A 141856-nucleotide genomic window follows, 5' to 3' on the forward strand; every position below is an offset into this window, starting at 1 on the left:
CATTATAGTACCATTTAGTCTATTGTTTTTTTCTATATTTTATCTTATCCAAACTAATTACAAAAATATGAGACTATGTGCGATCAATCAAATTATAATAAAATAAAAATGAATAGTGTATCCAATAGCTATGGATCATAATATCCGTAAATATTTCTTATGCTGTAAAAAAATTTCAGTTTTATTTATTTATCATGTAAACTCATTATATTACCATTTAATGTAGTCACCTTTTTTTTCCTTTCTAATACTATTTTATCCAAATTCATTACACAAATAATGTATATGATTCATCATGATCGATCTTACTATAGTAAAATAAAAATGTAACATATTTCAATCCGTTACAAGTTATATCTATCCGTAAATATTTTCCCGCGTTGTAGCGCGGATCCGATCCTAGTTCCCTTATAATATTACAAGCCAAAAAGAAGAAGAACGTCAATTTGCACTGTACCTTCACAATCAGATGTAACTTTTTAGTTTTTATTTATTTTATTTTAGGCTCACAAAATCTCAAAATAAGTAATGAAAAATCAAAAAAAAATCTTGTCTACAAGGAAAGAATAAAAATATGTTGACCAAAAAAAAAGGAAAGGAAAAACAGAAATTAGTGAGAATGTAGAACCAATTGCCAAAAGAAGGAAACAAATATAAAACCAACGAAATAAAAGAAACAAATATGAATTAATTAATACATAGTATTGAGTCTTCCATAAAATTAACTCTTTTTTTTGTTTTCTTTGGAAACAATAAAAATGTCATACTAACATTTATGTGATGCATTCTCTCCTACATAGATTCTTAATGGCTTTGAGTCCGGGGCAAACACACAAATCTAAGTTCTGCATTAGTCCTAAGAAAATTGAAAGAGTTGGAAAGAGAGGAGGATATAATGGCTTGTAAGAGTTTGGTAATCGGCCTCATAATTGTTTCTCTTTTTGGTCTTCACCAATGTAAGAATTTGTTTTAATTTTTTTTCTCCTACAAATCAAAACTAACCATATACAGTAAAACCTCTATAAATTAATAATGTTGGGACCAAAATATTTTATTAATTTATAGTGATATTAATTTATCTATAAATTAATAATTATTAATTTATAGATATATTTTTAATAGTTTAAATTTTAAAAATTATGAATTGAGACAATTTTAACAAAAATTTCGGATATTCAAAATTTTATGGTATTGAAATTGAATTTTTAATATTTAGAAAACATTATTAACAATAAATTACAAATACAATAGACAAATTCACCTATACACATGACATACATAAAATTAAATTTATGAATAATAATATAGATTGTTGTATTTTAATAGTCAATCAAACTATCGAAATGTAAATGATGGATATCTAAAAATTGAAAACTTTAAAAAAATATAGCTATATTTATGACATGTTACAAAAGATTTTATATCATTATATTTTGAAAATACAACATAATAGTTGTTTTGTAGATATGAGCTTTAGGAGAAACATACATTATATTTTTTTTCTTTACATACATTATATATATGTAAATTTACATGATTATTAATTTATGATATTATTGGGACCATATTTTACATGGGGATTTCAGAAAAATTATTATCTTATTATCTTATCAAATTTTGTTATTTTTTACACTGGCCCGACTTGGGACTAACAAAATTTATTAATTTATAGTGTTTATTAATTTATAGAGTATTAATTTATAGAGGTTTTACTGTATATGCAAGGTTTTATTAGCATGTGTGTGTTATTTTCAATGTATATATATTTACATTTTGTTAAAGCCTTTTAAATGTACGTATTACACAGTACAATTAGTCCATACGAATTAAGTTTGTTACATGGAGACATGGTTAGTAATATTTTTTTTTTTTTTTTGTATATGAGCTAATAATGAAAGTATTGTTTGGTGCATAATATATGCAGGTCAAGAAGATTATGATTATGAGCATCCAAAGGGAATAGAAAGATGTTTTACGCGATTTGTTGGAAGGCCATATAGATTGGAGGATTTGTGCTGTGTCGAAGCTCCTTGGATTTGCTTCGCTGGCTACCTTACGAAAGAATGCACCAAGAGGTGCCCGCCTCTTCGAGAAGGTGTACCTCAGCCTCCACCGCCGCGAAAAGGAGCAGCGCCGTCTTCACACCTGCGAAAAGGGGAAGCGCCATCTCCATCACCCATGTCATCTCTTTTTTAATCAAGTCTTTCAATAAATAAATAAACCTTTTGGATGAAAGTATGATCTCTTAAAATATTTAATTTAAACCATCAGAGTCGAAAATAATTTTCCATATTAATCATTTATATTGGTTCTTAAAAAGTGCAATGACAAATTGTAAACAAATATCCCTACCTATTTTGCACATATAGTTATGAAAATTGGTCATAAATGTGAATGATCAATTTGTTTTATGAATTATGAGCTAACACAATATAAAAATATTGTTTGACATGTATGATATTTGCAGGTGAAGATATTGATCATCCGAAGGGAATAGTGTTATAAGAGGTGTATGGGAAAGTCATGGACAATAGAGTATTTCTGTTGTATCGAAGCTCCTCGGAGGTATATGAAAATAGTGTTATATGATATTTGATGTCTCACCAAGTGCACATCGCTGTGAAGGAGCACCGCCCTCTCTATGGCTGCGGAAAGGAGTAGCGCCGTCTCCACAGCCTTCTAGTTCTCTATAGATGTTTATATGATGATGATGCCCTATATATATATATATATGTCATGTCAAGTCGTCTTTAATCAGAAACTCCTTTTTTTTTTTTTTGGTGTAAAACCTTTTTGAGTTTTGAGTTGAACCGACCGTATGGGATCTTCGAATAATAATATACTTATTACTTATTTATGTCTTTACTTTTGTTTTAACTTTAGAGTCAGATATTATAATACTACTTTGAAATTGAATTTATTGATTTGATAAGTTCGATGTCACAAAAAAATTATTTTGGTTTGATGAAGACCAAGTTTTCATGTTGGCGTGCTAAGTCTCTTGTGGTTTAGTATTCCTTTTAAGTTTGAGAATTGTATTAATAACGGATAAAAGAAAAAACGGCGTTACCTGAATTGCAAGAGCCGACTGTTTCTATCTACTGTATACTCGATCGGTGTAAGAAAATGGAGAAAGTGATTGTTATAGAATGTTTGCAACGGATAAGGCCACAATGCGTAAATGAGGTAAACGTAGAGTCTTTGTCCCTGATCCTAATGAGTGTTTTCAGTTGGGTCAGAATATCCCAAATACATTTCTAGGAAGTTCTTGGAGATAGTTTAGAGTTTGGTAGAGATTAGTATACAATTCTAGAATGATATAACATGAGAAAACAGGTTGAAGCTTTTGCTTGTGGAGAAAGAAACCAAACCATGAGAAGCCTCGGCCATCACGGTTCCCTTGGCCTCCAGCTAGCATCTTCCTGTTATCGGTCTTTTACAAAGGAGTTTCTGGGCTGAAGGAGTCGTCATATCCAACATGATGGACTCATCGTCTACATTCAGTCCCGGCATTTTCAGTGTTGCAAACTGGTTATTTACAAGGCCTTTCCCAACCAATCCTTCTTTGACCAACCTGCATACACTAGGGTCATCTATGCCATCATCAAGGGAGGAACTGCTGTAATGTTTTTAGTTTCAGTTTCTAAGTCAGTAGGAGCGACCCTTTCAGTGTATGAAACTGTTGTAGTAGCCTCTAGTGTGGTTGTACCAAGAGTAGCCTCTGTCGTGGCTGCAGTGTCAACACCAGAGAATTCTCTAAAGTTGCCGCGGTATGAGAAGGTTCAAAATCAAGATTTGGCCCTGTTTCACTCACTAGCTATGCTGTGTTTGCGACAGTTCTTGGAGCTGTGGTTTTGATCTAGTGTCATAGATTGTGAACATTGTCTTCTGAATGGAATTAACGTTTACGCTGGATACAAAATTTCTTCTAGAGGATATGTTTATGGTAAATGTGTCAAAGAATGTTGAATAGATTGGATTCAATTCTTTTGCTCAGAGTTCCGTTTCCCCTTTGGTGATGATGCTCCTGGTTATAATAACTTAGCCTAAAGCACTGAGTACCCAACGCAAGTTACACAAAAGAAAAGGCAAGTCCACCGCTTTTTCCTGTATTATGCAAATGACACCATCACAATCCATGATCATTTATATACCTAGTTGCAGGACTTTTTGAATAACACAGATGATAGTGTTACTTACATGTGCATGCAAAGCTTCAGGGCACAGTTGGAGACTACTCCTGGTTATAATAACTTAGCCTACATCTGTTATGATGCTTTTGGTTTTTATTTTTTGGGCTTATCTTTGTTCTTTATGCTGGTTGAGTCCAAAGTGCTTTGCATCTAGTTATCATCCACACCGAGAGATTATTACTCCTGGTTTATAATGTTTTGGCCTAAATCTGTGATGATGCTTCGGGTTTGGTTCATTCAATCTTAATGGAGAAAACAAAAAGGCAACCAACAGAGGATTTTTTCACATGAGTCTTAAGATAAAAAGCAGTTAATCTTACATAGATTACTTGCATAAACAAGCATAAGTAAAGCTTGTAAATAATCTTCTTGATTTTGGTATGCTCTAAAGCCATTTCTCACCATCGATAAAGGAGATGTTGGTGAAAGGAGCCGCTTCCACATCCGTGAGTTGCTTCGCATAGGGAACTCGTTCACTATGATTGGCTCCAGGTCCGTAGCACCGATGTTCTCCATAATACACCGTCTTTTGTGTCTTGTGATCTCCCATGTCGTTCCACCCATCAAGAGAAACGACTTTTGACATGTATGTCTTGGAGAAGACAACTCTCGCATATGGTCTCCACGCACGCCCAAGCCAAACTTTCCCGCTTCCTTTAATTTGGCAATTCACAAAAACAAATCCGGTTCGACCTCTTAACGTGTCCTTTCCGTTTGCCGTAATACACCCGATTGTATTCTCCTTTGCTACGGAATGAATTATGCAATCCTGAAAAGGAGGAAAGTATATGGTTTCGGATGGTTAATTACATGTCAAAATTCTATGTGAAAAACGTTAATAATGATATTGTTGTATCTTTTTTCTTACCTCGTAAAGCGATCTCCCATTACCGAATATGAAGTCTATAGATCCTTCGATGAAACACTCTTTGAAGTAATGCCGTCCTTCTTGGTCTAATAGTGTGTCTTGGTTCCCATAGAAGCCACATCCATAGAAGGCAACTTTGTCACCTACAATTCTTAGAGCCACCGCTTGTGCATCGACTGCTCCGGGGTTGGGTGCGGGAGACGTGTTCTTATACCATGCAAATGACAAAACGTTAAGGGTAGAGAAGTTTATTAGAAGCCATAAAACAGGAAAAAAAAAAATCATTAGAGAGAAAATTTGGCTATACACATCATTAAATCTAACTATCCACCAACGAAGTAAATAATTCATTAGAAACTATAAAACAGAGGAAACAATATCTCAAAATTTTGTGTAAGAAAGAGAGACAATCATTACAAACCATAAAACAGAGGAAGTTTTTAATTAGATACTCTATCAAATTTAAACTATCTACGAAGGATGATACATCTCTTTAAAACCATAAAACAGAACAAAGACCACTTTAATTATTTTCCTCAGTATCTTAAGTTCCAAGCAAAAACATTTCTATGTTATTAAAATGAGACAACTCAACGAAAAATTCCATAGAAGTAAGTAAATTATACTTCAAAATAATATAAGAAAATCAGATAATTACTCTTACCTTGAAACTTATGTTTTTGGCCGTGAATTGATCTCCATAGAGAGCCACGGAGAAGCTTTCAAATGTTCCATGGGATGAAGAGGCTGTGTTGTTCCATTCAATAGATGTCCTTAAGAACCCCATACCTTGCATCACAAGGTTGTTCTTGTTCTTAGGAACAAAAACTCTCTCCCTAGCAAAAATAAAAATATAATTAGACACAACATCTAAATATTATAAACAAAAAGAAGAAGATGAGAGTGAAAGACTAACCTATAGATGCCAAAATCAATGAGTATGAGGGTCTTGGTTACACTTGAGCCAATGCTTGCATCAATGGCATCATGGATCTTTGTGAACCTTCCACAACCTTGAAGAGATACCTTGAACACCATAGTGTATCCTTTGGTTGGAAACTTTGAGAACTTAGCACATTTAGGAGAATCCATCTGAATTGGAGAGATAATGGATAGAAAGAAAATGAGGAAAAGCATGATAGAAATAGTATATCAAGAAGATGAAATGTAGAGAAAATTTTGAAGAGTTCAAAAGCTTTTTTAAAACTTGGGGAAGATGAAATGAGGAGAAAATTGTTAAGAGGACAAAGCTTTTTCTTTCTCTTTTAGAAAACTTGGGGAAGATGATGATGATGATGTTGGTCAATTAGTATCCCAATTTTCATTTGATATTTCTTACTGTCATCACAACTAAAAATTCCCTGAATTTTCTTAATTTGTTTTAATTTTTAATTTTTCACCTCTTCAACTTCGTATGCAATGTTTCTATATTCAGCAATTTATGTATATGGTTTTGTAGTTTAGGCATTTAAGAAATTTGAGACTCATAAACGTCCTTATGAGTTGGTGTCATAGCTTTTTTGCACATGATGCTTTTAACGCTAGTTATCTAATTTTAGTGTCTATTTTCGTTTCTGTAAACTAAATACTAGCATACATTTTGATTCTGCACAGTTGAGAGTAATTGATATCATGTACAGAGAAATAATTCTTCCATGATTAATGTTGTATTTTAGAAGCTAAGGTTAATGTGTAATTGTTCTCAAACACATAAAAAAAAATCTGATTGTTGTTTTGAGAAAAGTTCATTGAAGACCTAAATTATTAACACACAATACAAAAATGATATTTGTGTATGAAAGTTTACAAATACAAGTTGGGGTTTCTTCAAAATTTTGGATTTTTGGTTTAATTGATATCATATACAGTGACATAATTCATCCATGATTAATGTTGTATTTTACAAGCTAAGGATCATTTAAAAAAAATAGTGTGTATATATAATAATATTTTATGATCATCTTCCAAAAATAATAAAAGATTGTGAAAGTTTAAGTGTAGTGTACAGATAGACTGAAAATAAGAATCATAAACAAAAAAATTATAGAAAACCAAACCAAAATGGTTTGTTTGCAAGAAAAAAAAGAATAAAAAAAAAATTGTTTATAAACCAAACCGAGCCTTGTTTAAATATAAACCGAACCAAATCAACCTCAAATATTAAAGCTTTTACTACAAGAATAGGAATACGCGGGAAAATTTTAAAGTCATTTAATCATAATGCTGCGGAGAGCATTGCTAAACCGGACGTCAATGATTTGGATTCGGTTTAGAACCGTTGTGGTTAACAAGAAAAATAAAATAAAAAAAGGATGTAGTAGTCAGTAACATTTTTTTTTTGTTTTTGTAATGAAGTTTAAAAAGATACATTTTCATCACATCTATATAATGTAATCATCATTTGGACTTTTACATCGAGGGAAACTGTCAATGATCGTCCCTTACCCAAAGAAAAGATTCCCTGATTTTTATTTTTCTTTAACCTCTTATGAAATATTGCCATTTTGGTTTAGTATAACAGAATATTAAATGGTTTTGTAGTTTGTGCAATTAAGAATTCTTACAGGTCTTTGAGGGTTGCTGTCTTTACAGAACTCGTGATGCTTTTACACTCATCTTCTGTTTTTTATATATTGTTATGTAATAAACCAACTAAATAAAGGCACACATTTTATTTTCAAGTATTTTGCTTTAAAATAAACTTCGTTTGGGAAAATCTCACAAAAACTTAAATTCTCCATACATATTTGTTTATGAAATTAAAGTTCATAGGGTACTTAGAGATTTCTTAATTACTGTATAAAAGCAATATACAGTATGTGTAAAGATTGACTTTTTCACCAGCACAATAAAAAGTCAACCTTAATAATATTCTACTCATTTAATTTAGGCTAACGAAAATCCCAAAAGATGAAACGAAAACTTGGTAAAAAGAAAAGGAACATATGTTTGACAAGAGTAAATGTATTAGAAATATAGAAAAGATTGCTAAAAAGGTGGTAAATAGGAACATCAAAAGAAAAACTGACCAAACAAAGGATATATACGAATTGATTACATTGTATTATGCCGTCCCTATATAATATTCACATTTTTTATTTGCTCACAGTATGTGTTTTTCTATATTAGAGAGTAAATATCATTATACTACCCCATAAGACACATCTTTTCTTGTTTTTGGGCAACCACCCATAAGACACATCTGCTGAATTACAAAATTTGCATGTATGAGGAAATAACATACAGTCGACAGCTGCTGCTGACCAGTGAAAACAAAACCATGAAAGGTTAGTGTGAGGCCTTTGGACCATCTGAAAAGTAATAATTTTTGACGTAGGTTTCATATTTACCAATTACGAAATTAATTTCTATATTGTTGGTAGAAAAATAACCATCTCTTAATGGCATATTACCGAAATTGCCACTGTAAATTAAGACTAAACAAAATAATCTTAGCAGGGTGAAAATAAAAAACAAAATTAAGAAAATACGCGGATCCTACAATACCCTCGTCGGGCCCAATGTTGAGTGTTGAACCGTCTTTAAACTGATTCATTTTTTACCCGAAAGATACGTTTCTCTTTGTTCTTCCGAAAATATTATTGGGCCTTAAACTTACTTATGGCCCAGTTCAAAATAAATCCATGCATTCATGCAATATAACCGGTTCGATATAGGACCAAAATCTCATATAGAAGGTTCGACTAAGCTATAGTGTACATCCGGAATCGTGTTTGCTGATAAGAAGGTGAAAGCATAGAGTCTTGCTTAAAATATTCTACTAATTCTTTGTTCTTTGTTAACTTTTACTGAAATTTTCTTATAAATATAATGTGTGTAAGTATGCAAAATTAAACCAAAAATTTACAATAGCGAGATAGATGTCGTCAGAGATGTAAAGTAAAGCATGCTGTTCCTTTTTGAATGGGGCCCCACCTTAACAAGGCCCCAGTACGAAGAGAGATCAAAATACATGTCGTCAGAGATGTCGGCTCCAGTACGATACGGCACGAGTTCCAACCAGATCAAAGACAATGTCTTTTGTTGGAGAGACTTCTTGAAACTCTACGCACATCCTCTTCCTGATTATCTTCCTTAGTGGCCTTCTTCTCCCCCCCCCCCCCCCCCCCCCCCGACTTCAGGTCAGATTTCTCACATTCACATTTTTTTTTTTTTTTTGGTGAACACATTCACATTTTTTTCGTTTCCTAAAATATAGATATTTTAAATAGTGAAATTCCAACAAGAAACTTAACAAAGACAATTTTAACACATGTGTTTTAAGTATTAATTAAACTCGAAAACAGGTAGTTCAAAGGTATATGTACGTGTATAACTCTTTAGACACACAGGTAGAATCTTTTACCAAACTTCTATTTTGGTCACAAAGTGAATACGCGATATAATCTAAAAGGCTATGGCGGTTCCCATAAAAGATATGTATGTAAGTGGCGGCTTGTGAATCTATAGAGATGAGTGGGATTATTATCATACTACTAAATAACAAAGAAAAGGTCACACAAAACGACTTATTTATCCTCAAGTGCTACATCGCACCACCAAAACTAGCAGTCACGGGACTACTTTACATATCACGCGTAATATATAAATATATAACAAATCATTCCTATATATTCTAACATCGTATAAATCTACCAACATGTATGCAACTAAACTTTATATGTATAAGAACAATGAAAAACACGAGTTTGGCGGCTACCTACGCTAAAGACACGAAAGAGATGTTCGAGATAAAGGTGAAAGCCATCATAGAGAGTCTTGAAATCGATGGAGGAGTTGGAAGAGGGAAGTCAGTTGATGGTGGTGAATTGTTATCCGTCTTGTCCAGTATATGGACACCGATTTTGCCACTTTTCTTCAATATGTTTCGACTCGTGAACCTAAGTGCAAGAATTTTTTTGAATCACGCAAGATTCACTGTATAAGATAAATAAAACTACCCTTTTTAATGTTAATAACATTGAGGTGAATTTTAAATTGTGTTATAGACTTACGTCATATATATGTTTAAGAGAAATAATTAGAACAAAATACAAGCCATACCTTTCATCTTCATGAATATGATTATGACTTTCTACAAATAGAAAATACGAGACTAGACATATATGACATTCTTCAGTTTATAGCTCTGTTATTTTAATAGTAGTATTTTGTTCCAAATAGAGTATTATGTGGGATATGTCCTCTTTATGTAATTAGTCTATACTTATGTCTTACTTTGGTAATTACCTTTTAAATACTTAGGTCAAGGTTGTATACTGTATAAAAAGGCAGTGGCCGTTCCACTTGATGAATAAGAAAACCTTTTGATACGATACAAGGTTTTTGACATGGTATCTGAGCAAAACCTAAATTTTTAGGCTATACGATTCTCTGTTGCTTACTCTGTTTCTTTGATCTCTTTTTTTACCTTAGTATTTTTTAATTTATTCTCATTGATATACTATTTTGATGTCGGGTATACTCTCTGGCACCGGTGTGACGGATGATTCCTCTATTGTGAAAGAGACACGGATACGCACTGCAGCAACTCGGCGACGGATTGATCTTTATGATCTGTCTTCCGGTGATAATCACGGTTCTGTCATCTCCCAACCACAAATTCGTGGTCCTAACAATGATGAGTGGGCGATGAATCTACGACTTGCTTTACGCGCAAGGAAGAAATTTGGGTTTGTGGATGGATCTATTCTCAAACCAGCTGACGACTCTGAAGATCTTGAAGATTGGTGGGCAAATAACGCGATGGTTGTCTCTTGGATTCGGCTGACGGTGGCTCCGAATCTGGGTAGCTCCCTTTCGCACCATGAAATAGCTCATGACTTGTGGACGCACATACAAAAGCGTTTTTCAGTCAAGAATGGACAACGTGTTCAATGGATCAAAACAGAACTTGCGAATTGTCATCAGCGGGGTCTAGCTGTTGAAGCATATTATGGGAAACTAACTAAACTCTTGACGAGTTTGGCAGATTTCCAGCGAGCAAAGACCATTGAGAAGATTGCTAAAGAACGAGAAGAAGATAAATTACATCAGTTTTTGATGGGGCTTGATGAAACGATTTATGGTCTCTTCTTTCCAGAGATCCTCTTCCCTCTCTCGATGAAGCTTACCAGGTTGTGGCTCAGGACGAGGAGTCTTAAGAAGGTTGGTCGTATGATGGAAGAGCGGCATGATGGGGTTATATTTGCTGTTCACACGACTTCTCGCCCACGACAACATGTCGAACACAAGGATCCAAATGCGGTGTGTACGAGCTGTGGGAGGAATGGTCACCTTGCTGAAAATTGTTTTTGGAAAATAGGTTATCCCTGGTGGTGGGGAGACCGTCCCCGTTCCAAGCCTACATCACAACAGAATTCTTGGAGTGTTGATCGTCGAAATTCTTTTGCTTCCACACAGTTTTCTCCCTCGGTTTCCCCATCCCCTTGGGTAAAACGACTTGAACCGGCTCGGGTAAATCATATCACTACATCCAAACCTGCTGTTGCGGCCCACACTTTTCTCACTGATGCAAGACCGGATCGGTTTTAGTGGATTGAGTGACCAAGATTGGAAAATACTAAGGGCTGTTCTTAACGAACGGAAAGGTGATTCTCATAAGCATCTATCGGGTAAGTTCTTTATTGAATCTTGGATTATTGATACGGGTGCTTCTAATCACATGACCGGTAATGTTGATTTTCTGTTGGATGTATGGGATATGGCTCCCATGTTTATTAAACTGCCGGATGGTTGACTTACCGTGATTACACAGACTGGCAGTGTTCGTTTAGGTTCTCAACTGCGGTTGAATAACATATTTTTCGTTGATGAGTTGCAATGTCACCTTATTTCCGTATCACAATTAAACAAAGAAAGTGGTTGTCTTTTTCAGCTGTCTCATAAGATTTGTGTTATCCAAGACCGCATCACACTGAAGATGATTGGAGCAGGTGAGGAGCAACATAGACTTTATTTCTTTAGAGGTTTGGAGGTCACACATATGGCACAGTCTGTGGAGAAGCAGTCTTGTGATGTGTGGCATCGGCGATTAGGTCATCCTGCCTCTAAAGCTATGGAGTTGTTGAAATTGTCGGATTCTAGTATTAGTAGTGGTTTTGATTTTAAGTCTTCGGATGTTTGTATTCGTGCAAAACAATCCCGTTATCTTTTTCTGTTGAGTATTAATAAAAGTTCAGAGAGTTTTGAGTTAGTTCACTGTGAATTATGGGGTTCATATCGGACTACCTCCATTTGTGGTTCTCGATATTTTCTAACGATACTTGATGATTACTCTCGCGCTTTATGAATTTATTTGTTGCCAAAGAAAATGGAAGCACCCACTACTCTTCGGAATTTTATCTTTCTTGTCGAACAACAATTTGAATGCAAGGTTAAGACCATTAGGAGTGACAACGGTTCTGAATTTCTATGTCTTACAAATTATTTCCGGGATAACGGAATTATTCATGACACATAATGTGTTGGTACTCCTTAACAGAACGACGGTGTTGAACGTAAACATCAACATATTTTGAACGTTGCTCGGGCTCTTCGTTTTCAAGCCCATCTTCCGGTTGAATTTTGGAGTCTTTGTCTCTTGACAGCGGGTTATTTGATAAATTGTACTCCCACGCCTGTTCTTAAAGGGAAAAGTCCGTTTGAAATTTTGTATAATCGTTCTCCTCCGTTGACTCACTTATGGATTTTCGGTTGTCTTTGCTATGTGCATAATAAAAACATGGCGGTGATAAGTTTGCAATGCGGAGTAATCGCTCAGTTTTTATTGGCTATCCGTTCGGGAAGAAAGGATGGAAGGTCTACAATTTGGACACTGGGGTCATCTCGATATCTTGTGCTGATGTGTTCCTCGAGCACGAGTTTCCGTTTTCTACGACAAAGCTTGATGGTTCATCATCGATCTCGCCACTATTGTTACTCCCGGCAAATATTGAGGATGGTTGTTATGAACTTGCTCCGGTCTCTCCATCTCCGGCTGTTCTACCTCCATCGTCTCCTCCTGAACAGATACTCCTATATCCGGTTGCTGATACGTCTTTGCCTGCTCCCACGACCGTCACTCCTACTCCTGCATCTGCTGATTCTGTTTCACCAGTCATCCTTCCTACGCTACCAGATGATGATGACACGTCTAGTATACACTCTCTCGACTCTGTTTCGGAAACAGAGGAACAACCTCTTGATGTACCAGAAATACAAATGGGAAAAGGTTGTCAAGCCAAGGTACGCAGCACTAGGCTTCATGACTATGTTACTAACACTACTCATGTCGGTTCTGATAGTGATTTTGTGGACTCTACGTGGTATCCGATAGAAAATTATGTTGATTGCTCTCGGTTTTCTGCTCCTCACCGCGCCTTCCTCGCTGCCATTACTGATGGTGTTATTCCTAAAACGTATGCTGAAGCTTTTAAGAATGAACATTGGCATGAGGCGGTTAGCGGCGAGATTGATGCACCTGAAGAAAGTGGTACTTGGACTGTGGAGACATTGCCTGAGGGTAAGAAGGCTCTTGGTTGTAAGTGGGTGTTTACATTGAAATATCGTTCTGATGGGTCTCTTAAGCGTTACAAAGCTCGTTTGGTGGTTCTAGGTAATCACCAAACTGAGGGTCTCAATTATGACGAAATCTTCGCTCCGGTCTGTAAGATGGTCACGGTGAGATCATTTCTCGACGTCTCGGTTTCTCGTAATTGGGAAGTCCATCAGATGGACGTCCATAAAGCATTCCTGCATGGGGATTTGACCGAAGAAGTGTTTATTCGTTTACCTCCGGGTTTTTGTACGAGTGACAAGTCTCGAGTGTGTCGCTTACAAGTCTCTATATGGTCTTAAACAGGCTCCGCGATGTTGTTTTGTGAAACTCTCTTATGCTCTTCTTGACTATGGTTTCACACAGTCTATGGAGGATTACTCTTTGTTTACTGTGGTTGATGATATTGGTCTTCTTCGTCTTCTTGTTCTTGTGTATGTTGACAATTTGATTGTCTCCGGTAGTTCTGTGGCTCTAATCCAAGAATTTAAAGCTTACATGAGTTCCTGTTTTCGAATGAAGGATCTTGGGATATCAAAATATTTTTTGGGGATTGAGGTTGCTCGAAACTCATCTGGCATGTACTTGTGTCAGCGGAAATATACACTTGACATTATTTCGGAAATGGGTTTACTTGGTGCTAAACCTGTCTCTCATCCGCTTGAACAGAATCATAATTTGCAACACGCGGTTGGTCAACTTCTACCAAATCCATCTCGCTATCGTCGTTTGGTTGGTCGGTTGATTTATCTTGGTGTTACGCGTCCGGAACTGTCTTATGCGATCCACATTCTTTCACAGTTTATGAATGAACCGCGTACGGAGCATTGGGATGCTGCGATACGAACAGTTTGTTATCTTAAGGTTCGTCCGGGTCAGGGAATTTTCTTGCGTGCGGATTCAGATTTGTGTTTAATCTCTTGGTGTGATGTGAGGACTATGCTACATGTCCCCGTACTAGTCGTTCCCTTACGGCTTGGTTTATACAGGTTGGCAGATCTCCTATTTCTTGGAAAACACGCAAACAGGACACTGTCTCTCGATCTTTTGCTGAGGCCGAATATCGAGCAATAGCGGATACGGTGAGTGAGGTTCTTTGATTGCGTGAGTTACTTAAGTCTCTTGGTGTTGATTGTTTGTATCCCATTCCTCTTCATTGTGACAATGATTCTGCTATACATTTGAGTCGCAACCCGGTTTTCCATGAACGGACGAAGCATGTTCAGAAGGATTGTCATTTTATAAGAGATGAGATTGTTCGTGGTGTTGTAGCTCCTCTGCATGTACCGACAAAATTACAGTTAGCGGATATTCTTACTAAAGCTCTTGGTGGTCGAGAGTTTGAAGTTTTTCTACGCAAATTGGGTTTTTGTGATCTACATACTCCAACCAAAAATTTTATAAAACTATTTGACACAATTTTTCGAACCTCCGAGAATTAGTTATATTTCAAAGGATGTACCAAACCAAAATATATCTATATACATGAAACTAAATTGACATCATATTTGTTGAATCACAGATATGTTTATGTTAATTTTGTTTGAGTGTGAAGTACATTTTTGTCTATGATGGAGATGTGAATTGGTGAAAGGACTTTCCAAAGAAGTAAGTAAATTTCATTAATGTTTTTTATAATGAAGAGTCATGGAAACAAGATCTAATGATTAACATTTAGTAATTAGTAAAAAATAGTACAGTATATTTTAGTAATCAAGTGTAACTATATATATTTCGATTTCAAAAACATTTAAACAACTCTGAAAAGCTTCAAACCATTCAACTATTTGTTGCATTTCAATCAACAAATTCTTTCATTTCCTATTAGCCACACATATTCTTATGATTCATGACTAAGTTATGTTGCATTATCTAATGTATTGTATATTTGTGTACATATGACATATAAATGAATGCATAAATATAGATATATGTAGACATATCATATATGGTATAAGTGTTAAATAGCTAAAATTTGCACAACAATTGCTTAACATTTGCTTAAAACATATTTAAAATATGCAAAAAAAAAGGACTAATTTTTTGCTCTATGTAATAAGATGAGACAACTAAATCAAAATTTCCAATGAGCTAATAAGTATACCCAAAATAAGAATACAAAAACAAAGAATCATACTTTGAAGCTAATGATCTCAAATTTCCAATGAGCTTATAAGTATACTTTTTGCATGAAACCTACACTACTACAAGAGACATAACAAGAAGAACATAGATTTGTATAGAATACCTTGACAATGATGAGGGTCTTGTACTTGCTTGAATCAGGGACAACGTTGACAGCTCCCTGGACATTGCTGAAGTTACCAAGGTTGAGATAGATGTAATTGCACAGATAGAGAAAATGATTATGGTAATGATTATTATCATGATCAGGAGTTTAGAATTGATGAAACACAGAGAGAAGGAGAGAGAAGAAGTTTAAGGTGAGAAACGAGAGAGATGGAAGGTAAGTGAAGTGCATTACTCCATTACTTCATTACCATTGACGTATGCTAATCCAAAAATTGCCTCTCAAACATAATTTGGAGCCTTGTGGTTTGTTTTGTATAATAATCCAAACAAAAACATTCTTCTTTGTAAGAAATGTGAACCTAATACGTAACAAAAAAAAAAAAAAAAAAAGCTCCGCATCTACAAAATTTGCACGTGTCTGCTGTAAAAACTCATTTAAAACCTCCTAAACCCTTCATTCTTTAATCCATCTTTAACCAAATACATGACTTGCTTTACCTCAACACAAAGGATGAACATACAACTCGTTGGGTTGTTTCAAATCAAAATCCAAAAACATGTCAGAAGAAAACTAACCCATTCTTGTCGTAAGCAATGTCATAGATATGAGGGGTGGCAAGGTCTACAAGTCTCTTCAAATTGGCAAGACCAGAAGGGTGGCTAGAGAGAGCAATAACTTTTTAAATTCTTAGATTTTTTATTATCCAGCCACACGGTCTATTATAACCAAAGTACTTAACATATACACTAGTACTAATTTATATATTATTGTGAATCAATTTCTTTACTCGACGACCCTGGAACAAAACCCCTAATTCCAAATTTCCAAATGATGAATCTTATTCTATGACATTTTTTTCTCTTTGATCGTATTATAGCATTTGTTCATGATGAATCAAATATATTTTGTACAATGCACTGTTTATACTTATACACATACATAAACCCCGTATATATAACATTAATTTATTATTGATGCATAGAGAGAAGAAAGATATGCTCATATTCTTGATATAGGAAATATGAATAGCATAGACACGCGTGTGATGGATATTAAAAACTTTTTTTTTTTTTTTGATCAAATGGAGATTAAAAACTTATGATTCTGTCTGTTTGCTCATATTCTATCTGATCATCAATTATGTATTGTTCTTTTTAGCCACTAATGATTAAGAACTAGGTTCTATTTTTTTTCTTCTTTTTCATCTCTTCCAATTTAAAAATTGTCTTTCTTTAGTCATATCGGTGATACGTATTATGTCTTTTTAGTGGAAACGGTGGAGGTATTAAATTCCATAAAATAAATAATAAAATAAAATTCTAGTTGGTCATTCAATATATATCCAGTGTCCAGTGCCAAATTCTTCTTTTTAATTATTGCCATGCATGCATGTTTTCAAATACAACCTAATAAAATACTACTAGCGTTAGCGTATATTTCGTTTCATCTAATTAAAGAGCTTTTATTTTGGCTCTCATATCATTTTTAACTAGATATTTTAAAACCTCAATACCATACGTACGTACGTACGACTCGGACCTCTTTAAAGACATCGCAATGTCGATTTGCCTAACACATGTATACACTATGAATGAGTTGGAGCTGGAAATTCACATCTTTGCTTTTGGTTTTCTTACATTGATACTCTCCACTCATCGTATTAGTTTTTTTTTCACTGAGATGTTCTATTCTGTTTTATATTTTCCTCGCCCTGATTAATTTGTATTTATTTCAAATACAGTATGTTGTTTTGTACGTTTAACAAAACTGAACAATTAACCCCAAAAAAAAATGTACATATAATATTTAAATTGGAAATTAATATCTAATAAAAATTACCAAAATATGTTATTTTATTTAAACCAAAAATAATTTTAGGGGCATGAAATTTACGGGATGAAAAACTCTCGGGCGCCCACAAACGATCCAAAATTCATGTTAGCAATCTTGTTCTGATTAAAATGTTTTTTTTTTCTTCTTTTTGTATCTATTGCATACTCTAATCAGTTTTTTCCTTTGTATCTATTGCATACTCTAATTGGTTTATTACACCTATGAATTACCTTGGACAACCTATATATGGCAGCCGCATATCACAAATGCTTTATACCTTCGTATATACACCGGATCATAGAGAGGTGACTCAACAAGATTGTTACATTTAAAACCATGTAATTTATTTAAGCCTGTAGTAGGGTCATCCTGGAGGTTTGGAGACAATGACTAGGATACGTGTTTATCAAGTAACTTCTATTGACAACTTTCAAGCCGTGTAATTTTATAAACACCTCTCTTTCAGAGAAACTAGTGACACAATGCAACAAAGAAATTACCAAAAAGAGGAGCTTGGCAGCAAGTTAGGAGCGACTTATTCGTTACTCTTGGTTAAAATGACCAAATATGAGAAGCTAATAATGTCAAATTCCAAATACAAAGGTAAGGAGACCAGGAATTTGGGAAAGTTTGCTTGCCTGAAACTGAGAAGGCACAGATTGAAAAGTAATCATCAAAGGTAGATCCCCAATTCTGATTAAAAAACTTAACGTTGTCATGGCCACCAAAATTAGTTTTCACCGGACCATCCATAACACATAAACTACTAATATATAAATAAAAGAGACCGAGAAAAATGTCAGCCTTTTGCTATAGTGATTGAATGAAGAGAGGAAGAGATACAATCATACAAGGGGTGATGACAGAAAATAGAGAAATGCAAGTATAAGTAGTAGAAGCCGAGAAAAGGTTCCAGCCTGGGAGCCTATAAGCATTTGAGGACTGAAAAGAGTTAAAAGCAACACAAACTGTTGAAATAATCTCCACAGATCACATTTTGGACGAGGAGAACTGTTCACATAACAAACCAATTTTTCTTCCAAGAATGTTTAAAAGGAATAGAGGTTTACACCCTACAGATTGCAACAACTTCAAAGAATATTCTATCACATACAAGTAAAGAAAAATGATCTCACATACGAGTGGAAGAACTAATATGGCTATATATCTATGTATACATGGTTAGCTATATCTTGACTTGGAGCTATGATGGAAAGGCTATATACGGCTAGCTATATCTATCAAACATGGAGCTTTGAGGATGAAGAGAGCTATCACACTTAATAACAAGATGTTTGTCCCGAGGATGGTATTTGAGCTAATCTCTCCTTTGTTCGATCACATACACAAGCTGAGAAGGTAATTCCCAACGCTCTCTCACAAACCTGATCAATAGGTGTTGGAGCACATAGTTGCCGATTTGGTTTGTGTGGAGAAAAGATCCCACACATCTGATAGATGTGAAGGGACTTAAGTAATATATAAACGGTTAGGGCCTCTCCACTTATTGTCAATTGGTTTTGAGTTGGAAGCCTATAAAAACCCTAATTTAATATGGTATCAGAGCCTACACACGCTAGCCCGTTAATCAATCCGGCCCAGATAGAAGGCCCGATCACCCCATTAATGATGGCCCAAAGAAAGGCCAAATTCCATCGAGATAGCTGAAAAATATAGAACATTATCTCGAGGGGGCGTGATGGATTCTGTTGAGATTAACGGTTAGAAGATCCATTATCTCGAGGGGGTGTGTGGAGAAAATATCCCACATCTGATAGATGTGAAGGAACTTAAGTAATATATAAAGGGTTAGGCCCTCTCCACTCATTGCCAATTGGTTTTGAGTTGGAAGCCCATAACAAACCCTAATTTAACAGTTTGTAACCAAGGAGTTAAAAGATGGAGAGAGTTGAGCAGAAACACTCCAGCATCAATCTTTGTCTGCATAATCAAAACAGGCTCTCACAAGATAGTTGGAGCATGGATGAGTAGACAGATCAAAGAAATGCCCAAAAAGCTTCTCATTCAGAGCAGAAGCAGCAAAAGTATCCTCCTCCTTGGAAAGAAAACGTTGCAAGAAGAAGCTCCTGCAGAAGGTTTACAAAGAAGGGTCAGAGTTACAGAACAAGAGGGAACAAAAAAGACATACAAAAGAGAGGCAAGTTAAGAAGGTAAATCAAACCCACCCTTGTCTTTCTAAAGACAGACACCAAAAACCTTCATGCAAAGAAGACACAAAGATCTTGATGATAGGAGTAGTAGCAGAATCAAGGGGGGGGGGGGGGGGGGGGAATTGAGGTTTTTCAAACCAAGATGCTGTCCTCCAATCTGAAGTAGGTGTGTTGTGAGACACACAATTATAGGATGAAGATCACGAAGAGTAAAATCGTCACTACAAAGATGGTTGAGAAATTGGGCGAGATCCCTAGAACAGAACGGATGAACGATCAAGCTTTGCAAGATGAAGAAAGCCTCTCCCTTCATCTAAGGACAAAAGCGGAGAAGATTGAAGAGTGTTTGGCGTCTGAATAAATGAAAAAACAAAATGAATTGCTGACAAGCTAAGATGTGTTGGATACAAAAAAAAAAAAAAACAAAATTAAAAAAAAAACAAAATTCTGTAAAAAAAGCAAATGAAAAAAAAGAAAATTATGTGAAAAATCCAAATGAAAAAATGGTAGAGTATGCATATAAATGAAGATTTGGAAAGATTTGCTCTCAAATTCAACCACACATAATCACTATCCAATCACAAAATCCCAAAAATCAATTCGATTTCACTATCCAATCACAAAAAATCCTATAATCAAATTTCATCATAAGATTAAAGAAATCCAAAACTTACTTGGACTTGGATCATCATCCTCGTTCTCAACCTTCAACAAAAACTTTGTAAAATTAATTCCATTTCACTATTAAATCACAAAAAATCTCATAATCAAATTTCAATACCAAAACAAAGAAATTGAAAACTTACTTTGACTTGGATCGTCATCCTCGTTCTCGACCTTCAACAACTCAGCGACCTATGTAAATTAATTCGATTTCACTATCCAATCACAAAAAAATTCCAGAAACAAATTTCAACACTTTTCTAGACCGTTAGAACTTTTTTTTTTTACGAAAAGATCTAATCCTAAATAAAAATAAATAGCTATGTATTTATTTGATAATATTTTTGTTTTCTTTGAATATTAATTAATAATATTTGTATTTAATTTTTCAAAAGGAACTGAAGCTTAGTTAATTAAGAAATAGCAATTTCAGTTAGTGAAATTAGCGCATAAAATTGGCATCCAATGTAGTGACGTGAAAATGAAATAAAAGGCAAATATTAATTCTCACTAATAACAAAGAATAGAAAAATGACATACAAATTGCAGCCTTCTGTGTTTGGTTACTAGAATCAAACAAATTCTTTACAAGATGAGATCCGTGGCTGTCCTTAATATTGTATTATATATTTTTTAACCATTCTTTCTTAATTTTTGTTTATTATATCTTATTATATAAACTTATAAAGTTTGGTTCTCAAAGTTAGTAACTCAGCAGATCGTGACACGTGTTAGCTTTAATAATCAAAGATCAAAGTTAAAAACTCACCGGATCGTGACACGTGTCAGTTTTAATGATTAAATATCCAAGTTAGTAACTCATCATATTTGTGATACGTGTCAGTTTTAACGATCAGAAATCACATATTAAAGTTAGTAAGTCATGAGATCGTGACACATGTTAATTTTAACAATCAGAAATCACATTTTTCAAGCTTGGTAAACCGATGCATAAACTAATTGTAATCTTATTATATTAAAACAAATTTTGTTAATCCTAAAAAGAAAAGGATTGTAAATACAACTTTTTATATAAGCAAATAGAGGATGACATATTTTTCACCAAACAAAATAATTTTGACTAGTTTTATTTTTCAGAGTAAAATTTTCTTCTTTGCTTTTTTTATTAACCTTTTGTTTGACACATCATCGTTCTTGAACAAGTCTCGAAGGCAATTTGTTTGTTGTTTCACCGTTGTTTCTTTGAATTTTGTTTCGTTTCTCAATTTCATAATGCATACTACTCAATTTTTGACTTTGAAGTGTTAATAAAGTTTCTTATGCATAATAATTAAAGTTTTTGGGATTAACAAATTTTTTACTGTGTTATTATTATTTATATTAATTTGCAGGGCTAGTAACATAAAAAAAAAGATGAATACACAAATGCAAGATAACAATAGAAAATTATTAATTCTAAAAAATATAAATACTCACTTCTATATAAACATTTATTGTCTCATATTATTCATCTAACGAAATAATTTATTCAAAAATATTGCTTTCAACTTTGTCTATTGGTCAAACCTTTTTAATTGGAAGACAAAATTTCTTTTTTTTTTAAACCAAATTATATTCCTACTTTCTACCTTTTCAGTTTGGAATAGGTAAGATTAATATGTTGACCCAAAAAAATGGAAAATTAATATATGCATCTTCTTTTTCTAATACTGTGTTTTAAATTTTATTGTAGTAGTTTCAGATTTGCTTAATTTAATTTATATTTTCATCATTGAATTATTTGAGATTCAATGATGAATTTATATTCACCGTGCTTATAATTTTCTATTATTTATTAATTATGTCAAATTAATTTTTCTTTAATTTCTCAATCTTGATTGGTTGATCATAGACATTTTTTGTGCAAACATAATTGTTATCATTCGTTCAATCTCAAAAGAAGATAAAGAGGAGAAGATGATCAACCTAATGGTTGGATAAAATAGGCTAATCAAACACAAGCTCACAACAAACATAGATAGATTGGAAAAACATAAATCGTTGATGATAGATCAATAGGAGTTTGGAGACAGAGGCTACATGATGGTGTATCAAATAAACTTTCATGAAATACATTGGGATATTAAACATTAGTTACTATCAAAAGATTTTGTGACGTTGGAAAATGGTTTTTAGGGCATCTCCAACCCTACTCTATTTTAAAATCAAATCTCTATTATAGAACAACATTTGCTCCAATCCTACTCTAAAATAGAGAAAAATATAGGATTGCTCTATATATAGAGCAACTCTATTCTCACCTCTATTTTTTTACACTACCTCTATTTTAGAGTTGAAAATAGAGTAATACGTTGGAGTAAAACAGTGCTCTATTTTTGAGTTTCTCTATTTTAGAGAAAATAATAGAGATATACATTGGTGATGGTCTTAGTATCATTGGTTAATGGAGCAAGCCACTTTAAGATAGGCAAAAGACGTGAACATGTTCTCTCCTCACATGAGGGCAGAGCCGAGGTTCTCTATATGGTGGTAGAGGTTTGACGCAAGGTTATCTTCCCAAGGGAGAAAGGTGGAGGAGGTTGGACGAAAAGTTGTTTTCCCAAGGGAGGAAGGCGGAGTGAAGGTTCTCTCTATCGTGGAAGAGGTTGGACGCAGGATTTTCTCCATAAGGGAGATGGGCAGAACCGAGGTTCTTTATAGGGTTAGTCATACACTATTATGATGTTATTAATTTTTTATTTAAAATTTTGTTTCAGCCAACAATTTTAGTGATTAAAGAAACTATGCAAAACTGAAAGTAAAGAGACATATAATAGTTGGCTTAATTTGTTCATATAAACGTTTTCTAAGTGGTGGTAAATAATAAATTTGTAACATACAGTATACCTAGGTGTAAAAAATACATTTTTAATGGTAAATATACATAAAATATTTGTATACGGATATAAATCATTGTATTATAGCAAAAAAATAATTATAAATAATGTACAATAAATTTTAATATATTTTTATTAAATTTTCTTTTATTTGCAAAACTTTAAACCCGCACATCGGACGGTCCTTATCTAGTATATAATAAATCCTACTTTTTTATTAGTTACATAACTAATGAATGGACTGTACTGTGTAGTCATCGGAGGAGGAGGAGATGTTTGTCCGGTGAACTTGAGAAGCAAGGATTATGTGCAGTTCAACTTCGAGGCATAAATAAGGTATTTTTATCTGATGTCTCTAGGTTCAGTCGCGCTAAGAGCTTGGCCATTGCACATACTCAAATGAGTGTCTCTATCTTTTAATAATATTAAAACTAATACTAATCTCTTCACACCCATGTTTTTAATTTTTATCTTCCCATTGGTCATCTTTGGATGTCTAATTTTTTTATTAAAAATGTGTTTAAAGTATATTTTTAAATGTTATAAATGTTGATTATATAATGTATGCAATATTAGGAAAATAAAACTAGGCGAGATCTCATTCTCGACTGTATTCATCAAGTGTATTCATCAACTAGGCGAGATTTCGTTCTCGACTGTATAACATATATTTTATAATGTTATATATGTTGGTTATATAACAAGGCGAGATCTCGTTCTCGACTGTATTCATCGAGATGAATACAGTCGCAGGAAGAAGAAGACGACGAGACGAGAGCTATTGTTTCTGGAAACCGATTAAAACTTTGATCGTTTTGATTTTGTGTTTCATTGTTTTGATTTTGTCGAAAGAGAGTTAGAAGAAAACGAAGAAAATATTAAAAAAGAAGAAGCAAAACTTAACCAATACAAAAATGACACGTATCGAGTCTCTGTGGATCTAAAATGATCGCCGTAGAGACATGTGTCTCCCAAAAATTACGATTAAATTTTTTTTTTTTGATTATATTACTAAACAAATCAAAGACATCCCAGCATGATGTGCAATGGGATTACTCTAAGATTACTCATATACCAAAATTCAAGTGATGCCACCATACCACAACATCATACTCTATTCTTTTTTGTATTCTTATTTTCACATGACCGAACTTTTGTAGTTAATTGTATGTATCTCATTTTGTCCCATGAATTTTGAAAAATAATCCTACATATTCTGTTTTAGTTTTAATTTTATTTTGCCAAATATGTTACAAGCTTTTAATTTCACTTACTTCTATTATTATAAAGACACCAGAATATGATATATAAAGTACGTATGTTGCTATTCATATAATCCCCATGCACACACTTGCATTGCCAACAGTTAGATTGGATAACTCATTCGGTAATGGAACAAACTACGAAAAAAGATGTCCAGCTACATGACGTATGACGCAATACATGGCGACACATCTCAAGTTTAATAAAGGATGCTCAACTACATCAAGTATATGTTTGGCATGGCCACATGCATCAAGTACTTGACTTCATGTGTTTTACACCATGGACATAAAATCTCGATTCACCGGGTCTTTTCTCCCGGCAACGACCGGCGTTGACTCATCAGAACTATAATCGGGGAAAACTAAAACCCGACCCGAGCACCTGTAAACAGAATAAAATACCCGACCCGGACCCAATTTTAATGGGCTTGTTATCTAAATTAAAAAAAAAACACAGATCCCATTTTTCCCAAATCGAATTGAAAAAAAATTGAATTTTAGGGTTCTTCATCGTGTGAGAAACTTCAATTCGGAGTGAAGATGGAATTAACATCGGAATCGTCTAGTAGCATGAGGAGCAAGTCTGGAGTCGGGCAAGTTTGTGATTGTGGATTGCCGGCGAAGATGTTCATCTCGAAAACGGCAAGAAATCCAAATCGAAGGTTCCTCGGGTGTGAGCTGTACAAGGTATGTATCACTTGAATTTCGATATATGTTGAGGTGAGTAGCTTTGTTGATTAAGTAATTGTTTGATGTTTGTGTAGGAAGGTGGTAATGGTCACTGTAAGTACTTTAGTTGGGTTGATGAAGAAGAAGTGAAAGGCTGGCCGAGAAGAGCATTGGTTGAAGCTCAAGCAGAAATTAATGAGAAGAATAAGATAATAAGTCAACTATCAACGACAATCATGGAGCTGAAGGGGGATTTAGAGAGAAATCAGTTGCAGAAGAAGAAGATTGATGATATGGAAGCAATTGTGTCTCGTCAACGCTTCGTTATCACGGGTTTGACAGGCTTGCTTGTTTGTGCAATTGGAGTCATCGTACTTGGTTAAGTTAATTACTATGTAATGTATTTCATCGTACTTGGATTTGTCAAGTAGTTCTTATTGATGTTGATTTGTAGGATTTGTTCCGTTTAACATATTGAACCAAAAGTCGATGGTTTAAAGAACTTTTTGTTTGGATGGCACAAGGATGAAATACAACAACCAAAGTATGTTAATATCCAAAAAGAACCCAAACACAACACCCAAAAAGAACCCGAACACAACAACAACCAACATCATCTTGACTTCCTTATGGTGCTGTTGATGACACATCTTGCACTTCAGCATCATCTTGATCTTGATGCTCCATGCCAACCAAAGCTCCTCCAATTTCCGGTTGATCTTCATGCTCCATGGCTGCCAATGCTGCTCCCATTTCTTCTTGATCTTGAGCTTCCAATAGAGGAGTCACCATAAGCTTCCTTCTCTTTGCCCGGCTCTCCGGAGACTAAAACAAAATAAAATTATCAAATTAACCATATGTAAGCCAAAAAAAAAATCAAATGTCCGATAACAATACCTCATGAGGACACTTTCTTGAATTATGTCCTTGTTCACCACATAGACCACAATGCACTATTCTTCCTTTTCGATCAACCTTCGTCTCAGACTTTTTTTTGCGTGGTGATTCATTAAGCCCCTTGATCCTAGCTTTTCCCTTAGGTCTCCCTGCAGGTCGTTTATAAGGAGGTGCAACAATTCTTGGTTTACCAGAATCTTCCCAAAACTTAACTCCATTAACAGGCCTCAAACCTCTTCTATATGTTCCCTTCCATTTCTCACTCAAGTAGTAATCTGATATATAGTCTTCCACTTCCAGATTGAGTTCTCTGATTGCACACACAGCATGACGACAAGGTATACCCGTCAAATCCCATTTTCTGCATGCACATTCACGATTGTTCAAGTTGAGGGTGTATCCAATCCCGAACTCAACAATCTCATATTCTCCACCGGTGCTAGAAATCAATGCACAATATTGCGCTTCTTCACAAGATTTTTCCAGCTCTTTCCTTGCCTTTTTTGTGAATTTTGCAGCTTCTTTTTCAGCAATAATAGACCTATTGGCAACCCTTTGCATTGCATCCCTTCTTATAAGTTCTAACATTTGGACAAATGGCTTCCTCCTTGCGATCTTTAAGGTTCTATTGTATGACTCAGTGTGATTGTTGTGTGTATCAGCACAACAACAACCAACCCTGAAAAACGCCCTACACCATGAACTTGGATCCTTTCGTAGTAGAGTCTTACAAGCCTGGGGATCAAATTCCTTGAATATGCTCAAATTTTCTTTATAATCCGCCTTGTTGTAACTGCTTGCAATTCGCCAAAACAAAGGTTTCAACATGTCTGACTTGTGATCTCTCTTCAAGTTCCCATAGATGTGTCGTGCACAGGCACGATGCTCTGCCTTTGGTAACTCTGTAGCAACACCATGAATCAAACCTCTGTGCATGTCGGAAATTAAGGTGATATTCTCACCTAACCCCAAGCTCAAGTCTTCCTTTAATTTTCGAATAAACCATTCCCAATTGGGATTGTTCTCACAATCAACTACAGCCCATGCTATTGGAAATATCTGGTTATTAGGGTCCCTTCCTACAGCAGTAAGCAGCTGCCCTTGCATAGCGTTTTTCAAGTGTGTACCATCCAGACCAATGATTGGTCTACAATTCTGTTTCCAAGAACTCTTCAAAGCCTCAAAGCAAATGTATATTTGCGAGAATGCCTCGCTGCCATCATCCCTTGTTGTCGTATTAATCTCCACTGTAGTGTGCAGATTGCTGGTCCGTAGTTGCAGCTCATAGTCCCTTAACCGTGAAAATTGCTCATCACACTCAGCTTGCAGCTTATCAAATATCTTCCTCCTTGCAACTTTCGCCTGGTTTGGTGAGATAATAATGTTGTACCTCCTTTTCATCTCATCTTTTATCTCCGGACCACTCATCTCAGGATCTCTTCTAATATCTTCTAAGAAGAGATCAGCGATGATAGGAGTCTTTATCGTTTCACACCTTCCGGTTGGATGACATAGATGTTCACTATGATAACGCTTCACCATCCACTTCCCAATCGGATTCTCTATAGCACAATATATGCTCCAAGTACAACCTTGTGCTTTACAAACAGCTTCAAGCTTATCCTTCTCCCACCTAGCATACACCACATTGCGTCTCGTCTTCAATATATATCGGATGATGTTCTTCTTAAACTCACTCCCACTATTGAATAACTGCTTCAAACTAAAGACTCCATCAGGTAAGCCTTTCTTAACCAATCTCTCTGTTTGTTCTTCTTCATCGCCAGATTCATCATCCGTTGCAGGATATACTTCATCGTCATCTGGAATTTGTTCTTCATAATTATCATTGTTGAAAACTTGAATGTTCTCCACTGCAATACCAGCATCATTGTCAACAATCTCATCTTCTTGATCTGACTCTTCAGGTTCGGATAAACCTGCATCTGATTTACTATCCCCACTATCATCCCCACAATCATCTTCTATGGCTTTCTCAGCAACTTCTTTTTCTTTTTCTCCAGCAGCTTCAAGCGGTTCTTTTTCTCCAGCAGCTTCAAGTGGTTCTTCTTCTGCCTTTTCAAAGAAGATGTCCACCTCTCCCATCCAACGCCCTTTTGAAACCAATTTATTCTTATTGCTATCAACATTCTCCCATAGAGGCTGCCTATCAGCAAGTTCTTCAAATGGTAGCTTGTACCACATTCTCCCAAGATTGTTGACTCTTTTTCCAAGCATTTTTAGCAATATGTCTTGAAAAATTGTCACTGAATCAACCTCAAAAACTTCAATAACTCCATCGTCGTACTTCAACACTCCATTTTCTGTCTTGAATTGGCCAGAATAATGGCAATTCACCTTCACTGTAATTTTTCCACTACAAAACAAAAAATAATAATTCAGAGAAGACAAAGACAAGTTGTTATAAACAACTAATGAACCCGACAATAACCTATTAACAATGTATAACCAAAATAAGGCTACACAACAAGACTAGACAATAAACTAAGTAACATATAAAGAAGAATTGAATCTTCCCGACAACAACTACACTTTCCCACTTGTTTAAAACGACAAAATAAAAGTTAAAAATCAACAGCAAAATGCCAGCTTTACCTCATTGGGACGAGAATCAACAGGCAATGTCTTCTTTATTCCGATTTCCAGCAAAGATTTCACTGCATTATCTCTGTTAAAAAACCTAATTGAAAAGATGCTCTCACAGTTCTTCGATATCTTCGATAAAACGATAAAAATTTTTCAAACAGCTTTTTCAATTTTCTTGTTTTGATCGATGAATAATTAGAAAATGGGCCTGTGTTTTTTTTTTAATTTAGATAACAAGCCCATTAAAATTGGGTTCGGGTCGGGTATTTTATTCTGTTTACAGGTGCTCGGGTCGGGTTTTAGTTTTCCCCGATTATGGTTCTGATGAGTCAACGCCGGTCGTTGCCGGAAGAAAGGACCCGGTGAATCGAGATTTTATGTCCATGGTGTAAAACACATGACGTCAAGTACTTGGTGCATGTGGCCATGCCAAACATATACTTGATGTAGTTGAGCATCCTTTATTAAACTTGAGATGTGTGGCCATGTATTGTGTCATACCTCGTGTAGTTGGACATCTTTTTTCCAACAAACTAATATATAGCTCTCTTTTTTTCCTTCTCTACCCAAAGCGATTAGAGAAGGAACAAAAACGATATCCTTGGTAATCAATAATTCCCATTGCCATCGATAAAAGCGGCATGTAGACAAAAATGATGTGTTACTTTTTTTTTTTTTTTTGACAGCTAGTCAGATATTTGCCTCTCTACGGTTTCTTTATAGACAAGAAACACAAATTTTATGCAATACAAGAGATGAGATCTGAAACCACTGCTGCTGGGACAATCAACAAATGAAGACCGTGAATCACCAGATAAGTCGCTATACCAAACCACCAAAAGCTAGCATAATTTAGCTACTATAACCTGAGCCGCGTTTGTTGCTTAACTTTCTCAAACCCCCATATGAAGGTTACACCAGAACCAGAACCAGAACCGATGACAGTGCTGGCGCATGATGCAATAATGAGCTTCCAAAATTCAGAATTTTCTGGGAACGATGCGAGAGATCATACATAAGTAATACAGAGCCTTGTTTGAGATAAGGCCTGACGTACTTTGAGTTTTTGTAATCTTAATATCCGATAGAAAAAGAATCAAATATATCTTTTTATTTTCTTTATATATATCACGAGACAAAGTATATTTAGATAAAAGGTACACTACTTGGACAAAAGTTAATTAATAATAATAAAAATATTTTTAATATCTATTAATTAGTCCTATCTTATTATTTTAATCAAAGATAGTAGTTTATAGAAGAATACAAACAAAACATTTCGCAAAACTCGACAATTGTGTTTCATTTTAGAAACCACCCCCCCCCCCCCCCCCCCCCCCAACACATAGAAAATATGAAATCCATTGATTGCTTAACTACTCGTAAGATAAGAAGAAACAATTTTAATCAGATTTGAGACTTTGCACACTTTCAACGTCCTCCTCGTGCAAACCAAATCGATTAGTCATAAGATTTTGTTCAATCACCTAGAAACTAGGTTTCACACAATGAATTTGTTTTTAGGGGAAAACAAATTTAATAAAGTAATCTCTCAAAGAACTCGGATTAAAACTAGTAAGCAAAAGAGGAAAAAGATCTATTGAAGAACAATTTAGGGTTTCTGCTCAAGAACAAGTAAAAGTAGAGAATTAGGGTTTTTTGTATTAATTGTTGGATGCCTTACAATGGAGAAGTCTCTCCCCTTTTATACAGTTTCATTGATCACAGAATATATTAACTTTCCTTATTGTCCAGAATGAGATATGGAATATTCCCATCTCTTCCTCAAGTCGGCCGCCGGGCGAATTAGGAAGTCGACTTCTCATTGATGGGCTTAGCCTCTTTGTCCGAACATGCCTTCATGTAGATCATCAGTTAAGATCCTTAACCGAATTCCCGGTTAAGTAATCAATTTATCTTTCTGATTTAGATCGGTATGTCGAGGGTGTTAAATCTCGCACCAACAAATCTATTAATTTTGATTAGATTCATCGAATTTACGATTCGTGAAGACCTTCTTTTTGGTTCCTTTGACAGCATTCTTTCGATACCAATTAAAACAATATTATGCTAAAATGTTTAATATTTTCTATACACAAGCTTTGTAAACAGTATTTTTTCTTTGAATTTAATTTAACATTACATTAAAAAAAAATATATTATGCTAAAATCAAATCAGAACCCATAATCATTTTAATAATCGAATAGAGACCATTACTTAAAACAATGTTCATACCAATTGGCCATTTTGATCTAATCTGTTTAAATTGTTATATTATTTAGTTAGCATTTGGTGAAATGAAATGTGAATTTTGCTCTTCTATTCAAATTTAATTTGTTTATTATATAAAGAATTGTTTTACGTTCATCTTCTTTAGATATATATGTGGCCTTTGACTTCGATAATATATAAAAATAGTACTAGCTATGTATACCTGCTCCAACATATATGATGAAGTTAAGTTAAGCATATTTTTTTCTTCAGTAGCAAGTTCCTATGCACATAAATCGTCGAGAAGAGTTTCCCTATGCGCATAATTTGATTAACCAGTGACTCTGAATGCAAACTTGACAACATCTCTGTTCTTTTGAAAACATAAATTAGGCTTCAGTAGTAACACTATTTTAGTTAAATACGCTTTATTTAAAGCGTTAAACAAGGCAAAACATATTAATATTTTAAGCAAAAACAAATATATGGAATAAAAATCGAGTAAAACAGTTTTGTAGTACCACAACAATAAACGAAATATGTATCTACGTTCATTATTGGATTAATGATTAACAAGCACTTGCTCAAAATATGCATAATCATCGAAGTTATCCAAATCGAGAAAAGCTAGAGAGTTGGAGTTTGCATGTTAAACAGAAGTTATAAAATAGAATAGAGGAGATGACAAATTATGAGTATGACTTTCTTAATTACTACAAACAAACCCCAATGAATATGTATATGATATGATGACGATCATCATATTCATACCTATCATGCGTTTTTTCTTTCTCTGGAAGCAATTTGATGAAAGAATTGAAGAATTGAGAGAACGGTAGAACAAAAAGGTGATGATTAATGAAAGCTATGAACCAATGCGTCCATTTATTTTATAAGCCAACTCGTAGATGTATTTGCGTCAAGTAAGTCACAAACAAAAGCATGAAGTGGTATGTCTACTCATGTTGATGTTGGAAGAGTAGGAGTCAGTTGGCTTTTCAACAGAAAAACTTAACTTGGCATACTAGCCTGGAATGATATGTTCAAGACTGGGATAATGCTACGAATTACATCCAAAGTCTTCACCAAATACAAAATCATCAAGAACCAAATGGAAGCTGAAGGATCCAAAGGCAATGGATACGACCATTGGCTGGATGGATGAAATGTAACTATATATGATGGATCATTTTCACAACACACCCATCAATCAAAAGCAGGCTGGCTTTTCCGAGATGAAATGGGTAGCTACAAAGGAGCGGGGCAGGCTTTATGATTACCCACTTCATGTGTTTTAGAGAGTGAATTGCAAGCTTTAATAATTGCGATGCAACATGCGTGGTCTCAAGTGGTGTTTGAAGGTGAAAGTAAGATTGTCGAAGACTTAATGCAGGGAAACAGTCTTTAACTTTGGGAGTTACAATTGGATACGTGATGTGCACTATTGGCAGAATCGATTTACGGCAGTGGTGTTCAAGTGGACACCGAGAACAACCAACCACCACGCGGATGTTTTGGCCCGACGAATTAACATTCCAAATAACAGTAGTTTCAGTTTTATAATTATGTTCCTTTGTTTCTTGAGGAATCCTACTTTATCGTATAAGATAACCTTTGTTGTTCTCAGAAATGTAATTCTAAAATAATATATAGGTAGATTCATGAACAATGTTACAAGCATATATACTTAGATTTAGAGTTCATCATGCATGCGTTGTTGTGGAGGAATATTAACAGTAGGAACTGTATTGCCATCAAACTGTTGTCCGAGAGGCATGGCATCATCTCCTACACCATTTGCTGCTCTTCCAGCTAATTGAGCTTTAATAGCAGCAGTAGCCATTCGTTGCAGTTTCAGAATTCCGATGCGTTTTGAAACAACGTAAACCACAGCAATGACAAAGAGAGAAAATCCAACTATCAGGATTATCCTGTTTGATAGTGCCACAAGAACCACAGAAAACAAAGAGTTAGTTAGTTATTATCCCTTATTATTATTCACCTATACGATGGTTTGGTTAAACAGAATCTATTCTTTTTCAAATACCTGTCAATTACATCTTGACGCTGCATTGTCGAAAGCAGATTACGGGTCCTCGACAACAGAGACTTATGCCCTTTATATTCACTCTCGGCTTTTTTAAGTACTCCAGTAGATTCATCTACAAATGTAAACATGGATAATATATAAGTTTGATGACTTAACCTGTTTTCACTTAATACTTAGTTGTCTAGCATAATGACATACCAAAAGCCACGAGAGTGTTTGTACTTCTTTCAACCTCCTGTAACCCAATAAGGTCAAGAGAGAATATTTAATCAGAGAATTTAGCCTTTTCTATAAATTAATAGGCCGAAACTGCAAACCAAATGTTAACTGCACAATCCATAACTAGTTTTTTTTTCTGACCTGAACCATCAGCTGCCGTGTACGCCTGAGACTTTCAGTTACGCTTTCAGCATTCGACGTCACGCCAGCATTTGCTCTACAAACAACCAAAAATGTTATAAATTCACTAGAAACCAACACTGAACTCTTTTGTTAGTGCGTGATTGATTTACCAATAAACAAAAGCATAATACAAGTTAAACATTTTCAACAGGCAACCCAATCGAATGGCTGCACTTAGTAGGAGAGATATAGCTAAGAAGAACATACTGTCGTTTACGTCTGAGAACTGTGGACTCTGTTCCACCACCGAGGAGAAGCTCTCTCTACAATCATTGAAAGCACTCTTTAAACAAAAATATTAAAGGAGATGGCTGGTAAAAATAGCGACAGAGAGAGAATGCTTATGCCATGAGACTTTACCTCTTCTTGAGCTGCTTTCCTCATGTTATCCTTAGCTTGTAAATTAGCACTTCTCAGGTTTACCCTCAAACTGACCACAAACACAATGACCCAGATGTTATTCAAACACAGTAATAGTAGCTCTGCTGCTACTGTGAACAATAATCATCCATACCCTGTATTTAATAGATGCTTGACAGAATTGTAGTATAGGCAACACTCAAATTAGTTTCCCCCATTTTACCTTTCCCTGAACTCATACTTTGACTCTAAGTGATTGAGATCAAACTCAAGCTCAAGGAAATACTTTGAAACACACATATAACATTCCTCTTGTTTTTACAAACTACAACAACGATGGACTCAAGTGTACCCCTAAGCCAAGGTTAAACGCCCACTATCACATCATTTTTCCTATAGATTGTACAAATTCAAGGTTCCTTTATTCTACTTCTGAATGTTGTAGATTCCATACACGCATACAGTAAACCAAATTGCAAAGAAAATAAATAAATAAATACCTGTGATATTGATTCTTCCAGGTTTCAAGCAGCGACAGAGTGGATTGAACCTGATCATCAGAAGGAAGCTGAGGCGCGAGGAGATCCAAGTTGAATTGCAAAGAATTGAGAAGAGAGAGACCATCCTGAGCCAATCCGTTGCGCCTCTGTAGCGACATCTCCTTCTCCTCTCCTCCTTCTCCTCCTCTCCTTGATTTGCCATACTCTTGAATCGCCATGATATGTTCAATCGTCTTCTCGTACGCGTCTTCCCATTCTCTCTTCGTCTTCTCTACTTCAACAACAACCTCATCCATGCCTCAACTGCAAAGATATATTAAGCAAACGAATATGCATAAAATCCAAGTGAAAGGTTCCAAGGCATGAAATACAAAAAGCGCAAGCGAAATCTTCGAATTGAATCTGCTAAAAAAGCTCTCTCTACACAGCCTACAACTATCACTCACTAGAGAAAACTGTAATCAGCATAAGAATCTAATGGTTTCTGTATTGAAATTATGATCCAATTCACTACATGAACGGTATCAGAATACTCAAATGTTGGGATATAAGGGACATGAAACTTACATTATTAAGATATACGGTTGAAGAAGAGAGACGCAATTGAAGAAGACGATCGGCGAACCAGCGAGAAAGTGTCGGAGATCTCAAAATCCGATCGGAGGAGATCTCAAAATTCGATTCTGGGCAATGGAAGAAGCAATTTTTGTTTTTAATTTGGGGAGGATGAGGATTAACTAAAACGACGTAGTTTTACATAAATTATCGGTTTTACATAACCACGACTATTCTGATTTCTGAACCCGGTTCTCTTGCAATTGGAGTTGAGCTGTCATTAAGACTGGTTCAATGGCCGGTTTATATTCTTATCGTTAAAAGCTTGAAAAAATTTAGCATTAAAAAAATTAACTAGAGAGAGATAAAGAGAACACAAATAAAATGATAACACTAGGAAAGTTTTGTTCAAAATATTACACAAAGCGACAATTACACAGACGACCCAAAATTGGTAATTGCTTAAATCCGATTTTCCCGAGTTGCGTGCCGTTTGCAAAACCTCAAAAAGAAAAACGACATGCATTCTTAGTGTTAAACTACTCTAATTCTAGCCAAACTAACTTGTGCAATTTGCACAGAGAGAGATGATCGAATTACAAACAGACAGCTAATGTTTCAAACTAGGAGATACTGACCACGTCTGGTGTACTCAAGCTTGAGGACGTTCCAAAATTCCGGTGCTTTCCATCGGCTAGGTTAGCTAGAGGGTAGCCCTGTTCATGTAGTTGGTTAATCAGAAGGGTCTCTAGCTGACAAGCCATGCTCTTACCTTTAACCATAAGGTATAAAAAACTTGACCCTTGCAGTCCTTCTTTTGCTCGATGCGCACGTATTCTTCCTTCCAGATCATCCGTCTGCAGTTTCATAACAGAAGAATCCTCAGAATCAATAGCTTTCGGTTTCCTGTCTATATTCTAAGGGAAGTTTACTAATATTGATGATAAGGTAAGTACGTACCTGTCCAATGTACAATCTCTTATCGGGTCTACGCATCACATATACACATGAAGAACCAACTGTAGATGGAGGGGGAAGCTCACGAGCACCAATTGAAAAACATTCTAATGCTTCTGGCTCAATCATCTTTTTTCCACAGATTTTCATGACAGCTTTTGCTAAGTCCTTCTCCAAACTTCTCTCAGAGCTCACTGGTTTGCAGATCTGCTGGTCATTATTGTGTGAAGTTACGATTTTGTCGGGTTTGACAACTTCAGATGATGCATCTTTTGCATAAACCGAGAGGTAAAGAGCTTCGGCTCTCTGGATTATTGACTCGGGAACGCCTTCCCTCTTAGCTGTTTCAAACGCAAGACTCTCTCGGCAGACTCCATCTGTCAATTTCCAAGTTGGCTTCGTTTTCCCTTGGACGTTTTCAGCTCCCATTGCTTTATATGTGATGTTTTTGGCTGTAAGAGGTAAACTGAAAATTCCATGGAGATGAGTAGATACAATACCCAAACAGCCACTTGTGTCAAGAGACTCTACCACACTACCAGCGATACAGGTGCCTTTTGCTGTTTCTGTCCCTCGGCATATCTCGTCTATAAGCACTAGGCTTCTCGAAGTAGCCTGGCTTACAATAGATCTTATTTCCGACATTTCTACCTGATAGAACAGAATCAGTTGAGAGAATATCAAACATTCCAATTGAAGAGACAAATTCAGTATGGTGTATTCTAGATTTGTATGCTTATATATATACCTGGAAAGAACTTTTTCCGTCTACAGGGCTGTCATAGGATTTCATGTGAAGCATGATCGAATCAAAGTGAGGAATAAAAGCTGATTCAGCTGGAACCATTAAACCGGAAATTCCAAGTAGAGCAGCTGCACAAATCGATCTGAGCAAACTCGATTTACCACCACCGTTGGGTCCAGTTAGAAGGAACAGTGATTGCATGTCAACGGTGTTGTGAACAGCAGTGCCAGAAGCTACATCAAACCAATAAGGTGATAGGCCTGTCAACTTCATTCGACCGGCACCAACTAATGGTTTTGCGCCCTATATTAAAAATTATCAATATAGGTTAGAAAAACATGAGACATAAGAATAAGACAGCCCCGCATGTTTTGCATGTGTTTGTCTACAAACTTCAACGACCAGCAAGCATATACCTCATCTGTACTTAATCCGACAAGTGTTGGAAAAACCCACTTTCGTCTTCTCCCTTCACTGCAGTTGTGCACAGTACTTACATTAACACTACAGAAATGTATTTTCCTTAATGGGATTTGACTAAGCATAAACTTACCAAGCATGGGCAAATAATGCTTTTGCAATGACGAGAAGCATAGATGCAAACACGAGAACATTTATTTTTGTTTGCAATTTTATAGATAACTCTCTCAACAGCTCCAACACCCGGGCTTTTGCGTTCTCACTAGCTTCATGGTATCTGCAACAAAAGTATTATATGACATCAATATCTACCCAGTATAATAAAAATAATCTTTCTACTGAAAGGTTCATTAATATAGGGAAACAACCTGGCTAAAGCAACTTCCACCTTTGGGGTTGTAAACCATTCTTCTCCAACCCTTTTCCCTTTTGAGTCTAAAGCAGGTTTCAGCTGTTTAATTTGCTCTTCCCCTGCAGTACCAGCCCAGATAGATGGCGTAAACCGTTTCCCTTTGAACCAAACAGACTCATGCTCTCTTGCATATGCAATTTCGCCCTTTGGGCCACCAAGTGAAGCTGTGGTGGCCTTAATTCTTGATATAATAGGGTGAAAATCCTCAGCTACCTACACATGGATGTTTCGTTACTTTAAAATAAGACAAGACCACCAGCACCATTATATTTAAGCAAAAAAAATACAATATGTAGGAGCATATTTTATTACTAAAAGAAACAAGCTTCAATACTAACCGCTAAAGATAAAGCCTCAGCTGATTTTTCCACTTGAGTGATTTCTTCTTCTATATGAATTCCCTTAACGCGACCTCGCCATGAAGACTCCATATCATAAAAGAACTCATTCGGAACATTAGCGCATTTACTAACATTTTGATGACTTTCATTGTCATCTATAGATATCATTTCACCAATTGTATCGGAAGCCCAGTGACATTCATTGACCTGGCAAGGAAACAAAAACTTGAACTTATACACATACTCATCAGCTGAAGAGATCAGAACTGACTATAACTAGATAGATTAGAAAATTCTCTGAGCTCGTGTCAAGGAATAGGTACCCATCAAGAAAGCAGATAAGAAACGAAAGCATAGAAACACAAACACAGAGTCATCTTAGATGATTAAACTTACAAAAGTTTCAAAGTCAATCTTCAAACCAGTAGCCACCCAGGTAGGCTCCATCAACAATTTCAGGATTTCCACAAGCTCAACATGTCTACGCATATGTAATACTTCATCAACAACATTCTTTATTCGGCAGAACTCAATGTAGTTGGCTTCTCGTTGCTCAAGTAGCTTCACAAGCTGCCAAAAAGATGTATATAGAAGTTAGAAGCTGACCCTGGACTAATTATGAAACCTCCATTCATTAGTGTCAGTAACCGATAGCTGGTAACTAGCAGTTTTCTGTTATGCTGCTATAGTGACAAAGGAAAAGGTACTTCTTAAGCTCATTGTTAGACATGAAAGTTCCATGGGCGAAAACGGAAAGTTATCAGCTTTCAAAAGAGTTCTCTGTAGCAAGTAACTTTTAGTTTTACCTTAGCAGAAGAGACGCAGGTAAACTCTGGAATTGAGCAAGTTACTGTGCTCATGAGCTTGCACGTTTCTGCAAAATGAAATAGTTTCACAGGCAGAATGAGAACAAATAAATCATAAAAAAAATCTAAAAGGAAATAAACTAAGAAAATTCTCCACATTGGTCAAATTACCTTGGATTTTCAGAGCAATATCATAAGCTGGAGGGTTTAGTAGAAGATCCCGCACATACCTGAAAGGAAAGAGACACCAAATAAAAAAGGCAGAGATTGTCCCCCAAAGAGATTATAATATAGCAAAATTGAATTCAAACGGGTGCTTTGGATAATATAACTAGTTTTCTTTCTGTTTCAATATCTTTTTCTTACAAAGAAGGCAAGCCACTGCACGTAGATGGGAGTAACACCTTCAACAAACAAGGTATTCCTTCAGTAGGTAAGGCACCTGCAGGACCACAAGATATATGTTAGCATGCTTTACCATTCCAAAACTCCTAAACTTCCTAGTGAAACACTATTCAGCAAGAAGAACAATGCCAACCAATTTGTGTAGCCGTTCCAAGATGCAATGGACGTGGCCGATTTTTTGATGGTACATTGATATTTCTAAACGAAACTTCATCATCAAGACCATAAACATCTTTGACCTGTGGGGAAGAAAAAGAAAATAATTGATTTTTCATCAAACTGGAAATATCAAAAGTAAATTGTATATATAGTGAGTAGCCAAAGTCCGTAGTTATGACCCTTGATAAGAGCTCGGAAAGAGTATCTCCTTCAAACCATTCAAAATTCCTGCCATTGCATTCTCCCCAGAGTAGACCCCCTTCTCCAAACTCTCCCCACCGGCATGTCCCTGCATAGTAAATTTTTCCAGAATTGTATCATACAAGGCCATAAAGCTCAAAGTCAATTAAGCTGACAAAAATTTATGAGTAGTTTTTTTTTCTTATAATAGTCTACTGACACTCTAAATTGATTGCTAGATCATATGTTACACTTCAACATTATATTTATCTGAGAATACTGATGTTCATGCAATAATAAAATGGCACATTTCCCCACATTCTATTATTGGTGTTAATAGTTCAGAGACGCTTATATAATGTAGAATAATAGATAATATGCAAAACCTGATGCATTGTGCCTCAATGATGCATGTAAAAAAAGATGATGACAGCGACGAGTGCGGAGTTTGGTAACCAAGGCTTCTTCTGTTAGACCATCATCTAGCGAGTATGCTTTCATAGTCTCAAAAATAGATATCATGCAATACCCCTTTGCTGAACGAGATATCCCTGTAATTACAAAACATAGCAAGTCATGTAATACGTATATACAAAAATGAAGGCTTAAAATCTTCTATAGATTGTAATGAAGACGCAAAGTAATATTTCAGTGACTAACAACATGCCATATGACATACTTACCAACAACAGGCATAGGCTCAGGAAAGTCAAGATCATGGTCAACACCAACTAGTCCATATACATAAGGACTTCCTGGATGTGCATGCCTATATATTAACAAGCACATGTCAGAAAGATGAATGTCAAGGAAAAAGAGTTTCAATGGGTTTTTAGATAATAGGACAATGAAAATTATACTTGTGAAAATCAGAAAAATATGGATTTTAACTTATCACATACCCTGAAATAAATCGACCTTTACGAGAACGTGCTTGTGTTGGTCCCTGAACTTCCTCCACAATACACTACAGTGAAGAAAAACATACAGCAATTGTCATATAAAATCGTTTTTATTCAACCTAGTTGATGAAATAACATGTAGCAAGTGGTGCGAAAATTTCTTTCTCAACTCACCACCGAATAACCATTGCGTGTCAGGTCATCCAAAGTCTGTCGAAGATTCTGCAGAAGAAATATAATATTTCAATTGTTTGAAGATAATGCCAGAGAGAAATTAGTTTATTTTATGGTAGGAACAAATTTTAAACTTGAATCACATCAATGCCATAATGTAGTAAGCTTAAAATTAAAAAAGGATTGTGTACCACAATTGGGCATCCAGCCTTTGGAATACTATCTGACCGAAGACCACCAAAAGGATTGAGACCAGCAAATTCAACGAGTATACAAGCATCTATTCCAATAGCCTCATAAAATTCTCCTACCTGGAGAAAAAAAAAATGATTGCAGCAACTGTCTTCATAAGATAAAGACTAAAAATGATATCGTTCTGCTAATTGTTGTTTAAGGTAACAGAGATCACAAAACGCATAGGATTAGAAAAACAGCAAAGGAACTTTTCAATAACGGAAAACTTAACTACAAAGAGAACAAAAGAGAAAAACATACTCTGCAGAGCAAAACTTCGCGTGGAAACCTTGACTTAAACTGCAACATCTCCCAGTTGAGGTTTCCTTCTTTTAGACTGAGATGAAAAATATTGCGTAAATGAAAACCACAAAGTAATCATAACCAATTGAACAACTGGAATGAGAGTTAATGGACTATTTCCAACTCGATAGCTTACAGCCTAACAACTTAAAATATGAGGCTCCAAACATCTTTCTGATTCTCAATAAATATCCCTCAAGGAAGAATCAAGGATGTTAGTCTCCTAAGTCATACTAAAATATACCAGCTACTTCATTTAATCACCGAGCTCAAAAAGGATTAACGGCAGACACCGGAAAAGTAAGATGAAATCTTCCAACAATTTCAGAAGATAACTGACCTTCCGTTCCTCAGACTAGGGTCCAGACCTAATAAATTGGTGTACATAAGCCTTTCAATAAGCTGAAGAGTAGATGGTTTCTTACATGTTTGCAACCTCTGAAAAGGCAAAGAGATACAAATCAGTATATCTATATTGTTAATTGTGTGCATCAGTCAAGTTCTATCATCACTATAATGAAACCATATCAAGAGTTTGAAATTCTCAGCCAAAAGACAAAAACAAGGCTTACCTCCTTCCACCAAACCAAATGAGAGAGATCTTTGTCAGTGAGAACATCACTTGACGTCTTAACTTTCTTAGAAGCCGTTGTGATACCTTTAAGAGCCTTTCGATCTCTGAGACAGTATATCCCCTCAGAGTACCTTCTATTACTGTCGATACAATTAAAACGCACACATCATCTTAAAACAGTTATATAACAAGATTCTCTCTGGTATCGAGACCCAAACACCAAAGTTTAAAGATTTGAGCTCGTTAACCAAATAAAACTTGGTATGAACTAATCTCATCCCCTCAATCAAAAAGATATCAACCCTTCAAAATTTGGTATGAATATGAACTAATCTCAACCCCTCAATCAAATTTGAGCTCGTTAACCAAAAAGATTCTAATTAGGGGGACGAAGTCCAATACTTCAAAACACAGTATTTTAAATTTATAAATAAAAAATATAAACTTTTTCCTCCATGATTTGAAAAACGTAAGCTTTTGAGAGGTAGAGACGCAGGCACGCACGCAAGATACAAAAGGAGCGAGAAAAGGAGGAGGGAGGGGGATTACAGTAGGATTGGGGAGGAGGGTTTGAGGGAATAGTAAGTGCGATATGAGGACCGGAAGAGGAAACGCCATTTGGGCAATGAAACGACGGCGTTTCTCGTGGCAATCCAATGCATCTCTCTCTCTCACACACTCCCAAGTCCCAAGTCTCAAAGAAGAAGAAAAGCTTTCACCTTTCGCCTTTTTCTAGGGTTTCTTTTCCCGCCAGAAGACGACGACGACGACGGACGACTGTGTTCTCTTCTTTGTCTTCTTCGTTAATAGTTTAAAGGAAATTAGCATTTTACCCCTTTTAAATTAATAATTTCTCATTTGGTCCCTTTGATTTGTTTCGAATTACAAAAGTGCTTATAAGTTAGTCTTATTTTGTTTGTTTGGATTCAACTACAATTTTTTATACTGTACTAGTATTACATCAAGTCATCAATGATAAAGATTTCATTAATCTAGATGTCTATCAAAATTCATTACCAAAATCCCTCGGCTAGTTTTTGTATCTTTGGGGATGTCTATCAAATAACCAACCAATCTATTCGTTATGAACACATCTCTCAGTTGTGTTTGTAAAGATTGTAATTCTTTTCCAGCAATCTTGAAATTTAACTGCTTTCAAAAGAGGATCAAAAGTTTTGTAAAGATAAATGTTGTGTGTAACAGGTAACATGTGCGGCAGGTCAAAAAAAAAAAAAGGTGTAACATGTAAACTATGTACATACACCATGATAACCATAACTAAAAATTTTAACAAGTAAATCTACGTCTCATGGAAAATTGATATAGAACATCACAGAAAATTAGACTTGTATCTTTGATCTTGGGATCTTGTTGTCTTACCGGTGAAGTTTCGTCCACGTACGTTCACAAATCTAAATCTAACCCGCCTCACCAAATTGGACCTTTCCTCTAACCGCTTCACTCGTGGTTTTCCTCTAATTATTACCAATTTAACCAAGCTTGCCTAGTTAACTATCTACATACTTAGGGATATTAACTTTTCAGGAACCATTCCTTCCTCTCTATTCACCATGCCTTTGACTCTCAAATCTTGATTTATCTGAAAACCATTTCAGACACGACCCATTTGAAATTCAAAATTCTTCTTCAATATCCTCTATATAGGTTTATATATGTATCCCTTGACCATAACTTTTTCAGTGGTCGAATCCTAGATTTCTTTTCAAAGTCAGTTCATATGCTGTTTGTCAGCCTAGAACATCTAAATATAGCCTATCCACTACTTGCTAAACTGAAATCTATATTATTAAAAGGGAAACACTTTTTCAAGGCAAAAATAAAATTTGGGAAAATATGACATAAAATGACCCTGAATAAATTAAAAAGCATACAATACTAGAGGGATATTGAAGTAATTTGCAACGTCAAAACGCTTGGATCCGTCTGTGACCCGGGTTTAATTAATTCGGGTTATCTATAATATGTCCGGAGTCAGAATAATTAATAGTATAAACAAACAAAGTTTTTTCACAATAAATGCTCGACATATGAATTAGTGGTTATACACGTCCGGCCCAAACGAAGTATATCTAATAAACCATTATCTAGAGGCCTAATAAATACAATAGTCCAAAAAAACTTCAATCTTTCCAAAGAAAACATAATTCTTTAAATAAGAAAATTAACTACTAATATATTGTTGTTAATTACTAAGATATTGTATTCCTTTAAAAACAAACTGAACTTATGTCGAGAATAGTAACGCAAATTACGACTTACCTAAATATGTAAAATCAACAAATTAGCAAAATTTTCGTAAACTAATAATGATGAAAAAGGAAAACTATACTTATATCCTAAGTATAACAAATTAAGGCAATTCTAAATATATAATTTAACAAATTTACAAAATTATCGGCTACAATGTTTCGAGAACTAGCAAGACAATATTACACCAAATAACTCCTACTTACCATTATTATTTGCTCATTTATTCGCAAATTAAATGAGAGGTGTCCAACTATAAATATTTGGCTCGGTGAATACAATGTATCTTAATACAATATCTACGATAACCACTTCATATAGAAAATGGCTGCAAGTAATAGAATCAAGAGCCTTGATAACATAAAGCCTTTCAAAACGAACCGAAAGATCTAAGTGTGGATTGTTCATTCGTGGAGACAATATACGATTTACACTGGAAAAACTTTAGAAATGATTTTAGCAGATGTCGAGGTGAGATTCTATTCATAAAAATAAATATTCTAACTATTTACTTATATTTGTTAAACCCATATACGTTTAGGTGACTCATAATAAATTGTTTTGTGACTATAGGGAACTCTAATCCATGCCACTGTTAAAAACAATCAAGTTAACAAGTTCCACAAAATGATAGTTGCTGTGGAGAGTGGAGGTTTCTGTATCATGTCAAAATCTATTTAGACTTTTAGTTAGTGTCTATTATTTCCTAAGTTTTATATACAGATTTATTAAGGAAAATGTCTAGAATAAGAAATTTAAACCTAAAAATGTTGGTGAGGCTTCAAGATTATTAATTTTAATATGCGATTCTGTGGATTCAAAAATAGTATAAAAGTAGAGCTGATTGTGAAATTTTGTAATCATTTTTTTGGTTAATGATAATGAAAACATGACAAAGCAATATAATCATTGATGAACTTGGTTGTCCATTGATGTTTCTATTGAAAGGGAAGCATGTGGAAGAAGAAGGTTAAGGTTTTTGCCTCTTCAAGTCGTACTGTCACTCACCAAGAAGATTTTTTTTCTTTGCGCGAGTTTTGTAGGAATAAAGTTAAAATGCAGTCTCGGTTTGGACCTTTTATTTATTGGGCATTACTAACAGATATTGTACTGGGCTAAATCGAACCCAACATAATTGTTAGGCGGTAACTTTTATGTTATAGTTAATATCAAATATATTTCATTAGGAATTTTAGTGTAATTAATCGATTATATGTATATTAATCATATGTTCTATAAAGTTCTACACTAAGTTGGAGCATAATGGAGAGTACAATATGCAAGTAGATTTCGAGTTCCACTCACTAACATATTTAAATTGATAAAAGTCGACTATTTGAATATTATAGAAGATGGAGAAAGTTATGATTTTTCTCAAACGTACAAACTACACTAAATTCACAACAAATTTTCTATACTACATTCACAACACATTTTCTACTCTCCCTTATTCTCTTTAGACAAATTATAAGCTCTAAAATAACTATAAAGAATAACAGTTTTTTCCAAGATAAAAAACTTTGGTCTAAAGTACTAATAACTATATTTGAAACACTTATATAAAAAAAGACATTAAAAGAAAACTTAGTTATTGCAAACAACTCGCACGTACGTGCGGGTCCGGATCTAGTGAACTTTAAATAACTAAAATCCATGAACCAATGATAACATAAATAATATATAAAATAGAAATTATTTTAAAAGTTAATAATAACCTAAATAATATTTTGAGTTTCTTCTTCCATGTTTTTGTTCTTGCACTATTAAAAAATATTATGTTAAAAAAAATCTTTAGTAAGAAAATTATTGAAATATTAAATTTTAAAATTAGCCCTAGCTAGCCCTCTGAAATTATCATCTGAATTGAGATTTTGGGTGCTCGGTTCCGGTTCTTAATGTTAACAGTCGTAATGTAGTGATTAACTGATCGCCAATAATTAAACTTACAATCGGTTATTTTCAGTTCGGTTTTGTCGAACCGACTGAACCAATCGGTCAACCGAAACAAAACCAAAAGCCTGATTATCTTTAGAATTTGGGTTATGCTAAGAATGTTTTGCTGTAAAAATGGGGAAATGGCAAGAACTAGTCTTATGGTTATGAATGAAGAAGATGACTTTGGCTTGTAGTAGCCATTTATGGTCTGATGAATGTCTAATAATACAGATATATAGTGTGATTAGGATTCTAACTCAAGTGTCTTGGTTATATTGGGTCTAAAACATAAACGAAATATCTTGATTATCCGCAAACTTTTGTTTTTCTTTAAAGTTTCACACAGAGAGATGAGTACTCACAACAAGCGGTTCAATGGTGGAGACGATTTCCCGCAGGAGGAAAAGGAGAAATGTTGGGAGAACGCAAAGGTTATCCCTAGGACGAACAAAGATAGATGGCGCCTAGATGTTCAAGGAAACCCGATTTGTAAGGCCTTAAACCAAGGTTTTCTTGGATCATATTGCTACGTGTTTCATGTCATTGATAAAGACAAGGAACTGACTGCCGGAAATTGTCAGATTATGTCTGCCCCTGCAGCCCGAGGGTTGAAGCCAGATACTTTTACCCAACAAGATATGAAGCTTGTTGAGATAGCTCTCTACAATGACAGGTAATATGACTAGGCTTTCTGTAAGTTAGACTTAGATTCGATGAGGTTTAGTCTTAGATGTATCTAGGCTTTTTCTGTGGTTAGGCTTTGATTCAATACTAGATTGATCATGTTGTCGGCTTAAATATGTCACAGTTTTTTTTTTTACATATGAGTTATTTCTAGATTTTTTATGTCCACACGGTTCTTGGCAGGATTTGTAGTTTTGTTCATCTTTTATGAAGAAGTTAGCTAATGTCTAGCATTTGATGTTTTGCCGTGGAAGCAGTGAAGAGAAGTGATTACGATCCAGAAGCTATAACATGTTGTGCCACTAGAGTTTATCTAATCTGTGTGTTTTATGACTTTTTTAGCCTTATCTAATTTATGTTGTATGACTTTAGTAGCATTATCTAGTCTATGTTGTACTATGCGTAGCCTGAACAAAATGATAAAATGAAGATTGTCTAATTCATTTCGAGAATGTGACTATCAATAGTTTCTTAAGTCTATACTAACTTAAATACTTGAATGAGTATTAGTATAATAAGAAAACAAAACCACTAAATATCTAGAGTGCAGAGCCAACTAATGAAGTTTCTATTATGTGAATAAAATAAGAAATTTGTGGAGAGTCAATGCCATGTGAGGTTAACAGATAGCATGTACAAAGTGTTTCCACAACAAGGCCAATGACTATTTTTGCATGTTGTGTGTGCTTCTTTAACTAAACCAAGTACAAATCACAAATATCCCAATCACATTTTCATCTTCTTCTTTTTAGAAAGACTCCATAAAGAGAAGAAAAAAGTGACTTATCAAGAAAGAAAAATGGCACAAGAGAGATCAAAGTTAACAATGTTCTTCTTTTCTCATCAGATTATTATTCTCTGTTTCTTTCTTTTCTCACAAACTTCCATTGGCTCTAGCAACACTAGTAGTGTAGGAGTGAACTGGGGAACTATGGCTACAGATTCCGCTTCTCCGGTCTCGAAGTGGGGCTGTGCAACAGCGGCCACGGCTAAGTTTTTGGCTGAGGTTAAAAATCATCTTGAAGAGAATCAGTGCAACGTTCGTATCTACGGTACTTCTTCGTTTATTTCATCAAGCTCACAGTCTATTCCATGGGTTTTTCTACTAATCTCTTACTAAGACTCCAGAAGATACTCATCTTGTTGGACGACGGGGAAGAGCTCTACACCTTGTTGATATGTCTCTCTAAGTTTCGGTTTATTAAGGTTTCAATCTTTTTCTACAACATGGAGGAAGATGATCAGACTGTAGCATTCATTGTTTATGGGAACTGAAAAGTTGCTGCTATATTATCTCAAGTTACTTGGACCGCAAGTACAAGCTTTAGAAAAAACTTGAGACCCAAGCTTGACTCAACCAAACCAACCAATCACTCATTATCCTCTCTCCCTCCTTCGTTTCCGTTATTACACCCATATATTCATCCCTTACGAAACCCTAACAGATCCATCACCAAGTTGTGAGGATACATTGTTTTTTTTTTTTTTTGAATTTAATGTTAAATTATATTCAAAAGAAAAAATTACAGTGTTACAACTAGTGCATCGTTTATTTTAACTTGTACAACTAGGATACATTGTTTTAACTTGCCTCAAGTCGTCAAGTTTGGCGAGCCCTTGTTTATCCAACACTTTGAGGAGATCCGCTTCATCCATATTAGATTGTTAAAGAGGTAAGTTAATTAGGCTCTGCTGACAGATAAAGGCAGGTAAAAAAAATGTTAGAAAGAAAAACAAATTGATTTGCAGTTTCTTACTTGTTACATGCTTCGTAATAGAGGTGATGTTTTTTTTATTTTTGTCAACAAGATGATGATGTTGTTCTTCGTCTTTGTGGTGTTAAACTATAGCTGCTCCAGTTGCTTTGAGTGTGAGTTTGCAGAAGCAATAATAAAGGGGTGAATTAGATAACTACCCACCCAATACGCCAAAACCTCTTCGTATATTGGATGTACATATGTATATAAGATGGTATTTGAACAAATATTATTAGTTGCTTATGATTTTCAACAAAACATGTATTTATATATATGTTATACATGTCCAAAACCTACTTACTATATACATCATATGGAAATATTCAGTTATTACCATTTTTCCGACTTCTCAAATAATAGGTAAGGGATAAAATTTATTCCTATGAGGAAAAATTCAAGAAAAGGAAAATGTTCTCCATTGTTATTAATATGTCAATATCCCATTATTATATTTGTCGTTTTTTTTTCTTGATGATAAGAAAGTGGAATGCGTTTCCCAATATATAAATAAAGAACCACAAATTGATCGTTCTTCATGGGAGAACAAAAAAAAAAGATGTGGCAACTTCCAGTGAATTTGGTAGAGGAGGAGATACTCTGTCGGGTTCCGGCGACATCTTTGAAACGGTTACGGTCTACTTGCAAACTATGGAACGGTTTATTCAACGATAGGAGATTTATAAATAATCACTTTGATAAAGCCGCAAAGGAGTTTCTAGTTCTCATGTTAACAAAGGAATACAGGATTTGCTCAATGAGTGTCGATCTCAATGGAATTCCATCTGCAGAGTTTAAAGGTGAGCTTAGCTTACTCGATCATCTTTCTTCTCATCTAGCTCAGTTCTATATATCTCAAGTCGTTCACTACGATGGCAAGCTGCTATGCACCAACAAACGGTACACCAGACTCGTTGTTTGGAACCCGTGTACCGGTCAAACCAAGTGGATCGCCCAACCCATAGATCGTTTGTGGGCAGTTGAATTCTACACTCTTGGATCTTACCAAGACAATAACTCTAGCAATAAAAGCTACAAGATACTGAGACACAGGGGTCATGACGAGAACCAAATATTAGAAATATATGAGATTAAATCTAGTTTATGGAGAATTCTTGATGTCACTCTAGACTTTCATTTATATAATGGTTCCAGCGTGTGTTTGAAAGGAAAGACTTACTGGTTTGCTTCCGATAAAAAGTGGGAGATAAAACCCATCAAATTCTTAGTCAGTTTTGATTATACAACAGAGAAATTTGCACGTCTATGTCTTCCCTATCCGTATTTTAATTATGAAAATGTGGCTCTATCTGTTATTAGAGACGAGAAGCTTTCGGTGTTATTACGAATACGACGCATAAATACAACAAATATGGAGATATGGATAAGAGATGAGATTGATGAGACCAAAGTGGTGTCGTGGAGCAAGATATTAGTAGTGGCCGAAATTCAACCTGGCATTTGCCTTTCCTCAAGTTTCTTGGTCGACGAGGAGAAGAAAGTCGTCCTATGTTCTGATAGATGGATGGAGGAAGAAGACGTGAGAAAGTCCTACGACTTGGTATCAATTGTTGAGGAGGATAAGGAAGTCAAACAAGTATATTGTGGAGCATCTACAATGCGTTCATGTTGGCCACTTTTGTTTAATTATGCTCCAAGTTTGGTTCAAATCCAGTGACCTCGAAAGCAAAAGAAATACCGTTTGTTCCTAGCGTTACCGAACATTTTAAGTGGTATGATTAAAATCATGTTTTCTTATATATATATTAGTTTATTTGTTAAAATACAAAAAGTTGTGCTTTTCATACTCTCTACTCATACTTAAAAGGGGATGTGAGTTATAATCCAAAACGAAAAAGTACCACTATACAAAAGGAATGTTCCATGTTTTTGAGGACGATTTTACTAAAAAAAAAAAAAAACAAGAGGCATAGAGGAGAGCAAAAGCGGTTGACTGCATAGTAGATAAAAATGGGTGGGACGCTCATGCTCAAACATCTAATAGGGTTACAAGTAGGCATACTGATCATAGCAGCAACCACCCAACAATGAAATGATGCATGCGTTTGGAATGGGATTGACCACTAAACCTCCACGTTAATGAGATAGAGAAGATTGTTGAATTACCACTTACCAGCAGTTGGTGAATATATTCAAATCTGTGTGGGGAAGAGAAGTAGGTAGAGGCTGGTGAAAGTGACCTCGAAAGCAAAAGAAATACTGTTTGTTCCTAGCGTTAGAGCAAGTCCATTGGGAGGATTTAGCAAAGACTCGTATTTTTTTTGGGACATAAAAGAGTTGCCACTTAATTAGTAAGTTTTGAGATCAACTCTTATTGTTACGTGTAAACATAAGAGTTGCCTCCCCAATTTTTGTTTTTAATTTGGGGAGGATGAGAACTAACTAAAATGTCGTCGTTTTACATAAATTATCGGTTTTAATAGTAGAGATAACCACGATTATTCTGAACCCGGTTCTCTTGCAATTGAGGTTAAGCCGTCATAAAGACTGGTCCAATGTCCGGTTTACATTCTTTTGGTTACTAATTTCTAGCTTTTTTAAGTTTACTAGAGAGATATAAAGAGAACACAAAAAATGATACCACTAGAAAGGTTTTTGTTCAAAATTATTACACGAACCGACAATTACACAGACGACCCAAAATTGGTAATTTGACTACGTCTGGTGTACTCAAGCTTGAGGACGTTCAGAAATTCCGGTGTTTACCATCGGCTAGGTTAGCCAGCGGGTAGCCCTGTTCATGTAGTTGGTTAATCAGAAGGGTCTCTAGCTGACAAGCCATACTCTTACCTTTAACCATAAGGTATAAAAAACTTGACCCTTGCAGTCCTTCTTTTGCTCGATGCGCACGTATTCTTCCTTCCAGATCATCCGTCTACAGTTTCATAACAGAAGAATCCTCAGAATCAATCAATAGCTTTCGTTTTTGGTCTATTCTAAGGGAAGTTTACTAATATTGATGATATGGTAAGTACGTACCTGTCCAATGTACAATCTCTTATCGGGTCTACGCATCACATATACACATGAAGAACCAACTGTAGATGGAGGGGGAAGCTCACGAGAACCAATTGAAAAACATTCTAATGCTTCTGGCTCAATCATCTTTTTCCACAGATTTTAACAATAGCTTTTGCTAAGTCCTTCTCCAAACTTCTCTCAGAGCTCACTGGTTTGCAGATCTGCTGGTCATTGTTGGATGGAGTTACGATTTTGTTGGGTTTGACAACTTCAGATGATGCATCTTTTGCATAAACCGAGAGGTAAAGAGCTTCGGCTCTCTGGATCAATGACTCGGGAACGCCTTCCCTCTTAGCTGTTTCAAACGCAAGACTCTCTCGGCAGACTCCATCTGTCAATTTCCAAGTTGGCTTTGTTTTTGGCTATAAGAGGTAAACTCAAAGTTCCATGGAGATGAGTAGATACAATACCCAAAAAACCACTTTTGTCAAGACACTCTACCACACTACCAAAAAACTCAAAGTTCTATGACAGCCTTTTGCTGTCTCTGTCCCTCGGCATATCTCATCTATAAGCACTAGGATTCTCGAAGTAGCCTGGCTCACAATAGATCGTATTTCCGACATTTCTACCTGATGGCACAGCACCAGTTCAGAGAATATAAAACTTTCCAATTGAAGAGACGAATTCAGTTTGGTGTATTCAAGATTTGTATGCTTATTACCTGGAAAGAACTTTTTCCGTCTACAGGGCTGTCATAGGATTTCATGATGGAATCAAAGTGAGGAATAAAAGCTGATTCAGCTGGAACCATTAAACCGGAAATTCCAAGTAGAGCAGCTGCACAAATCGATCTGAGCAACTAATGGTTTCGCGCCCTATATTAAAAATATATCAATATAGGTTAGAAAAACATGAGACATACGAATAAGACAGTTGTTTGTCTACAAACTTCAACGACCAGCAAACATATACCTCATCTGTACTGAATCCGACAAGCGTTGGAAAAACCCACTTTCGCCTTCTCCCTTCACTGCAGTTGTGCACAGTACTTACATTAAAACTACAGAAATGTATTTTTCTTAATAAGATTTGACTAAGCATAAACTAACCAAGCATGGCCAAATAATGCTTTTGCAATGACGAGAAGCGTAGATGCAAAGACGAGAATATATATTTTTGTTTGCAATTTTATAGATAACTCCCTCAACAGCTCCAACACCCGGGCTTTTGCGTTCTCACTAGCTTCATGGTATCTGCAACAAAAGTATAATATGGCATCAATATCTACCCCAGTAACATTGAACAAAAAATTCTATGGAACGTTCATCATATAGGAAAACAACCTGACTAAAGCAACTTCCACCTTTGGGGTTGTAAACCATTCTTCTCCAACCCTTTTCCCTTTCGAGTCTAAAGCAGGTTTCAGTTGTTTAATTTGCTCTTCCCCTGCAGTACCAGCCCAGATAGATGGCGTAAAACGTTTCCCCTTGAACCAAACAGACTCATGCTCTCTTGCATATGCAATTTCGCCCTTTGGGCCACCAAGTGAAGCAGTGGTGGCCTTAATTCTTGATATAATAGGGTGAAAATCCTCAGCTACCTACACATGGATGTTTCGTTACTTTAAAATAAGACAAGACCACCAGCACCACTATATTTAAGCAAAAACATTACCATATGTAAGAGCATATTTTATTACTAAAAGAAATAAGCTTCAATACTAACCGGTAAAGATAAAGCCTCAGCTGATTTTTCCACTTAAGTGATTTCTTCTTCTATATGAATTCCCTTAACGCGACCTCGCCATGAAGACTCCATATCATAAAAGAACTCATTCGGAACATTAGCGCATTTACTAACATTTTGATGATTTTCATTGTCCATCTATAGATATCATTTCACCAATTGTATCGGAAGCCCAGTGACATTCATTGACCTGGCATGGAAACGAAAAGTTGAACTTATACACGTACTCATCAGCTGAAGAGATCAGAATTGTATATAACTAGATAGATTAGAAAATTCTCTGAGCTCGTGTCAAGGAATAGGTACCCATTTTCAAAGAAATCTTACAAACACAAACACAGAGTCATCTTAGATGATTAAACTTACAAAAGTTTCAAAGTCAATCTTCAAACCAGTAGCCACCCAGGTAGGCTCCATCAACAATTTCAGGATTTCCACACGCTCAACATGTCTATGCATATGTAATACTTCATCAAGAACATTCTTTATTCGGCAGAACTCAATGTAGTTGGCTTCCCGTTGCTCAAGTAGCTTCACAAGCTGCCAAAAATATGTTTCTAGAAGTTAGAAGCTGACCATGGACTAATTACAAAACCTGCATTCATTAGTGTCAGTAACCGATAGCTTGTAACCAGCAGTTTTCTGTTATGCTACTATAGTGACAAAGGAAAAGGTTTTTCTTAAGCTCATTGTTAGAGATGAAAGTTCCATCGGCGAAAACGGGAAGTTATCAGCTTTCAGAAGAGTTCTCTGTAGCAAATGACTTTTAGTTTTACCTTAGCAGAAGAGACGCAGGTAAAATCTGGAATTGAGCACGTTACTGTGCTCATGAGCTTGCACGTTTCTGCAAAAGGCAATAGTTTCACAGGCAGAATGAGAAAAGTTAAGTCATAAAAAATCTAAGAAACGGAATAAACTAAGAAAATTCTCCACATTGGTCAAATTACCTTGGATTTTCAGAGCAATATCATAAGCTGGAGGGTTTAGTAGAAGATCCCGCACATACCTGAAAGGAAAGAGACACCAAATGAAAAAGGCAGAGATTGTCCCCCAAAAAAATATAATAAAGCAAAACTGAATTCAAACGGGAGCTTTGGATAATATAATTAGTTTTCCTTCTGTTTCAATATATTTTTCTTACAAAGAAGGCAAGCCACTGCATGTAGATGGGAGTAACACCTTCAACAAACAAGGTATTCCTTCAGTAGGTAAGGCACCTGCAGTACCACAAACTATATATTAGCATGCTTTATCATTCCAAAACTCCTAAACTTCCTAGTGAAACACAATTTATCAAGAAGAACTATGCCAACCAATTTGTGTAGCTGTTCCAAGATGCAACGGACGTGGCCGGTTTTTCGAAGGTACATTGACATTTCTAAAGGAAACTTCATCATCAAGACCATAAACGTCTTTGACCTTTGAAAAAAAAAAGTCAATATTTGATTATTCACCAAACTGAAATGTCACAAGCAAATTGCAAATTTAATCAGCAGCCAAAGTTTGTAGTTATGACCCTTGATAAGAGCTCGGAAAGGGTATCTCCTTCAAACCATTCAAAATTCCTGCCACTGCATTCTCCCCAGAGTAGACCCCCTTCCCCAAACTCTCCCCAGCGGCACGTCCCTGGATGGCATAATATTCAAGAATTGTTATCACAAAAGACCATAGAGCTCTAAAGCTAAGCTGACATGAATCATGAATAGGATTTTTCTTCTAACAGTCTCCTGACACTCTAAACTGATTGCTAGATCATATGCGACCACCTGGGCGTACTTTTGTTCATGTGAGGATAAGGTGGCTCAATGTCTACATTTGGCATTATCTTCAACAGTTCAGAGATGCTAATACAATTTAGAATTCTACATAGTATAAAAAAACCTGATGCATTGTGCCTCAACGATGCATGTAAGAATAAATGATGACAGCGACGGGTGCGGAGCTTAGTAACCAAAGCTTCTTCTGTTAGACCATCATCTAGCGAATATGCTTTCATAGTCTCGAAAATAGATAACATGCAATACCCCCTTGCTGAACGAGATATCCCTGTACTTACAGACAAAAATCAAGTCATGTAATACTCATATACAAAAATATGAAGACTTGAAATCTTGAATAGGCGCAAAATAATATTTCACTGACTAAAAACATGCCATAATAAACACTTACCAACAACAGGCATTGGTTCAGGAAAGTCAAGATCGTGGTCAACACCAACAAGCCCATATACATAAGGACTTCCTGGATGTGCATGCCAGAAAGATGAATGTCAAGAAGAAAAAAGGTTTCAAGCTTTCCTGGAAATAGGGCAATGAATACTCCTGCTTGTGAAATCAGAAAGTTTTGGATTGTAAATTATTATACCCTGAAATAAATCGACCTTTACGAGAACGTGCTGGTGTTGGCCCCTGAACTTCCTCCACAATGCACTACAGTCCCGAACAAAAACATGCAGAAACAGTCATATAGAATAGTTGTTATTCAACATGCTTGAGAGACATATAGATATCGTAAGAATTTTCTTTCTCAACTCACCACTGAATAACCGTTGCGTGTCAAGTCATCCAAAGTCTGTCGAAGATTCTGCAGAAAGAAAGAAAATTTTATATGACGTGTAAGGAGAAACTAAAGCAGCTATTTATGTAACTTGATAAGTTTTGCTATCAAACAAAAAGCATCAAATCTTGATTTCGTGTAAGGAGAAACTAAAGTAGCTATTTATGTAACTTGCCGACTACAACTATCAAAGACTAAATAGAATGAAAACAGATTGTACTTTACTAAAAGCAAATATTCAGAAACTGTGATGTTCTATCTTTATTGTCCTTAAGAATATTTGGCAGTGCTCTTGATCACCAGTGTTTTTTGCATGACAGTAACAGAGACTACACATCAATGCCCTTAATGGGAGTATGCTATAAATCAGAAAGGATTGTGTACCACAACTGGGCAGCCAGCCTTTGGAACACTGTCTGATCGAAGACCACCAAAAGGATTTAGACCAGCATATTCAACGAGTATACAAGCATCTATTCCAATAGCCTCATAAAAGTCTCCTACCTGAAGAAAACAAAGAATTGCAGCAAATTTCTTCATAATATTCGATGAAGTAACAGAGATCACAAAACGCATGATGTAGAACAGCAGCAAAAACCACTTAGAAAAAAATTCAGAGAGATCAAAAAGAGAAAACACAACATACTCTGCAGAGCAAAACTTCGCGTGGAAACCTTGACTTAAACTGCAACATCTCCCAGTTGAGGTTTCCATCTTTCAGACTGAGATGAAAAATATTGCATAAATGAAAGCCACAAAGTAATAATCATAACCAATAGAACAACTGGAATGAGAGTTAATCAATACTCCAGCTATATCCAACTCGATAGCTTACAGCCTAACAACTTAGAAAGTAAGGCTCCAAACATCTTTCTGATTCTCAATAAATCTCCGTCAAGGAAGAATGTTAGTCTTCTAAGTCATACTAACATATACCAGCTACTTTGTCATTTAATAACCAAGCTCAAAAAGGATTAAAGTAAGATGAAATCTTCCAATAGTCTTAGAAGATAACACTGACCTTCCGTTCCTCAGGCTGGGGTCCAAACCCAGTAAATTGGAGTACATAAGCCTTTCAATAAGCTGAAGTGTAGATGGTTTCTTACATGTCTGCAACCTCTGAAAAGGAAAAGAAATAAAAATCAGTATATCTATATTGTCAACTGTGTGCATCAGTCAAGTTCTATCATCACTAGTTATATAATGAAACCATAACAAGACTTTGGAAATTGTCAACCAAAAAGACAAAAAAAAAAAAAAAAAAAACAAGGCTTACCTCCTTCAACCAAACCAAATGAGAGAGATCTTTGTCAGTGAGAACATCACTTGACGTCTTAACTTTCTTAGAAGCCGTTGTGATTCCTTTAGCTCAAATGTACAGAAAAATCTAAACTTTTTCCTCCATGATTTGAAAAACGTAAGCTTTTGAGAGGTAGAGACGCAGGCACACAAGATACAAAAAGGAGCGAGAAAAGGAGGAGGGAGGGGATTACAGTAGAACTGGGGAGGAGGGTTTGAGGGAATAGTAAGTGCGATATGAGGAGCGGAGGAGGAAACGCCATTTGGGCAATGAAACGACGGCGTTTCTAGTGGCAACCCAATGCATCTCTCTCTCACACACTCCCAAGTCCCCAAGTCTCAAAGAAGTAGAAGGAAGAAGAAAAGCTTTCACCTTTCGCCTTTTTAATGGAAATTTGTGATGAGTCAATGCCATGCATGTACAAAGCAGTATCACAAATATCCCAATCACATTTCATCTTCACAAGAACCTTTCAAAAAATCGTGCTTGGGTTTCTCGAACACTGCCCAAATCTTTTATACCGTAGAAACGCATCTTTCTTTTTCTGCTTATTACAATAAATCTTTTTCACACTTCTTCTTTCTTCATATATCACAATCAATGTCCTACTATACTATATACATCACACAATCAATGTCCTACTATACTATATATATCACACTTCTTCTTTCTTCATATATCACACAATCAATGAATCTTTTATCTTCTTTGTTCTTCTTATCCTCCTTTTCTCTCCTAGACAATGAACTCAACTCTTCTACATCTTCTTATACTCCTTTTCTCTCCTAGACAATGAACTCAATGCTGCTTCTACATTCTTCCACGGGTGAAACAGAGAGTCTTACACACTTCTCTTCCCCACACATTAGACATAAGATAAAACTCTTGGTCATCAATTGTAGAGACTAAGGACCAGAACAAACCAGGGATCAATCTAGATGACCTCTTGATCACAGCTTGGACAACATAGTTGCCATAGCAGTGTGTCAAGAGATCAAGCCCACCAAGCACAGGAGTAAGCTCACAGATGATAGATGACGCAGTAGAGTCAGAACCAAACAAAATCCCATCCTGAACAAGCTTGTGTTGCCATATTTGTGGCATGATAGAGCAAGGCAGTGGCTAGACATCTTGTTGACAAGACATGAGGACACTTGTGGGTGAGGTGACACCACTACATGCTGTAGGAAATAGCAGCTGCAAAAAAGAAGGAGAAATGATTGCATGAGTGAGAGTCAGCAATATATTGTCCAAAAACATGCAAAAGAGGGGAGAGATCCAAAAACATAAACACTGACCCGTTCTTGTCAAAGGCAACCTCACAAATGGGAGGCAAATTGAAGAGAATGGAGATCGAAATAGCTGGAGTTGCTAAATCTACCATTCTCTTCAAGTTACCAAGACCACAAGGGCTTCTAGCGAAAGAGAGAGGACATTTCTTGAAGTGAGCAGGATTAATGGCTGAAAATAGCAAGTGTTCAATTGTTAAATGGTAAGAAAGAAAGTACCAACTAAGCGATGAATGAGAGAACCTTTTCTCTTTACCTGAAGCTGTTCAAGAGAGAGCACTTGGAAGAGCTTTTCAAGGAAATTATCAATTTTGGGACAATGAACCAAAATATCCTGAAAACCACCCTTGTTCTTCAAACATGAAACCAAGTCTGGTTTCATGAAGCTCGTGAATTCAAGGAAAGCAAAGAGTGAATCGACCCTAAGAATCATAACACACAGAACATAATACGCGGTAAGCATCATGTGCCACACATACAATAAAACGACGACACTTTATTATCTTAAAGCGCTCTCTCGTCTTCGCTTCACCTCCATTCATTTATTAGTAGTAAACGGGCACTCCAATTTATTGTGATTTTTATTATTTATTTACCCAGTCATTTAAATTTTTTTTTTTTTTAATTTGCTTCATTCTTTTCCCAAAAATTATTTTCTTGGAACTCTGCGAATCAGTTTCCCAAACGGCCTGTTTTGTGTTTTTTTATAGTTATTTGCCATCTCCGACTTTTAAGATAATTTTCTTTATATACCTCTACTAATCAACTAAAAAAATGATCGTTATTAGTGACATGCACGTATTATAATTGGCTGTCACGGCGGTGCAAAGGTTAAGTGATTGTTTTTTTTTCTTTCTTTTTTTGGTTTTTAGTTTTACTTATTTCTCCACTTTTAAACCAAACGTTAGCATTCAAAAAAATCTGTCCAAGTTGTCGACATGAAATAAAATGATTTATTTATTCTCTTTGTTTTATTTATCCTACTAATCTATACTACTAATTAACCAGTAACGTAAAACAGTAATTAAAATCAATAACTTTTAAAAAATTCTTAGTCCAGCCACACTGTATAACCAAGTATTTAACATATACACTAGTAAGATTTGCTAGTAATCTATATACAGTATTATTCTGAGTCAATTTCTTTACTCGACAACCCTTCGACAAAAAAAAAAAAACATTAATTCCAAGTGATGAATCTTATTCTATGACATCTTTTTCTCTTCCATCCTATTATATACTAGCATTCGTTCTTATGCTTCATAATGAATCCAATATATTTTGTATCATGCGCTGCATATATATAAAATATATACATTAATGCATGAAGAAATAGGAAATATGATCAGTAGCATAGATCTAGACACGCGTGTGAGCGGGATTAGAGAACTTATGATTCTCTCTGTATGCTCATATTCTATCTGATATCATCAATCCCGTATTGTTCTTTTTATCCACTTATGTTTAAAAATTGTCTTTCTTTTATTTCATATCGGTAAATATACTTATTTTGTCTTCTTAGTGGAAACCGTATGGAGGTAGTAAATCTCTTTGTCATTCATTATCCAATAACAGTGCCCAGTGCCCAAATCCGGCCCAAAATATGTTCTGATTCTGAGTGAAGCTTCAAGTATTTTATACAGAAAGAACTTTGGGCATATCGTTTTTGCCCAGTGCCCAGTTACCAAGGATATCGTTTTTGTTCCTTCTCTAATTAATCGCTTTCGGTAGAGGGGGAAAAACAGAAAGAAAAAACTTTCGAGACCTATCATATTTGCTTGGTCGAACCATAAACTCGTTTGTTTGACATCAATGACTCAATGTATTATTTTTATCAGTAGATGATGATGTGTCCACCATGGAGATCACATGCATGTCCATTTTATATATATATTATTATGATGTTTATTATAATTGAAAGTATTACGAAGACAAAAAAAAAAAAGAAAAAAAGTCTACAATTTATATCAAAATTTAGAGAATTAGCAATCAAATATTTTTTTGGACCAGACAGGATTAGGGCCACAAATACTGTTTGGAGTCTTTTAGATAATAGACCGAACGTGAACCATTTGGCAACCCTAAACACCAACACAGATATCAACAAAATGCAAGCAACTACTTTGTTTTTTTTTACGTTTTCAACGGAAGCTTGTGCTTCACGAAATATATGCATGTATCGTCCATTTCGGATTCAAATCTGTTAAGTACATTTGTTAAGTAATATATGCACGAACGTGCGGATCCGCATCTAGTACTTACATTAAAGAAAAAACAATTGGTTACCAAAAATAAATTAAATCAGATTTACTAATTTTTTTGTTACTGAATAAGTAAAATTTTACTATAATTGGGTAAAACTGTTTTTAACCGATGAAACATGAGCATACGAAACAGTACAGAGCGGAGACGATTAGGTTACTTCTCCTGCTCCACCGGAAACCCAATCGACGATTGCTGGCGTTGCGACCGTAACTGGCAGCTCCCTCGCAACGTTTAGCCGATTGCTCAAATCGGATTCGGCCGCAACGGTCGTTACTATGTCGTAACCAACCCTAACGACGACAACCCGATTAATCCCATATCGGGAACACTCCGTCATGCCGTGATCCAAGAAGAACCCCTTTGGATCATCTTCAAACGCGACATGGTCATAACCTTGAAACAAGAGCTGATCATGAACAGCTTCAAAACCATCGATGGCCGTGGCATCAATGTTCACATCGCTAATGGCGCTTGCCTCACGAGTCACGATTCAGTACGTTACGAACACTATCGTACACGGGATTCATATACATGACTGTAAGCCTACTGGTAACGCTATGGTTAGAAGCTATCCGTCGCATTACGGGTGGAGATCGATGGCTGATGGTGACGCTATCTCGTTTTTTGGGTCGAGTCATATTTGGATTGATCACAATTCGCTTTCTAATTGTGCCGATGGGCTTATTGACGCTGTTATGAGCTCCACCGCCATTACTGTCTCCAACAATTTCTTCACCCATCATAATGAGGTATTACACTTAGGGATGATTGGTTTTTATCTGTTCATGGATTGGAATTGTGGTTTTAGCAGAAATTGATTAGAGAATATGTTTACTAGGTTATGCTGTTGGGGCAGAGTTATTCATACACAAGAGACAAGGTGATGCAAGTCACAATTGCTTACAACCATTTTGGTGAGGGTTTAATCCAGAGGATGCCAAAGGTAACTAACTTACTTAACATTTTTATCAAAGTACCTGCCAGTTGTGTTGATTGTAAGAAACATTTGGTCTTTGTAGGTGTAGGCATGGATATTTCCATGTAGTAAACAATGACTACACGCATTGGGAAATGTATCCAATTGGTGGTAGTGCTAGTCCCACCATCAACAGTCAGGGCAATCGATTTCTTGCTCCAACTAACCCATTTGCCAAGGAGGTGTGTTTCTTTTTGACTATCACCTTGATTCAAAAGGATGGATCTTTATCGTGGTTAGGTGGGATTAGAAAGAATTTTACAGAAAATCATATCAACTTCCCTAAAATCTATCAAAATTCTAAATTTTCTAAATCCTATCAAATTCTCCAAAATCATGGGTTGAATACACCTCTCTAAATTAATCAATCAAAATACAACAATATGTCATGTCATATCATATTAAAAAAAAACAATACAAATTAAAAAAATAAATTAGGTAGATCTTTTATTAAGAAAATTATGTTGGTTTAGGTTATAAAAGAGGATTATAGTTTAAATTTGTAATTTTAAAATTTTTAATCGGTCATTCATTATCGCAGTTTTGATTTGCTTAACACTCACACATGTAATACATGATGAATGAGTTGGAGCTCGGTATTCACATTTCTGCTTTCGGTTTTCTTACATTATTGTTCCTTTTCTATGTTTTCCTCCTTGATTAATTTCTCTGAGATTTGGTTTAACAAAACTGAAAAATTAATCCCATAATTTTCTATATATATATATATATAGATATATAGTATTCAAATTGGAAATTAATATAATAAAAAAATTTACATAATATGTTACTTTATTTAGACCAAAAAATAAAATTTGGGGCATGAATTTTACGGGATGAAAACTCTCCGGCGCCCACAAACGATCCAAAATTCATTTTAGCAATTGTTATCTGATTAAAATGTTATTTTTCTTCTTTTTGTATCTACTGCCATTACTGCCATTATGAGAGTCGTTCCTTTAATATCTATCTATTTTATAGTATAATGATTTTTTTTTCTTTCTTTTGTATCTATTGCATAGTCTAATAATTTTTTTTCCTTTCTTTTGTATCTATTGTATACTCTAATTGGTTTACACCTATGTCTTACCTTACCTTGGAAAACCTATGGCAGCCGCAGATCGCACATGCTTTATACCTTCATATATACGTACACCTGATCATAGAGAGATGAATCAACAAGATTGTTAAATTTAAAACCATGTAATTAATTTAAGATGGTACTAGGGTCATCGTGGAGGTTTTGCAAGCATTTAAAGAAGATACGTGTTTATCAAGTAACTTGTGTTGACAACTTTCAAGCCGTGTAATTTTATAAACACCTCTATTTCAGAGAATTTAGTGACACAATGCAACAAAGAAATTACCAAAGAGAGGAGCTAGAGAGATCTTTTTCTTTAGGTTATCTCCGAGGAATGCAGCAAGTTAGTGCGGGGTACTGTGCTTCAACTTGCCTCAACCTCGTCAAGCTTGGCAAACCTGAAACGATATCAAACTTTGTAAGGGGTCGAAGATGAAAAAGACTCTGCAAGCATGCTAAAGATAATAATTAGATCAAGCACCAAGCCAAGAATTTTGTCTCACCACCAACAACAAGAGGTAATAAACACTCATTCACATATATAGAACCAACATTTTATTACATAGATAAGAAGAAGGAGATGAATATATTAATTACATGGTTCACAGTTGTCAAGTTCGGTCAGCACGCTATGGACCCAAAAATAAAGGTGCCACTCTCTCTCATGATGGCGAGGAAGGGATCGGGTGAAGCCAACGCGGGAGAACAAACCTCGGAATGAATGGGTTACAGAGTATGAACTCATCTGGATCCCATTCTCTAGCAAAGCAAAGAGTGCGACCGTCGCTGCTACATTCCAACTAGTTGTGAAAGGATAACTGTTTTTGGTACAGGTTAGTAGATGCATAAAGTGTATGCGTCTGGCTCCACATGTACAATATTGTATCACCATGGAAAGGTATGTCCAAAGGAAAATAATCCAAATTGGTCACTGGTAGATATCATAAACTAATTGTCATTCCGTGCTCTTAAGTAGCTTCCACACACGTAACATGTACAATTGGTTTTCACAGACAATATTCATATACATGAACAAATCTTGAGATGTTGTGCAACGTCTTGGGAATATCATCCTACTTCTATTTCTGTAATCAGGGAAAAGAATAACTCGGCAATGATCGGATTCTTCCACGTATAAATCATGGGATACAAGAAGCTCACCAAAATATTGAGAGTTGTGATATATATGAGTTGAGGCGTATCCAGTAAATGTCTCCGTTCAAAGTAATGGGATCGGTATAAGTGATAGAGTTCAAATGGGGAAGAGATTGGAGAGTGTTGAAACTCAACAAGTCTCAGGTGAATATACGAGTATACTTAAGACACCTGTTCTGATGTTAGTTCTATCCATGAACACAACTTTGCAACCTAAAAGGACGTCCTTTTCCATTCGTGTAACCTAAAACAACTTTGTAACAAAATCAATCCAACCTCAGTAAAAGCCAGGACTCTGACCATTTCCTTTTGCATCTGGATGTTGCTGGTTAGGAAAGACGACATGTAAAAACCTAGATATCGTGGAAGCCCACAAGTCTCGTATCTGTAATGATCCACGACTTCTTGCGGCCAAACCAATTCCTCTCCTTGTCCTTGTGGAAGAGCGACCACGACGAATGCGAGGTTTGATGATGAGACATGAAAAGCTGGGGGAAAAACGGTGACTCAACTATCGATTTCCACAGCTTGCAAACCAATTCGGATGTGGGGATGCTCGTAATCGGTAATCTCGCTAGAATAATAACCCATATATCCTCTGTCAAGGGATCCATCTTTCTCTCTTTTGATTTCTATCATCTAGCTTTTAAGACTCACGTTATCGTAGTTATGGATCTAAACACACTAACATCTTTATTTATTTTTATTGAATCGCATGAGTGAACAGAACATCACTGGGAGGAAGCTTGGTTCTTTTCTTGTGGAAATGGCAATCTGACAGATGATGACTATTGGCGTTGTGACCCTAACTCTTACAAGAACCGTAAACACGTAGCTGAATGTGGGGATAGGTTTTGGAAGTAAAGCTATTGGTGGTCGTGATGGGCGTTACTAATTAATGTGGTCACTGACCCGACTGATGAGAACGTTGTGAATCCAAAGCCAGGAACTTTACGCCACGCCGTGATCCAGGTTGAGCCATTGTGGATCATCTTTAAAAGAGACATGGTGATAAGGTTGAACGAGGAGCTGATCATGAACAGTTTCAAAACCATTGATACTCGTGATGCCAGTGTCCACATTGCTGATGGTGCTTGCATAAAAATCCAGAATATAACCAACGTTATCATTCATGGCTTGCACATTCACAATTGCAAGATAACTGGTAACACAAGTGTCAGAAGCTCGCCAAGTCAGGCCGAGTTTAGGGAAATGGCTGATGGTGACGATATTAATATATTTGGGTCAAATCACATCTGGATCGACCACAGTTCTCTCTCTAAATGTGCTGATGGTCTTATTGATGTTTTCTTGGGGCTCCACTGCCATTACCATTTCCAATAACCATTTTCACTCACTACAATGAGGTCAATCAAAAAGCTAAAAACCCTTCCTTTTAATTCTTATAAAAAGTCTATTTTTGTCGATCATGACATTGTTGGGAGAAGGTGATGTTGCTAGGACACGCTGATTGGTACACAAAAGATATGCTGATGCAAGTGACCATTGCGTACAACCATTTTGGATAGGGCTCAAACAAATATTCTCAAGGTAAATCTACAATGTCACGTTGTGTTTAATTAGGCTTCTTATTACTTGCAGTACAAGTTAAGAAACTTAAATGATTTATTGATTTTATTTCATGTTTTTCTAAAATTTTTTTTCCAAACTGGTTACAGAGTCTGGGAAAAGTGCTGACACAAGCACCACCACAAACCTTGTTGCAATTAGTCCACAAGGTTGTTCTTTTTTTTGTCTCACGATTAATCGCTACAAGTGATCGGTACGTTGTTCGTATTATTATTGCTATGACATAGATTTTGGAGATCATAAAGCTACATAAAAAAAACCAAATATTTGTGCAATGATCTTTTCAATGCTTTATTTAATTAAAATTTTACATTAGTTAAATCTTAGCTCAATTTCTATGCACATTTGTCATTTGTCCACAGCTTAATTATTTTTACTAAATTAATGGAAAAGAAGAAAATTCCGAAAATCAGTAGAATACTAAAACCTCTTCTTTATATTTGGTTTAAAATATATTTTAATTTATCAAAAATTAAAATTAAATAGAAGGCAAAAAAATTTGAAGTTAGATCAGATTTTAAACTTTTAAATTTTGGCTAGTAATCATAATTCTTGTTTTACAAATCTGCCTTCTCCAGTTTGAGTTTTCAGAAAATAGCATCACTGATTTAAATGGCGATTGTTGGAAGTGAAATTCAAAAGTGCTAATAAAATGCTGGAAAGCTAATATGTGTTGGAAACAGAGCAAACAAAAATTATGGTCTGAGACTGATGAAACAATACATACACTAACACAATCTTCCCGATTTGATCAACCCATTTAACAAAAATGCTGTAGCCGTACAATGTACCTATAACAAGATTCTAACACCTATATAATTAGAACTTAGCTTAACATATATATATGCAGTTTCTATATATATATATGTAAGAACATCGGTCAAAACTCTTCCAGAGACGATTTTCGCGGAGCCCCCTCTATAACCAAGTTTTTCGACATCATCGGGGCTGCTGCTCACCGGCGTCAGAATTTCACCGATTCATCTTCTTCTCGTCTCTGATCTACTTCTCTTAGTGTTTTCTTTTGCAAAAATTTTCACCAATTTTTTTCTTTGGTTAACCTTTTTCAAACTCTTTTGCCCTCTGCCTTCGAACCAAAACCCAACCGTTGTCTGCTCCTGCTGGTCTCTCTTTCACTAGAGTTGCTCTTTATTAGTATAGATATGATATGCTTCAATCTGTGAAGTCTTTGTCTTATAAAGATCTAACCTTATCGTAATAGTATGTTTGTGATAACAACAAACTTTAGTATAAATATGTTGGTCATGTGAATAATACAAATCATCTTCTCCCATTTGTCTACATGGTATCAGAGCACTGATCCAAAGAAAAAAAATAAAGATCTCATCAATCTCCTCTTTCTTTTTCTTTTTCTCTTGTTTTCTCTTCAATCTCTCTTCTTGCCATCATGACATCCGAAGTTTCTTCTACTTCTGCTGAATCCTCCCTTGTTTTTAATATCTCCAAACCTCACAAAACCTTAATCTCTCTCAACATGGCCAATATCACTAAACTCATGCCTAACAACTTCATCACTTGGCATTTTCAGAGCCGATCTCTCCTTGAGGCTCACGATCTTCATGTCTTCATCGCTGATAATGACAACAGGCCTGCTGAAACAGTCACCACTGCTACCGCTGCAAATCAACTAAATCCAAACTTCGCAGCCTGGAAACGTCAAGACAAGCTTCTCTTTAGTGCTGTCCTTGGCTCTCTCTCCCTCTCTGTTCAACCAATTGTTGATCTTACTGCAACAACACAAAATCTTTGGCAGACTCTCTCTCGTACCTATGGGAACACATCTCGTGGTCACATCCGTCAGATTCGGAACCAGCTCAAAGATATCTGCAAAGGGAACAAGTCTATCCATGACTATACGCATGACTTCATTGACAAGTCCGACAAACTTGCCTTACTTGATGCTCCTCTTCCTCATGAAGATCTTCTGGACTACATCACTTTTGGTCTTGGAGAAGACTACAAAGCTGTTATCGAGATGGTTCAAGGTCGTGACACGCCAATCTTGATCCCAGAAATCCATGAAAAACTCATCAACTGTGAGAAGGCACTCAAGGCTTCTGGCAAATCTGATCATTTTGTTCCGGTCAATGCAAATGCTACTCAATTCTCCTCTCGACCGCCTCATCCATCTTCTCGTGGTGGCTACAACTATTTGCGTGGAGGGTTTCGTCCATCCAGATCGTATCTCGGAAAGTTTCAAATATGTGGTGTTCAAGGACATGGTGCTCGCTGGTGTCCCGAATACAGCGCACCTTCTCCATATCCTTCTTACTCACCACACTACTCTGCTCCCTATCGTGGTCCTGCTCCCTGGTCCGCACCTCACTTGCCGCTTCCAACGCCTCAATGGCAACAATAACCGTAGGCTCATCACACAACAAGCTCCCCACATCCTGACCTCTCTCCCTGGCTTCTTGACAGCGTTGCTTCCCACCATATTGTAAGTGATCTCTCCAATCTCTCCCTCCATGCTCCATACACCGGTGGAGAGAATGTTATGGTTGGAAATGGATCCACTCTTCCCATAACTCATTCTGGTTTCATATCTCTTCCCTCTCAAAATTGGAATCTTAAACTTACTAATGTTCTATGTGTTCCTGCGATGAAGAAAAACTTGATCTCTGCCAACAAACTTTGTCAAACTAATAATGTGATGATTCAATTGTGTTCCTTTACTTTTCAGGTGAAGGATCTACACACAGGGACAACACTTCTCAGCGGCAAGGCCAAAGAGGGCGTGCATGAGTGGTCGATCACCGTTCCAAACACTGTTCCATCCTCTGTTTCGGCCATTAGTTGTTCCAAGGTGTCTCCCTCTTCATGGCACTCTAGATTAGGACAACCAATTCTCCAGACTTTACATCATATGGTTTCTAAGTTTTCTTTACCTAATTCCGCATCTTTGTCATTTCATTTATTATGTATTTTGATATATCATAGTTTTAGATATTTTTAGTCATGATATAAATCTTATTTATAGAATCTTTTTGGTGTTTTTAGAGTCTTTGAGAGTCTTTACAGGTTTTTTAGGATTTAGCATCGATATGAGCATAATGAAGCTAAATAAGAGGATCTGGAGCACATTCAAGCATTGAGGCTAAGCTGTGAAGTTGGGAGACAAATTTAGAAAGATGCATCGACCGATGCAACTTATGGAATCGATCGACCGCTCCCCAAAGTTTTCCATATTTGCATCATTAGTCCCTAAACATGTTTTAGGAATATAAATAGGTTTTCTAGGTCATTGTTTAGACTTAAGCTTTATTTTTTCACTGCAACTTTTGAGAGAGAACCCTGAGAGATTTTTAGAGAGCTTTTGGAGAGAAAAATCAAGACTCCTTCAGAGAAGATTCAAAACTCCTTTTCTTCTTCTTTAATCTCTTAATGCTATCTATTTTATTCATGATTTGTGTTCTTACAATTATGTCTGAGTAGATCTGTTTGTTAGATTTAGAGTTTCTCATTAGAGATTTCATGGATTGTTAGATTGATTAATTGTTTGGATTCATTATCTTTCTTGTTCTTCACCATAGGTTGTTCTTAAAACTAGATCTTTGATTAGTCATCTGGATTTAGATCTTAGGATTATTGATTGATATGAGAATATAATTGATTTTCCTGACAAAAACCTTTGATGAACAAAATTACTTTTTGCAAAGAGATTTGAATTAGTGATTTTGTGAACTTATCTAAACTTGATTTTATTGCTGGTTTTTAACTTGAATTTTGCAAAGAGATTTGGATTTTCGGGTTTTAAAACATATATAATATTTGCAGTGAAAACTGATTTATTTTACAATTGTGTTTAGAGTTCAAGAACGGTGCTTAATTGTTGAATCCTGCTTGATTAATTGATTGATCTGATTTTCCATGATTTCCTAGAGAATTTTCCTAGACCTAGCGTTTCATCCATCTGAATTTACATCTCTTTTATTTTCTGTTTAATCTTGCAATTTAATTACAATATTTTGGTTTAGCATAATTAAAATATTATTAAATATATTGTGTGAATCTAGAGTCTTCGTGGATTCAATCCCTAAGTACGACAATTGATCTCTTAATTTGAGAGAGTAGCTATAGCGTAAATTTGAGCATATCATAACTCTTGTTCTAGCAATAAAAGCCATAAACTACATTTATCTATTTCCTCTTTACAATCAAAAGCTCCCCTTGACATACTTTTTTCTGATGTTTGGACATCTCCTGTTTTCTTTGTTGATGGGTACAAGTACTATGTTATCATTGTGGATCATTACACAAGATATACTTGGTTGTACCCTCTCAAACAAAAATCAGAAGTTGCTATAAAATTTTCCAATCTTCAAAGCTCTTGTTGAGAATTGTTTCAACGAAAAAATCACAATGTTGTTTTCGGATAATGGGGGGGGGGGGGGAGTTCATTCCTATTAAGCAATCTCCCATTTCACTTCTCCTCCCCACACTCCTGAGCATAATGGTAGAGCTGAAAGAAAACATCGGCATATTGTTGAAACAGGTCTCTCTCTTCTCACTCGTGAATCCATACCAAACACTTACTAGACCTACTTTTTTGCCACTACTGTTTATCTTATCAACCGCCAAACAACTCCAAACCTATCTCAGTATTCTCCTTATCACTTACTATTTAGGACTAAACCCAATTACACCAAGCTTAGAACCTTTCGCTGTTTGTGTAACCCATGGATCCGACCTTATGGTCAAAACAAGTTTAGCTCGAAATAAACACCCTGTGTTTTTCTAGGATACTCTCTCACTCAAAGTGCCTATCTTTGTCTAGATGTCTCTACCTCTCACATTTATGTCTCTCACCATGTTCAGTTTGTCGAATCAGTCTTTCCCTACCCTCTGCAAACAATATCTCCTCCATGTTCCTCTCATGAAACACCTACCTCCGATTACTTCTAAGCCTCTTAAGTCCCTACATTCGATCAGTCACTCACTCTTCCTGCAGCCCCGTCATCAGATTCTTCACCTGTTGGTACTGTCACGCCGACACTTGAGTCGTCCCCTGCTACCTCCTCTGCCGCTTCCTCCTCTGCATCTTCACAGGCTGATCAATCGGTTTCGGCTTCTACGAGCTCTTCACTGGCACCTTTGCCTCCTCAAAACACACATCAAATGCAGACTAGAGCCAAGGACAACATTCGGAAGCCAAATCCTCGATATGGTCTCAATACTGTTCTCAAAGAGGTCGAACCGGTAAGTAATGTTCAAGCTCTTAAGGATGAGCCTTACCTTAGAAAATAATTTGATTGTGACTGTCTAAGAATGCATAATTTTATGGTTTATGCCAAACATCTGGAAAAAAGAAAAGTGAATAACAGAGACTTTGAACTAATTAACCGAGAATTTGAACTAATTAACCGAGAACATTGAAATAAGTAATAACTTATATATACATGCATGTAGCCAAAATACCTCTGTTATTTTTGTTATAGAATTTGGATTCTATCATCACAAGATATTCCTTTCGCCCCTACAAAGATACACACATTAGTTTTTAAAACCGAAACTCAGATACAACTGAAACTATAGAGAAAAAATGTTGAAGTACTCACTCTATAAACGTTGAAACAGATGAAAATTCCTTTTTTTTGATCGAGTGAGAGGTTTTATGATGATTGTGTGTTGAAAAACTGATAATTATAGGGGTACAGAAATATACAGATCGTGGAATTAGAAAAAGATCATGGGGCAGAAAAATGTGGAGGTTGATAACTTCTTTTTAGTGATTTATCCAAAAACATCTCGATATACTTACTTGTTATTTTAAAAAAAGATTGTTACTTTTTCCATGTGGCAGAATTTTACTGGTCGTGTGATTTGTGATTTATAGGATAAAAGATTTTCTAAATAGAAGAATAAACAAATTTTCCGGCCGTTTGTACGCCTAAATGTTTATATTAATTTTTTAATCCGCAATACACTTTAAGACCATTTGACTGTTATATTTAGTTTGTTTTGTTTAGTGTTTAGGATTCTATTTTAATTTTTAATTATTATAACAAAATATAAGAGATCTACATACATAAGTAAGTAATTTATACGCTGTGATTAAGTCATATTTTTCTAATGATTTAATTAATTTACAAAAACTTGATTTTATATGTCAAATATTCTAATATTTGTAGTGTTGACAAATAATAAAATGAGGATTTAACCTGTGTTAGCACAAATTTAATGATATTTTATTACTTTCAACATGTCATGTTTATAACTCATCTACTATATAACCACAATATATAGTATTTTCTACAACAATTATATTTTTCAATTTTAAATACAATTATTATGAGTAAAATTATTGTTTGATATCTACAATTTGTTAGTTTAAAAACAAAATATGTAATAATTTTTTTTTTCAAATTTGCCTTTATTTTGTCTTAAAATACGTTTTACCTGTGGTGGAGAAACTTTTGATAAACGGTAATCATTTATGGCAATATGACTTTTCTGTTTTTAAAAATCAAAATCATATATTTATGTTTCACATTATTATTTACAGAAATGAAGTTAAAAATATTTGTAAGCATTTAACAATATATAACTATCTTCAATTAACAACAAAGATGCAATACAAAAATGAAACTTATGTTGATGTAACAGTATACAGTAAAACCTCTATAAATTAATAATGTTGGGACCAAGACATTTTATTAATTTATAGTGATATTAATTTATCTATAAATTAATAATTATTAATTTACACTGTAAATTAATAATTATTAATTTATAGATATATTTTTAATTGTTTATTTTTTTTTAAATTATGAATTGGAACAATTATAGCAAAATAAGATTAAACTTTCGGATGTTATAAATTTTATGGTTTAGGAATTGAACTTGTAATATTTATAAAGCATTATTGACAATAAATTACAAATAATATAAACAAATTGACTTATACACATGACATACATAAATTCAAATTTATGAATAATAATAATATTAATTCTCATATTTTAATAATCTGTCTAATTATCAAATTGTAAATGATGCATATCTAAAAATTAAAACTTTAAAATTTAATTATTTGTATGACATGTTATAAAATATTTTAGAGATATCATTATAGTTTGAAAATACAACATTACAAATGTTCTATAGAAATGAGTTTTAGGAGAAACATACACTATTATATCAGTATATATATATATATAAATTTACATGATTATTAATTTATGATATTATTGGGACCATATTTTACATTGAGATTTCAAAAAAATTATTATCTTTTTATCTTATCGAATATTGTTAATTTTTACACTGGTCCGACTTGGGCCAGCAAAATTTATTAATTTATAGTGATTATTAATTTATAGAGTACTAATTTATAGAGGTTTTACTGTATTATACTTTTTTTATAAAACAACAAACAAAATTCATTTTTTTAAAAAATTAACCATTTCTCTTGTTTTTTTGCCAAAAAAATAACCATTTCTCTTGTTCTATTAAAATATTTTTCATACAAATTTATATTACATATATTAAAAACCAAATGTATTTCAAAAATATTAATGTAAATATTAGAAGACCATCATGGTACAAATTCAAGGTTACCCAAATAAAAATAAATGATAAAAATGAAAAATGGCATAAAAAAATTCACTACAACATGGATGCTCTGCATACCTGTAGGCTCTTTTACGTGGTATTATTTGTTTAAATAGCTTTATGTATTCACCATTTTTAATAGAGGTAAATAGCATAAAGTGTTCACCATATGTAACAAAAATAATTTGGAGTTTTTGACACTGTAAATATAATTGCGAAAGACCTCGAAGTAGAATCCCTAGAGGTCTCTTGACTCTGTCTTTTAGGATCTATATTAAATCACTGTCGTTTTCAACCGCACACCTCTTTAACTTCGCTTGGTGTCATTGTCTGGTTGACAATAATCAAGCTACGCTTTGTTCTTTACAGAACTATGTGCCAGGAAAAGTAATGTCGTTACTCACAAAATGAGAACATACTAAGTGAGTTGAACTTGTCAGATCTTTACATGCCTTGTCATAATCCGAGGGAAAATTGCGTTGGATTCATGAAATGACAAAAGGAAATATCATTAAAAACTCTCATCGCACTCTCATTATTCAGATTGTTGATAGTTAAGATTTCAGCAGTTAATTACCATACCTTAAGATTTGCCCGAATCTATTACCAAACACTTTGTTTGCCTTTTGAATAAAGAACTGCATCATGCACAAAGACAACTTCATTTAAAGAAGATAAGCAAAGTGACAAAAATATAAGAGTTGGATAGCCTCTGTTTACCATCTAAAAGTGTTGACCGCTTTAAAGAACAAAAAAGTGTATATTAGGAGAAGAGAAAACATGTACCTTGAGTCATGTAGTTACAAATTACAATTACAAATAGTCAAATAACGAACCAAAAACTATATGGTCTCTTAAAGTGTAAGATTAAAGAAGAGAAGTTCGACATGTACCTTGAGTCAAAAGGATAAGAGAGGTGGATCATCTCTTGAAATTTCAAGAGTCATGGTCTCCATCAATTGTGATTTATCATAGACCAAAACATTGAAGTGTATATAGTTTTTCCTCCTGCGTGGGTTAGATATATCCTTGTATGTTTTTTGGTATTTAATTTGGGTTATCTATTTTACTTTTTGAATCAATTGTTGTTGGTCTTATATTCCAGTTGGTTGAATTTCTACCCAACGAATTTTTAATAATTATGGTTTAAATATTTGTGGGATATATTCCGCTGAATACTATGTCATATGGCCATTTTGTTACATATGGGCTGATTATGTTTGGTTAGCTTTTTTTAAAACTACTAACTTTGTTTACCCAGTTGGCAACCGCTACGTCTGGGAAGAGACTGACCTCTCAACATCCACTATAATATGCCGGAAAATACCTCCATTATGGTGTACACATAACTTACAGAATAGAGATACATCAATTTGGAAGTGAAGTTGTATTTGAAGAAATCATATAATAAAACCTTGGGGAAAAAGCTTGGGAGGGGTAAGATTTCTCTGCATTCTCATCTCTTTCTAAATTTCGAGTTCAAGTAATGACTGACAAGTATGTAGTACTGTGTATCCCCCGAAGGAAAAAAATACGTTTGTATATGTACAGTTTATATAAAGTGTTGAAACAACTCTTCCTGTTTTTTTTTTTAATAATAAATAATAATTTACTAGTGGTCTCATACCCATTAGATACCTAGCAACAAACAACAGCAGCGGATAACAAAACAATTTCATTAAACCAATAAGAATTCCAACAATAACAATCCAATAACAAACAATGCAATAATTCAGCACCAACAATGAAATAACCAAGTTCCAACATCCTACAATGCTCTAACAACTCAACACTAGCAACCTAACAATAGCTAGACCACAATCAATCAATCCTCTAGAACATCCTCCTCCTCATCGTCTTGATTCCACGATCACACTTTGCCTTTACTTGCACCACAAACACATATTGAGATGCAGGAGTATTATCAAAAACACTTAGTGAGGCCATCCTCCCATCTACTGGGTTATACACACAAGCAACTGAGATTCTATTGATAACTTGAGCCAATAAACACAATCAACACATCAAACAAAGCAAAACTCCTATTCGGTTAAGAGTGGTATCGACCGACACCAGGTTGGCGTCGATCGACGCTATCACAACATGGTGTCGACCGACACCACACTGGTGTTGACCGACACTGCCTCTGCAGACGCTAACTGCACGAAAACGAACGTCGATCCTCCGTTTCAAATCACCACGAAATTGTCTAAAACTCTCTCAATCGCCTCAGGAACCTATAGGAAACACGAAAACAATAAACCCAAGCAAGCAAACACCACAAATAGACAAGGAACAACCAAACAAAAGAGATCTCAGGCTTAGATCAGCCATGGTCAAGCACTCACCTCTTTTGCAGGAAGATTTGATTGAGAAACGGTGGAACAACACCTTAGAAAGCTTCTCCTTCGTTCCCAACAACAGCTCTCCCTTCTACAGCCACAGATCTCTCCAAAAACACCAAGAACAGACCCAAAATCTCACAAAAACACTCTCCAACACTTTCTCTCCTTTTTCTCTCTTTTTCTCACACAACGGCGACAATACAAAACCCAAAAACCCTCTACTTGGGTCATCCTTCCCTTTAAATACACGTTTTAGATAACCCAACCAAACCAAACCAACCAAAATTGCGAATTAAAAACAAACCCGACGAACCCAGAATTAGTGGTGTCGATCGACACACCCCTGGTCTCGGTCGACACTCACTCTAAAAATTCAAAAACTGGTTCGCGGATGTTACAAGTGTAGTCTTAATAAATTGAGCATAAGGATACGTTGGGTCTGCCCCATGTGAAGGATACTTTTCTGTTGCATTTTATTCCCTGCATTTGATGGTCTTTATTTACCTATCTTGTTGTTTTTGTCCTCCGTTTAGGTGACTATTTAATAGAGGGCTGGATTTCATTAGTACTGAATATATTTTCGCTATTTACTTTATTTGAGTCTAAGTACATTATTGTTAGAAAGGATACCTTTATCTTATTTGGGATGCTTGTTCTCTGTTGGTGGTGGGGGTTCTTGAAAGCCAATGTCCTTTCGATGTCCGTCATAGCTTCCTAAACAAACTAATAGAGTCTCCATTAAAAGAAAGAGGGAAGAGAAGAAGTACATACCAGATGACAAGGTCTTTGGTTATTAGATGGGGCTTCTCGTTTGAGTCCCTATCTTCAGCCTTCGTGTGGTTGTTATATCTGCTGGCCGGAGCTGTGGAAGGACTACGCATTTCAAGTTTCACTGGAGTTTAAAAGAAGTAAAGAAGAAGAAGAGATCAATGACAACATAGCTTACGTAGTAACTGAGAGAATACCTACTGTCACCTATATGTGCTGGCGTTGTTGAATACTTCTTTGTATACAATGTTTTTAAGTGTATTTGTTGTCTCCTCCTCCATGTTAAGGACCTTCAACCCTCCTTCTGATGTTACTCGTGATAGCGCCACATACAATTGTCCATGACTGAAAATTGGTTTTGGCAAATATAAGCCAACTTGTTTCAGACTTTGACCCTAACTTTAATTAATAGTCATTGCGTAGCTCAAACGTAGAGGGAATTGTCGTCTTTTAAATTTGAATGGCCACTTCTGATCTGGTGGAGATAGTATTATCCTTGGGATTACCTCCTTGTTTCCAACTGTTGTACCAGTTAAGATCTCCGCTTCAATGACTCTGGTCCCTAATCGTGTCACTATTAGCCTGGTTCCATTGCAGAGTCCTTCTTTTTGATTCAAATTTCGTATAAGCATAACTGGAGAGCCGACTTTAAGTTTCAAACAATAATCTGGCAAACCTGAGATTTTGAGTGAGTTTAGAAATTCTGCAGGGTATAACAGATCATCTGAGTCGTTTGAATCCCCATCCATCTCAATACTGTCCGAACTCAAATATTCCTTTGCGTAGCCTGGGATTTTGTTTTGGAGAAACCTATTCAGTTCATGAGCAGTGTCATTCTTTGGAGTTAGAATTGCCCTCCTTGTAATGCATTCTCGGTCTAGATACGAAGACTCAAAATCCGGGTATACATCATCTGCTAATTGTGCAATCTATTTGTGGCCGTTTTGTAGGAGGAGTGTTTTATTTACTTTGATGTCGTCAACCTCGTCGTAGCTCCCTCTATGTCTGTTTATTTTTGGCGTTGTTCTATCCCCAACTTGAAGAATCCACTGAGCAAATTTAATCTCTTCCACTTTCAGACGCATATTCTGAGTCAGGTATAGAACTTACATAAATCCCACATATATGCTTTGTTTATTGTTGCTAAGACTATGTCTTGACGATTGCCTCATGTTATAACGGGTAATATTTGTCGGAAATCGCCACCAAGTAATACCGTCTTCCCTCCAAAGAGTTTATGCATTGCTTTGGGATCATCTTCTGCCAGAAGATCCCGGATTGATCTGTCAACCGCCTCAAATGCAAAACGATGAGTCATTGGTGCCTCATCCCAAATGATCAAATCTGTTTTTCTTATAAGCTCTACAAGCATCGATCCTTTTTTTATTTCACACATAGAATGCTCATGTATGGTTATTGGAATTTTGAATCTTAAGTGGGCTGTGCGGCCTCCTGGGAGAAGCAAAGCTGCAATGCCTGAAGATGCAATGGACAATACAACCTTTTTCATTGCTCTTAACTTTGTTATTAATGTTCTGTATAAGTACGTCTTCCTAGTTCCCCCTGGTCCATTAAGAAAAAAGAATCTCCCGCCTCCATTTTCAATGGAGTCCATCACTCAATCGAAGACCAATCTCTGTTCGTCATTCAAAGTCCCAAATAAAAGATCATGATCTTTTTGTTGTTCGTCCTCGTTGTAACTTTGTTCTTCCATAAGATATGAATTACAGAGCTCTTTCATCATCTCATTGTTTGGCATTGGCATATCGGGAAAATCTTATAGTATTATGTCGTGTTGCTGCAGGATTTTCTCAATCTCTAGCAACGTGTAATTCTGTAGCTGTTCCTCTCTAAGGTGAAGTTTCGTGAGATTCAGTTTTTTCCGTTGCGTGTGCTCAATATCATCCGCCATATACCGCCAACAGTGGTTCCACAAATTCAATGGGCTACTAACAAAACTATAGATTAAGAGTGTCACAAAGAAACTACGCAGCTGGCATGGGAAACCTACTGCTGAGTTTCCTTTAATGCTTCTACCCATTCTTTATCTCCATCAAGCATACCCCTGGCCAAACACGCACCTTTAAGGTCTTCGTAAAGGATTCCATCGACAGTTAATATGTCGTCATAACTTGTTGGTCCTATGACCAAGCCTAGAAGTAGTCTCAAGTAGTACAACTCACCTACTTTTGGATGGATGTTGACAAGCCTCCCAATGATGTGACCTTGCTTTCTTCTTGTCCACGTTTTTGCGGTTATATTCCACACATACCACATAGGGAATTGAGCATATGTTAATGTACGTACGAAAGGGTCTGTTTCGTTCATCTTCATCCACTTTGTGAACATTGTTCTGTCAATCCCAGGGCGTGAGATTACACTGTCAAGACTTTGTTCTGCACTATATGTCACAGGTTGTTGGTCCCGTAAATGCAAGGTTAGGCTCTGGACGGCTGGTTTGCTATAATGAATGTCGAAGGCAAAGATACGCCACATCGCCTCACATGCTGAAAGATAACGGCATTCTTGATACTTTCTTATCTCATCTACGTCTTCATTTGTTTGGTTGCTGCCACCATCTCCTCCGGTAGAACCTTTTGTCTTTTCTACAACAATGGTCGCCTTGTCAACTCCCTTGGTCACATATTTGAATAAATACTTTATGGTCTCTATTTTGCAACACCATTCCACATTGATATGGCACTTGTACTTCTTAAGAAATTGGAGATTGTGTGGGACAACAAATCGATTATCTAACTGTGTACCCCCTTTAGTAATGTAGTTCCTCGAATCAGGCCGACGTTGGTAGGTGACAAACCCTTTATCATAGAACTCTGTTTGACATGTGTATGTCTTTGGGAAACCTCTGGTGCATATCCCATTCTCAGTGCATGATAAATTTGGGTTATCTTTGCCACATGGTCTCATACACTGCTCGACCAATTGATATCCTTCAGGGTCGCTGCTCTCATCAAGGATCTCGGCAGAGATTATTTTGTCTATGTCTGTATTCGTGGGAGTCCTCAAATCATCTTTTAGCCACACCAAGATATGCGCATGAGGCAATCCCCGCTTCTGGAACTCGATGGTGTATACAACTGCAATACGACAAAGAGGAGCATTAGTACTTTTTGGAGGTGAAATTTTTCGAGTAAATAGATTGCGAGACCTGCTTCTTGTCTAACATCTATTAGAGGAAATGCAGAGATATTTTATTTAATTTGTAATATGAATGTAGTGTTTCATTTTTAATTATTAGTCCTATTAAATCATTGTATGTTATTAAATCACATTGATTTGGTTTTCAAAATGCAGCTTTGTTTAAAATCATTGTATTTTAAAGTAATGGACTCTAAAATATGGACCATTGAAACCTTCATATATATTAGGATTCTAATTATTTGATTGTAGCCAAATTTGTTCGATTACTTTAGGGATAAGGAAGGGAGGATAGTATAACTTTGTTTAATCCATTACTGTAAAACCTCTATCAAACATCTATTAGAGGAAATGCACATAGATTTATTTAATCACATTGTATGTTATAAAATCACATTGCTTTGGTTTTCAAAATGTACTCAAATTATTTGATTGTAGACAAATTTGTTCTTAATCAAAGTGTAATTTAATACTATATATATATATATATATATATATATATATATATATATATATATATAAATTGTGACTCTTTTAGTGTGAAAGAAATGGTATTTGTTCATTTCTTAAACTTAGTATCTTAACATATCAAGTTTGTTTTTGTATTATTGTTTTTGGGTTTGGGTTGATATTTTTAAAATATCAAAATATGTGCACTACTTCATTGAGAGACATTGAGGGCTATTTTGGATTATTTTGGTCAATAACTATTAATTTTGGATTTAGCTGCTTACTTGATTTGGCCTCGCCGAAGAATTCCCCTTCCCAAAGATCAGCCACGAGAGATTCTAACTTCATCTTAAAAACACGAGATTCAAGATCTGGACTGGCCGTAAGGATCGTTGCAGATGTTCTTTGATTTCTTCTCAATTGGGGTTTGCCGTCATGGTGATGAATAAGTCGGGGTTTCCAAATGTTCTACAAATTGCCATCGCGTCATGGTAATTTTGTTCCATATATCTTGGGCCTCCGGTGAAAGATGAAGGGAGTATTATTCTGCGTCCCACTTTCATGGCGTCATTGTCCCCTCTGTCAATAGTATCACAAATGTTGTGGTAAACATCAGCCCTTAAAGTTTTTTGGTTTCGTCTGTACCAGCCCATCCTCTCTTGTTCTATTGCCATATATGCATCTATGGCGTATTGATGGAGTAGATGCCCAGATCTGATGAGAGTGGTACCTTCTAATAATCTTGTCTGTATTTGATAATCGTAGAACTCGAGCATGGTGAGACATTCCCTTTTGATAGCCTTCTCTGTTGTAGTTGCATATGGTATATCTGGGTGGTAACCATCTTCGCCTTATGGGAACAACATAGGGTATTGTAGAGCCATGTAAAGTGGGTGTAGTTCGGTTATTCCTTGAAGGTTATTCGATTTGAGATGGACGATGACATCCCTACACCCTGTTGTGGAAGATAGATCACCAACAATTATTCCAGCTATTTCATCGGAGGTTGGCAAATCATATTGTTTCCCTCGGTGCCTTTGGCCACCAATCTTATAGACAACTCCGTTGGTTTTTGAAGCTTGTATCAATCTCTGGCAGCTCTATATATTTTTGTGAGCACACTCGTGCTATCAAGCGTCTCCATCAATCCAGATACGGTTTTCTCGTCAAGGGAAGTCGATGATTCAGTTCTGGTGACCGACTTTACTATGTTCTTCACTTCATTGGCAGTGTCAAAAATATACATCTGAGAATACTTTGGTTCGTTGCCTGCTGCAGGTGTGACAACCCGTCCATGGACCCTAGTAGCCCCCCGCTAGCCGTCCCAACGGACCATCCGCGGACCCTGCTAGCCCCCGCTAACCGTCCCAACGGACCCCAAGCTGGCCCTGCAGGGCATCGATCCTAACCCCTCACTGTGGATATCCCAATCCACCAGTAGGTTATTGGTGCGCCAGACGTTCCTCGAACCCTGGTCCCCACCCTTTAACTACCTTCCCACAGGATAACCTGTCACCAATTGATCTGCAGGTCACACGGACGGGTCCCCACCCTTATTGTTAAAGCGCTAATATATAATTTGTAGACATATATAGACATATATATAAATGTAGAAAATCACCTAAGAGGGCGAGGCTTCTTGGACTGCTGGCTGACGTCATCGACCTTCTCGACTCGTGGAGTAGAGGGCACTAAAGCAAATGCTTTCCCTTTGCTAGGTCCTGGAGGTGCAGGTCTCTGTAACATAGTGAGTCTTTTAAATTGGGTCCCGAGAAGGTAGTTGGTATGAGAGAAGGAATAAGATAATATCTTCTTCACTGCAACTGCTGGAGGTATCTCGATCTGGGCGACAACGAAACTCTGGTACTTAGCGGAGAAATTGTATTCTCGCACTTTGATGCAGAAGACAAAGTTTCTACCAACTAAATTTTGGATTTCTTTGCGGACTATGAGGCCACAAGCATCATTCTGAGCTACATTCTGTAGTGAAAAAATACGTTTTAGGTTTCCGGTTCTGAGATCGAAACCCTTAGTAATTGAAGTTGCTTTACATTTTTGGCAGCCAAGGTAGATGCACTTGTTTTGAATAATTTCTTAGTCGGTTCGTCAAAAAGTACAAAAGTAGAGGTTTGGCACTCATCATCAACAACAACTTCAATGTGATATCTGGAAGAAGTAAAATGCGTAAAGAGTGTTATATCAGATACATATGGAGGTACTAAAACACCTGTGTAATAATATACTGATTACCGTAGCCGACCAATAGCCGTGTCAGAGTCACATGTCCCACCACATCTGAGTGTATCACGTGATGTTTCCATTATCTTAAAGCAAGTTGTACAGGATATGAAGAACCACCTGCTGCTTAAAATCAAGTCGACAATCTTTGCCTTACACTAGAACAGTTTTTCTTGGCAGTATAAAAAAATTCAAATAATCTACTTTCTTGGCATAGTAAACGAAGGAAACATGACGGCAAGTGGGATCTCGGAGATGCTTTGGACCTCGACAGGAGCAGTCATGGGCGCTGGGTTTTCAATGGTGAGAATTAGATATTTTTGGTAAGAAGGGCTGCATGTGAAAAGGTAAATGCAATTGTTAGTTAATACGACAAGGTTACCAAATCATGGTGTTGAAAATAGGGTGAGAGATGAAACTACGTTTTTCGGAACTCCTCTGTAATGTTGTTCTCAACATTCCAAAAAAATCTGGTCAACGCAGTTGCGTTGAGATATAGGTCACCTTAGATATAGTTGAAGAGGAATGTGTGAGTAATTAAGGGTGAAAAGAGTATAACACATTTTAGAGTTTGAATCAAATAAAGGTAAGGAAAGAGACGTAGCACGCAATTTTTTGGGGTTCACACCAGTGACGATTACTAAAATAGGTTCTTCTTTTAGGAGAGCAACATCTTCACGAACCTTAGATGCTTGGTTCTCCCAGACGGAGACGTAAGCGGTGTCACCACTACAAAGTAGGAAACAATGGATAGTAAGTCAATGGTAGGTAGTATACGAATATATAGGGGAGACTTGGGAACCCACCTATCAAAAACACACGTAAGAATCAGGTTCGACGTAGTCTTCGGTGGAGTTGTGGTTTCGTCGACCTTATCCGCATTTCGGATACATGACACTTGGGCAACAATATCTAGGGTGAAATGAGTGAACGACATATTAGGTGGTTGTATACGAAGCATATATAAATATAAATATATATTTTCATCGTACCTGGTAAGATCTCTCCTTTCCCCACCAAACTTTGGATGTCGTTGTAGTTTCGTGTACAGAAATACTCGTGGGGAATAGAGTATTCGTCAGGGTCAAGAACATCCATTGAGGTGTGATCATTGAATAAAATCTTGTAGGGATGGTCAGAAAGGCGGTAGGAATTTGGTTGCTTCCTCACATCGAAATTAGTAATCATGAAGAGGCAACCCTGTTTGAGTGTAGATCGGAACTTGTGAAGACGTCGTGGGTGGATAGATGCTTGTATGACATTAGCCTAAAATAATGAGTATGGGTTAGATTTACATTAGCCTGAAGGATATTAAGAAGATCATATACAAATTAACACTAAGGAAATAAATATAAAAACTAAAATGTTCCTAATTTGGAATTAGGAACCAAAAAAATTAAACCTCCTCATCCAGAAGAAGACACTCCACACTCAGAAGAAGATTGTTGCGTTTGAAATCATGGGCATCCTAGAAATGAAGTAGGCGAATGACGATGGTAGGTGTGTCTAGGGATTCAGAAATTTCATCGAGCTTGAGATAGGTGAAAGTTGGGCTATCTGAAGGAGGATCTTTGGAAGACATTTTTTTTTAGGTTGGAGGTAGGGTTGTTTGTGTTTTTATTTTCATGAGGGATGGAAGAAAATATATATGTCAAAAGGTAGGGCTTCTAATCGGGGTAGTAATTAGTAAGTTATGGTGGAATCGTAACGCATCACAAAAAATAAAGGGAAGGCAAAAAATCAGGAGGGTAATTAGGAAAACACAACTGTTAGGCGATTTAACCATTAAGTAAAGGCATATAATCAGGGTGTAATCACCTTTAATGGCATGTAAACAGATATGACATAAATTCCGTAGTTAGGGGATGGGGGCGTTTAGGAGGAGAGACACAAAATCAGGGTGGAATTAGTCTTAATGGGAGGAAAACCTAAGGGCATTCAAAATTTTAAAGTTTACCAACCTGGCCTGCAGTGTCGAATTATTTCTAAATGGGAGGAAGTAGCAACCTGACTCTAATGGACCTCTCCTGGAAGTTTAATAAAAGGTATAACTTGAACGGGGCCCTAACTTGAAGAAGAGAAGAAGAAAAAAACAGAACAACAATAAAGAGTTCCTTCCTAAAACCTCAGTTTAGTTTTGGTCTATGGAATGAGATGAGAGCATACCTTCCTCTGCTATTCAAATTTGACATTCATTGAGGGTGGTTCCAACTGGGGGAAAAGACCATACCAAAGTGTGCTAAAGATGTCATTTTTTGTTGTTTTTTTGAAACAATTTATACACATATAATAACGTCTCATAAGAGGAAACCTACACGGTCCATATTGCTGCTTATTTTAGTGACCAATTGACAACATTATGAGAAAGCTGTTGAGGAGTAATTCACAAATCTCCCCAGCCAGACGCAGATTGGTTATCTGAAACCTGAGAGTAAAAGAGGAGAAGATCATTAGAAACATAGCGAATACAGAAGCAATAAATACGGAACATAGATGCTGGAAACAATAGATGACAATTCAGTTTAAGGTTTCAAAAACTATCTCAGAGGGAACGATGTAGTCAGCTAGAACGACCTATGACTCTATCTCAATGATCCTAATCGAACAATTTAAAACACCCCTAAATCTGAAACGAATGGTAAATTATTGAAACTAAAAAGGATCCCACAACCTACAAAAGAGAATCAAAACAGAAGTTTAACTCTACAACCACAAAAGAGTATGTAGTAACCTTGACAGGATTCTATGTGCATAAGCAAAATGAGAATGGCCAGTATCGATTTTGAAACATAGCTTAGCCGATCAAAACTTGGGATTACGGGGAGCTGAAGTTGAAATTTGGTCTTCTTTGTTACGAGTTGAGGAATTGAGGAGGTTGGCTACGGCGATCTACCGGAGATTAACAGATAAGCATGGAGGAGAGGGGAAGAGAGACAACCGGGGAAGAGAGAAAACCGGTTACGGGTTTCGGAATATTTGTGTGCCATTAACCCACTTGCAGCCCATTAACAAATGCATGATATACAGCCCATTATGTGGGTAAGTTTTTTCTCGAACAAAGAATTTTTAAGGTGCCACGTGTCGGGTGGAGGGAGCTCCTCAAAGGGTGTAACCCTACTTTATTATATTAGATATTGTTAGAAGTGGCATTTACAAATATATTTGTAGGTATGAAAAATTATGTCTTAAGTTGAATATCGAGAGACATAACAACTGGATTGAATAACAATCTAAGCAACTATGAAAATTGTGAAAGCGATTTCTACCGGAAAACATGAACCTTTTTTTCTCAAAAAAAATATATATATAATCCCAGGGAAAACGATTTTGTGAAGATTTACCATTGTTTACTCTATTACTCTATCTCTTGCCCTTCCCTTTGCTTAAACCCAAAAGCGGATCCCGACCGCATTTTTTATGTTAATGAAACTGTGTACGCCACCACATGAGGTAAATGATCAAGGGGTGAGTAATAGTTATTGCAATGGAGAGGTGGTTGTTGAAAGCCATTTAGAGAAGAGAATCTTGTAAAGAAAATCTTAGGGAAGAGTAAGAGGTCTGATCTTAATTATTTAGGGGAACTCGAATTATAGAAGCTTAAACGCCGTTGGCTTACGCTTAAACCTAGGTCTGTGGTTGTTTTCAAATGATTCTAGAGATGCTGATATGGCAATTCCATAGGAAATTTTGAAAAGCTGAAGTGGACACAAGGAGAAGCCTCAAATTGTCCCTTTTATTAATAGTAATACTCATTCTCTTATTCTTTCATTCTCTCGTTTTCTTATCCTCTTCAACTATATCTCAAATTTTGTTATTGTCGTTGTTGTTGTTAATGCATAGTTTTTATTGTTTTAAAAGGTTTATCTTTATAGTTTTTGATATTTTAAAAAGTTTATCTGCATTGTCTGTTTTAGATTATCATCTTGTAAGTAATCATTTTTTATATTCTTTTACCTGTATATTTACTCCACAAGTTCATGAGGTTGAAAAGATCCATGTTTAATTCTATATTCTCTTCTAACACTCAAATTAATTAAATGGAGTAAAATATAGAAAAATAATATAATTAAAACACATAATAACTTAGAATTGTAACTCCTATTTTTCTAAATTTAATTCTACATCACTTCTATTCCAAGAAATACTCATTCTTTTATTCTCTCATTCATTCATTCTCTCATCCTCTTTTACTATACCTCAAATCTTTTTCTTTTCTTTTGTTTTGTGTTTTTTGTTGTTGTTGTTGTTGTTGTTGTTGTATGGGTTAACAAATCAATCCAAATATCATTGTAAAAGCTTAATTCTAAATTATATTTTTGGAGTTTGTAAGGTATATATATATATATTACATTGTTTTTTATCTTTTAAAAAGTTTATCTCCATTGTCTATTTTAGATTATAATCTTATAAGTAATAAATTTTTAATATTCTTCTACTATATTCACCCTACAAGGTCGTAAGGTTGAAAATATCCATATCTAATTCTCTGTTCTCTTCTAGCGCTCAAATTTAAATGGAATAATATATAGAAAAAGAATATAACTTTAAAAATATACCATCTAATTAAACTCTCTAAAGATGAAACCATTAGTACGAAATCTAGCACTAGAATTTAAATTGATGAATGAAAATTTAGAAAAACAAACCAAAAAGATAGAAGTTTTCCTTGGCAATTAGTTATACAAAAACTAATTTAGTTTGTCATTTACAAAATAATATGAATTTGAATATGTACAAGTTAAAATTTCATTGGACCACTTGGTATTCATTTCATAAGAAAAGCAAAACAAATTAAAAATTTATATCTAATTAACTCACAACTAATGTCATGTGTAATTCTACATTTAACTCAAATGTAATTCCTACCCAATAATTATTATAAATTTCATTCTCCCACTAATGTGTTTATCTTTCAAGATAAAATATCTTTGGTTAAATTTTCATATTTTTTATTTTTATTAGCTATATTTTTAGTTATGTTATATATATATATATATATATCTTCTATTTATATTTCTTTAAACTTTGAAATGATGAATATTTATATAGTTACTAATTTTTTTGATACTTTTGTTTGATACAATTTTACAATAATACAATCTTAAGAAAAAATCTATTATTTGATTATGTTATTGTTACCAAAATATTATTTTTATAAAAATTCAGAAATATAATAAAAACCATTATAAACGCAATCACGCATTGCGTGGACTAACACCTAGTATGAATATAAATGAATATTTGGAAAGATTTGCTCTCAAAATGCACCACACTTAATCATTATCCAATCACACAATCCAAAAAAAAATCAATTCGATTTCACTATAAAAAAAAAAAAAAAAAATCATATAATCAAATTTCAACACCAACATAAAGAAATCCAAAACTTACTTGGACTTGGATCTTCATCCTCGTTCTCGACCTTGAACAACTCAGCAACCTGTGTAAATATAATATCATATCATTATCGAATCAGAAAAAATTCCATAGTCAAATTTCAATAGCAAAACAAAGAAATCAAAAATTTACTTTGACTTGGATCTTCATCTTTGTTCTCGACCTTCAAAAACTCACCTACTTTTGTAAATAGTTTGATTTCACTGTCCAATCACAAAAAATTCTAGAATCAAATTTCAACACCAAAACAAAGAAATCCAAAACTTGGACTTGGACTTGGATGTAATTTTGTGTTTTAGAAAATGATATCGAGAAGATGATATCCTCTTTTTTTTGGTTGCTTGTTTTAGAAAATGTTGATATCATCTTCTTGGTAAAGTTGTGGTAAAGTTGGAGTCATAGATGATACAAAGGATTCTTATATTTAAACAAAAAAAATAGATATAGATATTTTATAATCACTCTTCAAGACCTTTTTTTTTTTTACCAAAGGATCTAATCCTAAATGAAAATATATACCTATGTATTTATTTTATAATATTTTAGTTTTCTTGGAATATTAATTAATTATACTCTTATCTAAATTTTCAAAAAAACGAATATTATATATTGTTAATGTGTGGTATTTAGTTAATTTCCAAATTTTCTAATATTTTGGTATCCGCATGTTGGCTGTTGCTGATATTGAATTTGAGTATCATCTATGGCTCCAACACCATACATACATGACAACAAGTGTTGGAGATTAATTGAGTTTTATAATAAGGTTTTAACATTAAGAGTCCAGTCTGATTGTTATTACGTTAAAAAGCCACAAACGAAGAATTGTAACTCTCATTGTTTGTGTTGTTTCGTGTATGTCATTTTGGTCGAGTCGTTTTTTAACTCTATATATAGACAAACTCTTTGTATTCAGTTTTTTTTTCCAGTTAAACAAAATTTGTGTCTTGAGTAAAAGAGAGAATCTTACGCGTGTTTCAAAGTAAATTATATGTATGCAAATAGATTGTGAGATACTTCTCATTCTCTGATTTTTTTTTGTTATTTCATACCCTGCTGAGAGAATCAAATTTTAACAAGAACATAGTTCGTTCTCGTGGCATTGCTCATATCTGATAAATTATGCTCTATGATCCTGCTCTCTCTGTATTAGTAGGGGTGTCAAAATGGTTAACCCTACCTAACTCAACTCATTATCTAATGAGTTAAAAGTTAAATAAGTTTATGAGTTGACTTAACTCATTTAACAATTGGGATGGATCCACCCATGAATCCATTTAGTTAAATGAGTTAGATAATTAATTCAAATTTAATATAAAATAAATATAATTAATTACAATATAAATTAATTAATATTTAATATAAAATTATAAGATGATGATGATGACATCATGTTGCTGACTATAATATATATATATATATATATATATATATATATATATATGTTGATATGATGATGGTGATGTTAATATGATTATGAAATTATGATGGTGATGATGATAGTATGACAATGTTGATGATGATGATAGTTACATGATGGTAGTTGATGATGATGATAGTATGATGATGTCGATATAATGATGGTAGGATGATGATGATGTTAGTAGATATGATGATGATAATATGATGATGTTGGTAATATGATGATGATGTTGATAATATTATGTTGATAATGAAGAAATTGATTAGTTAGTGGTTAACTCATTCGACTCATGAACTCATTTAATCATCAACTTATTTAACCCATCAACTCATTAGAGTTCATGAGTTGAGTTGAGTTGAATTGAGTTGACTCATTAATCTTGACCCATTTTGACACCCCTAATCGTCATCATCATCCTACCAACATAAGTATCATAAGTGTTGTTTCCAGTTATGGATAATCTTAAGAGTTTTATGTTGAATCTTTCTGATAAGATTTCAAATTGTATAATTCTCTTAAATACGAAATAAATGGATATTGAAATGTTACAAACTCAATTTTGGCGTAAAGTTACAAATGCTCTTGAACTCTGTAGTAATCTTTACTATTTTTTTTTTCCTTTTCACACCAAATAAATGCAATTTATATGGTCATTGATCAACTGTAGAAGTAGCCTATATCATCCTGTTAACAAAAAGTAAGTAAGCTGTCAATTGTTAAACATATCCCCGTTGAAATCAAGCGAAAGAAAAGTATCTTCATTGTTTGTAACGGTAGAGTCAAAAGCTGAGAAAAGTATCTTCATTGTTTGTCTCTTCTTTTCCTTCGAGAGTGCGGGAAAAGTTATCTGCTTTAGTGTTTTTTTTTATTTTTGATGAATTATTATGTGGTTAGGCTTTGCTTTGGTTGTCTGTTTTAGTCGTCCTTTTTGCAATGGCCAATGGTGTGATTATTATGTCTTTTGTCTTCTTGTTTCAAGGTTCCATTTTTTCAGACTTTGTCACATGTCTTTCAACTCTGTAGCGGCTTTGACTGAGAGATTCATTTCCTGATCTAAACCCTATCAGTCGTGTGCTAGGGTTTATCTCTCACTTCCCTTTTCGAGATTCCAGACAAGTAAGTAAACCTTAAAAAACCTTGATAATACAATATGTTCGATGCATTGTTATAGTGAGTGCTGCTGCTTTTAGTGTCTTTAAAATCTTTAAAATCTTGATGAAACAATATTCTCTAAGTGTTTTTTACTTATCATTTGTTTCTCTTATGAGTTGTTGAGAATTTGGGTTATGACAATAATATTTTTGCTGTAATTGGGGAAATGGCAAGAACAAGTCTTATGTTTATATAATAAAGAAGATGACTTTGGCTTGTTGTAGTAGCCATTTATGGTCTGATGATTGTCTAATAATACAGATATAGTGTGATTAGTATTCTAACTTAGTGTCTTTGTTACGTATGGTCATAAATATAAACAAAATATCTTGATAGCTTTTTTTTGTTATTCTTGCAAGTCTGATAAGCTTTTGAGATACCATGATGTGCGTAGCCATGAGCTTTGATTTTCTTCTCTGTCATTTCCAGTTTTGCTTTGACTTATTTTCATTTTGCTGATGCCTTTTTGCCTTTCTTACTACTTTCTTACTGTTTAGCTTAGCTTGAATCCTAGCAGCTGCAGCAGTGTTTGTTTCTTCTCTCTTTTATCTTATCCGCAAACTTTTTTTTCTTCAAAGTTTCATACAAAGAGATGAGTACTCACAACAAGCGGTTCAATGGCGGAGACGATTTCCCGCAGGAGGAAAAGGAGAAGTGTTGGGAGAACGCAAAGGTTGTCCCTGGAATGAAAAAAGATAGATGGCGCCTAGATGTCCAAGAAAACCCGGTTTGTAAGGCCTTAAAACAAGGTTTTCTTGGATCATATTGCTACGAGTTTCATGCCATTGATAAAGACAAGGAACTGACTGCTGAAAACTGTCAGATTCTGTCTGCCCCTGCAGCCCGAGGGTTGAAGCCAGATACCTTACGCAACAAGATATGAAGGTTGTTGAAATAGCTCTCTACAATGACAGGTAATTTGAATAGGCTTTTCTATGGTTAGGCTTAGATTCAATACTAGATTGATAATGTTCTCTGCTTAATTAAGGGTTTCGTTTTACATATGACTTGTTTCTAGATTGATTTATATGTCCACACACGTTCTTGGCAGGATTTGTAGTTCTGTTCATCTTTTATGAAGAAGTTAACTAATGTTTAGCAGTTGATGTTTTGCAGTGGAAGCAGTGAAGAGAAGTGATGACGATCCAGAACCTATAACATGTTGTGCTTGTGCCACTTGAGTTTATCTAATCTATGTTTTCTGACTTTTTTAGCCTTATCTAATTTATGTTGTATGACTTTAGTAGCATTATCTAAACTATGTTGTACTATGCGTAGCGTGAACAAAATGATAAAATGAAGATTGTCTAATTCATTTCGAAAAAGTGACTATCAATTTTTTCTTAAGTCTATACAAAATTACAAATTTAAATAAATACCTAAATGAGTATCTATATATAAGATCATCTCCAATAGTTTTCCCTATTTTTTTCCTCTATAATAGAGATCTTTATAATAGAGTTTTACTCCAACCCATCTCTATTTTCACCTCTACAATAGAGTTGCTCTATTTATAGAGGAATCCTTTATAGGAAAAGATAGAGTTCCTCTATAAATAAAGGAAAAAATAGCAATTTGTATTTGTACGACAAAAAAAAAATAGCAATATGTATTTGTACGACAAAAAAAAAATAGTAATCTCTATTTTAGAGGTGAAAATAGAGATGGATTGGGGTAAAATTCACCCCTATTATAGAGGATCTCTATTATAGAGGAAAAAATAGAGGACAATTGGAGATGCTCTAATAGCAAACCCATTTTTGGAGGTCAAGTTTAATCTAACGGATGAGATTGTTTCTATTGTCTTTTCTAACGGTTTAGAATTATTAATGATCCCAACAGTTGCAAGTTTTTTTTTCCAATAATCGTGTTTCTTCGTCGTACCCCCATCTTTTAAAAATCACACCTATTAATTTTTACACTTATTTGTTTCACACCTCTATGTTTTCACACTTCTTCATTTATATATATACAGATTTTTATGTACTTTGAAAAGAGTTTTTGTTCTTTGAGTATTATTAATGATCTCACCCGTTGTTAATGATCTCAAAAGTTGCAAATTTTTGGTCCAACAATTTTATTTCTTCGTCGTACCCTCAGATTTCCATGTTGACACTCATTAGTTTTCACACCTTTTTGTTTTACACATTTTTGTTTATATAAAGTTGTAATGTTTTGATCCAACAATTGTGTTTCTTCGTCGCACCCCCAGCTTTCAATGTTGGCACCGTTAGTTTTCATACCTTTTTGTTTCACACCTCGTTGTTTTTACACTATTTGTTTTTATGTATACAGAATTTTATGGATTTTGAGCAGAGTTTTTGTTCTTTGAGTATTATTAATGTTAATGATCTCAAAAGTTACAAAGTTTCTATATATAATAGCAAACTCATTTTTTAGGGAACTGCTGACGTCATCTTTAAATCTAACGGTTGAATTTAGTTTTTTATTAATCTAAGGGTTTTGGTTCATTAAACCAAAGGATGTGTCTTTTAATTGCAACTTTTTATTGCCGTACTTTTGTGAAGCATCGCTTCTCCTTCTTCTCACAACCTTTTGTTGTACCTCTTCACCCGCTTCCTTCAAGCATCACACTCCTTCAGTCAATCATCCCACTCATTCACCCTCATATATAGAAATTCCTATTCCTTAAAAAAATTTCTTTTACACTTACACGGCCATTGATTGCTTTATCGTCCCGTAGTTTTTGGTCCAACAATTCTCTTTCTTCGTCGTACCCCTAGATTTCTATGTTGGCACCCATTAGTTTTCACACCTTTTGTTTTACGCCTCTTTGTTTATATAAAGTTATAATGTTTTGATCAAACAATTCTGTTTCTTCTTCGCACCCCCAGATTTCCATGTTGGTACCCATTAGTTTTCACACATTTTTGTTTTACACCTTTTTGTTTATATAAAGTTGTAATGTTTTGATCCAACAATTGTGTTTCTTCGTCGCACCCCCAGCTTTCAATGTTGGCACCGTTAGTTTTCATACCTTTTTGTTTCACACCTCGTTGTTTTTACACTCTTTGTTTTTATGTATACAGAATTTTATGGATTTTGAGCAGAGTTTTTGTTCTTTGAGTATTATTAATGATCTCACCCTTTGTTAATGATCTCAAAAGTTACAAAATTTCTATATATGATTGCAAACTCATTTTTTAGGGAACTGCTGACGTCATCTTTACATCTAACGGTTGATTTTAGTTTTTTATTAATCTAAGGGTTGTGGTTCATTACGCGCTTCCTTCAAAGGATGTGTCTTTCAATTGCAACTTTTTGTTGACGTACTTTTGTGAAGCATCGCTTCTCCTTCTTCTCACAACCTTTTGTTGTGCCTCTTCACTCGCTTCCTTCAACTTCAAGCATCACACTCCTTCAGTCAATCATCACACTCATTCACCCTCATATATAGAGATTCCTATTCCTTTAAAATTTTTCCTTTTACACTTACCCGGCCACTGATTGCTTTATCGTCCCGTAGTTGTGATTTCCCCTCAGAGATGTCACCGTCACATATGATATTTGAAGTCTTCTTTAGTTTTCATGTAATATATGTCGCTTTCAGTTTTCATAGTTCTCCTCTTTGAGTTATAGACGGAGATGATAAGCAATAGAGCCAATTCGTGATTGATTTCAATTTTGAAAACCCAATTTGACCCCAAACAAAAAAAATCAAAAACCCTAAAACTAAATTAGAAAACGGCCGTAGATTTACTATGTCCATCGTTCTTGTTGTCTTGTATTTCTAAAATATAGATAATTCTGATTTCTTTTTGTTACATGTCATCAAATATTTGAGTCTTGTAATTAAATTTGGTCGATTCTATATATTCATATCTCATTGATTAATGAGCCATTTGTGAAGTAGATATATGAATGATCGTTGGTGTTTTGGAAAAAAATTTGAAGCTTATATCAACAGACTGAAATTTTTTTTTCTATTACAAAACAAAGCAAATTAAAATAAAACTTAGTTAAATCAATCTTAATATTTACTTTTTTTTGGAGAGAAAGAACGGCCGAACTTAGAGTTCGGGTCAGCATAACTATTACCAGTTGACGGAGATCATATCGAAGGACATTATCCAAAGCCCTGACTACAAACCGCCTCACAAGCACCACACGCTCTCAGCTCGAGGGGCTTCTCTTTACAGCTCCAATTCGTAACATTATATCGAACTTGGTTTTCTTCCCAAATTCTAATCTTGTTTTACTAAAATTGTTTCAATTCATAATTTTATAAAATTTATGATATGTCTATATTTTATTTTTCCTTAGCGTGTTTTTATCATGCATTTAGCTAGGATAACTGACTGTTTTGCATCATTTTCTAGTCTTATCTATCCACTTTGCATGTCTAAGTAGTTCTTGTATCATCCTTGCATACATTGTGCATTTCAGAGTATTTCAGGTATCTAGGAGACGTCGAAAAAAAATCACAAGTCGAGCTGCACAAATCGAGCCACTCTCAGGTCAAGCTGCACCAATCGAGCCACCCTCAGGTCACCAGTCGAGCTGCACCAATCGAGCCAGTCGAGCCACTCAATCGAACTACTGGATGCAGACGGACAAAATGGCTCATGCCAGGAAGACGCTCTGTCTGACACTTTTCAGGAGATTCCCAAACCGATGCTCTACCTTGTCGTTTTAAGTTTTAAGGTTTTCCATGTTGGACTACTATAAATACGTTTTGTTAAGTCTTGGCTGGACATCTTATCTTTTATCTCATTTTTCGTTTTGTTCTTAAGGTTCTACCTAGCCACCTAAAACGTTTTGAGACTTTGTATCCAGATATCTTTTAATCCGTTTAGTTTTTGCATTTGATTTCTTCTGCAAAGTTGTTCATCTCATTCTTGTCTATCTATTATATTTTGTTCAATATTTTTTGGATTTGTGTCTTTGGTGATGATTTCCGGATCTGAGTAGTGTTAGAGTTCTTGGGGATGGGATAGACTAGGTGGAGGATCTTAGGATGTAGAGTGTTTAAGCTTTGATTTGTATGATTCCCTTCTGTACTAGTGTTAGAAATACTAGTTTCTCTCTGATTAATTGGAACTAGGTTCTAGACATTTCGACACCCAAAAGGTCTTTGATGAAATGTCTGACCAACTATTGCCAGAGACTTACGTTCCTAGCCTAAGAGATTAGTTGTCTAGGATGTTTGTTGACGTGAATGAACTTGTTTGTCATGCCTGCTTGACCATGTTTCTCTAGCGAGAGCTAGGTTTGGAAGTGGTTGAGTTTGAGTAGCTTCTGTCAAGAAATTGGATTAGCTAAGTCGTGATGTTCATTGTTTAGGGATAGTTTGCTTGTGGCATGTTAAACACTCTGTAGACTAGGATACTTCACCGACATCAATTACTCCCATCCTTAGGAATTCTTTCTTTCTGATTTTTATTACATCCTGAGACTGTTTCTTATCTTGCGGTTTTGTTCATGCTTAGACTCGTTTTTCGTTTTTACTCTTGTTTACTTCTTGTCATACATTTTCGTTTCTAATGTTGTAGTTCATTTCCGTTTTTTTGTATTTTCATCATTCTAGGATTGTTAGACAAACACTCTTTTTATATTGGCTTGACTTGTGATTTCTTGATTGCATCTTGATTGCTAGCAACATCCCATTTGGATTGACTCCTTAAGTACTACAACACATAAGGTTAACTGAACCTACTAGGAGACACAAAAATCCTACTATCAATTTAAACAACTAAAAAATATATCTATAAATTAATAAATTCTATATATAATACCAAGCCTACTTTTAGGAATTAAAACATGGTCAATTTGAATCTCACGGATGAAATTATTTTTATTATCTAATTTAACAGTTTATGTTTATTAATGATCTCAAAAGTTGCAAAGTTTTGTTTCAATAATTGTGTTTCTTCGCCGCACCCCCAGCTTTTCATGTTGGCACACAGTAGTTTTCACACATTTTTGTTTTACACCTCTTTGTTTATATAAAGTTGCAAAGTATTGATCCAACAATTGTGTTTTTTTGTCATACTCCCAGTTTTTAATGTTTGCACTTATTAGTTTTTTTCACACATTTTGTTTATATTTATAGACTTTTATGGACCTCCGAACAAGTTTCGAGTTATTATTTTGAAGAGTATTATTTCAAACTTACGAATTAATAAATACAAAATCAATCATCTCTATAAGGTAGTTTTTTCATTGGGTTTGTTACTTGGATTATAGATAGATTTAGGTATGGAAGAACAGAGGATGGTTAAAATATAAACCTATGTGTAAACCTATGATTTTAGAATAAAGTTGAAGTTAAACTCAAACCTTACGTATAAAACTATGATTTTAGAACTGTTAGAATTCAATCAAAATTTGCTTTATTTCTCTAACCTTTGGACGTATAATATTGTTTTAAAAAATGTAAGGTGTTTTTATAATTGTGCTTTTTTATTCTTTGTTGTATTGTTAATATGCAGGGTATCTTTGTTGGAGTAACTATTATATCAAGTCCCGTGAAGTTTTTTTAAAAATTTTTTTTTTTACCAATCACTCATGATGATATGTGGTGATGATAGAGATATAAATATGCCAAAAATTTTAACAAACATTGTATAAAATTTTTTATATTGCCTATTATTATGTATATATTTAACCTATTTATATTTCAAGCTTGTAATAAGTTTTTTTTTAAGGTAAAATGTCCATTGGATATAGATGATCCAGGTTAGTTACCATTAATTTGTAAGACAAGTTTATTTGAAGTTATAGATTTAATTTTAATTTCTTTTACTTTCTGTTGCCAAACATTTTGATAATATATAGAAGTGTTCTAAATGAGCATGGAAATAGAGAGCGAGGAAGAAAAAAGGTAGACGTATTCATAAATTGTAGTATATTCTTTCTCCTTGATGTTGCTTTCGGCATTGCTTGTGTTCCTATAATTTTATGTTGAATTTGGTTGATTTTGTTTTTGGTAAAATGTTAAGAATTTGGTTGATTTTGTAAAGTTGTCTCATTAGTTTTATGGGATTAATGATTTGTTGGTGTCTGAAATATGTGTTGTGAAAGAAATAGTAAATCTTTGTATCAAAAGAGTTTCTTAGATTTTGTAAAAAGAAAAGACATGAATCTTCTCGATTCTTTAAAAAGCGATAGCTAGAAGTTCATTTCATACTTCCGATGGCAGCTTTGTTTTTCAAATAAGGAGTCGAAAATAGTCGTTCGAAAATGTTGAATTTTTTTTGGCTCTATAGGAACATCAATATTAACTGAAATGCAGCTATACCAACAGATAAAAAATACCATTAGAGGGGAAAAAATGAAAAGAAAAAAGTTAAAAAGTTGCAGTATTTTAATCCAACAATTGTGTTTCTTCGTCGTACCATTAGCTTTCAATGTTTGCACTTGTTAGTTTACACACTATTTGTTTCACACCTTTTTGTTTCACACCTCTTTGTTTTCACACCTTTTTATTTTGATATATATACAGATTTTTATGGACTTTGAAAAGAGTTTTTGTTCTTTGAGTATTATTAATGACCTCACCTTTTATTAATGATCTCAAAAGTTGCAAAACTTCGATCCAAAAATTGTGTTTGTTCGTCGCACCCCTAACTTTTCATGTATGCACCCGTTAGTTTTCACACATATTTGTTTTACACCTCTTTGTTTATATAAAGTTGCAATTTTTTTATCTAACAATTGTGTTTCTTCGTCGTATCCCTAGCTTTCAATGTGTATCGGTTTAAAATCAGATTAAATCAGACCAAATTAAATGGTCATCGGTTTTCAGACGGTTTAATTGCATATGTAGTTATTTAGACAAAAAAAGAAGTCTGTGTAGTTTTATTAAGGATAAACTTTTTATTGATGTTATTTTTAGAGTCGAAAAGTAGGTGTAGGAAAGTTGAGAATGTAATTTGTATAGGGGGGAATATTGCAGCAACCCAAATGTAAAATTAACAATGGTAGTGATCTCAAGTTCTCACTTTCCTACACAAAACAAAACCACTAAGAAAACAAAACCACTAAATATCTAGAGTGCAGCAGAGCCAACTAATTAAGTTTGAATAATCTATTATGTGAAAAAAAATAAGAAATTTGTGGTGAGTCAATGCCATGTGAGGTTAACAGATAGCATGTACAAAGTGTTTCCACAACAAGGCCAATGGCTATTTTTGCATGTTGTGTCTGCTTCTTTAACTGAACCAAGTACAAATCACAAATATCCCAATCACATTTTCATCTTCTTCTTTTTAGAAAGACTCCATAAAGAAGAAGAAAAAAGTGACTCCTCAAGAAATAAAAATGGCAGAAGAGAGATCAAAGTTAACAATGTTCTTCTTTTCTCATCAGATTATTCTCTGTTTCTTTCTTTTCTCACAAACTTCCGTTGCCTCTAGCAACACTAGTAGTGTAGGAGTGAACTGGGGAACAATGGCGAGTCACCAGCTTCCACCTGAAAATGTCGTGAAGATGCTACAAGACAATGGTTTCACTAAGCTGAAACTGTTTGAAGCCGACCAAAACATCTTAGACGCTCTAATTGGCTCAGACATCGAAGTCATGATAGGAATACCAAACCGGTTTCTTAAAGAGATGGCTCAAGATACAGCTGTTGCAGCTTCATGGGTTGAAGAGAACGTCACTGCTTATTCTTACCATGGCGGAGTCAAAATCAAGTACATAGCTGTTGGAAACGAGCCTTTCCTTCAGACGTATAATGGAACTTACGTTGAGTTCACTTTACCAGCTCTCATCAACATCCAACGAGCATTAGAGGAAGCTGATCTGAAAACTGTGAAAGTCACTGTTCCTTTCAACGCAGACATCTATTTTTCTCCTGAAGCAAACCCTGTTCCATCAACTGGAGACTTTAGGCCTGAGCTTAGAGATGCAACGATTGAGATAATCAATTTCTTGTATTCACATGATTCACCTTTCACGGTCAACATCTACCCTTTTCTTAGTCTCTATGGAAATGCTTACTTCCCTTTGGATTTTGCCTTCTTTGATGGGACTAACAAGCCTTTAAGAGATGGAAATTTGGTCTACACCAATGTGTTTGATGCAAATCTCGACACTTTGATATGTGCTTTGGAGAGATATAGCTTCTTGGGGATGAAGATCATCGTGGGAGAGGTCGGATGGCCCACGGATGGAGACAAGAATGCTAATGTAAAGAGTGCAAAGAGATTTAATCAAGGGATGGTAAAGCATGCTATGTCTGGAAATGGAACGCCTGCAAGGAAAGGAGTGATCATGGATGTTTACCTTTTCAGTCTTATCAACGAGGACGCCAAGAGCATTGCGCCAGGGACGTTTGAGAGACATTGGGGGATCTTTGAGTTTGATGGGAGACCGAAATATGAGCTTGACTTGTCAGGTAAAGGCAATGACAAGCCTTTGGTTCCTGTGGAAGATGTGAAGTATCTGCCCAAAACTTGGTGTGTTCTTGACCCTAATGCATATAACCTCGATGACTTGCCTGATAACATCGACTATGCTTGTAGCTTATCTGATTGCACAGCACTCGGCTATGGATCCTCTTGTAACCATCTTACTGCTATAGGCAATGCTTCGTATGCCTTTAATATGTATTATCAGATGCACGATCAGAAAACCTGGGACTGCGATTTCTTGGGGTTGGGTTTGGTCACAGACGAAGATCCATCTGATGAACTTTGTGAGTTCCCTGTAATGATTGATACAGGAAATTCACCGAGGTTGCAGCCTGGATCTTTAAGAGTGTTGACCAGAGTCGCAGCCACGGTTTTAGTTATGTTGGTCCTTCCCATCTTGTAGTAAGTACCTGTTGGTTCTGTTATTGTAAATCTCTCAAATTTTACTTCCTGCAGAAGAATCTTTCAAACATAAGATTGCTGTTCCATTCGATTAGCATGGCGATGGAAAATACACAACTTTATTAATAAGAAGAAATCGAATCAGAAAATTACATATTGCTAGAGTGATCTGTTCCAAAGCTGGGAACATAATTGATATAAACGCCTAGAATCTCAGAGTGGGATTAACAGAGAGAAAATGATATATCAATCAGAAGATGCTGGTAAACATGTCAGACTCCTTTGGATTATAAAGTATCTTCTCAAAGATGTCTTTCAGCTTATTGAGTCGAACCATCTCGTCGAGGATTCTATCTTCAGAAACAGCTTCGCTGTTAATCGGCTTATCCTTCTCATTGGTAGAAGAGAAGACCAGTTCAGATATGCGATATTTCTCACTTTGCTTACAGAACTTGTCCCACTCAGATGTATCTTTAACCATGAGATGGTAAACGAACACAGCCCGCTTTTGCCCAATTCTGTAAGCTCGACTTATGGCTTGGCTTTCAACAGAAGGGTTCCAAACAACATCAAGAAACACAACTCTTGAAGCGCCAACAAGACTGATACCCTCAGAACATGCTTTTGTTGATGCCAGTAGAACTTTAGATTTACTGTCTTGTTTGTTGAAGTTGTTGATCAATTGCTGCCTCTCTCTTTGTTCAACTTTACCATGCATTAAGAGAATTTCTTCCCCTTCAGTCCAGCTAAATTCTGCACTGAGCTGCTCCATGATCAGCTTTAGAGTGTCAATGTATTGGCTATACACCAACACTTTCTCTTTCACTTTTTCAGTGATGCGGATGAAGTTGATAAGGAACTTTGTTTTCACACCTTCCTTATAGTCAAGTCTAAGCCTCTTCAGAGTTCCTAATGTTGCTGGCCCAATAACCAAGTCTTCCTTCTTTGTCGGATTGCAGCACAAATACAGAGATGGGTGTACTGAAACAGCTGAAAGCTTGTGCTCAAATTCAAATGTGTTTTGAGAAGTATCAATTCTGTCCAGAATTTTCTTCTGTTGAAAAGGCGGGTTCAACACCACAACACAGTCTTTTAGACCTGGAAGGCTTTCTTCAAGGATGTTTCCTTCGTGGACATGCACAAAAGGAGCAATCTTAACCTTAAGATCCACAATTCCAATTTCTTCATTCACCCTTCCGTGTTCTCCTTCTTGGCTCCGCTTGCTAAGTTCCTGTAGCATCGACGAAAGCGTATCTTTCAAAGCTGGTCTTGCCAGGCATAAGACATTTGAAAGTTCCTTGAAATTATTCTGGAACAGTGTCCCTGAAAGAATTATACGCTTTTCTGTTCTGACTTCAGTAAGCACTTTCCAAATGAGACTATTCTGGTTTCTCGGGGTGTGGCCCTCGTCAAGGACCAGCAACCCCGGCAACTCTAGCAACATCCTCCTAAACACTTGCATTTCTCCAGCGTTCTTATCTGCCGCGAGCTTCTCATACAGAGGGTAGCTAACTCCAAGAATGCTTTTCTTATTCCACCACGAATATAACTTAACCATACGGACGGAATTATGCTGCCTGTTTCCATTTAAACGTGCGACAGCTGAAGCGTCCTCATACCCTGAGAACTGCCGACTATTCATGTTAAAAAATGGAATATCTGCGTTCCATTTCCTGCATTCTTCTTCCCACGTACGCATTAGAGTTGCAGGAGCTATGACCACAGGATGGCTATCTGGAAACCGTTCTAGATACGACTGAAGAAAAACGATGGTCAAGCGTGTCTTACCAGTTCCAGCCTTATGAGAAATAATGCATCCACCGCTTCCCTTAACCCCTACGCTGTTAAACTCATCAAGTTTTGTTGTCCCAGCTAAGTTCTTCCAAATAAATTCAAAGCCTTCTTGTTGGTGTGGGTACAAAGTATCTCTGATGCCAGGGACGTATTGCCAGACAGTTCCTTCTGTATTATCCAAAGAGGCGGGATAACTGCTGTGATCTGAAGCATCAAACTCAAGCCTATTAAATAAAGGGTCACCCTTTTTCTCACTACATTTCTTATTGTCACTGATATTAGCACGATACTTGTCCTGCACAATGCCAAAAAATGAACATGTTACAAACTCCGAATATGAAAAGAAAATCAACTAATAGTAAAACTCAATCTAGGATTTCCGAGCGCAATGGAAATTACCATAGCTGGTGAGATGTCTTTGATCTCGACGGCCACATGAGAACAGTGGCGGCATATCAAACCAATTTCCTCCTCCAGCACAAAGTCGTGCCTCTCTTTGCTACATAACATATCACCAACCTGATACATCAAAGAGCATGTGATTAAATTTCATGGTTTAACAATACTACGAAAAGCATGCAACAAGATGGTCAAGTATATCTTACTTTAGCAGGAGTAGATGAGTCCATTCCTTCCAATGTTAGAGCAACGGCCATATCTTCCCACAAACTGTCTAATTCTTTCTCCTCATCTGTCTTCTCAATAAGCACCGGCTCCTCGCAGCCAAATCTCAAGATTAAAGGAGGTGAATCTTCTGTCGAGCAGTGTATTGTCTCTTGTCCATCACATAGTTTTTCGCCATCAACAAAGCTCTCACCCTTCAAGTGGTTCTTCTCCTTCACCCTATGGAAACTCCTCGGTCTCCTTGGTTTCCCCTGTTCTTCATTTACCTTTTCACTTGAGCTCTCCCTTACTATAGCATCTTCTCTACAATCAACGTCCACGGTTTCGTCCCCAGAGCAGATATCTTCCTCGAAAACTTTCTTTCCATCCCAAATAGATTTAGCTAGCAGCTGAAATACATTCAAGTTATTCTCCCTACGAGAAGTCCTCGACTTCTTATGGTAGCGTACTTTTTCACTTGGGCTCTTTTTCTCTTTAGCAGCAACATCTCTGGTTTCACCCTCTTCATCCTCAGAACAAACGAAATCACCATCAGAGCTATCTACATAAGAAGAATCTGAACTTTCCACCACGTAATCAGATGAGTCAGAATCAGCATCTTCACCATCACTATCTCTATCTTGACCACTAACTTCGTCACCTGAATCCGTCCCTAATTCCTCCACAGAACCTCCTTCCACATCAGAAAACTTCTCCTCACCCTTCAAATTAATATCATCCAGAAGAATATCACAAACCCTAGAACCAACATTGCCATCCTCGACATGTTCCTTCTCTCCAGGGATAGTCCTTATAAAAACAACATCCCCATCCGGAGATAAAGGATTCAAACTAGAACCTTTCTCATCATCCACACATACCCTAGGAGAACCAACATTGTCACCCTCTACATCATGCTCATTCTCTCTAGGGATAGTCCCAACAAAAACAACATCATCATCCAAATCAAAATCACAAACCCTATCACCACAATCAAGCGATTTCGATTCCAAACCCACAGAATTAGAACCAACGTTATCACCATCCACACCTTCTCGCTTACGATAATCAGTTCTGACAAATTCAACATCGCCGTCGTCGTCGTTGTTATCATCCTCACTCACCTTCCTCCGCCGCGGTTTCTTCTTCCTCGGAGACGGTGAACAAGTATCGCGCAAGCTCACTCCTCTCTTATTCCCCGTCCTAGAATTTAACGTAGCCTCAGACTCAGAAATCCCCTTTGATTTATTCAGAATCGAGTTCAAGTAAGATTCAGTCCTCGAACGGGTTCTTCTAGCAACACAAGTAGTCATATCCATGGCTGAAGAAGAGAAGAGAAGAGAAGAGAGAAATCGAAAACCCTAGAAGATTGGATTTGGCGAAGATTAAGGAGGAAGAAGAAGATTGAAGAAGCTCATGATGATTTGGGGTTGGGGTTCTCTCTCTACTTTTGCCTTTGGCGGTAACGATTCAACTTTCTCGACAACTTAATACAAAAAGGGTTTTTCGGTTATTTGGGGTAAAGTGTAATAATGAAAAATATGAGGGGGCTATATATAAAATTAGTAGATAAGTTTCTTTTACTGCTATTGGTGGGGAATTCTCAAAATTGATTGACACGGGAGTTTCAAAGCTAAAGGTGGTTGGGTACTAATGTGTCAGCAGAAAATGTCATTTAATACTCTCAGAAGAAGTTAGTATTTTATTCATTTGGGAAAAATGAAAAGTTTTTATAGTATATTTTTACAATCCGTTACCACGTTTCTTAGGGTATAAAACCAATAAAAATATAAACCAAAAATGCGTAGAAATCAATCCAAAAAAACCGTAAAAGAGTTCTGCATAATTTTTTAGTTCCTCTTTTTCTCTCCTCCTTCTCTCTAGAAAGCTAAACATAGATCTAGCGTTATCGCTTCTCTGGTTGCCCTTCCGACACCGAAGAGGGCTTCTTCCCCCTTTTTTCTTAGCTTTCCCTGCTTCTACTGTCATCGTCGCTCCTTCGTAAGGTTGTTCTTCGTCTCTGCTCTGGTTCTCTTGTCGGTGGTTTCCGGTGATGTTTCGGCGTGTGAAGCAGAGTCCTGGTTTGGAGGTGTCTGCTAGTGAAGGCTCGAAGGACTTGCTTGAAGACGGCATCGATTTCGTGGCTGTCATGGCAGATCTGGTTTGAAGACTTTGTGTGTTGGGACTCGCCGAGGGGTTTGTTGGCTTTGGTGAGAAGTGAGAGCCGTGGCTTCTCTTGGGTGAGCTCCGGTTGTCATATCTGGTGTTTCTCTCACTGGATCTTGACTTCTCTCCGTCCAGCTGAGCCGTTACTTTACGGTTCGGGGTTGGCTTCTTTGACAGGTAAGGTTGGGCGGCGCTTTACTGTGGGTCTTGGATCTACAAAGGGAAGGCAGCGGTGGGTGGTTTGCATATTCGGCAACAGAGGTGTGGTATTGTCTTCCATCTGATGCAGCTTTGGATTCGGTTTTGGAAGGTTGGGAAGCTTCTAGAGCAAGCCGCGTTTGGTCGCGGTGGAGCTTTCCCTTGGTTCACCCATCTAATAGAAGCTGTGGTTGCGGCGGAAGTCGGAGGAAGGCAGGAGGGTATTGTTGCATCGTTGCGGTGGTTAACCTAGATGTTTGGCATCCTTAGGGGCTATCGTGGATTTCGGGTTATGGAAGATGGATTGAGCCATCATCCTCTGTAAATCGCCATGATTTTGTGTCCACCAGACCGGATTGAAGCAAACCTACCTGGAGGTTGCGGTGGTCGCCGGAGTTAGAAGAGACATGTTAGATCTGAGTGAGCGGGTTGCTAGGCACGGAACCTGACTTCGCAGAGCCTGTCATTGATTGTTTGAGCTTGTCGGAGGATCTGTAGCGGGTCAGGCGGTACACCAGAGAAGAAGCAGGGACAGAGTTTAGTTGTTGATGTCAAAGGTTTCGATTTGGTGTATCCGCCGCAAAGCTGTGGATCCTGCAACCACCGATGTTCCTGCTCAAGCTTTTGTTTCAGGTCATTCAGCAGGATCCGATCGCTTTTCCCGGCGATTGCAATGTCCGCCGTTTCCTTTTTTTTGTAACTGCCGGACCTTTGTAATTTGTTTCAAGGCCGAACCCATTAGTGGGAGGCCCTTTAAATATTATTAATATAAAAGTTAAAAGAGTTGTGCATGAATTTCTCTACTTACTACAAAAAAAGACAAAAAAATATGAACCGATTTAGGTATTGAATAGAGAGACAGCAAAAAGAAAAGGAAAAATGATTATCAACTACTTGAAGTATACACCAACACATCACCACACATGCAATTAATATAAATGTCTTGTTAATTACATAAACTATTGACATCACTAGGGATGTTAACATGGGTAAGCAAACCCATTTATTAAATAGACTCATAAATAAATGGGTACCCATCTAGACTCATTTGTATTGATATACTTATTAAATATTGATCATGTAAAATTATATTTTTCTGTTAAATTGTAAAATCTCATTTTCCTGCCAATAACATTAATTTATCTTTCATTAAAAACATGTTTTGTTATCAAAATATTTTGTAGCCAAAATTACAAAGCCACAAAATTGCACATTATCACTTAAGTTATACATTTAAATGGGTTTAATATGTTTATTGGGGCAATGTATCTTTAAATGGGTATGGTTTAATGGGTTTCAAATATATCTGGGTTGAAATGGGTTTATACTTAAATGGGGTGGTTTAAATGGGATGAGTTTAAATGGGGTGGGTTTACCCATTTTAACATCCCTAGACATCACATAAGGACATGCATAAACAAATATAGATTATGTGTACAACACCATAAACATTTAACTCCAGTGTTTTGTTGGTGAGAATCCGGCGTTGACCAATGTTGATGCATGTCCTACACTGTGTTGATATGGTCGTGCTTCCCCATGATTTATTTCAATTAGCTTTCTCAGAGATCTGTAATCAATGGTTATTGATTTAACAAAAACCTTCCTCTTCCTCATTTACGTGAACTTTTTTTTCTTTAAAAATCTCTCCAAATCACACCTCTAGAGGTGTGATTTTCTCATCCTATTTGTTCAACTAAAAAAACATCAAAAGTCTCCCAAAATCAGTTTTTTAAAATTTAACAAAAGATTTGTGAATTTTTGAATAACAGAAGATTTAATGTGATTTTAAGAAATTGTTGATTGGATAACAAAGGATTGTAAATGATTTGAATTTTTTTTACAAAATCTCAAGTTCAATAACACATGATTTGAGTAGAATATTTAAAACCCTTAGTTGAATAACAAGTGATTTTTAAAATCATATGAAATCTTCCAAAATACCCATTTCAATGCATCCCCCTATGTCTTTAACATGAAAGTGGACTTTAACATAAAAACATAATCGATTGGTTTGTGTAATAAAATATATATATTTATTTGTCTAATAAAAAATTTATTTGGCTTATATATGTCTATTATCGTATATGTAGGTGCTGATGAATAAAAAGATGTTTATAAACCACAATATTGTATTTTTATAGATAAGATAGATATTTCGGATTCAACTCATCTTTCAGAGTCTTTATTCAAAGTATAGAAATTCAGAACATACATATATGATAGTACAATTCATTCAAATTACAATTATTTCAAAAAGTAGAAAAGAGGAAAATAAAATAATATTATCTTGTTTCCTTTTTAATGTAAAACAAAAACGGAAATTTAATATAGATTGCGTAATTATAAAGAGAAGAGATTTTACGGACTGGTAAGTGTGGCATGTATGGTAATAAGGGTACAAGTTGTAGTACCAAGATAGTAGACAGAGTATTCTCATATCAATGTGGAAAGATATCTTAGGTAGAGTGCCGATGGGTTGGTGTTTTATGTTTTTTATTTTTGTATTATTAAAATTAATACAAGAAAACTGCACACAAATAAGAGTTTTTGTCATATTGTGGTAAATACAGGTTTCAAATTAAATTTTTTTATCAGATAGAGCAGATCAAACGGTTTAAGCAGAGCAAAAACTAATTAAACAGATTTAGCGGTATAAGTGCAGATCAAGCGGTTCAAACACTCAAGTATATGTTGAATAGTGAAAGCAAATCAAATATTTATAGTATATAAAGTATTTGAACATTATAGTAATTATGAAATTGAAATGTTTTATTTTGAATCTTATATAATAATTTTTAAATAAATTATAAATATATAATAATTAAAATTCAAAGGAACTTTCACAGCTAGAGAAATAAAAATAATCGTACAATACAAAGAAAAAGTAAAATATGTTTGATTTAATTGGTATGCATAAAAAAGGTGAACATCATAAAAAAAAGTTGTGTAGAAGATGTGCATGCATTTCTTCTACACTTAACACACACACACAAAAAAAAAAAAATTGAACTGTGTAGTTTAGCTGCCTTAATTCTTAAAATTACATTGAATAGAAATTGAAAAAAAAAAAAAAAAGACAATGGACACATGTATGCAGTTGTTTTGTCATAAAGACATCATTTAGGCATTGAATGGAGTAGCATACAAAATGCAATAACAATGTCTGGAAAGCCACAATCGGGGCAAAAAAAATCTAGAATGTCAGTGCTCTAATAATTAATTTCCGGATGAATATTTTTAATGGCTAAAAATTATGAAAAGACAAAAAAACTTAACAAAAATCAAGAAACTACAAGCCCAACCAAAGAATCCGATCCAAGCCTATATCCGACCCAAAAACATATATCAATTCGGATCCATCCTCCTATTGATGGTTATTTACCCTAAAAGTAAACACATAAGTTTACCTAATTTTATTTGTTTCTCTCGCCCCATCGCCGTCGAGGTAAAAGGAAGATACCAATCATCCCACCGCGGCGTTCCTTTTCCTTTCTGTTTTCGATCCGTGGATCCGCCATTCAAGTTCCATCGTCATTGGTAGTAATGGCTAATGCACGTGGAAATGGAGAATACGATTCGACTGCCAATCTTCGTAAGGATCGAACAGAAACCACCGAGCCGACAGAACCAAAAGATGGTTCCACGAGTGAACCTGCAAAAGAAAATCCGACACAAGCAGAGGATGTCGAGGACGATTATGTTGTTCCAAGAACCGAGATGGTGCCAACCAAGGAAGGGTTACAATTGGCGATAACCTTGATAACCGAAGCAACAGAAGCCGTTAGTGAAGCAGAGGAAACTGTAAAGGTACATACATTTGTTAATTTAGGATTTCCTGATTAGAATGGATCTGATTATTAGGATTAGGAGAAACTGAAGATTAGCAGTCGAATTGGTTCAACTAGTTGAACTCGGTTCAACTGGTTCAAGTGGAATTAAGAATCTAATTCATTTATGTTTGAATTTGCAGGATACAGATGATAATAACGTTGCGGAAGATGATGATTCCCGACCAATGCAACCAGAAATGATATACAAAGAATCTGAGTACACCAAAGGTTGGTGTTTTTCGTGTTTAGTGTAGAATGTGCGGTTTTGTACAATTACAATTAATACAAAAAAATGCACACAAATATTTTTGTAGTTTTAAAATTAATTCAAGAAATCTGAATACAAATAAGATTTTTTTGTCATTATGTGGTAAATATAGGTTCCGAATGAAGACAGTTTATCGGACAGAGCAGATCAAGCGGTTTAAGCAGAACAAATTAAATAGATTTGGCGGTACAAGTGCAGATCAAGCGGTTCAAACGCTTCAAGTATATGTTGAATGGTGAAAGCATATCAAATATTTATAGTATAAAAAGTATATATACATTATAGTAATTATGAAATTGAATTGTCATATTTTGAATCTTATATTGTAAGATTTAAATAAATTAATTATATTTTTTTTATCATCTTCATTCTTTATTAATTTGAAATTGAGAATACAAATGTATCAATAAGTGTACAAAATGAAGCTCTGCATACCATACAACCAAAATTAAAGTGTAACTAAGTAAACAAGAGAGTAAAATAATGTTTTGCTTTCTGTCGCAAATAAGCCTTACACGCTAACAAATTAATCAATCTGTTATTTTCCTTCATCGTCTTCGTCAGTCTATTTTGATCTTCTTGTTGGGCTATGTTTCCTTTTATGTAGCACCAAACCTTTTTTTGAAAATCAAAGGGTTGTGATCCATCAGTTGCATTGCTAACCATACAAACATTTCCATCTCCTGCATTAGGCGATGGTGCTATTTTGGTTGTAAATATCACCGATGATAGATCCATAATCTTGATTCCTTTGTTGATATTCTTCAATGGCCATATGTGAATAGTTCCCGTAGATAACTTCAATCTCCAAGAACACATGGTCGTATTTGAAAGTATGTTCCACAACATATAATGATTAATAACCAACAGACACACCAAACACATGAGATAGAATAGCTTTCCTCCGATTTGAGCCATCTGATGAATAATCCATCTTTGCAAGATGAAAAAACCAGACCACAAAAACCATATTCCATCACACATTAACCGTTACTCTATCATTTGATCCAAAGAAAATGTCATCACATCCACAAAGACCAATCAACAGAGCAAATTTTGTGGAGCGCCAATATCAAAAGCCATCAACATCCAATTTTGTCCCCGAATTTAGGAGTGAGAGTAAGATGACCATAACCGCTGAATAGAGATAGAGAAGAAGTTTACTGCTAAGATGTGATTGATTATTACCATCATCTGATCCAACATTTGAGTCGCGGGGATCCCAGATCTGGGATTGAAAAACATCTTTCAAAAAGCATTTCATGCCGAAGCAAAGACAACACTGTTGAAGATCGATTTCAATCGACGAACAAGGAAAACCACATGAAGAAACCTTCAGCGGAAAGACATCGACACACCACCGAAGAACTCGTCGGATTATGGTCGGAATGAAACTCATCCCGAAGGAGAGAAAAGTTATAAAGAACAGAAACAAGAAGAACACTGAAATTGGAGAAATTATTGGCCAACTTATTAAGGATTTTATAAATTAAAACAGAGAATTGAAACTACAAATAAAGGGAAAACACCGACCGGCGTTAATGAAGTCGACGTCGGGCGGAAAGCAGTTAGAAAGAAAAGGTTTGCCGGAGACCCAGAGATATCTCGAAACGTCGCATAACGAGGATTTTAATATATATATATATATTTTATAATTAAAATTTATGAGTTCATAACACATTTAAAATAATAAATAATAAATAGAGAAATGAAAATAATACTACATTATAAAGTAAAATTAAAATATATTTGATTTAATTGATATGTACAAACACAATGTATTTTTTCTACATTTACCACACAAAAACAAGAAGTTATGAACTGTGTGCAGTTTATCTGTATTAAAATTTAAAATTATAGACATTGAATGGAGAGATTGAAAAAAAAAACAATAGACCCATGTATGTAGTTGTTCTGCCAAAAAGACATACTTAAGTTTTATTTTTTTTGTAAACTAATACATGAAAACTTCCCACAGTTCAATTTTATTCTTCTAGCAATAAATACAGGAGAAATACTGTATAACTCGTTAACAGTTTTTTTAATCTAATCATATTTATTTATGCAGATCAATTAATTTTTTTGTTCTCTTTATAATACATCATTCTTCTCATTTTCTAATATTGCTGATTTGTTATGGGCAAATCAAAATACTTTTCGTTAACTATTTTAAGTTTTATTTGTGTTGTATTTGGATAATTTGTGTGTTAATGTTTTCAAATTATGAAATTATTTAGAAAATAGTCTATACTACAAAAATTAAAATTTTATGTTCATCTTACAATAATTATATTATTTTTAAAATAAATTTACTGAATTTTGTGTATTTTAAAATAATTTACAGTTAATATATGATTTGTACTGCTTGATCTGTTTTTACCCTTTGGAACAAAAAAATTATTGAATGTGTCTTAATAACATGAGGACTATGGCCCTGATTGGTAAGTGACTTTTAAAACTTTAAAAATGTTTAAAGCATTGACAGCCATTTTTTTGCCAATCAGACTTTTTTGGCTTTTAATTTTTTTAAAGTTTTAAAAGTCACTTTTTTTTTTCTCTTCCTTGTTTTCCTTTTTCTTTTAAAGCATCAAATTCATGCTTTAAAACTAAACAATTTTTAAAGTATTTTTTTTCTCCCTTTTATATTTAAAAGCTCTACAAAAGTATATCTAAATACTTTTCATCTTTTATTTTTATAAATGAATTATTCTCATTTTTTTCTCTTTCTTTTAAGATCCATTTCAATAATAAATTTTATTTTTTCATCATCATCACTAATAATACTATAAAAGAGTTTATGAAATTCATGATTAATAAGAGAATAACATTCAAGCAATGCATTGATTAGTGGTTAATAGATTTTTGACTACTCATATAACTACTCAATTGGAAAAAAACATTCAAAACAATTAAAAAATACTATTGATATTTGCCAGAATAATCACCAAAACAAAATAAAAATCAGAATATTGTTAGCGAAATTTTATATTGACTATTGGTATATGAATTGATTAAAGTGTTATATGAATTGATTTATGAAATAATATTTACTTATTATTAATATTTATAATAATAATAAAAATAACAGTCACAACTTTTGAAGTTTTTGGTAAACAATCAGATTTTAACAGTTAAAGTTTTTACAGTCAAAGCATCTAAAACCAAATTCTCTGTAGCTAAAATTTTAAAGTAAAAGTCTTTACAGACAAAAGTAACAGTCGTTACCAATCAGAGCCTATATTTAAAGGTCAACTGCTTATTTCTGCTCTCTCATTCAAAAATCAAAACCACTCCTCTACTGCTTTTTTTTATGGTGTTCACTCTTTCTTATACATACCAATTAAATTTTGATTAACAGAATAATGATTCAAAAATCATTTACTTTTTTATTGTTTCTTTTCAATTTTGTACAAAACCAATAATTAAAATTTCTATTATTTACAATCATCTTCTCTATGAAAGATCTTTTCATAAATTAAACACATTTTTTTTATATACATCAAAATGTTCTTTTATCTTTTCTACAAAATATCTCAATAGATAATCAAAATGTTTATGCCGTCCTCTTTCCTTTTCATCTTCTACGTCCAAACTTTAAAGGTATTTATTTTATATAAATAAACACATTTTATTTTTTCTATTTACTGTACATCTTTTTTTTATTACATTTCTAAAGCTTCTATTATATCAGCTCTTGTTTCCATTTTTTCGTTGAAAATTATGTGTTTTTATTTTATAAATATATGTATTTACATTATATGATATGTTAGTAATTTCAAAATAATGGTATTTAAAATTTTGTTTAAAACTGTCATACTTTTTAACCAATTATATTATTTAGAGCATAATATATATTACGAAAATGAAAATTTATGTTCATTTCAGAACATATATATTATTTTATAAAATATATTAATTGAATTTACAAAATTTTATAGAATCGTTTTATCGCCGGGTTTAGGTTCCATAAGCGGATCAGTTTAACCGGAGTTTTAAAATTTTCGAAACATTTGATTTTGTAACGCTTTTGAAACAAATAATAATATTGGGCCAAAATTTGACATTTCAGAAACACAATGGACAAAACAAACAAAAAAGGAGAAATATTATCATTGCCAACGCGTTTGATCGGTTTAAGCTCTTCTCCTTCTGATTTTGGTTAAGTTTTTTTTTTTTTTTTTTTTGGCTTTTGTTCACGATTCCTCTATAGGGATACCATTGCGATTTGCGTGACTCTGTATCAAATCATCAGATTCGAATCCATCAAATTCGTTTGAATCTCTACGTTTCTGTTTGATTTTGCTTCTGAGAAGAGACCAGATCCGAAGCTTCTCTGAGGACGAAGAACAATGTCGGTGAGGCATGGGCAATCGTCGTATCGAGATCGGACGGCCGAGTTTTTCAAAATTGTGGAGAGCGGGAGGGGATCGATTGCTCCGGCGGCGAATAATGCACCGTACGGTGGTAATAATTGGAACGATGGTGTGAGAAGAGAGGATCTGAATAAACGATCTGAGTTCAACAAGAGAGCTGGTCAGATTGGTATAGCTATTCATCAAACGTCGCAGAAACTGGCGAAGCTTGCGAAACGTAAGTTGTTCAATTTGAAATTTAGAGTGGGATCTTGTGAATCTGGATTAGTTAATCTTCGTGTACGGCTTTAGCTTAAGGTGTTAGAAATAGTCCTTTGAAACGAATATAGCTTATCTGAATCGTAGGAGGAGATATGATTTTTGCTTAGATTATGGTAGCAAAAGCTAGATTGAGACCACCATGGCTAGTAGTAGGAATGGTGTGAGAATTTCTCAAGAATACTTCAGAATGTTTTCATTAACTTTGTGATTTTTGTTGCAAAATCAGTTGCAAAGAAGACATCAGTATTTGATGATCCGACTCGGGAGATACAAGAGCTTACAGTAGTCGTCAAGCAAGAGATCTCTGCTCTAAATACTGCTCTGGTCGACCTTCAAGTGTTCCAGAGCTCTCAGAATGATGAAGGGAACAGCTCTAGAGATAGGGACAAAGCTAACTTCTCAGCAACTGTTGTTGACGATTTAAAGAATCGTCTGATGGATACTACCAAAGAGTTTAAGGATGTTCTTACCATGAGAACCGAGGTTCGTTCTTTGTTTCCTTGGATTTCTTACACCTTTTTGCTAGTGTAATGATGCTATAGACTGAGCTATTTATTTACTTGTCTGGTGTTGCAGAACATGAAGATCCATGAAAATCGAAGGCAACTCTTCTCTTCAAACGCTTCAAAAGAATCAACAAACCCATTCGTTCGCCAGCGCCCTTTGGCTGCTAAGGCTGCTGCTAGTGAATCTGCTCCTCTTCCATGGGCAAATGGGGCTTCTTCATCGTCATCTCAGTTAGTCCCATGGTAAACTACTATTAATATTACCTCTTGAAATCTGGTAAAGAATTTTGTCTAATGGGAATCAGAAATTTGCTGTTGTATTTACTAGAATCTTATCTGTACAAAGTCAGTCTTTGCTCATTATAGAATTTGGCTTGTCAAGAACTCAAGATCGTTTATAATCTCTACATTAACAGGAAGCAGGGAGAGGCCGAATCTTCACCATTGTTGCAGCAGAGTCAACAACAACAACAACAGCAGCAGCAACAGATGGTCCCATTGCAGGACACATATATGCAGAGCCGAGCTGAAGCTCTACACAACGTCGAATCAACAATCCACGAGCTAGGCAGTATCTTTACACAACTAGCAACCATGGTTTCTCAGCAAGGGGAGATTGCTATCAGGTTCGTCTTCCTCATGAGGAAAACACCAAAACGTTTCAACTGTTTTATGATTCATTTCACACATTTTTTTGGAAAGGAAGTATAATATGATATGCTGATGGTTTGTACAGGATCGATCAAAACATGGAAGATACATTAGCGAATGTGGAAGGAGCACAGAGCCAACTGGCCAGGTATCTCAACAGCATATCGTCAAACCGATGGCTGATGATGAAAATTTTCTTCGTACTCATTGCATTTCTCATGATTTTCCTCTTCTTCGTGGCGTAAAAAAATTGATTTTGAAAGAGTTTCAACATGGTTCTTTTTTTTTCTGTCGTATCCTATTGACATGTAAAGACTATAAGAGAAAAAAGGGATCTTATGCTCTGTTCAGATTAATGGAGATAAAATATAATGTCACGTCCATGTAAAATTTCTTTTTAAGTTCTACAAACAATTTTATTTGTGATTCTGCTTCTCTTTTCACTACCACTTCTCTTGCCTGCCATTAGGTATGTTTCTGATTCCATTTGTACTTTATTTATTACATCATGTACTATTTTTTATTTGGTTTGTATCATTTCCTATTGAATTATGAGTAATGAACTTCAGAGAAAAAATATCCCTTAGAAAATATAGCTAGGATCATGTAAAGTTGTAAACGTATGAATTGATTGTAGCACTCTACTCTATGCTGTAAAGACTAAAGAGAGACGACTTTATTAGAAAATAATGATTTCTGTTGTATATTCATCAATTCGACGACTTGAAAAAATGATACATAGATGGGATAAATTCTGCAGCACTATAATCCAACAAGCAAATTTATTCCGTGGTTTGGTAAGTAGCTTTTCATACGTTTAGCTCTTCAAGTTCAGGACTTAATGGCTTAAAGAGAGAATTCACTTCTGATTCATCTACCTCGTCTACGCTTGCTGGTTTCCATTTTGGATTCTGCGAGAAAAAACCACTCATGAATGATAGCTTATAACAAGGCAATACAGAGACAACAGAGGCCAAAAAGTGACTGTGACATGTCTAGAATTATAAACTCTGATCGTCAAAGACAACTTCCCTAAAATGAGAAAGCACACAATAATCATGTGACACAATTAACTGAATAAATCTTGAGTGGCAATGAACAAAACCTGGTCTTTGTCAATCAAGACTGCTCTAACACCTTCAGTGAAATCACCGCGCAAAGCAGATCTTAAAGCAATACGGTACTCAGTTTTCATCACACCATTAAGCTTCAAGATGGAAAGAAAAGTTTTAAGTTATTACTAGTGAAAACTTATTACTAGTGAAGTATATTACTTGTTGTGAAAAGTTGTAACGTAATTGGAAACAAAGAGTTTGGACTCACCGTTGACATCCCGTTGTCAGTCATTCCCTTGGCACAAACAACTTTCGAGAAGTACTTATGCGTTAGGTGAAGAGAAAACGGTGCCCCTTTTACAAGGCCTTCGAGTGCTTCATTAGCCCACTCTGCAACTGTACATAAACATCATGTCCAAATTTCTCAGAGGCAGGATACCAAATTCAATTTATGTATCCATCTACGCTTCAGCTAGATCCTTCAGAAAGTCAAAGTGACCACTACTAAAGAAAAAGAGAGAAGTCTTATTATTATCTCGAAGTGTAGTCGTTGTTATAGACACCACACACGCACTAAGGGTTAGGTATCTCTACATAAAAATCACTAAGAGAGCATGGAACCAAATAGATCTTCATCGAAACCTTAAAATAGTAATGAGTATAATACCTGAAGCTTCACTGCTCTGCTGGTACTTCTTCAGCTCTTGGATTGTTTCCTTAACAGACTTACTTGTACTAAAAGCTGATTTTATCTGAGGCAAAAGCACTTTGAGCTGGGATTCAGATTCAGGATCACTGCTATAATTTGATAAAGTTGATTGGATGTCTTGATGGGGATCCTTGGAACTGTATTACCAACACATATGCTTTCTGAGAAACTAAACAGAGTAATACCAAAAAGCTTCTATATCTGAAATATGCACATGAAATCGATCGAAATATGTCAGAACAAAGTAGTCTGTAAGGGCTTACAGGTCAGCCGACAAAATGGCTTCTTTGAGTGAACCTAGCTTTCCAGATGGTACATAATGTGTCCCAAGACCCACAAACAATGCATCTGAAGGTGTGGAAACTCTTCTCCCAGTCATACCAAGGTAAGCACCTGCAGAATTTGAAGGTTGAAAACGTTGCTGGTAGAGAATGACACAACATCATTTGTTATGCAATATAAAAACATACATACGTGAACATAATGACCAGGTGACAACAAATCTGACTGAAAGCAAAACTTGGGAGGAACTATTAGGAATCTAGGAGTTGAACATACCAACAGATCCTTCGCCAGGGCTATGAGCTGCTATATATGAAAAACCAACATCTGGAAACAACCCGATTCCATTCTCTGGCATTGCGAGGACCGTCCTCTTAAAATGGATAACAAAACAATGACAGGAGGTAAGAAATGCATGATATATGTTATCCACATATAAGTACAGAACGAGGATTTACTATGAGAACCTCTGTTATCACTCGGTAGCGCCCATGTCCAGAAAGACCAAGGCCAAATCCCATTGTTATGCCATCCATTAAAGAAACGTATGGTTTTTTATATCCAGCAATCTTGCATATCAGTGAATACTCAGCTGTAAACACCTAAAAGGAAGCAAAGTTAGAGTTGTTACCATATAAATAAGAAACATACATCTTGGAGGGTAATCAAGCATGGTGTAAATCCTTGTTCTCTAAAGATTGTTACCACATAGTTTAACTTGATCAAACTAATAGACTAAAATAGCACAAACAGACCTGTATCATATCTGACATTTGATTCTTGGTTGTAATCTGCTTCACATCACCACCTGCAGATAAACTAAGACCCATTATTACTAAAATTCTATCCAGTTAGATAAAAGAGAACACCTTTGATGCAAGAAAATGAAACCTAAAAACCCCACAAAAAGCAAAAAACAGCACACTTAGCTTTTGCTTTCTATAAGATTCATTGTACATCCCACAATTTGGATCCTACAATCTTAAAAACCAGAATCCACATATCTATCAACACAACAACAAAAAGATTATTTTTTTACCGGCACAAAAGGCCCGAGGAGTGCTGCCTTGGACGATAACACATTTGACTCTAGGATCAGATTCCCACTCATCAAGCAAGCTCTTGTACTTTAAATCCATTTCTACAAAAATTTCGTTTCTTTAATGATTGAACTTACTCATTTCATAAAAAAGCTTAAGTCTTTCTTAAACGAACATACCTAGATTCATGGCGTTGAGAGCTTTAGGTCGATCAAGAGTGATTAAAGCAACGCCATTTGGATATACGTTTCCTTTCACGAACTCGTCCCTTCCACCACTAGCCATCGCAGTAGTGAACTTCCGGCGATGCGATGAAGAGAGCTTAGAGGAGAAGCGACTAACAAAGGCTAGAGAGGATTTGGAGAAGAAGAAGATGCGAGCAGAAGCCACAGACAAAGTCTTGATCATCACTGTGATTTCCCAATTCCAAGTCTGTCGGAGAAACCAAACATGAGAGAGAGATACAATGAAAAAAACCCCTCACATTTTCTAAAAACATTTTTAAAACCCAAACTTTTTGTTTGTGGAATTTTAAACCCACAAAAACCCTGACATATTTTTAAAAAAGTGTCAAATAACCCCTAATATTAATAAACCAAATAAAATATTATAACAATACAGGAAAAAACCTTAAATAAAACAATTAGTTTGGATTTTCTATTTTTCAAATTCGAGTTTTCCATTTTTCTTTCCAAAATTGAGTTTTTTTTTTTTTTTTGCAATATGAAAATAAATTAGTTTATTTGCCATTGTAAATTATGTCATGTATATATAAGAAAAATCAGTTATGATTTTGCAATATGAAAAATTAGTTTCTTCCAGAATTTATAGGTTAGCACTTTTTTTTTGGGTTTGAAAGACGAATATTATTTTTGTTTATGTTTAGTATTAAGTTTATGTAATGATTTTTAGTATTATGTTTTTTTTTCAGCAAAATTAACTTTATTAATTATAAAATCTGTCAACATACAAAGTTTCCAACATCCAACTAGGTGGATTGATACAAGCAGAATAGAAATCATAATTTATACATTCTAGTTTTGCCAATAAGTGTGCAACTTTATTAGTAGTACGATGAGAGTATGCAAAGGAGACCCATCTGAAATGTCTCATACAGGAAATAATATCTTGGAGTAGACTATGGATGGAGATATCCATCACTGAACTATTGATAACGTCGATCAAAACTTTACAATCACCCTCAAAACATACATTATTAAAACCTTTATGTAATGTTTGTTGCATTGCGAATAATAAAGCTTCCGCTTCCGCTTCCAAAGGCGACTGTGCAGCTCTAAGAACACCTGAACCCCATGCTGTTTCAAGACCAGAAGAATCTCGAATAATCCAACCTCCTACAGATTTATGTGATACAGTAGAGAAACTAGCATCAAAGTTGCATTTTACAGAAGGATATTGAGGGTGTTTCCAATGATGTTGAACTGTTTATGGTGATGTAGAAAGGACTCTTGTGTTATCACTTGTGGCGTTGATCCATTCCCAAACATCTCCTTTGGCTTGGATGTAGATTTGTTGAGGATCTTCTATAGCATGGTTAAAAATAAAGTTGTTCCGCGATTTCCAAATACTCCATATAAGCCAGAAGGGTAATAGTTGCAGTTCCTGTGAGCATGAATTATCATTGAACACCTCTAGCAAAAGAGAGATGTTAGTTTCCGTTTCAGTTGTATGAAAGGCAGAGGGAAAAGGAATATTTGTTGTAGTCCAAACTAATTGGGATGAAGGGCAGGTGAAGAGAGTGTGGTTTATTGTCTCGTCCGATCCCTTACATCGTTGACAAATTTTCTCTATAGCTACACCACAAGTAACTAGTCTTGTTGCAGTTCCCACCGACCGGGATAGAACATTCCAAATAAATTGTTTAATTTTAGGTACGATCTTCAACTTCCAAATCTTAATTTTGAGTTCTATGGAACCATGTGGTAAAACTGGAGCAGGAACATTAGCGAAGGGGTCATGAGTGGCCAACCAGTATCCAGAGCGAACAGTATACTCACCTGATCTGTTATAGTTCCAAATCAATTTATCTTCTTGTTGTGAGATGGGGATGTATAGTCTGGTAAGGTCCTCGATGTCATCCGGTATGATAGTTTCTTCAATAGCTTGCAAGTTCCATTCAGAGGTTTATCTGTTATGTTGTATTAAATCCGAAATCAGACCATTTGCAGTGTTGTTGGTAGAGGAAACAGGACGAGGAGGGTGATCAGCAATAACATTGTCCACGTTTACACGAATACTCGAACCATTTCCAACTATAAATCTATAACCTTTTTTAAGTAACTCGAGACCTGTAAGTATCCAAAAGACTGCAATTTATTTGGTGTGGCATCAAGTATTGAATCCCCTTGGAAATATCTTGCTTTCATTACCTTGGCAAACAAGGTTTTTGGATATCTGATGATCCGCCAAGCCTGTTTAGCTAATAAGAAATCATTAAACTTTGCTAAGTCTCGGAAACTGAGACCACCTTCTTTCTTGGAATATTGGAGTCGTTTCCAAGCTATCCATGGTATACCATTCGTATTTGTGCTCTTCTTCCACCAAAACCTCATTAAAATTGTATCAAGTTCAGCAATTAGGCCAAGGGGTAAAGCATGACATTGCGTAAACAGGCATAGCTGCAGCCACTGATTTCAATAGCACTTCTTTACCGGCTGGCGAAAGAAACTTAGCACTCCAGTTAGAAGTTCGTTGGCGTACACGTTCAACAATGTAATCAAACATTTCCTTCTTCTTCCTACCAAATTGTTCAGGAAGTCCAAGATACTTTCCCCCTCCTCCTTGATTTGATATCTGCAATATTCCTTTCATAGCGTTTTAACGGTGTCCATAAACCTGAGAGCCAAAGGTTATTAGAGATTTGGAGGTATTGATCTTCTGACCCGAATAATACTTGTATACATCAAACACATCTTTTAAAGCTTGACAATTTTGATTATTTGCACGACAAAAGAAAAGACTGTCATCAACAAATTGTAAATGAGTTATGGTAGGAGCACCATTACCGATTTTGATTCCTTGTATGTGTCCGGATGAGACTTGAGATTTAATTAAGTGACTCAGAATATCAGCACACAGGATAAACATATAAGGTGACAAAGGGTCACCTTGTCTAATTCCACGTTCCGGAAGTATTCTCCCTGTTGAAGTTCCATTAACTAAAACCGCATATTCAACTGATTTGACCATAGCCATTATCCATTTGATCCATTTTGGTGACAAACCAAAGAGCTTCATGGTAGTCTCCAAGAAATCTCATTCGACTCTGTCATAAGCTTTACTAACATCAGTCTTGATTGCCATGTATGTTTGAGAAACTCTTTTTCTCACCTTTAGGGAATGCATTATCTCATGAGCTATTAAGATATTATCCGTTACCAAACGACCATGGATGAATGCAGCTTGAGAGTCAGAAACAATAGAATCCAGATGGCGTTTAAGCCGACTCACCAAGCATTTTGAGATAATCTTGTATATAACATTACACAGTCCAATAGGACGGTAATCAGAAAGAGTTACTGGTTCAATAATCTTTGGAATCATACATATATTCGTGTTGTTGAGGCCAAGTCTCAATACTGAGGTGTTGAAAAATTGTTTTACTTCCCTGGTGACATCTCCTCCCACAACATCCCAACATTCTTTATAGAATCGAGCTGTTAGCCCATCAGGGCTTGGTGCTTTATCATCGCCAATATGTGAGAGAGGTTTAAATATTTCCTCATCTGTGAAATCTTTCGTTAGTTCTTCATTGATCTCATTTGTAACCGTAGGACAGAAGTCAGCAAAGTCCATTGGAGAAACTTGATGATGATTGGAGGTATACATGGTTTGAAAATAATCTGCAGCATGCATCCCTATAGCAGTCTCACCATTGAAAATATTACCATGGTCATCTTTAATAGAGGTGATGAAATTTTGAGCAAATCTGTTTTTAGTACAAGCATGCAAAAAATTTCGTATTTCTATCTCCAACTTGTAACCAAAGATTTCTACTCTTTTGTTTCCAATAAATCTCCTCATTTTTGTATGTTGATGCCAATTCTTGTCGTAGACGGGGGATTAAGTCTCTATCTGATCTCTGCAAACTGCTCATTGTTGTGTTTAAACGAAATTGAAGAGCATCAATCTGTTTAGCTGAGTTTAAATTGTTTTGGCGTTTACACCTGGCCATATAGCGACGACAGTGGCTTATTTGATCAAGAATTATGTGATGTCGTTCCATTTTGACACAATTCCATCCTTCTCTGACATAGTGTTTGAAGCTTGCAACATGTATCAGTCTTTTGTCGAAACGAAAAGGTTTTTTTTTTGGAGTTGTTGAGTATGCCTAATCGAAGCAGTATTGGTCTGTGATCAGAACCATTAAAGTCGAGAAATTCCGATATTGATCTTGGAAAAGTTGCAGACCACTCTGAATTCACTAGGACTCTGTCTAAACAGCTTTTAACCGTATGTATATGTCTCTCTCCCACCCAAGAAAACCGATCACCAGTAGACTTAAGGTCAGATAGATCACAAAAAGACATCAAATGTATGAAGTCACGGAAAGTCCTTCTCATCGTTGGAGAGCATTTCATTAAAATCACCGATTAAACCCCAAGAACCATCTCTGTTTGTTGATAAATTCTCAAGTCGTTCCCATAGTTCATGTCTATATTCTGGATTTGGGTGACCATAGACACAAGACAAATAAAACTCAAAGCCATAATACTTAACGTTTACATCAATGATTCGTGCATCCTGAAAGTTCTTGGATACCAAAACATTGTCTTTCCATAGTAATGCTAAACCACCACTCCTACCATGAGGGGGTTCTGTAATTACATTAGAGAATCCTAAAGAAAAAGCAAAGTCACACACCATTTCATACTTATTAAGAGTTTCTACTAGAAATAGGATATTAGGATTATACATACGACAAATACTACGGAAACAAGATCTAGTTAGTGATCCGCGCAGCCCTTGGCAATTCCATTTGATGATCGTCATATGAACATTGGGGGTACCGGGCCCCCGCGCCTCTGCCGATCTTGTTACTTGCAGAGCAGGATCCTTCAGATTCTATTCGCTCCTTCTTGCGGATCTGACACAGGATCGCCTGATCCTCAGCAGCCTCCCATCTTTGGTAGAAGGCTTCAACTTCCCCACGCTTCCTCTTTGAGCCACCAGATGGTGAAACCAGGACTGAATCCTTACAATCTTCTACAGGAGAGAAGGTGTCAACAAACTGCTTGGTGAACTTGGTGTGTAAGTAGCGGAGTCTCTCAGCAGTTAATTCTGTGTCCTCAAAAGCACTTGGAATCGAAGATGGTTCAGAACTCGGGCCAGCACCCGGAGTGGAGAAGTGGTTGTGCAGTCCAGGAATTGTTGCAAAGGGTTCAATGGTTTGGAGAGTATTAGCCTCCGAGATAACACCATCCTCTCTTGGTACCACCGGAGGACCAACATCATTTGGTTCGTTATCATTTAGTGGATCCATATGAAAATCAGCATCATCATCATTCATGTCACAATCAGCGATATCATGTTTCAAGGAACCACATTTAGAGCAGAACTTCCTAAGCCTTTCAAAACGATACTTAATGATGGTGTTGTCACCCACAGTAAACTGGAAATTTCTTTGGAAACGAAAGGGCCAATCTATATTCCAGTCTATGCTAACACGGACAAATTCCACTAGATGGGCGTTTTCATCAAAATCTACCGTATCAACTGGACCTAGTTGGTCACCCACATATCTAGCCATGTCAGAAGAGAGATAGAGGAGAGGGATTCCCCTAATCTGCACCCAGAATGGAATTGTCTTCAAGGTCTCATCGGTGATATTAGGATGCCAGCGATGAACAAAGAGCATCCAATCATTAAAAGACCAGGGACTACGTCGCAGGACCAGAAGGAGGGATTCTTCATACTGAAACACAAATAGAGCCTTTCCCGGTCCTAAAATCCGACCAACAACTGAACCTTCAAATCCCCACACCCGGGGCATGTGACCAACTAGGGCCCTCAAATTCTGCTTTCGTGGATTAACAGTCTGAACCACCAGTGCAAAACGATTTGCGGTTACAGCCTTGGCAATGAATTGAGGGGGCAGAGGAACAAGCGCCTCATTGATGCCCAAATTCAAATCTTGGAGAGATTTTCTGATATAGTCACTCATACTGACAAAGGAAGTACATAGGATGAAAGAGAAGGAAGATAGTAACAGATTTGGGAGCGAAGAAATATCGGGAAAGCCATATTTACACTTTGGTGGCCATGGCAGTTTTTCGAAGCGGTTATCCAACGAGATAAACGGATTCGGTAAACTGCCATGTAATCGTTTAGGCAGAGAGAAACCGACTGAATTCAAATTGAACAAGAAAGAGATTTCAATCGTAAAAAAAACTCCGGCGAGGCGAAGGAAGAAAGGAAAATAACTGTAAATCGCCCCAAAAATCACCCTCAAATTTTTAGTATTATGTTTATGTAATAATTTTTTGTAATTTTTAGTATTATGTTTATGTAATAATTTTTTGTAATTTTTAGTATTATGTTTATGTAATAATTTTTAGTATTATGTTTATGTAATAATGTTTTGTAATTTCGTACACAGAATACTAAAATTTTGCTTAAGGTATGAAAGACGAATATTATTTTTGTTATCATTCTTTTCATGTATGGATTTTGCGTTAGTTTAGAAACATGCGTTTAATTTATAGATATATAAATTGCTGATGGGGGTTTAATTTCTCAAATGTTTATGGATGTAACACTACAAGAAAACAAGCCTTTTGCGATGGAAGAATTCATAACAAATCCCTCGCAAATAGGCAAAACGATGGAATTGCGAGGAACACACTTCCCTCGCAAATCGCTTCTCGCAAATTGGTTAACATCGCAAATCCCTCGCAAATTTTGCGAGGAAAAAAATGTCGTCGCAAAATCAACGCAAATTGTGAGGGACAATATCAATAGCAGATTCCTCGCAATTTGGTTCAAGCTAATCCCTCGCAAATTTGCGATGGATTTGCAACATTTATGTCTGTCGCAACAGCTGAGTTTTGAATAAGGTATTATTCATTTTGTAATTATGTTTATTTTTAATTATGCAAATTAATTATGATTAATTTCTAATTAGGCAAACTAAAATTCATAATTAGCCCAAAAAAACTTTGAATGAAAACTGAAATTAAAGTTGTAATACAAAATGTTGTTAAACTTACATAAACATAATAATATAAGTTCAAAACAAAAATCAAACACATCTTCTGAATATACAAACACAAGTTCTCGGATACAAACACATAAACACATAAACACAAGAGATCCTAAGTTGGTCTGGTGATACCTCCTTCTCCGGTCTCAGGTCCGGTATCTCCTGCTCCGGTCTCATTGGTGGCAGCAGTCTCAGGTCGGGGAAATCTTGCAGCAAATTCAGGGTCCTTCTCAGATAGATAATCGAAGTAGGCATCATAGCAATGCATCTTATGAGTATTTTGTTGCAACTTCAATGCATAATCTTCTAGCTGAGTAGACTGACTCGCAAGAACAGCTTCGGCCTGAGAAAGCTTCTCAGCTAGAATGACTGGATCTTCAGTCGGAGTAGGCGTCAGAACAACTTGAGCTGAAGATGCTTCAGTTTGCATAGTACCAACTCCATATATCCTATTTTTCTTCTTCGGAGCAACCTGCAAACAACAAAAAACAGAGACACAATGTAAAGTTCAAAGAGATAAAACAAAACAGTATGTAAAGTTCAAGAATTTATCTCAGCAAAAATTTGGTTCTTCATACTAACTGACAATCCGCCAGAAGCACTACTCTCTATGTTGTCCCCTGAGCATAGCCCAGTGTCAGCCTCAGTTATCCTCGATGACACTTCATGGTATACTTTCTCAGATAATCCATCCACAAACGACCCATCAGGTTTCCTATGAGTATCTTCTAGGACTTTCAAGAAATCAGGAAGTACCTCACCAGTAATCTCCGACTTAACAAAGATATGAAACAACAAAGTATTAGACTAAAGCAAGAATTTATAGGTAATTGTACTAAATAACTAACTAAACATACTTACATGTTTTCGTGCACGAGCTTTAAAGGAGGTCTGACCAGAGCGGTGTTTATGCATTCCAGTGCCATCAGGATCACTGTATCGAGCATTTCGACTATTGATGCTCTTTTCCTCAGATTTTGGTTCACACCGAAACTTGACCAAGCCGTCCCATACTATCGGATCAAGCCACCGCGGCTTTGCATCATCACCTTTTACTCTCCACTTAGACTTCCACCGAGACACTTGATCAGTCATCCGGGTCTTCAACTTGCTTTCAAACTCGGCTCGAACTCTCCCATTGATGGACTGGTCCCAGTTATATGTTTGCTTGTAAAAACATAACATGAATCACAATCAGAATCAAGTAAGTAAAAACAAAATCTGTAATTTAAACACATCAACAAACATTTAACTTACTGCAAACGTTTCAAACCACCGGTTTACAACCGCAGCTGGTGTTTGGGTCCAATTGGCATGAGCTCCTTTGAAATATCTTTCAAAGATGGCCCGAACAGTAGCAGCAACCGAAGGATCCTCGTCAAACCTACAAAACACAAGAAAAAAAGGAATGAGGATCAATGAAAATATATCTAAAAAATTAGACAACCCTAACTTCATTCTTATCATAGAGTACCCGGAGGGCGTTTAGGGTCCAATTTCTTTAAGCTAGCACGACCGGGACTTGCAAGTAGCTTTTCCAAAGTAAAAAAAGAGAGCTGAGTAGACTCATCGTTGACACGCGAAGTCGATTGCTGTGGTGGAAGATGATCTTCCACCGCCGGTGAGGTTCCTTGACGATTCTCTTGGATCACCGGTGAGGTACCTTGCGAGGAGGTGGGAGAAGCTACCCTTGGAGCAGAGGCAGAAGAAGGTAACCTTCGAGAAGGGATGGGAGGAGATAACCCTTGAGAAGATATAAATCTTCTGTAAACGTTTTGGCTCCCAGAATGATTTTGGTTCTCTTGTGAAGACATCTAAAAAACAAGTCCAAAAAAAAGATATAATTAGAACCCAAAATCGAAAAACCCTAAATCAATATAACCCTAAATCGGAAAACCCTAAATCGATATAATTAGAACCCTAAATCGATATAACCCTAAATCGAAAACCCCTAATCCCAATCGAAATCCTAATCCCAATCAAATCGAAAAACCCCTAAAATCGAATCGAAACCCTAATCAAAACCCTAATCGAAACCCTAATCGAAACCCTATTCAAATCGAATCGAAACCCCTAAATCGACAAACCCTAAATTGAAACCCTAATCGAAACCCTAATCAAATCGAATCGAAACCCTAATCGAAACCCCTAAATCGACAAACCCTAAATCGAATCGAAACCCCTAAATCGACAAACCCTAAATCGAAACTCATCTAAAAAACAACAGAAGAAGAGAGAGGAGGAGGAGATTAGTCGGAGAAGGGATGAGAGGAGGACAAGACTAACCTGAGAAGGGATGGGAGGAGGAGTAGACACCGGAGAAGAGATGAGAGGAGGAGTAGACAACCGGAGAAAGGAGTAGACAACCGGAGAAGAATGAAATCGGAAGAAGAAGAGAAGTTTTTAGGGTTTGTCGGCTGCGGGTGTTGGTTTGAGCTTCGCTCAAACTAGGTTTCTTACTTATATAGGAAATTAATGGCGTCGCAATTCCAACGCAAAATTTGCGAGGGATTTACTAGAGTCCCTCGCAAAAGCATCGCAAACAATAATTAATATAAATTTTCTTATTTAGAGTTTTTTGCGACCAATTTGCGAGGGAACGTAGCAAATCCCTCGCAAAATCTTTAGGGTTTAGGATTTGCAATTGTCATTAGTGCCCTATCTTATATTATAAATATTGAATTATATCAATTTAATAATTATTAGTAATGTAATTAGTCTTAAAGGTTAAGGTTCAAGGGTTTAGGGTTGTTATTTGCGAGGGAATTGCTATGTATTGAGTCTTTTGCAATGGATTTGCGACGAACTTGCTATGGCTCTAGCAAATCAGTCGCAAATTTGTCGCAAACCTTCAATATCTAATTTGCAAAAACCATCAAAATAATTGTAACAAATTAGTCAAATTAACTTTCAAGTATATTATAAGGTCCAATGGTGTCATCATACTCTTTTCTATCATCAAACTTTCCAAAATTGTCCAATTTTGCATCTTACTCTAAACATGATGATGTTCTACACTATATCACATATATATTCAATACATTGAGACAAATTTTTGCCAAATTGTCCAATTCTCTAACAATTTTGTGTTGCACTGCTATCTTTGATTAATAGTTTTGGATTCATCTTTTTTAATCATTAATAGTAATGTAATAAGTCTTTAGGGTTTAGGGTTTAGGGTTAAGGGTTTAAAGTTTTTTTTGCGAGGGAATTGCTATATTTTGAGTCCTTTGCAATGGATTTGCGACGCATTTGCTATGGCTCTAGCAAATCAGTCGCAAATTTGTCGCAAACCTTGAATATCTAATTTGTAAAAACCATCAAAATAATGTTAAAAATTAGTAAATTCACCTTATGAACACATTCAAATGTATTTCAGAATAATTCTATTAAGTTTTGTAATATTTATAAAAACTTATTATCCTAACTTTGCAATGGATTTGCTATGGCTTTCGCAAATCACTCGCAACTCCATAGCAAATTTGCTATGGAGTTTGTTCTCGCAAAATCGTCGCAATGTTGTGATGGATTTGCGAGGAAAGGGACCTTCCCAGCGAATTTGTCGTAAATGCGTCGCAAATGAGCAGCGGATTTGCGACGACTGAATTCCTCGCAAATTTGCGAGGGATGTGTTATGGTTTTTTATTTCCTAGTAAATTCCTCGCAAATCTATCGCAAATTTGCGAGAGCTGTACTCCGTCGCAATGTGTCCTCGCAAAAGGCTTATTTTTTTGTAAATCAATAAACCATATTGTATGATATTAGATTAAGAAAAATTATATAAGTTTATAAAATATTTGTATCTAAGTTATACCATTATATATATCTATATATATATATATATCTTATTCTCTATAGTTCAAAATGATTATGTATTAAAAACTTTTGACAAATTTCATGTCATTTTGGAATCTAACTGTAATATTTGATAAGAACATATTGTACTTAAAAAAAAAAAAGGAAGTCAAGAGTCAAGTTTTTGTATACGGAATATATTTAAGTGATACTTATATTGAAATCTACAGTCAGCATTTAGTTCCCAGAATAAAATATTTATACACTACGAATTAATACTATTTCCTAATAATGAAAGTCTTATAATTTTTAGCATTAATTAAAAATAAAATCCAGAATGAAAACATTATTTTGGTGTTTTTGACTATGACCAAAAAGTTTATATTATTCTCCTATATACAGTAATAAATTTTACATCTTATCTCTTTCTTTTGACTGGCACCAATGTTAAAAACATTCTCTCTTTATCCCAATTCTATTTAAACAAACTCTAGCATCATATTTTTCACATATCCAACAAAACACAAAATCTCAAAAAGAGAGAGAGATCAAACTAACAGAGTGACCATGGCAAGAAAAAAAATAAAACTTGCGTGGATAGAGAATGACAACTCAAGAGTCATACGTTCGAAAAAAAGGAGGGAAGGGTTACTGAAAAAGATAGACGAAGTAACCATATTGTGTGATGTTAAGGCGTGTGTCATCATGTTCAGCCCGGAGGAGGATTATCCAATGGTGTGGCCATCTCTTAAGCAGGCTCGTGACCTCCTAGACGATTTCTTTGCCTTACCAGAGATCGAGAAGAAGAGAAAAGAGACGAGCCTCGAGTCATACCTGAAAGAGAAGACAAAGAAGGTCCACGAGCAATTGATGAAAACTCATAAGAAGAACCAGAATTATGCCATTGATCAGCTGATGTTGCAACTACATCGTGGTCGTAGTATTGCAGATCTTAACTTAAATGAGATCTATGCATTAATATATTTCTCAAAGGATAATGTCATACTTCATAGGAAGAGGCTACATTTCGTGCAACATTCTCCTCTTCGAGATCCACCGGTTCCTTTATTTCATAGGAAATTTGAGGAGTTTGAGACCACTACAAATGATGTTTTTGCAAGAGGTCATCAAGAAGATGAGAGAGCGTGGAATACTAATGAAGCAATGAAAGAGATTAACATTAATGCTGCAATACCGGGGAATCAAAGTTGTTACCTGATAGATCAGTGGTTTCCATTGCAAGGAAATAATATCAATGGAAAAACCAATTTGGAGATGGAGCCGATTGTAGCTCCTGTGATATCTTTCCATGGTTTGGTTGGGTCGGTTTCTCAACCACTGCAACATCATAACACCAACAACAATCCAAGTATGGCTATGAGTCAACCAAACCAATGCCCGTATGATTTCATGAATCCTGAGTTTGGGGGTCAAAGAGAAAGGAAGCATTGTTAACAATGGAGACTCACAATTTCAAAGAAGGAGCAACACTATAGAAATCAGTAATGATATTCGTAGAGAGTCACCGGCTAAGGAAGCAACCGATGGGGAAGATAATGATGATGTGATGCCGATTGATATGAATAAGGTTTGGGAAGAGATTAACAATAATCATTTCTAGACTTATATAGGTGCTACTATATATGTTTGGTATGAAAATTTTCAAGTTATGTTTGTTTATCTTTTTTAGGAATATGGAGATTATGAAATAATTTTAATGTTATTCTAAAATTATGTCTTTGTTTGCTTTTGTTTGGAATAATGGAAATTTATATGATTTTTTCTTGTCATTTTAGTTTATATGATGTTCCTTTTTATTATTCTTTTTTTTGTCAAACAGGAATATTCATTCAATTAAAACTTTAAAAGAGTGAAGTTCATACGACATGATACATGAAGATAAAATAATACAATAGAAATAAAGATAACATTAAATTTACATTTTAATGAATAAATTAGATTAAGAACGTTTGATCACTTCATGATTATTGTTAGACAACATAATTTTAACTTTTAAGTATAAATTGTTTTTTAATTTTTTTATTTATAAAATATATAATGATATATATATATATATATTGTTAATTAATTTAATCAGTTAACTCAGTGACCAGATAGGTAGTCCGGTTCATAATCCGGTTAGGAATTAAAAACATTGGTTTTTGAGGAGGGAATCATGGCGCCAAATGTTTAAATAGGCGAGATGATGACACGTGAACTCGCCTCAATCTGACGGTCAGTCTTGAAAGAATCTCAAGGTCAAAATCGTCTAAACATTTCTGCGTCGTCCTCGTCATCTTCAGGACTCGCCACTCTCTCTCTCTCTCTTTCTCCAGAAGTTTCGATTTTTTGTTTTCTCTCAGTATCCTCCGATAGTACCTCAACTATTTTCCGGCGACCTACTTCCGATTCTTGCTCTCGCACTTCAACCCGAAGCTTTTGGTAAGCAAAATTTGTCACTCTTGTTGATATTATCCGCTGAACACAGATTTCTAGGTTTTTTGTTCTTGTTTCGATTCATGGCTTTGTATCCATAGGGATCTTTGTTGCGTTTCATTTGTATGGAGATATCTAACTCGTGAAGAATAAAACGTATCTTTAAGGTTGTTGTGTTGAGTTTGAAAGTTTCAATTTGAATAAGTCGTAGTCCTGATTTGTAGGACACGAGCTCTAGTCTTTTTAGTTGCGTTTATTTCGGTTTCTCAGTTGTAAGGTTCTTATAAGAACCAAGCTTTGTTTCAGTTTAATTACAGAGAGAGTTTTTCCCAGTTTTTGCAACGCTATTCGATCCATTTCTTACAAGTGGTATCAGAGCTTTGCTTGTCACAAACCTGAGGAAAACAACATAGAGAGAATGAGTGAAAAAGACATGTTGATTGTGCCTAAGTTCGATGGAGACTATGAGCACTGGGCGATGCTCATGGAGAATCTGCTCAGATCCAAAGAGTGGTGGGATCTCATTGAGACTGGAATTCCACGGCAGGAGAGGAATGTGATTCTCACCGGACCACAAAGAACAGAGTTGGCGGAGAAGACTGTCACAGATCATAAGGTGAAAAACTACCTGTTTGCATCCATCGACAAAACGATCCTCAAGACGATTCTAAAGAAGGAGACATCCAAGGATCTGTGGGAGTCGATGAAGAGGAAGTTTCAAGGTAATGACAGGGTTCAAAGCGCACAATTGCAGAGGTTGCGCAGAGAGTTTGAGATCCTCGAGATGAAGAATGGTGAGACCATCAATGGCTATTTCTCAAGAGTGATGGAGGTTGCCAACAACATGAGGAATTTGGGAGAAGACATGCCAGATCCGAAGGTGGTGGAGAAGATCCTACGCACTCTGGTGGAGAAGTTCACGTACGTCGTGTGTGCAATAGAAGAGTCTAATGACATCAAGATGATGACGGTGGATGGACTGCAAAGTTCTTTGATGGTGCATGAGCAAAACTTAAGCAGGCTTAGAGGAGAAGAGCATGCGCTTAAGGTGGAAGCTCAATGGAGGCCAAGCTATGGCAGAGGTAGAAGCGGACCATCAAACCGAGGTCGAGGTCGTGGTATGTACCAAGGCAGAGGGCGTGGAGGCGCTTCAAGGGAGATGGTAGAGTGTTACAAATGTCACAAGAAGGGACACTATAAGTCAGAATGTCCAGAGTGGGACAAAGAAGCTAACTATGCAGAGTTGGAAGAAGACATGGTGCTAATGTCTTATGTCGACATGGAGGATCAGGAGCAGATATAGTTCCTGGATTCTGGGTGCAGTAACCATATGTGTGGAACCAAGGAGTGGTTCAGTGAGTTCGATGGTGCCTTTAGACAGAACGTCAAACTTGGAGATGATAGAAGGATGATAGTAGAAGGAAAGGGAAGCCTGCGATTGGAGATAAATGGCACAGTCAGAGTAATTACCTCAGTCTACTATGTGCCTGGTCTAAAAAACAACCTCCTTAGCTTGGGACAGCTGCAGCAGAAAGGGCTTAGAGTGATCTTTGAAGACAACGTATGTGAGATCTGGCACAAGGAGCAGAGAACTATGGTGATGTACTCGACTATGACCAAAAACAGGATGTTTGTTGTTCATGCTACAGTAAGAATGGGTAGAGAGGTGGAAGAACACAAGTGTTTTCAGGTGATGGAGAAAACAGAGCAACTGTGGCACAAAAGATTTGGTCATCTTAACTACAGAGGTCTAAAAACTCTAGCAGAGAAGGAGATGGTGAATGGACTATCAGTCGCTAGCCTTGAAGAAGCTGAATCCACCTGTGATGTCTGTCTAAAGGGGAAGCAGAATCGCGACAACATCCCAAAGAAGAGTGATTGGAGAGCAACAAGAGCACTGCAGCTTGTTCACAGCGACATATGTGGTCCTATCTCACCAGTGTCAGAGAGTGGAAAGAGGTATATTATCAATTTTATTGATGATTATAGCAGAAAATGTTGGACATTTCTCTTGACAGAAAAATCAGAAGCTCTGCAGTCCTTCAAGGAATTTAAAGCTAGTGCAGAAAGGGAGTTGGGACAGCCTTTGGTGTGTTTGAGAACAGACAGAGGTGGAGAATTCAACTCAAAGACGTTTGAGGATTACTGTAGGGAGAGTGGGATCAAACGCCAACTTACTGCTGCTTACACACCACAGCAAAATGGGGTAGCAGAGAGGAAAAACAGGAGTATCATGAATATGACAAGGTGTATGCTGCTGGAGAAGTCGGTGCCAAGGAGATTTTGGGCAGAAGCGGTTCAATATGCGGTTTACATCTTGAATCGATGTCCATCAGCAGCATTAGGTGACATCACACCTGAGGAGATGTGGAGTCAGCACAAACCATCAGTGGGGCATCTAAAGATTTTTGGGTGTGTTGCTTATGCTTTGGTGCCGTACGAACGAAGAATCAAACTCGATGAGAAGAGTGTCAAATGTGTGATGTTTGGTTTGAGCAAGGAATCAAAGGCGTATCGTCTTTACAATCCTGCGACGAAGAAAATAGTGATTAGTAGAGATGTTCATTTTGATGAAACCAGAGGTTGGAGTTGGGATGATGAGATACATGGTAACGAGTTGACATGGAACGAGGTGATAACGGAAATAGAGGGTGAAGAAACAGTGGGAGCTGCGAATGAGAATGAAGTAGCTGAGCCACCACGTTCACCAGAAAACAACGAAGAAGAAGAGGGTGGTGAAGTGGAGACTCAACAAACTGGTACTGATCAAACGCCTATAGCTCCTGGAACGAAACGAAACCGCCAAGCACCTGTGTGGATGAAAGATTACGTCACAGGGAATGCAGGGTTTGTGATTTCAGAAGAAGAAGATAACTTCCTGGCCATGTTCGTTGCAACTGATGATCCATATCGTTTTGAGGATGCAGTGCAGCAAGAAGTATGGAGAAAGGCCATGGAAGCTGAAATTAAAGCCATTAAAGAAAACAACACTTGGGAGCTGATGGATCTACCTCATGGAGCAAAAGTGATCGAGGTTAAATGGGTGTATAAAACAAAGTTCAATGAGAAAGGAGAGATAGAAAAGTTCAAGGCAAGATTGGTGGCTAAAGGGTATCATCAGAAGTATGGAGTTGATTTTCATGAGGTCTTCGCTCCAGTTGCTCAATGGGACACAATCAGATCGATCCTTGTGATGGCTGCAGATAAAAATTGGAAAGTGTTTCAGCTTGATGTGAAAAGTGCGTTCCTACATGGAGAATTAGATGAAGAGGTTTATGTAGAACAGCCAAAGAGTTTTGTCGTTGAAGATGAATCAAGCAAAGTATACAAGCTAAGGAAGGCATTGTAAGGACTCAAACAGGCACCAAGAGCCTGGTACAGTCGGATTGAGGGCTACTTTTTGAAGGAGAAGTTTGAGAAAGCCTACTGTGAGCACACGCTCTTTGTGAAGAAAGAAGGAGGTAACATCTTAATAGTAAGCTTGTATGTGGATGATCTGATCTACACAGGAAATTCAACTACAATGCTGGAGGAGTTCAAGAAATCAATGATGAGAGAGTTCTCCATGACTGATCTGGGAAAGATGAAGTATTTTCTGGGTGTAGAAGTTGTTCAAGATGAAAGAGGTATCTTCATCAGTCAACAGAAATATGCTGAAGAACTGTTGGTGAAATATGGAATGGAGAGTTGGAATCCGATTGTACCAGGAAGTAAGCTGTCAAAAGAGGGAGGTGGAGAAGCTGTTGATCCCACGACATTCAAACAACTTGTGGGGAGTCTAAGGTACTTAACTGCAACTAGACCAGACTTAATTTTTTCTGTAAATCTGGTTAGTCGCTACATGGAGACACCCAATGAGCAACATATGCTGGCGGCAAAGAGGATACTGAGATATGTACAAGGAACTAAGCAACATGGTATACGGTACAAGAGAGGAGAAGGGCAAGAACTTGTTGGTTTTGTTGACAGTGACTATGCAGGAGATGTTGATGATCGGAAAAGCACTTCAGGGTATGTCTTTATGCTTGGAGGAGGAGCTGTCTCATGGGCATCAAAGAAGCAGCCTATAGTGACTCTATCCACCACTGAGGCAGAGTTTGTTGCAGCAGCCTATGGAGCATGTCAGGCAGTGTGGCTGAGGAACATTCTTGAGGAAATTGGGTCTGATCAAGGAGAAGGTACCGTTATGTTCTGTGATAATAGTTCAACCATCAAATTGTCCAAGAACCCGGTGTTACACGGCAGGAGCAAACACATTCATGTAAGGTTTCACTTCTTACGTGAATTGGTAAACGACAGAGTCATCAGGATGGATTACTGCTCAACTCAAGAACAGATTTCTGATATCATGACTAAGGCTGTTAGACTTGAAGTGTTCGAGAAATTGAGAAGAAGAATGGGAGTGTGCTGTGAGGAAGAGTAAACTGGAAGGAGAGGTTCCAGTTTAGGGGAAGAATTGAAGAATAAAACGTGTCTTTAAGGTTGTTGTGTTGAGTTTGAAAGTTTCAATTTGAATAAGTCGTAGTCTTGATTTGTAGGACACGAGCTCTAGTCTTTTTAGTTGCGTTTATTTTGGTTTCTCAGTTGTAAGGTTCTTATAAGAACCAAGCTTTGTTTCAGTTTAATTGCAGAGAGAGTTTTTCCCAGTTTTTGCAACGCTATTCGATCCATTTCTTACAACTCGATCTGTAGATACGATACTCGATTTTGCGAAATCGGAAAACATTTGTTGCTTGAGATTTTGGGAATCGCTAGGGTTACTAATTTTGTGCTTCATACTATATAGCGTTTTCAATTTTTGATTCATGGCTGTTGCTAGAGATTTTGGGGATAGCTAGGGTTACTAATTTCGTGCTTCATACTATATAGCGTTTTCAATTTTTTTATTCATGTGCGTGTTTGCTTGCTAGCTTAATAACGTTGTGTATTCATTGATTTGAGCAATCAAACTTTATTGTTCCAGACGAAACAATCACAATGTCAGATCCAAAACCGAATCCTGTGAATGACGAACTAAAAGTCACAAATTCCATTACCCAAGGACGATATTGCAGTTCCAACCGTAGTTGGATTGGTACTACAGCCGTATACAAAGACCCATAAGTTCTGGGAGAGTCAACCTGTTGTGCAGCTTAATGATGATGTCAGGGGCGCTAGTTTGCCTGAAGGTCCAATAGAGCCCGCAACTTTGGTATCTAAGGTCAAGCAAGAGCCGTATAACCTTCCTGGTCAATTCCAATGGACCACATGTGATTTGAACTCTGATGATATCTGTACAGAGGTGTACAACTTTTTGAAAGAAAACTATATTAAATATGTGCACCCGGCTGATTACTCCAGAGAGTATCTGAGGTGGGCATTGTGTCCACCTGGTTATTACCAGAGCTGGCATGTTGGAGTCCGTGTCAAGACCTCGAAGAAACTTGTTGCTTTCATCGGTGGCCTGCCAATAAGAATCAGGGTGCATGATGAGGTTATTAAAATGGCAAAGATCATTTTCTTGTGTGTTCACAAGAAGCTCATGTGTAAGGGACTTGCTCCTGTCATGATCAAGGAGGTGACTAGAAGGGTTCGCTTGCAGAATGTATGGCAAGCTGCTTATACCTCACGTGATATACTTACTAAACGAGTGACCAGCTGCCTATACTGGGTCAGACTGTTGAACCCGAAGAAGCTACTCGAGGTTGGGCAAACAAGAATGACAATGAGCATGGCCAACAAATTTTACAACTTACCAGATGCACCCATCACTCCTGGATTTAGGAAAATGGAACGACGTGATGTCCCAGCTGTTACAGAGTTGCTCAGGAACTACCTCTGCCAGTTTGGAGTTGCGGCTGACTTTGATGAAAACGATGTCAAGCACTGGCTTCTCACACAGGAAAATGTCGTCTACAGTTACTTAGTAGTAAGCCCTGAAACTCATGACGTCACTGACTTCTGCAGCTTCTACACTTACCCTGTACCTGTCCCTGATAACCGGAAGTACGACACAGTGAGATATGCTTATTCTTACTACAATGTAGCAACAGTGACCTCGTTTCCGCAGCTGATGAATGATGCACTAATCGTCTCTAAGCAAAAAGGTTGTGATGTGTTCTACGCGTCGGATGCGATGCAGAATACGAGTTTCACGAAAACGTTGAGGTTTTTTCGAGGAAAGGGACTGAAGCACTACTATCTCTATAATTACCGTTTGAGAAGTGCACTGAAGCCATCAGAACTTGGGCTTGTTTTCTAGTACTGATAAAACTCCTACAGCTCCCGAATGTGAACAACCTATGATCATTAAACCAATGTGTAGCCTAAGTTTCCTCTTCCTAGATATCATTTGCGTGTCTACAAATAACGTTACTGTGTTTTTCCTGCAACAGAACCACAGTACAAACCATGACCACAGCTTGTATCTATATAAGATGCAGCGAAATATTAAATCTTACAACAATATGTGACTACGACATGTATATGTTAGTCCTTCCTGTTGAGAGTTTTCGTACAAAAAAACCCTGTAATTTCTTGCCTCACTACCATAACCTTGACCGGGTCTTTTAGCATTGCCCATCTCCATTTCCCGTGTGGTCTGAATCTCGGTGCTCCACCAGGATGTGTACAAATCATATTCACTGATTCGATTACTATACAAATGTTGAGTCTCAATTAGTCCCACTTTCCTAAACTTGTTCCATGCCTTACATTGTGTTGGCTCGAGTCATAATTGAAAACAGGAAAACCAAATGTCAACCCTTAATTTTAAAAACAAATGATTAATAAGTTACCTGGTCCATGCGAGGTCTACGGCGAGCTGTAGAGCGGACACAAGCTGTTGGACAAGCAACCATGCGAGCCATTTCTTCTCTGTCATACTCATTATTCAGCTTCGTATCAACCACTGCCTCAAAGTTGCCTACCTTGGATACTTGGTTAAGCAAAGGTCGTGCCTGTTCCAATTATCCACACTCATAGATATTGTAAAACTTAACGTAGGTTAAGATTGTTTGTAGTGATATTAATTACCCAATCAACCAAATCTGTTAATGTAGATATTGTAGTGTTAATGGTTTAAAATGTTTACTAGTCACTTCATGATTATTGTCTGACAACAAAATTTAAAGGATTTTTAATATATATATATATATATATATATATATATATTTATAAAATATATAATGATATAAATTGCTAATTAATTGTCGATTCGGTTCAAATGTTTGAAAAGGTACTCTGGTTCGCAATCCGATTCGGGTTTAAAAATTTTGGTTTTTGAGGAGGGAATTATGGCGGCAAATGTTTGAACAGGCAGGATGATGACACGTAGACTCGCCTCAATCTGACGGTGAGTCTTGAAAGAATCTCAAGGTCAAAATCGTCTAAACATTTCTGCGTTGTCCTCATCATCTTCAGGACTCGCCACTCTCTCTCTCTCTTTTTCTCCAGAAGTTACGTTTTCTCTCAGTATCCTCCGATAGTAGCTCAACTATTTTCCGGCGACCTACTTCCGATTCTTACTCTCGCACTTCAACCCGAAGCTTTTGGTAAGCAAAATTTGTCACTCTTGATGATACTATCCGCTGGACTCAGATTTCTAGGTTTTTGTTCTTGTTTCGATTCATGGCTTTGTATCTGTAGGGATCTTTGTCCCGTTTCATTTTATATGGAGATATCTAACTCGATCTGTAGATCCGATACTCGATTTTGCAAAATCGGATAGAGATTTTGAGATAGCTTTTTTTATGCTTAATAACGCTGCGTATTTATTGATTTGAGCAATCAAACTTTCTATTGTTGCAGACGAAACAATCACAATGTCAGATCCAAAACCGAATCCTGTGAATGACGAACTAGGAGGTGCTGATGCCAAGAACTCACAAGTTCCATTACCCAAGGACGATACTGCAGTGAAAACCATAGTTGGAATGTTACTAAAACCGCATACAAAGACCCGTAAGTTCTGGGAGACTCAACCTGTTGCGCAGCTTAAGAATAATACTAGTTTGCCTGAAGGTCCAATAGAGCCGGCAACTTTGGTAGCTAAGGTCAGGCAAGAGCCGTATAACCTTCCTGGTCAATTCGAATGGACCATATGCGATTTGAGCTCTGATGATGGGTGTTCAGAGGTGTACAACTTTTTGAAAGCACACTATTCTGATTCTGCGATAGTGGCTGATTACCCCAGAGAGTTTCTGAGGTGGGCAATGTGTCCACCTGGTTATTACCAGAGCTGGCATATTGGAGTCCGTGTCAAGACCTCGAAGAAACTCGTTGCTTTCATCGGTGGTGTGCCAATGAGAATCAGGGTGCGTGACGAGGTTATTAAAATGGCAAAGGCCATTTTCTTGTGTGTTCACAAGAAGCTGAGGTTTAAGGGACTTGCTCCTGTCATGATCAGGGAGGTGACTAGAAGGGTTCGCTTGCAGAATATATGGAAAGGTGTTTATACCTCACGTGTTGATGTACTTTCTAAACCAGTGGCCAGCTGCCGATACTGGGTCAGAATGTTGAACCCGCAGAGGTCACAGGATGTGTCAGTAAGGTTTAGTGAAAGAATGACATTGAGCATGACCATCAAATTGTACAAGTTACCAGATGCACCCATCACTCCTGGGTTTAGGCAAATGGAACGACGTGATGTCCCAGCTGTTACAGAGTTGCTCAGGAACTACCTCTGCCAGTTTGAACTTGCGGCTGACTTTGATGAAGACGATGTCAAGCACTGGTTTCTCCCACGGGAAAACGTCATCTACAGTTACTTAGTTGTAAGCCCTGAAACTCATGACGTCACTGACTTCTGCAGCTTCTACACTTTCCCTGCAACTCTCACCCGTGACCAAACGCCCGCAAAATTGAAGTATGCTTATTCTTACTACAATGTAGCGACAGTGACCTCGTTTCCCCAGTTGATGAATGATGTACTGATCATCGCTAAGCGAAAAGGTTGTGATATGTTCTACGCGTCCGAGGCGATGAATAATACGAGTTTCTTGAAAGCGTGTAGGTTTAATCCAGGAAATGGACTGAGGCACTACTATCTCTATAATTACCGTTTGAGGAGTGCACTGAAGCCATCAGAACTTGGGCTTGTTCTCTAGTACTGTTAGAACTCCTACAGCTCCCCAAAGTGAACAACCGATGATCGCTAAACCAATGTGTAGCCTAAGTTTCCTCTTCTTAGATATCATTTGCAAGTAATATAAACAAAAGAGGAAAGTTTAAAGCCTTTTCATCATTTTGCGTGTCTACAAATAACGTTACTGTGTTTTTCCTGCAACAGAACCACAGTACAAACCATGACAGCTTGTATCTATAATATGGAAGGCAACATAAAAATCTTACAACAATATGTGACTAGACATGTATATGTTAGTCCTTCTGGTTGAGAGTTTTCGTACAACATGCACCACAGTGCAAGCAAGTTCCTTTGAAAAGCGACTCCAAAGAAAACAATTTTCTCTGAAACTAAGCTTGCAAACGAACACCTTAAAGGAAACAATATAATTTTGCAAACGAACACCTTTATTGTCTTAAGCTTGCAAACGAACCCCTTTATGGAAACAATATAATCAATCACCTTAAAGGTTACCCGTTTGCAGGAATTGGGGTTTATTTGCTAAGAGATCAAAATGTACTTTGGTCTTGCAGAAACTCACACAGAGATACCATAAGCAACCATTATATGTATGTGTGTGTAAGTGTAATGTTTTGTAAATGTATCATAGTGAATTAGTGATCAATGTTAGCAATGTAGTCTTTCAAACTTCTCTTATCTCTCCTTAGTTTCCAAACGTTTATTGTTGCTTTGCACTTAGAACAAAGAAACCAAAACAGAGAAACAAGAGGAGATGGGAAAACAGAGAATAAGAGTGAAGGGTGATGGACCTGAGATCAAGAGGGTCCAAACCTGAAACAGTGAGAGATAAGAGGCGAAAATAACACAACACTTCTGAGAAAGTTCGAACTCAAATACTCTATTTCGGTTGAAGAGTTCACTAGTTTGGAAATATGTCGTTCGACCCAATACTAACAGGCCCAATAGTGATTACTACTATTAGAGGAGTTTTGTATAATACTATTAGAGTTTTGTGTAATAATAATTCAAACTCATATATTTTCTGTAGTTTAGGCAAAAATGAAAAAAAAAAAAAAAAAATTGCACGTGTAAAAAAATTATTATGCAAAATTAAAAATTTAGTACTAAAAAATTCAAACAAATTTCGATCATATTATAAACGGTTAGTTACATTAATTACCCCATATTTGGACTCTTAATTATTTCTCTATAAACTAATGTTTTTTTTTTTTAATTTCGTGTGGACCTTTAACTTGGAGTTTACAAATCCGAGTGAGTATGTAAGATTATTTTGATTTCAAGGGATGTTGGGTTGTGGTATAAAACCCTCTATTTCATTAACTATGTTTTCATTTGGAGTCAACAATAAACACTCTAATATGCATGTGAAGAGGGTTTGCTTATGGATTTGTTTTTATTTCTTGGTGGGTTAACAAATCATATTCCAATCAAGGATCTTGTTTGTGGAATCCTACAATTATCAAGATAGTTCTGAACTAAGATACATAATTTCCAAGTTGATGACGATTTTGAGAAGAAACTAGATTCGTATAAAAGGTTTCTTGCTCTTATTCATTCACGGGCAAAGCCCTTATATACACTCATATTAGCAAACCCTAAGTACTTTACATATATTGCACTAAGACATCTATACAATATGGAAATAACACATAAGATCCTTTAATACCCCCCCCCCCCCCCCCCTCAAATTGGAGTATGCAGGTCACAAATACCCAACTTGCTATTGGATCCATCAAACTCTTTTCGTCCAAGAGCCTTAGTAAGTATATTAGCAAGTTGTTCACGAGTAGAAACATATTGCGGAGCAATTACCCCACGAGCAATTTCATCCCGTATGAAATGACAATCAGTCTCAATGTGTTTGGTCTGTTCATGCAAAACCGGATTCTGACTAATATAGATCGCAGAATGATTATCACAATGCAACGGAATCGGATATGTGCAATCAACACCAAGGGCAGTAAGCAGCTCACGCAACCAAAGTAATTCACAAACCGTTTCAGCCATTGCCCGATATTCAGCTTCAGCCGAGGAACGAGAGACAACCTCTTGTTTCCGTGTCCGCCAAGAAACAGGAGAACCCCCAAGTAGAATAACCCAAGCCGTAAGTGATCGACGAGTAAGAGGACAACCAGCATAATCAGCATCGCACCAAGCAGAAATATGCAAATCAGAATTAGCACTCAAAAATATACCTCGACCAG

The 141856-nt window shown here is 35.9% G+C and overlaps 14 protein-coding genes, 1 long non-coding RNA gene and 5 pseudogenes across 20 annotated transcripts; 12 read left to right on the forward strand and 8 right to left on the reverse strand.

Moving 5' to 3' along the window:
* The first annotated feature begins 837 nt into the window (after positions 1 to 837).
* On the forward strand, positions 838 to 2235 carry LOC104707450 (uncharacterized). The gene is made up of 2 exons (XM_010423806.2): positions 838 to 956; positions 1925 to 2235. Exons 1-2 carry the CDS (start codon positions 896 to 898, stop codon positions 2194 to 2196), a joined length of 333 nt encoding a protein of 110 aa, XP_010422108.2. The 5' UTR covers positions 838 to 895; the 3' UTR covers positions 2197 to 2235.
* A 2343-nt stretch (positions 2236 to 4578) lies between these two features.
* On the reverse strand, positions 4579 to 6153 carry LOC104707458 (putative pectinesterase 14). The gene is made up of 4 exons (XM_010423817.1): positions 5978 to 6153; positions 5726 to 5897; positions 5062 to 5268; positions 4579 to 4962 (listed from the first exon to the last, which is right to left on the reverse strand). The coding sequence occupies exons 1-4, from the start codon at positions 6151 to 6153 to the stop codon at positions 4579 to 4581; spliced, it is 939 nt and encodes a 312-aa protein (XP_010422119.1).
* Positions 6154 to 10533: 4380 nt separating this feature from the next.
* LOC147949814 (uncharacterized) lies at positions 10534 to 12373 on the forward strand. The gene is made up of 2 exons (XM_087510643.1): positions 10534 to 11538; positions 11960 to 12373. The coding sequence occupies exons 1-2, from the start codon at positions 10534 to 10536 to the stop codon at positions 12371 to 12373; spliced, it is 1419 nt and encodes a 472-aa protein (XP_087366769.1).
* A 13517-nt stretch (positions 12374 to 25890) lies between these two features.
* Positions 25891 to 28828, reverse strand: LOC147949815 (uncharacterized). The gene is made up of 3 exons (XM_087510647.1): positions 28824 to 28828; positions 26208 to 28584; positions 25891 to 26135 (listed from the first exon to the last, which is right to left on the reverse strand). Exons 1-3 carry the CDS (start codon positions 28826 to 28828, stop codon positions 25938 to 25940), a joined length of 2580 nt encoding a protein of 859 aa, XP_087366773.1. The 3' UTR covers positions 25891 to 25937.
* A 3770-nt stretch (positions 28829 to 32598) lies between these two features.
* On the reverse strand, positions 32599 to 35148 carry LOC104789373 (uncharacterized). Its single transcript, XM_010515083.3, has 8 exons — positions 34906 to 35148; positions 34339 to 34641; positions 33839 to 33908; positions 33686 to 33741; positions 33437 to 33512; positions 33275 to 33311; positions 33074 to 33188; positions 32599 to 32957 (listed from the first exon to the last, which is right to left on the reverse strand). Exons 2-8 carry the CDS (start codon positions 34632 to 34634, stop codon positions 32720 to 32722), a joined length of 888 nt encoding a protein of 295 aa, XP_010513385.2. The 5' UTR covers positions 34635 to 34641; positions 34906 to 35148; the 3' UTR covers positions 32599 to 32719.
* Positions 35149 to 35260: 112 nt separating this feature from the next.
* On the reverse strand, positions 35261 to 42318 carry LOC104707477 (DNA mismatch repair protein MSH1, mitochondrial). The gene is made up of 22 exons (XM_087457455.1): positions 42055 to 42318; positions 41504 to 41645; positions 41272 to 41369; positions 40890 to 40965; positions 40586 to 40705; positions 40395 to 40442; positions 40221 to 40285; positions 40002 to 40087; positions 39705 to 39869; positions 39318 to 39427; positions 39113 to 39218; positions 38941 to 39016; positions 38746 to 38804; positions 38575 to 38642; positions 38165 to 38338; positions 37766 to 37975; positions 37384 to 37640; positions 37149 to 37292; positions 37012 to 37069; positions 36599 to 36898; positions 35854 to 36501; positions 35261 to 35750 (listed from the first exon to the last, which is right to left on the reverse strand). The coding sequence occupies exons 1-22, from the start codon at positions 42165 to 42167 to the stop codon at positions 35517 to 35519; spliced, it is 3357 nt and encodes a 1118-aa protein (XP_087313581.1). The 5' UTR covers positions 42168 to 42318; the 3' UTR covers positions 35261 to 35516.
* Positions 42319 to 48705: 6387 nt separating this feature from the next.
* On the forward strand, positions 48706 to 49824 carry LOC104707495 (putative F-box protein At5g47300 pseudogene; annotated as a pseudogene).
* A 900-nt stretch (positions 49825 to 50724) lies between these two features.
* Positions 50725 to 58583, reverse strand: LOC104707501 (DNA mismatch repair protein MSH1, mitochondrial-like; annotated as a pseudogene). The gene is made up of 23 exons (XR_015597102.1): positions 58279 to 58583; positions 58032 to 58194; positions 56710 to 57930; positions 56455 to 56552; positions 56080 to 56155; positions 55818 to 55937; positions 55413 to 55460; positions 55243 to 55306; positions 55047 to 55133; positions 54759 to 54923; positions 54394 to 54503; positions 54191 to 54296; positions 54019 to 54094; positions 53825 to 53883; positions 53654 to 53721; positions 53244 to 53417; positions 52857 to 53067; positions 52475 to 52731; positions 52241 to 52384; positions 52104 to 52161; positions 51853 to 51990; positions 51147 to 51760; positions 50725 to 51042 (listed from the first exon to the last, which is right to left on the reverse strand). The product of XR_015597102.1 is annotated as a DNA mismatch repair protein MSH1, mitochondrial-like (transcript).
* Positions 58584 to 60418: 1835 nt separating this feature from the next.
* On the forward strand, positions 60419 to 65489 carry LOC104707511 (putative pectate lyase 8). Its single transcript, XM_087457459.1, has 9 exons — positions 60419 to 61036; positions 61126 to 61230; positions 61307 to 61445; positions 62597 to 62862; positions 62953 to 63242; positions 63440 to 63643; positions 63833 to 64064; positions 64227 to 65050; positions 65179 to 65489. The coding sequence occupies exons 1-3, from the start codon at positions 60722 to 60724 to the stop codon at positions 61310 to 61312; spliced, it is 426 nt and encodes a 141-aa protein (XP_087313585.1). The 5' UTR covers positions 60419 to 60721; the 3' UTR covers positions 61313 to 61445; positions 62597 to 62862; positions 62953 to 63242; positions 63440 to 63643; positions 63833 to 64064; positions 64227 to 65050; positions 65179 to 65489.
* LOC104707519 (putative pectate lyase 9 pseudogene) lies at positions 64215 to 64978 on the forward strand (annotated as a pseudogene).
* Positions 65490 to 77784: 12295 nt separating the features above from the next.
* LOC147949816 (uncharacterized) lies at positions 77785 to 79734 on the reverse strand. The gene is made up of 2 exons (XM_087510656.1): positions 79671 to 79734; positions 77785 to 78875 (listed from the first exon to the last, which is right to left on the reverse strand). The coding sequence occupies exons 1-2, from the start codon at positions 79732 to 79734 to the stop codon at positions 77785 to 77787; spliced, it is 1155 nt and encodes a 384-aa protein (XP_087366782.1).
* A 9464-nt stretch (positions 79735 to 89198) lies between these two features.
* Positions 89199 to 90921, forward strand: LOC109131578 (uncharacterized). Its single transcript, XR_002037179.2, has 3 exons — positions 89199 to 89560; positions 90175 to 90510; positions 90713 to 90921. It is a non-coding gene; the product is annotated as an uncharacterized LOC109131578 (long non-coding RNA).
* A 6937-nt stretch (positions 90922 to 97858) lies between these two features.
* LOC104789385 (glucan endo-1,3-beta-glucosidase 8 pseudogene) lies at positions 97859 to 99411 on the forward strand (annotated as a pseudogene).
* A 67-nt stretch (positions 99412 to 99478) lies between these two features.
* LOC104789377 (SNF2 domain-containing protein CLASSY 4-like) lies at positions 99479 to 103300 on the reverse strand. Its single transcript, XM_010515087.3, has 3 exons — positions 101775 to 103300; positions 101569 to 101688; positions 99479 to 101464 (listed from the first exon to the last, which is right to left on the reverse strand). The coding sequence occupies exons 1-3, from the start codon at positions 103089 to 103091 to the stop codon at positions 99626 to 99628; spliced, it is 3276 nt and encodes a 1091-aa protein (XP_010513389.2). The 5' UTR covers positions 103092 to 103300; the 3' UTR covers positions 99479 to 99625.
* A 9004-nt stretch (positions 103301 to 112304) lies between these two features.
* On the forward strand, positions 112305 to 114454 carry LOC104789394 (syntaxin-32). The gene is made up of 5 exons (XM_010515099.3): positions 112305 to 112827; positions 113098 to 113354; positions 113448 to 113620; positions 113794 to 114003; positions 114114 to 114454. The coding sequence occupies exons 1-5, from the start codon at positions 112587 to 112589 to the stop codon at positions 114271 to 114273; spliced, it is 1041 nt and encodes a 346-aa protein (XP_010513401.1). The 5' UTR covers positions 112305 to 112586; the 3' UTR covers positions 114274 to 114454.
* Positions 114455 to 114682: 228 nt separating this feature from the next.
* On the reverse strand, positions 114683 to 117600 carry LOC104789399 (3-hydroxyisobutyryl-CoA hydrolase-like protein 4, mitochondrial). Of its 3 annotated transcripts, XM_010515102.3 has the most exons (10): positions 117294 to 117600; positions 117114 to 117215; positions 116830 to 116882; positions 116542 to 116676; positions 116351 to 116447; positions 116056 to 116185; positions 115751 to 115929; positions 115352 to 115479; positions 115134 to 115235; positions 114683 to 114939 (listed from the first exon to the last, which is right to left on the reverse strand). In XM_010515102.3, the coding sequence occupies exons 1-10, from the start codon at positions 117520 to 117522 to the stop codon at positions 114838 to 114840; spliced, it is 1257 nt and encodes a 418-aa protein (XP_010513404.1). In that variant the 5' UTR covers positions 117523 to 117600; the 3' UTR covers positions 114683 to 114837. The 3 variants fall into 3 exon arrangements, with proteins under 3 accessions (XP_010513404.1, XP_010513410.1, XP_087313608.1); XM_010515108.3 differs by lacking the exon at positions 117114 to 117215 and having other exon boundaries at positions 117294 to 117577; XM_087457482.1 differs by lacking the exon at positions 116830 to 116882 and having other exon boundaries at positions 114685 to 114939; positions 117294 to 117579.
* Positions 117601 to 128655: 11055 nt separating this feature from the next.
* On the forward strand, positions 128656 to 129825 carry LOC147949817 (uncharacterized). Its single transcript, XM_087509029.1, has 2 exons — positions 128656 to 129453; positions 129554 to 129825. Exons 1-2 carry the CDS (start codon positions 128699 to 128701, stop codon positions 129750 to 129752), a joined length of 954 nt encoding a protein of 317 aa, XP_087365155.1. The 5' UTR covers positions 128656 to 128698; the 3' UTR covers positions 129753 to 129825.
* A 656-nt stretch (positions 129826 to 130481) lies between these two features.
* LOC147949818 (putative glycylpeptide N-tetradecanoyltransferase 2 pseudogene) lies at positions 130482 to 136916 on the forward strand (annotated as a pseudogene). The gene is made up of 2 exons (XR_015561498.1): positions 130482 to 130573; positions 135531 to 136916. The product of XR_015561498.1 is annotated as a putative glycylpeptide N-tetradecanoyltransferase 2 pseudogene (transcript).
* LOC104789411 (putative glycylpeptide N-tetradecanoyltransferase 2) lies at positions 130517 to 139790 on the forward strand. 2 transcript variants are annotated; one of them, XM_087457654.1, is made up of 2 exons: positions 130517 to 130573; positions 138356 to 139790. In XM_087457654.1, the coding sequence occupies exon 2, from the start codon at positions 138370 to 138372 to the stop codon at positions 139651 to 139653; it is 1284 nt and encodes a 427-aa protein (XP_087313780.1). In that variant the 5' UTR covers positions 130517 to 130573; positions 138356 to 138369; the 3' UTR covers positions 139654 to 139790. The 2 variants fall into 2 exon arrangements, with proteins under 2 accessions (XP_087313780.1, XP_010513415.1); XM_010515113.3 differs by lacking the exon at positions 130517 to 130573 and adding an exon at positions 137792 to 138099.
* LOC147949819 (uncharacterized) lies at positions 130986 to 131870 on the forward strand. The gene has a single exon (XM_087510663.1). The coding sequence runs from the start codon at positions 130986 to 130988 to the stop codon at positions 131868 to 131870; it is 885 nt and encodes a 294-aa protein (XP_087366789.1).
* Positions 139791 to 141856: the final 2066 nt, after the last annotated feature.

This window comes from Camelina sativa, chromosome 1 (assembly GCF_030686135.1).
Source record: "Camelina sativa cultivar CO46 ecotype springtype chromosome 1, ASM3068613v1".
In the NCBI taxonomy this organism is placed as follows: domain Eukaryota; kingdom Viridiplantae; phylum Streptophyta; class Magnoliopsida; order Brassicales; family Brassicaceae; genus Camelina; species Camelina sativa.

Bases quoted from the DNA above. Each gene is read 5' to 3' on its own strand.
- LOC104789377 (XM_010515087.3), bottom strand. From the start codon at position 103,091: ATGGATATGACTACTTGTGTTGCTAGAAGAACCCGTTCGAGGACTGAA. The intron at 101,689-101,774 runs GTAAGATATACT...TTGATGTATCAG, and splicing joins ACTCATCTACTCCTGCTAAA to GTTGGTGATATGTTATGTAG. The intron at 101,465-101,568 runs GTAATTTCCATT...GGCATTGTGCAG, and splicing joins AAGACATCTCACCAGCTATG to GACAAGTATCGTGCTAATAT.
- LOC147949817 (XM_087509029.1), top strand. From the start codon at position 128,699: ATGGCAAGAAAAAAAATAAAACTTGCGTGGATAGAGAATGACAACTCA. The intron at 129,454-129,553 runs GTCGGTTTCTCA...ATGAATCCTGAG, and splicing joins TCTTTCCATGGTTTGGTTGG to TTTGGGGGTCAAAGAGAAAG.
- LOC104789394 (XM_010515099.3), top strand. From the start codon at position 112,587: ATGTCGGTGAGGCATGGGCAATCGTCGTATCGAGATCGGACGGCCGAG. The intron at 112,828-113,097 runs GTAAGTTGTTCA...TTGCAAAATCAG, and splicing joins ACTGGCGAAGCTTGCGAAAC to TTGCAAAGAAGACATCAGTA. The intron at 114,004-114,113 runs GTTCGTCTTCCT...TGGTTTGTACAG, and splicing joins CAAGGGGAGATTGCTATCAG to GATCGATCAAAACATGGAAG.
- LOC104707458 (XM_010423817.1), bottom strand. From the start codon at position 6,153: ATGGATTCTCCTAAATGTGCTAAGTTCTCAAAGTTTCCAACCAAAGGA. The intron at 5,269-5,725 runs GTAAGAGTAATT...GCATGGTATAAG, and splicing joins CCAAAAACATAAGTTTCAAG to AACACGTCTCCCGCACCCAA. The intron at 4,963-5,061 runs GTAAGAAAAAAG...CCTCCTTTTCAG, and splicing joins ATGGGAGATCGCTTTACGAG to GATTGCATAATTCATTCCGT.
- LOC104707477 (XM_087457455.1), bottom strand. From the start codon at position 42,167: ATGCATTGGATTGCCACGAGAAACGCCGTCGTTTCATTGCCCAAATGG. The intron at 41,646-42,054 runs GTAATCCCCCTC...TTGTATCGACAG, and splicing joins CCCTCCTCCCCAATCCTACT to TAATAGAAGGTACTCTGAGG. The intron at 38,643-38,745 runs GTAATTTGACCA...TTCATTTTGCAG, and splicing joins TATTGCTCTGAAAATCCAAG to AAACGTGCAAGCTCATGAGC.
- LOC104789373 (XM_010515083.3), bottom strand. From the start codon at position 34,634: ATGGATGAGGTTGTTGTTGAAGTAGAGAAGACGAAGAGAGAATGGGAA. The intron at 33,312-33,436 runs GTCAGAAAAAAA...ATTGGGTTACAG, and splicing joins CACGGCAGCTGATGGTTCAG to GAGGTTGAAAGAAGTACAAA. The intron at 32,958-33,073 runs GTATTTGAAAAA...ACTATCAAACAG, and splicing joins CGTCAAGATGTAATTGACAG to GATAATCCTGATAGTTGGAT.
- LOC104789411 (XM_087457654.1), top strand. From the start codon at position 138,370: ATGTCAGATCCAAAACCGAATCCTGTGAATGACGAACTAGGAGGTGCT.
- LOC104707511 (XM_087457459.1), top strand. From the start codon at position 60,722: ATGGCCGTGGCATCAATGTTCACATCGCTAATGGCGCTTGCCTCACGA. The intron at 61,037-61,125 runs GTATTACACTTA...TATGTTTACTAG, and splicing joins TCTTCACCCATCATAATGAG to GTTATGCTGTTGGGGCAGAG.
- LOC147949815 (XM_087510647.1), bottom strand. The intron at 26,136-26,207 runs GTATTGTTATCG...ATTTTGTTTTAG, and splicing joins CAAGAAAGTGTCCTCATGAG to TCTCCGGAGAGCCGGGCAAA.
- LOC147949816 (XM_087510656.1), bottom strand. From the start codon at position 79,734: ATGAAGTTAGAATCTCTCGTGGCTGATCTTTGGGAAGGGGAATTCTTC. The intron at 78,876-79,670 runs GTAAGCAGCTAA...GTCGTATTGCAG, and splicing joins CTTCGGCGAGGCCAAATCAA to TTGTATACACCATCGAGTTC.
- LOC104707450 (XM_010423806.2), top strand. From the start codon at position 896: ATGGCTTGTAAGAGTTTGGTAATCGGCCTCATAATTGTTTCTCTTTTT. The intron at 957-1,924 runs GTAAGAATTTGT...TAATATATGCAG, and splicing joins TCTTTTTGGTCTTCACCAAT to GTCAAGAAGATTATGATTAT.
- LOC104789399 (XM_010515102.3), bottom strand. From the start codon at position 117,522: ATGATCAAGACTTTGTCTGTGGCTTCTGCTCGCATCTTCTTCTTCTCC. The intron at 116,448-116,541 runs GTTCTCATAGTA...ATCCATTTTAAG, and splicing joins GCTACCGAGTGATAACAGAG to AGGACGGTCCTCGCAATGCC. The intron at 115,930-116,055 runs GTAAGCCCTTAC...TTGGTAATACAG, and splicing joins GCCATTTTGTCGGCTGACCT to TTCCAAGGATCCCCATCAAG.
- LOC147949819 (XM_087510663.1), top strand. From the start codon at position 130,986: ATGAGTGAAAAAGACATGTTGATTGTGCCTAAGTTCGATGGAGACTAT.
- LOC147949814 (XM_087510643.1), top strand. From the start codon at position 10,534: ATGTCGGGTATACTCTCTGGCACCGGTGTGACGGATGATTCCTCTATT. The intron at 11,539-11,959 runs GTAAATCATATC...TGTCTTTTTCAG, and splicing joins AACGACTTGAACCGGCTCGG to CTGTCTCATAAGATTTGTGT.